The sequence below is a fragment of the Lactuca sativa genome, chromosome 6 (assembly GCF_002870075.4).
Source record: "Lactuca sativa cultivar Salinas chromosome 6, Lsat_Salinas_v11, whole genome shotgun sequence".
NCBI lineage: Eukaryota > Viridiplantae > Streptophyta > Magnoliopsida > Asterales > Asteraceae > Lactuca > Lactuca sativa.
In genome coordinates this window covers 8,213,344-8,357,522 of record NC_056628.2, presented here as the reverse complement: position 1 = coordinate 8,357,522, position 144,179 = coordinate 8,213,344, and the positions used below count along the sequence as shown (strand labels likewise).

General features: G+C 38.2%; 1 protein-coding gene across 1 annotated transcript; it reads left to right on the top strand.

Moving 5' to 3' along the window:
* The first annotated feature begins 49,145 nt into the window (after positions 1–49,145).
* Positions 49,146–53,377, top strand: LOC111921862 (homeobox protein BEL1 homolog). Its single transcript, XM_023917435.3, has 4 exons — positions 49,146–50,613; positions 51,012–51,394; positions 52,158–52,218; positions 52,482–53,377. The coding sequence occupies exons 1-4, from the start codon at positions 49,759–49,761 to the stop codon at positions 53,106–53,108; spliced, it is 1,926 nt and encodes a 641-aa protein (XP_023773203.1). The 5' UTR covers positions 49,146–49,758; the 3' UTR covers positions 53,109–53,377.
* The last annotated feature ends 90,802 nt before the right edge of the window (positions 53,378–144,179 follow it).

The window sequence follows — 144,179 nt, the reverse complement described above, 5'->3', positions numbered from 1 at the left end:
TGTGGCGGAGATCACCGCCAAGTTCAGGGAGAGGGCACTGTTGGTGCCCCAGTATGCGGGCGATGAGGACATGAAGAGGACCCGCTATCATGACATGCTCCGGGCTGATATCCGAGAGCATGTTAGTTATTCAGCTTGCCCCACCTTGGACTCCATGATTGCCAGGGCGAGGGAGAGGGAGATAGATTTGGAGCATATCCGGAAACGGAAGTCAGAGGAGGGACAGACAGGAGGGGCTTCGGGGAAGAAGCCCAAGGGATCAGATGGTAGGCCGAAAGGCCAGTCAGGACCGAGCCGCTGCAGGAAATGCGGCAGGCCGCACGAGGGGGCGTGCAGGATGGGATCATCAGGCTGCTACAAGTGCGGTAAGTCTAGGCACTATAGCAGGGATTGCACTGCTCCGGCAGCAGTTATTCAGACATCTGAGTTGCTGTGTTTCCACTGCAACCAGAGGGGCCACAAGAAGGCCAATTGCCCCCAGTTGACAGTTTCAGCGCCAGTGAAGGCGCTAGCTCTAGCGACCCTGCGGATCACGGATGACCGGCAGAGGCTCCAGTGGTTAGGAGTCGGGCATTTTAGCTGACTACTGAGGAGGCACGCGCCGCACCCGATGTGGTGACGGGTATGATTCTTTCCCTCTATTTTATTTTTATGATGCTATATTATTGATATGTGCTCTGTGTATATGTATGCTTTAGGATCGTTCCATGTGAACGGCATCCCAGTTCAGGTGTTGTTCGACTCGGGTGCATCTCGATCATTTGTTTCCCTTGCACTTAGCAAGAAGTTTCCTGAGTCTTCGGGCGAGTTAGATTGCCCTTTAGAGGTAGAAATTGCTGATGATCGATCGGTGCGAGCATCGATGGTGTTTCGGGATTGCATGTTGCGTTTTTTTGAGGAGCGCTACTTGGTAGACTTGGTTCCCATTCCGTTGCGAGGGAACAAGGTGATTATAGACATGGATTGGTTGAGCCCTAATGGGGCGGTGATAGATTGCGCACAACAGCTAGTGCGAGTCAGGACCCCAGGTGGGGGAGAGTTAGTGATTCATGGCGAGAGGCCACATTGCGGACCCACTGTATGTTCAGCAGCGAGGGCTAGGCGCTATCTTCAGTAGGGATGCGCAGGATATGTCGCATATGTGATGGATACCTGAGAGGCGGGTAAGGCGACGGTGAGCGAGGTTCCGGTGGTTTGAGATTTCGCAGATGTTTTCCCAGAGGAGCTTCCTGGGATACCTCCGGAGCGACAGGTGGAGTTCAGGATTGACCTCGTTCCTGGTGCGGCTCCGATAGCCAAGGCACCGTATCGGTTGGCTCCTACTGAGATGCAGGAGTTGTCTACACAGCTGCAGGAGCTGTTAGACAAAGGATTCATTCGACCGAGCAGTTCACCCTGGGGAGCCCCGATTCTGTTCGTGAAAAAGAAGGATGGGTCACATCGGATGTGTATAGATTACCGGGAGCTGAACAAGGTAACGGTGAAGAACTGTTACCCACTCCCGAGGATTGATGATCACTTTGACCAGCTTCAGGGAGCATCTTGGTTCTCCAAGATTGATTTACGTTCGAGTTATCATCAGATGAGGGCCAGGGAGGAGGATACACAGAAGGCCGCGTTTCGGACGCGCTATGGCCATTATGAGTTCGTGGTGATGCCGTTTGGGCTCACTAATGCTCCTGCCGCGTTCATGGACCTCATGAACCGCGTATGCAGACCGATGCTGGATCGGTCTGTGATAGTCTTTATTGATGACATCTTGGTTTATTCCAAGATGCAGGAGGAGCATGAGGGGCATCTGAGAGAGGTATTGGAAACCCTGAGGAGGGAGAGCTTGTATGCGAAGTTCTCCAAGTGTGAGTTTTGGTTGCGCAAGGTGCAATTTCTCGGACACCTTGTCATCCAGAACGGGATTCTGGTTGATCCGGCCAAGGTCGAGGCCGTGATGAGGTGGGAGGTACCGAAGTCTCCATCTGAGATTCGGAGTTTCCTAGGATTGGCAGGCTATTATCGGAGATTCATTCAGGACTTCTTCAAGATAGCCGTACCCCTGACGCGACTGACGAAGAAAGCCGTAGTCTTTCGGTGGGGACCCGAGCAGCAGGCTGCGTTTGAGCCGCTGAGACGAAGATTGTGCGAGGCGCCAATCTTAGCCCTGCCAGAGGGCGTAGAGGATTTTGTGGTGTACTGTGACGCGTCCATTTCAGGGTTGGGTGCGGTACTGATGCAGAGGGGGCATGTCATTGCCTACGCTTCGAGGCAGCTCAAGCCTCACGAGGCGAACTACCCGACGCACGATTTGGAGTTGGGGGCAGTGGTTTTTGCCCTCAATATTTGGCGACATTACCTCTACGGGGTTCGATGTACCATCTACACGGACCACAAGAGTTAGAGGTACCTCATGGATCAGCCGAATTTGAACATGAGGCAGCGTCGGTGGTTGGACGTGGTGAAGGATTATGATTGCGAGATCCTTTACCACCCGGGGAAGGCCAAAGTGGTGGCCAATGCGCTTAGCCGCAAAGCGACGCCGATCAGGGATATTTGCATGAGGATGACCGTAGTGACTCCCCTGTTGGAGCAGATTCGGGAGGCTCAACAGGAGGCTATCAAGGAGGAACATCGGAAGAGCGAGCGTGTGGTGGGTCAGGTTTCCTCTTTTGATTATGATAGCCGAGGACTATTGACACTACACCGTAAGGTGTGGGTGCCGTATCACGGAGGCGTGCGCTAGATCTTGATGGAGGAGGCGCACAAGTCCCGATTCTCTATTCATCCCGGGGCGATGAAGATGTATAGGGATCTTCGTCTAGATTATTGGTGGCCCTGCATGAAGCGGGGTGTGGCATGGTACGTTGAGCGGTGCTTGACCTGCAGGAAGGTCAAGGCCGAACATCAGAGACCGCATGGCAAGATGCAGCCGTTGGACATACCGTTGTGGAAATGGGAAGATATCACGATGGATTTTATCACGAAGCTTCCCAGGACCGCGTGTCGAGTGGATTCGATTTGGGTCATCGTGGATCGGTTGACTAAGAGTGCTCACTTTATCCCGATTCAGGAGAGCATATCGGCCGAGAAATTGGCCGACATCTATATCAGGGAGATCGTGGCGCGGTACGGGGTGCCAGTATCGGTTATCTCGGACAGGGATGTGCGTTTTACTTCCAGGTTTTGGAAGAGATTTCATGACGAGTTGGGCACTCATTTGCATTTTAGCACCGCCTTTCACCCGCAGACGGACGGTCAGAGCGAGCGGACCATCCATACTTTGGAAGATATGTTGCGGGCATGCGTGTTAGATTTCGGTGGTAGATGGGATATCTATCTTCCCTTGGCTGAGTTCTCATACAACAACAACTAACACGCGAGTATTGACCGTTCCCTATTTGAGATGCTGTACGGTCGGAAGTGCAGGACCCCGATATGCTGGGGTGAAGTTGGCTAGAGGGTCATGGGGAGCACCGAGGTGGTGCTCAAGACGACCGAGAGGATCCAATAGGTTCGGAGCAGGCTTCAGACTGCTCAGAGTCGACATAAAAGTTATGCCGACAAGCGTCGATCCGACTTGGAGTTCTGAGTCGGGGATATGGTTTTCCTGAAGGTGTCGCCTTGGAAGGGCGTCATTCGATTCAGGAAGCGGGGCAAGTTGGGACCGAGATTCATCGGACCGTTCAGGGTTGTAGCCTGGGTGGGCAAGGTGGCGTATAGGCTGGATCTGCCAGTCGAGCTCAGCCAGATCCACAACACTTTCCTTGTTTCTCAGTTGCGGAAGTGCCTGGTGGACGATTCAGCAGTAGTGCCGTTAGTGGATATATAGGTTGATGACAGCCTGAATTACATTGAGCGCCCAGTCACAGTCCTCGACAGGAAGTCGAAGGATTTGAGGAACAAGAGGGTGGAGCTAGTGAAGGTGCAATGGCAACACCGCAAGGGTTCAGAATGGACTTGGGAGCCGGTGGAAGAAATGATGGAGCATTACCCCGAGCAGCAGCAGCAGCAGTAGACAGTCAGTTCCCGATCAGATCAGCAGCTACTTTGAGGTGAGTTACCTTCCAGTAGCGGTGGGTCTACGGCCACAATGCCGGCCCACCAGTAGGAGTCGTATGTGTTGGATTAGGTGTCTAATCCCATAACTATAATTGGTATGTACTTGAATTGATAGCAACACAGTCCTTTTGGGTAGCCCTCAAACCTAGCAACCAGACAAGGAAATTATGAAATGAGAGATATTAATTTATTATAAGATTAATAAATTAATATAAATGAATTTATTAATATGTTAAAAGATTAATATATTAATAAGAAATCATTTTGTTTAATTAATTGTTAGCCAGAAATTAATTAGAATTAATTTTGGGGTTAAAAGAATTGACTATAAGGTGCATGGACTAGTTTGCAATTATCTAATAGTTGAGTGGAAGGCTCTAGAACCCCCTTGGATAAGGGTGGACGAAATCTTTAGGGGAAACCCTAATAATTTCGTCCATAGGGGCTTGGATAAGGCCCTTGGGTTTGCTTAGGCCCTAAGCAAAGGATAACTAGGGTTTCCCTTAAACCCTATATCCCTCAGCTATATAAGGAGCCTCCTGGTTCATGTTTTTGTCACTCTTTTCTTTTGAAGAAACCCTAAGGGCCGAAATTTTGCATACTCCCTCTCCCCTCTCTCCTCTACTTTCCTTCTTGCTAGTTTGGGTGTGATTCCATTAGAGGCATTACACTTGTGGTGCTAAGCTTCCAAGAAGATCAAGATCAAGATCAAGGGAATTATCAATTGTTTACTATAACAATTGAAAGGTATGTAATTACTAAACCCTAGTTTGTAAATTTCGATTATAGCCTCTCTCCTCTAGGGTTCTTGTTTTGCAATTCAAAGTTGTATGTTCAATAGATAAAACATAGATCCAAAGTAGGTTGCATGTGAACTTAGGAATTGTTTTCTAGTTTATTTGTTTTACCTAAAACCCATCAGTATGTTAGATGATTGTCTTTGTGATGTCATCTAGGTTTACTACTACCTGATATGTTATATGCTAGCATGACATGTTTATGTGATAGATGTAGAGATCGGTTGTTAAGACCGAAGGGTAGTACAGACACCCCAGAAATGTCTGACAGTATGTGATGATATGTTTGCATGCTGGCTTGTTATGTTATATGCGATAGAGGTAGGAGGGGACTAGTCCCCGAGGATTGGTTGTAAGGACCGACGGGTAGTCAGCACCCCAGAATAGCTTGAAACGGGTAGTCAGCACCCCAGAATGGCTTGACACGGGTAAGACGGCACCCCAGAACGGCCGCACGGGTAGTCGGCACCCCAGAATGGCCGTACCGGGTAGTCAGGCACCCCAGAATAGCCTGGCAGTATGTATGTTATGTGGTACGATGGGGGAAATCACTAAGCTTTGTGCTTATGTTTTTCAGTTGTTGTTTCAGGTACCTCTTTAGCCAAGGGGAAGGAGCAGGCGCGGTAGCGGCTCATCACACACACTTCTTGATTCCGCATTTATGAGTTTACCCTGGGATTGATACTCTGATATTTTGGTTGTTTAACTGTTATAGATTTCAAATTCGGTTTTCGATGTGAAATGGTTTAATTAAGCAATGTTTTAATTATTAATGTTTTCTAAAGTAATGTTTTAAAAACAAAATTTTTGGACATGAAAATTGGGTCGTTACACCAAGATTCAAAGTTTCTTTGTCTGGCTGGTTATTATCGTAGATTCTCCAAGATCATTGTTCCATTGACCATACTGACCAAAAGTCGGTGACATTTCGTTGGGGGCCTGAGCAGTAAGCAACTTTTGGGACTCTTAGACAACGGTTGTGTGAGGCTTCGATTCTGACCCTGCCTGAGGGTGTTGATGACTTCGTGGTTTATTGTGATGCTTCGATCTCCGGTCTGGGGGCAGTATTAATGCAGCGGGGTCGTGTGATTTCTTACACTTCGATGCAGCTGAAGCTTCATCCGGAGAATTATCCTATACATGATTTGGAGCTGGGGGTTGTGGTTTTCGCCCTCAAGATTTGGCGGCATTACCTCTGTGGGGTTCGTTGTACTATTTACATGGATGACAAAAGCTTGAGGTATCTGATAGATCAGCCGAATTTGAACATGAGGCGGCGTCAATGGTTGGATGTGGTGAAGAATTATGATTGTGAGATCCTTTGTCACACAGGGAAGGCCAATTTGGTGGCTGATGCTCTCAGCCACAAGGTAGTTGCGGCTCTGATCAGGGATATATGTTTAAGGATGACCGTGATTACTCCATTTTTGGAGCGGATCCGTGAGGCTTAGGTAGTGGCAATGAAGGAAGAGCATCGGATCGAAGAGTGAGCACATTGTGGGTCAGGTGACTTCCTTTGATTATGATAGCCGCAAATTTTTGACTCTGCATCGGCGGGTTTTGGTGCCGTATTGGGGCATTGTATGCCAGATTCTGATGGAGGAGGCCCACAAGTCAAGGTTCTCCATTCATCCCGGGGCGACGAAGATGCATAAGGATCTTCGTCCTAATTATTGGTGGCCCTGCATGAAGCGGGATGTGCATGGTATGTCGAGCGGTGCCTGACTTGTAGGAAAGTCAAGGCCAATCATCAGCGACATCACGACGAGATGTAGCCGTTGGAGATTCCTGTATGGAAATGGGAGGACATCACCATGGATTTTATCACGAAGCTTCCCAGGACTGCGCATAGAGTGGATTTGATTTGGGTCATCATGGATCGATTGACCAAGTGCACCCCTTTCATTCCGATTCAAGAGAGTATTTGTGTAGAGAATTTGGCCGAGATTTATATTAGGGAGGTGGTGGCACTTCATGGGGTGCTGGTATCGGTGGTTTCAGAAAGGGATGTTCGCTTTACTTCCAGGTTTTAGAAGCGGTTTCATGATGAGTTGGGCACTCCTCTCCATTTCAGTAGAACATTTCATCCGCATATCGATGGTCAAAGCGAGCGGACTATTCAAAATCTTGAGGATATGCTGCGCTCATGTGTGTTGGATTTTGGTGGGAATTGGGATACGTAACTTCCGTTAGTGGAATTTTCATATAACAACAGTTTTCATGCTAGCATTGATTGAAGTCCTTTTGAGATACTCTACGGGAGGAAATGTAGGACCCCGATTTGTTGGGGCGAGGTCGGTCAGCGAGTCTTGGGAGTACTGAGGTGGTACTCATGACCACTGAGCTGATTTAGTAGGTTAAGAGCAGGCTCCAGACAACTCAGAGTCGGTAGAAGAGTTATGCTGACAGGAGCGGGTCGTAATTGGAGTTTCGGGTAGGAGACATGGTTCTTCTGAAGGTGTCACCTTGGAAAGGTGTCATCTGATTCAGGAAGCGGGGAAAGCTGGGCCCCAGGAATATTGATCCCTTCAGGGTCATGACTCGGGTGGGCTGAGTTGCGTATCATATAGATATTCTAGCCAACCTCAATCAAATTCATAGCACGTTTCATGTCTCTCAGTTGCGGAAGTGTTTGGTTGATGATTCCACAATTGTACCATTGGAGGATATTCAGGTGGATGACCGTCTGAATTATACTGAGAGACCAATGGCAATTTTGGATCGAAAGATGACGACCTTGAGGAACAAGGTTGTAGAGCTGGTGAAGGCGCAATGGCTGCACCGCAAGGGTTAGAGTGGACTTAGGAGCCCGGGGATGAGATGAGAGAGCATTATCCAGAGTTTTTCGAGGCGGTGTACTTCGAGGACGAAGTATGATTCAATTGGGGGAGAATTTTAACACTTGAATCTTGGTAAGTTTCTCTTTTTCCCCTTCATTATTTGATTTTTCCTATTTAGTCCTTAAGTTGTACGCGAGGCGTACCAAAAGGTACGCTTAGCATACTCATGCGAAGGTTTGATCGTGGATCTGGAGGTGTACACTGGGCGTACGTAAGGACTTTTGAAAACCCCAATTTTCGGGGTTGGCCACTATATAATCATCCTTATGGACATGAAACCCTCATTTATTTAGCCTCATTGTCCTCTTAGCCCTATACTCGAAGCCCTAACTCCATAGTTGAGTGTTCTTGAGCTTAGAAGGTCTTTTGGGTGCATTTTTGGTGTTTTGAAAGAAGGAGATCATCTTGAAGATTCATTGGAAGAGTGGGAGCTTGTGGATCCGGGTTATCATCATCTTTTGGCACTCATTTATGGTATAAAGCTTTGAACTTGTTGTGTTATATCATAGATCTCCTTTGTTTGAGTTTTGGACCCTTTTTGGTCCCATAGATGAGATTTTGTGGATTATTATCATTTCTGAAGCTTAGAGTTGCCACTCTTGGTGTTCTTTTGGTCTTAGAGTCATAAAGTTGTCATCTTTGAAGCTTAGAACCATCCATGCATGAGTTATGTGTAACGAACCAAAAATCAAGGGTGAAAATTTCATATTTAATTTAGCTAAAACATTGATACCATTTATTTCAAACATTTCAAATCATCGTTAAGTAAATCATTTATCAGAGTTCATCCCAAAATCATTCATTGCAGAAATCATAGGTTTGTGCACTACGATCAATCCGAGCTCTTCTTTTCCAAATCGATGATACCGGAAACCAAAACTATAAACCGTAAGCACAAAGCTTAGTGAGTCCCCCAGAGCATACCCCACACACAATCCACATAACACATATCACATTAGCTATACAAGCTATCTCTACCACATATCGCATATCATAGTAGCTATACAAGCTATCTCTACCACATATCGCATATCATATTAGCTATACATACTATATCTACCACATATCATTAGCTATAAAAGCTATCTCTACCACATAACATTAGCTATAAAAGCTATCTCTACCACATATCCCTACCTAAGGACACCATGGGCTCCCCTACATGGTCTTACACCTAAGTGCCATGGGCTCCCCCCATGGTCTTTCCTTGCCGGACAGCCATGGGCTCCCCCACATGGTCTTACATCCAAGTGTCATGGGCTCCCCCATGGTCTTTCATGCAAATATCACATAATCACTAGCATACAACTTAGCATAAAGCTAACTATCATACCACATATCTCTACAACAGCTAATGTACCACATATCATAAAATAGGCTAACCTTGGTGCCTTAGACCCATTGGTATGGTGAGAAGACTCACCTGACACTATTGAAACCCTGCTGATGCTCTTTTGGCTGCTACCTGGCAACTCCCCGAACTGCTACTCCTTCGGCTCCCTGAGCTATTAGTACCAAAATGAAACTTAGTCCCAAAATGTCCTTAAAAGTCAAACTATGTCAACATTGGACAAAATCAAAGTCAATGGTCAAAGTCAACGCTCCGAGTTGAATCAACTCGCCGAGATGCGACATCGAGTCGTCGAGTTCTAAAACTCAGATCCCTGAATTCACGATCCAATTCGTTGAGTCAACCCCTGAGTTGCCGAGTTCCCTGACTACTCATGGTCGCGACTTATCACATCAACTCGTCGAGTCATTCCTCAGACTTGTCGAGTTCTTCCATAACAGAAAGCAGAACCACTCACTTCGACTTGTCGAATTCCTCCCTGGACTCTCCGAGTTCCTCCGTTTGTTTGGGCTATCTTAATGGATTAAGTCCCTACACTTCAGATCTAAGTCCTAAACTTTGTCTACATGCTGGAAATGACCTCTTAAGGGTAAAGTTTCCAACTTTACCAATTACTAGTCCTTCTTAATGGGTTTAGCTCAAACCCTAGCTCCTTAAGACATAAGTCTTTGTCGCAAACCTCATATTACTTCAAACCAAAGCATGAAAATCGAGATCCAGATCTTAGACATCATATGAGCACATAAAGTCTCAGGCTTTCCTTCCATATATGTCCTTTTGGGCTTATGAAGGCCAAACTAACACCTTAGAGCTTGTATGGGGAATTCAATGGCATACAGTTTGCACCTTTATGCCTTAACACTCCTCAATGATTCCAGATCTGAATAGATCCTTGCCCGGGGCATCCATAACCCAAGAATCAAGTTCCGTGGACCAAACACCCTATAAAGTGACAAAGAAGAGATCTATCAAGCTATTAAGTAAGGTTGAGACTTGCTTACCAGAAAATGTAGAGAATGAGAAGTTATTTCTGGATCTACAAGCCTTTTCTTGAATCCCCCAAGATTATCCTTATTCTTCAAGCTTCAAAGCACTCAAGAACACTAAAAAATGGCTCATTAAAGCATTAGGGTTCGAGATCTAGGGTTTGGACAGTGGGGGGCTGAGAATGGGGCTGAAAGGTGGAGAATATGATGGTTAAATATGAGACACAAACCCGGATTTAGGGTTTCTCAACCCTTAACCAACTCGTTGAGTAGGTCTTTCTGACTCGTCGAGTAGGTCCTTCCTACCCGCGTCCTGATCTTGCTTCTACTCGTCGACTCACCCCCCTTGGAATCGGCGAGTAGAACTTCTTTACTTGGGGTTTTCCTCCTTTAATTAGCCTTCTAGATTTCGGGTGTTACATTATGACCATTATTATGAAAGTAGAATGTTATAAATTGAAGTTGGGATGTTTTGGGGCATGTAAAGTCACCAAGTCAGTGACTTTATGGTCGTAGATACTCTTTGGGATTCAGATCTGTGTTTTGGACCGTTAACCTTAAGCATTAAGAGCTTAATAGAAGAAATGGCTTAATGACGGAGTACGTTGGGCGTACAATGCAATACGCACAACGTATAAGCCATGCAGCGAGTACGCCCCACTTACTCAGTCAGTTTGAGCTTCACACCTTTTGGGCATCGGTTGGGTGACTCCTTTAGACCTTGTTGCTTTGGGCCTTTTGGGTTAAGGAAAATTTAGTGGGCTTTAGGGTAAGGCCCATATGGGGGTTAGGCCCAATTTCGAAAATCAGGCCATAAGTGGGCCTTTGTGGATCAATTGGTTTTGGGCCTTTTTGGTTTATGGATTTGGGCTTAAGTTTTCATCAAAGCTAGGCCAGGGGTAGAATGGTCATTTTACCCCAATTATGGATTATTGGCTATAGATTAGAACCTAAGTGTTAATTGGGTTTTATTTTGTACTGATAGCTCGGGGAGTCGTTAGGGCAGCAACTAGGGATTTCTTTCAATGAGCTTCAGCATTCGAGGTGAGTTTCCTCACTGGGTTTAGCAGGTCTAAGGCACCAATCCCGACCCTTATTGATTATGCTAGGATGCTAGGAGTCTACATGGCCCTTGCATGTGTTATGTGCCGTTATGTATACCGAGCGGCGCTTGATGCCAGACGAGGCCTGAGAACTGGAACATATGCTAGTGTTTATGATTATTATATGTGTTAGCATGATTATGTTATATAGATTTTATGTGTATAGCGGGTTAGGCCCAGTGAAAGGCGAGACTTGAGAATAACATATTTGTAAATCGAGCGGGGCTCGATGCCGGGCGGGGCCTGATGTCGGGCAGAGGCCTAGTATGTAATTTATTACATGGTATGGGTTAGATTGGGTAACTCACTAATCTTTGTGCTTACGGTTTTCAGTTTATGTTTCTGGTACTTCTAGTGGCAAGGGGAAGAGCTCGGGGTGAATGCATTAGACACACTACATGGATTCCGCACTTGATATTTCACTTTTATTTTATGTTATTTGATATGGATAATGATTGGAATACTATTTTACTTAAATTAAAAATGAAAATTTTGGATCATGTTTTTGGGATGTTACATCACCAAAAAAAAAAACTCGGAATATAAGCTACCTTTTTGCTTGCCAAACATAACAATTCAAAAAAAAAAAATCGGAATATAAGCTAGCTTTGGCTCCAAACACAACCGTAGGAGATACTCATGGTGGGTGGTATCCATCCCTCCAAGTCTCAACCCACTAAATCCATTCAATTCGGTTTTTTAAAAGCAACAAAAATTCAATATAACCAAAGCTAGCAAAAATAAAAAAAATACAAAATTAAGGAAGGATTATACTAATCATCGAAGCAGTCCACGTAATCATAGACTTAGAATTGTGAAAGCAAAACCACCTAAAAGAATTTTCAACAATACTATCAAAAATGAATTGCTTCTTATACTTAATAAAATGAAATAAAACTACATTTCTATATGTCCAAATAACCCAAATCACCGTCTAACACACTGAATATAGAGCCAATAATTTTTTGCCAAAGTCCTCCACCCAATTGAGACCGAGAACCACCCAAAAAACCACTATCCTAACCATACAAGAACTTTATAAGCTAAACCCATAATGAATCACCTTCATGAGCAAATCTCCACCTTTATTTGTAGACTAAGGCCAGATTAAAAGCATTCAAGCTCCCAGTGAATATGCCGTTGCTCATCATCCATAGCCCAAAAAAAACATGCTCTACATGCCTCAAAAAACTTACAAATAATAACATGGAGTCTAAAAAGAGAAAAGTAGTAAATACCTAAACCCCCCAAAAAAATTTAGTAAGAGTCAACCTGCCACCAACGATGTTGTGATATGGTAGAGATGGTTTGATTAAGGCTGCAGATGGGCCCCATGCAGGTTCCGCCGCCTGATATCACAATTCAAAAATAGAAAGATGATCGTTAGTCGATGTCCAGGAGGAATTCCCGGGATGAAGCTCTGACGATCAAGTTAGAATGTTATCTGAGAGAAGTAAGGGTCAATCACAAGAAAAGAGTTGGAGAAGGAACCTTTTATACCTGTTCGAGAGGTGTGTTCCCCACAACTGATTCTGTTGAACATTTGATAGCTTCATTTTATTACTTAATTTCCTTGTTTAGTTTAGTTCATTCCATCTCATTTTAGTTAATCTTCATACATATTTTCTCTTTTTGTTATTTTTCTCCTTTATTAGATGCTTTCTAGTCTTTTGAGGTTAATTGCAGCATTTACCGAAGACTATTTAACTTGGAGGTATGGAAGGAGTGTAGGACCTTTGGAAGATTGTGGTTTGCTTGTGGACTTAAAGTGATGTGATTGGGCTTGTTGTCAACAAGATCGAGGAAGCAATGAGCCATCTTGGGAGAGTTTAGAAGACACAATTGGGCTATCAAGAATCTTTGCATGTGGGTTGGACCAAGAAATAAAGGAGCAAACTAGAAGGCTAATCAAATGGGCCAAATGACCCACTTAGTAGAATTCACGTGGCCGCGTGTGCTCCAGAACTTTTCTGCGTGTCCTACAAATGGTCCACATGTACTCTCCAACCGTCTGCATGCAGCATGCAGTGAAGAAACCGGGTTTTGTGCTTTTGCCTCTATTTTGGGATGGTTGGTGGTTCACGTTTGGGGGAACTTTAGATCTTATTTTTTTTCACTTTTCTCTAGAGTTTGGAGCTTGAAGAACACCAAGAACATTATGAAGAACATCATCTTTTCACTCTTAAATCTTGCTACATGTTTGGTACAATCTATTTTTATTTTAGTTTCTTGAGTTTAGCCATGCTAGGGTAAACTTCTATTGGTTGACTTGATTGTAATTTCTTGAATGATTTGGTTATTTTGAAGAACTCCATGAACTTGTGTTGAATATCTATGATTATATTTTCTATGAAAACTTCCTTCATGTTTATATATCTCTAGTCATGAATATTGATATGTGAATGTTATTTTTGTTGGTTAAATTCTTGGCTAAGTAATGGGTCTTCAATTTAACAAGCAACAATTACTTTAAATATTTGTTTTTATTTCATTTAGACTTAGAAAATATTTTCTCCATAGTGGTAATGAAAGCAATAGATTACTCTTTGGATTTGGTGACTCTTAAAACCTAATGCTAATTGATTTTCACAAAATTTTATGCTTCATTAGTTTTGTGACTTTGATTTTGGAAATGTGTTATGAGCTTCTCTAGTCATTTTAATACAAAAGAAGAGTTGAGGCAAGTTATGCTTATAAATTGCTATAGCCAAGTTAGATTATAAACACAAGTATTACACCTTGGTATTCTCATGATTATTTAACCAAATGTTCAAGTAATGAAAGTCCAAAGTCAACCATCTTTCTCTTATTGATTTTACATCAAACTTTGCCTTTGTTGAATTGTGTTCTTAAATATTAATGTAATTCTAGTTTCCTTTTAAACATCTCAAAAGATCATAATCCCCCAATTTTATTTTATTTTACTTTTACAAGTACTTGAACAAGTGATTTACATAGAGATTTAAATTGAACCAATCTCTGTGGATACGACCGTTTTGCCATTATACACTATTTTAGTGTGTAATATTTAGGGTATTAATTTTGTTGGCCTCGACAACCACCAACATTCCCTCATGAGAAGCGACGTGGCGGACCCATATTGGAGGATCCTCCGTCACGTCTTTTGCCTCATCCCCCATTGGCTAGAGGAGAATCTTTTGATATTATGATGATTGTGGCTATCGTCAGATGGGCAAGTGGGACACTTTGATTGGTCCCACGTGTGTCAGGGTGTTATTCCTTATAAAAAGAGGTTAAGGCACGGTTATGCACCTTAACCGTCATGCTAGTGTTCTTTGCGTTGGCGAAGGCCCGACCTTGGCCTCGGTCTAAATATAACCGGGCTCCTTTTTTGATGTTATCCCTGAGGGATACGTTAACAAGTCCCTTAGGCTTGTAGGTGTATGCGTCGGCTTGGTAACGTCGCCGTTCGAGCCTATATATCAACACATGTATGTTTGGGATTGTTTCTTGTATTTGATAGGCTTTAGACAGCGCCGTCAATGTGTGTCAGATCCATCGAGAGATGGTTCGTGACGCTAGTTTTTCTTTTAAAATTCCTGCTTTTCCCAAGACTTTTCATCCTCACATCCCTATTTTGCCTTCGTTGTATCAATCCGGGCATTCTGTGGATTTTTCTTTTCGATCGCTCATCTTTTTCGACAATGGACCGTCATGGTAGAGTCCTTACTGTAGAGGAGTTTCCACTTCTGCAAGATCGTTTCGGCTTCTTACCAGAACATGGTGTGATGATTCCAACAAATGGGTTATCGATCTATGATTGTCTTCAAGAGAAGGTGGGAGTTCCAATCCCTTTATTCGAAGCGGAGTTGCGCCTGCCGACATCTGATTTTTTCGACATGATTATGGATCACTATGGATTTTCCCTTGACGAGTTGACCCTGAGCGCTGTTAATAAGATCGTAGGTTTTGAAATGATTTTTCGATCTTTGGGTTGTATACCTACTTTTTGGGTTTTTAGTTACTTTTTCTGTTCAACTACGAATTCCGGCGTCTGCACTCTAGGAAAGAGGCAAGGCATTCATCAGTTGATCTCTGAACAAGATGCTCCAAAGAAATATTGGCAGAGACAATGGCTCCGGGTTAACCGAAACCTTGTGGGACATGGGTTTCGCAAAACACGAGACTTTCCTGACTGTCTTCCCAAACTGTTTGGGAGTAACCTAACTCTTGGAAAATGACTAGGAAACATTATTGTCATTGAGGAAAACTAGGAATATTCCATTCTTGCCGTGGCCGGTATGAGTGCCGCCTGGAGAGCTCACAGGAAGATGGCGTAGTTGTACGTCGTGAGATACGGTATTCAATCATCTCCTTCTCTCTCCCTCTTTTTCTATAAAGAAAAGATAGTAGGGGCAGGGTATCTTATACTTGACGTTTATTTGCACAGGTGCTGAGGCTGAGATTTCTTTGGAGATGGACTTGCGCAGTCACTATCAGGGTAGGCTTTATCACCGGGAGATTGATCTTGTAGAGGTTCTTCCCCCTCCTGTGTCTGAAAGACATATGCAAGAGTTCACTAGATTGCTCTTAATAGAAGGAAGAAATATTGGTTCTAGTAGGCCTGCTTCGCCTTCCCAACTGGCGGATGGGGTTGTTTCTCCAGTTTGTTTGCTGGTTCTGGCTTCTTCCACCTTGCCTGTAGGGGTATGTGTAGAAAAAGGTATTGCTTTTATTCGGAAAAGATGTAGTTTACATGTGGTTCCATCGTTGGTCGAGGAGACTGAATCTGATGATGTGGGCCTCCATCCTCATAAGGTGCATAAGACTGTGACCATGACCAAGCTACTTGGTGGTATCAGAAATGTACTTGGTGATAGGTTTTCTGTGCCTGGGTAGAAGGAGAGGGTGGTGCTGTATAGTTCCTCAATGACACCACCTTTACTATTGACTGCTTCACTGACAGTAGATCCTGTTTTTGACTTTGCGTGTGGGGGTGGACAGGGTTCACCTAGAGGTTCTTTCTAGCCAGAGAAGCCTTCCTTAGTTGACGAAATGGGGACTTCGTCTCACTCCTTGTCTTTAGAGGCCTATGTTTTGGGCTAGGCAATTACTAGGGATTCTTTACTGTCGAAAGACATCACAACCCAGGAGTGGAGCAACTATGCTCACCCCCAGCTACAATGAATTTTCTTGCGGGCCAATCGAATGTTCATATGGTCGCTGACCCTTCTTATGCCGCGGCCCAGGCTTCTGCCGTCATGGTTGCTGCCGCCGACCGGGTTGGCCCTGCCGACATGAATGAAACGCAATTAAAAACTTTGCAAGGGACCGTGGCAAGCATTAGGGAGGAACTCTAGGATTCAGACGCAGAGCGCCAAGTACTTTCTGAGCAGAGTTGCATTGTAGCATGCGAGAAAGCTACTTTGGAAGATTAAGTGGCCACTTTGGAGGTTCAAACAGAGCGACTCGAAAGCCAAGTGAGTTCTCTTACTCAGGAAAAAGGTGTGCTAGCGAGTGAGTTGGCTAGGTGCCAGCGTAAACTGGCTCGTGCCCGTGGCAGTTTGCAATGGATGCTGGAGAAGGGAGTGGCTCGCGTAATTGATGAAGTTATCAAAGGCGCAAAGTTTGCCAACGGAATTCAGGGTGTTCATAGGGAGTGTAAACCCCTTGGGTTTGAGAAGGGGAAACAACTAGGTGGTTGTTCCACCATTTTTGGTGAATCCGAAGCCCCGGATCCTGTACGTGTCATGAGGAGGGCTGAAGAGGTGGATATTGCTCTTACGTCTCTTGCTAAGATGAATTTTATGGGCCTCTTCCGTCTGGGGGAGCTGGATTATGATAGCTTCCGCTAGTTTTGTCATAGGCCGGGTCCAGGAAGCTCTTCCTCGGAATTCAAGGACTAATTTCTTTTTGTCCCTCTTGTTAATTCTGTCATGTATTTACATCCCCATGTACTATATATGTAGGGAAAGATACTGGTTGTTAATAGCCATGAACTGTATATTTTGTTTTGTATTTGGCATGGAATTGTTCTCTTCCTTCTCTTTCTTGTATGTATATATATCTTGAATCGACGTGTGGTATCTTTAGGCTAAGGTTATTCGATGTTTATACTGTGATTCTTTTCCGCACAATCCCTTGTTCTAGGGCTCGCATTAATCGGTTAATATGTGCTTCAGACATCGTATAACCACTACTTTTGACTCATATTGCACTGATTTGTATGTTGTAATCAGGCTTTTTTTATGTCAAGTCAAGATGTATTGGTTAATTTTCTTGACTATATTTGAAGGTCTAGCTGCCTGTATACTGGCCGAGATCATCACCTTAAGACCTATTATTGTTCTATTATCAGGGGAAAGGTTATGAATCTTTTAGAACCCCTTTTACTATGCCATTAGTTGGGATTTATATATTCTTAGCTCTGAGATGTTATTGGCACGTTGTAGGTAAACATTATGACTCTTTTAAGACCTACGGTTGCATCCTTGCATAGATTTTGCTCACGTAGTGTAGGTGGTCAGCCATTGTTGCTACTTGGAAAATATGCACAACCTCTTTACTTTGCGTTTTTGCAATTTGTTAAACAGAATTCTGGAAAGCTCTTTCGAAATGCAAATTTTATTAACTCTTAAAAAAGACAAAAGAAGTAAAACATAAAACAATAGACTCTGAATGTCTAATTATCAGGGCGCATGCCTAGTTTCTGCGTTAGCACCTGGAGTATGGTTTTCCTGTGTGGAGTTCAACTATACTCCTTTTTCTCGGCCTATGCGTTATTTTCATTAAGTGTTCTGCTATAAATACCTCATCGCGGCTATGCACTTTTTCCTCATTTGTTGCCAATGCTTCTTGACAAGTTGGGGTTTCCTCTTGTTCCTACCATTGTGTCCCAGCGCGAGAGGGAAAAATTTCGTCTTTCTTGTTCTGGAGGCGCTTGCACCTTCCCTTCTTCTTGTCTCAACGCGTGCAGAGACCGTGGGAAGTGATGGGTTTTGGCTATAAGAACATCCTATGTGCTCATACAAACACTAATGCTTGGATCTAGGTTTCTCTATTGTACATGCAATTCATCCTTAACTTTCAGAAATAGCTTAACTTTCAGAAAAACAATACTTATTGAATTTCTTAAGTTCATGTTTCTAATACTTAATGCTTTGATAATCCTTTATCTAAGCTTATACACCTTTCCTTTAGATAGCTCATATGTGTGTCTAAACAATTTAGACTAATTTCCAAATCTCATAATTCGAATCATGGAAAGGGATACCGTAACCATAATCGAATTTGAGAATACAATTTTCACAATCACTATCTTCTTAAAATCTTCCTTAGTGAAAGCATTTCCTCACAGTCATTTTCATGAAGGAGGGAATCTTATGACACTTAGATTTTAATGGTGTATGTGTTCCTATCCATGTGAATTTGTTAAAACCAAAGTTTACGACAAATTCAAACTCATATGGACCGAACTTTCTTAATCTTGATTTCTTGCCTTATGGTAACACAGCTGCCCACCATGTCTTCCAAGTAGTTAAGCAACTCACCCTTTCCTACCAATGTACTTTCAATTGATCAAGGTCCTTGCCTTTTATGCATTCAAATGAGAACTCATAGGGCTCACGTGCATAATTAACTCAATTGGAACGGCACAGAAACAAGGTAATGTCAACACGATAGGTTGTAAACTTCTACTCATGTGCTAGTGATGATCGATAAGGTATATTCTTGATTTTTTCTTGTAACCTTTCAGGACCATTAAGACTCCCACTGACTCCTTGACATATAAGATTCTTTTTGTCAATAAACATTTCTTGACAAACAAATATTCAAGAGTTAGTGTAGCCTTTATCAAGACAAAACATTTCATAAAATTGGTCCTAGTTGGTCTTTGTCTTATCCAAGACATCACAACTTTCCAATTTCAAATGTGTGAGAATAGGAAAGCCTTTTCCAAACTCTACATTTGATGAATGTTACAAACCTTCCTAAGACTTGTCACTTAATGTCACAATCTTAATTCTAAGACTTGTTTTGGAATGATGTATGATTGACTTCTTGATTTAACCATTTCTTCAATTCTTGATTCCTCTTCTTATACATACACTTGTACTAAGATTTATTTAGAGGATCAATTGAGATATGGTTCTTAATCATTAAGTCATATCATAAAGCATAAAAGGTACTCTCCCTTCTTCTTAGAATAGAGAAACTTTTATCTTTCTGCCTACTTGATTCTTCTTATTCGTTCTGCTATTGATTTAAACCTTTTTCAATCAATTCAGAATTACACTTAATCTTATAAGCATAATCATATTTACTAATCCTTTAGTAAATCATGACGAATATCTTTGTTACCCTTGTGGTGGACTTGATCAACACACAACTTTTGTGTACTCGATCTAATAGTCTTTCACTTGACACTTTGTCAACGAATTAGTCTAATTTCCATATATGAAATTTCTCATTCATCGTGCAACCAAGTTTCTGTCCAATTGAAACTTGGGCGATGAGAAACTCTCCCTATTTGGTAAATTCTTGACATTTCCACTATTAACATAATTAAGAATCTTATCCATTCGTTGTAGAAATATGCAAACATCAATTTTTCATAACGATTTCATTGCAAGGAAATAAATAAATAAATAAATAAGTCATATCAAAAATTTATTTTATTCATAAAAGCAGCGGAAAACATTTGTCCTTACAATGCAAAATCAACTGAAAACTATGTAGTCATAAGGAAAAATTTCTAACAACTCTATCATAACTTTCTAAGCTCAAAATCTAATCTTCAAATCCATGCGATCGAGATCCATTTCTTCGTGATTAGACTCATCTTGCTTTTCCATCAAGCTTCCTCTATTTTCACTGATCCTGCAAAACATTCAAATGCAATCTTATCACATCATGTATTAAGAATCAACGAATAGGAACTTAATGGAGTTAGATATTGGATTTTACCTGAAGCACAACCATACTCTTTGACTCTCCCATCTTCTGGACTCTTCAGGCTCTTAGGGAAGACTTGTATCCAACGCCCTTTCTCTTGGCAGCAAACGCAGGTCGATTCTCCTAGAACGTCCTCGGAAGCATGGTTGGTTGACTTTCCCAACAAATATGCTCCATTGCTTTGCCAAATCATTTTTGATTCAACAGCAATGAGCATGTAAGTTAGGTCAATGAGGTTTGCGTCAGGATCCATCATATAATACTTTCTTTTGAACTCATTATATGATTCAGGGAGTGACTGTAGAACCCAACCTATAGCCAACTCATCAGGGAATGACGCACCCAATATAATCAACCTATCGATGTGTGATTTCATTCCTAGAACGTGGGCACACACGGGTTTACCATCTTCATGTTTCATTTCCATTAGGGCTTTAGTGACATTGAACCTTTCAATTCTTCGATCTTGTGGGTTAGGGAGAATAATTGGAGGAGGAGCAGGAAGTGAAGCATGATTTCGTGTTCCTCGATCGAATCGTGGAATATCATCTTCATGTGGAATTCTTGTTCCACGGGATTTAGGAAGACCATAGTTGTCGAACTTTGACGTCTACAAAACGGGAGAAAAATAAATTCAAGTTAGTTGATTGATTGAGTCCTTAATAAATCACCCAAATGAGATATTAAGGCTAGGACCCAACACAATACGCTACAACCTAGAAAAGGGATGACGTAATCTAGTTGCAGAATATTTGAAGGTAAGTGAATGACGATTCACTAATTTCCACCATGAAAAACGAAAAAGAGATTTAAGTTTTAAATCTATGAAAACTCCTAGATCCTATGAGATTCATTGAATATTTCAACGGCATGTTTAAATCTTGATATGCCCCTCTAGTTTGTGACTGGGATGCCGAGGATCACAAAGCGGATGTGAATAACCATGCAAACTTACATGGTGCCCCCACATGTTACAGTCACCTATTCGATGTGCCGGTAAACCACACACGCTCCATCGAACTATGACAAACATTGAGTCACCCTTTGCTACCTTTGCTTAGAACCATTTAGTGTTCCGGTTAACCACACACGCTCCACTAACGTCTTCGCAAGGGCACAAAGTGTAATTTCATGGAATTGCATCAATTCACTTTTGCCTAAGTAACTAAGATTGGGAATTTGTAAAACATTTAGTTACTTTTATACTTCCTTATACTTATAATGGAAGGTTTCTGTCCTATCCTACCTGTTCGGCTAACGACCCTCCACTAGTCAAGAGTGCGGTGGGTAAGAGTGGATACCCATTCAATCGTCATTTTATAGGCAATTTTCTTAAACACCCCTTATAGACCAGCTTCGTGAATGAGGCCTACTAACGGTAAGACTGACTTTTACTCATACATATATATATATATATATATATATATATATATATATATATATATATATATATATATATATATATATATAATGTTAGACTTTTAATGTTATATATAGTATATGGTGTATTTTACACTCTTAAAATACTAGGTTGTCTAATTTAATAATTATACTTTTAATTCAATTAAATTGTAAACCAAAACTTTTATGGATTTATTAAACCTCTTTTAATTATACACCTTAATTAATTAATAAAACCATAAGGGTGTTATTTGAACTTTTCAAAAACAATACTAGGGTTTTAGATTTGAACATTCCTAAATTAAACTTTTTAATCAACTTTTAAATTCCAAAACTTGAGGGAAAGTTTTGAAACATTTCAAAACATTATGGTTCAGAATTTAAATATACATCAAAATTAAACTTTTAATCAAAATTTAAATTCCAAAACTTGAGGGCAAGTTTTGAAACCTTTTCAAAACATTAGGGTTTCAACTATTTAAATTTCAAAACAAAACTTTTAAGTTTAAATTTAAACTATAAAACCTAAAGGGGGAAAATTGAAACTTTTCATACAAGATAATTCAAATCTAAATTACAAATAATCAAATTTTATCTAATAAAACAAAAGATTATCTAAATTTTGACAATTATCTTCTATTTAGGTAAGGATAATCACCAAATATTGATAAAATTCGGATTTTATAACAAAAACATGTTTATGGTAATTATCCAAACCCAAAACAGGAAGAAAATCACGAAAATTAGCTGTCAGACGTTTCGACTCGTTGAGTCTGGACTTGGACTCGTCGAGTACACCTGACTCGGCGAGTGCACCAAGTGACTTGGCGAGTCAAACACTCAGAACCCAAAATTTTCGATTTTCAATGCTGATTTCGATCAAATATGCATCAATACAATAGAAACCAATCAAGGCTCTGATACCAATGATGAGTTTTGGCTATAAGAACATCCTATATGCTCATACAAACCCTAATGCTTGGATCTAGGTTTCTCTATTGTACATGCAATTCATTCAAGACTATAAACCCTAGATCTAGCATATGATAATCAATATAACATATAAATTAGGGTTTAGATCATACCTTGATTGTTATATAGCAATAACAATCTCAAATCCTCCTTGTATTGACTTTAGAAAGCTTAGAGTCACAAATGTCACTCCTCTAATGGTTCACAAACACCTAGAGCAAGAGGATGAAGAGGAGAAGAGAAGGAGGCTGCCCAAAACGTGTGGAAACCCTAGAAGAAGTCTTATCTACGTTTTTGGGCATAAGGGTTCTTTAAATAGTGAGGCTATTAGGGTTATCTAACAAGGAAACCCTAATTTGGATGCTTAAGCCTAAGCAACCCATGGGGTCCCTCCTTAAAGGCCTTTGGACAATTTCTAATGGGTTTCCCCATAGAATTTGTCCACCCCCTTTAATATGGAGTCCATTAGCTCAATATTCAACTATCACACAATTGACAGTTCTAGTCCCTTAAGTTTAATTAATGTCTTTTAGTCATAAACTTAATTCTTATCAATTCTTGACTAATATTAATTAAACAATATGATTTCTCCTTTAATATATTATTCCCATAATATATTAATAAATCATATTTAATCCTTTCTCTCCATAATTCATCCTATCAAATTGCTTTGGTGAAGGCAACCCAAAAGGACCATGCACCATCGGGTCAAGTACATACCAAAATGGTTATGGACTTAGACACTAATCCAACAGGAAGTGCCTCCCCCTGGCTGGGAGAGGGTACCACCCATGCTTTTCTATGCGCTTGTCGACCTTGCGTGTCATACTATCACTTGGGGTGCTGTCTAGTTCATCTGAGGCCCTAGTTCATTCTCTTCTATAGGAAGGCTTTCTTGTTAAATTGAGTGGCACTCTGCCTCTAATTTTGTTGTGCCAGGCGCTTATCTCTTTCATTCCATAAGATTTTGGTTCACGTTACACATCGACCAAGATATGCTTTGAGTCCCTAATCACTCTCTGGTTGGGCATGGTTCGACCGTTGATTGCGGGCCAGGCTGGTACCCTTGCTCATGGGTAGGCGCTTCTTTGCTTCTCGATTTTTGCTCCATGCTTTGGCTGAGCCATCCTCAGGTCAGCGCTTGTTTCTTTCTGTGGGGGGGGGGTGTGGTGATCCGACTGAACACATCTCTTTTTCTTTTCCTGGGCTCGTGGACCAGCGCTTGTGCTGTCGCAGACCTCCACCTTCTGACTTTATTTTGTCTGCCAATAGAACATGGCTTAGAAGCATCTGTTACATTCTTCGAATCTGGCATCCTCCCACTGGATACATGCTTCATCATTCCCTCCTCGCTCATATGAACAAATATTTTGTGGCATAAAGTGGACATTTGAACTCCTTCAATAGTGCTTGCTTCCTCTTTAGAAACCTCCACCATATATAGTGTACCATGTTTCTGACCCTTACCAATGATCAAGTTTCCCTTATTTAATTTCCAATTGTGATCACCAAATGTAACATGATGACCTTCATTATCAAGTTGTCCAACTGATATCAACATCCTCTTTAGATCTGGAAAGAACTTGACATTCTTCAAAGTCCAATCCGTACCCATAATTGTCTTGAGAACCACATCTCCGACACCCATGATATCTAGACACTTGTTATCTTCCAGCCTGATCTTCCCTTTATAATGTCTGAAGTTCTGCATCACATCTTTGGAATGACTAGCGTGAATTGACGCACCAGAATCCAAGACCCAAGATTCTATTGAATTTTCAATTGAGCAAATGAGTGTGTCACCTTCAAATTTTTTGTCATATTCATCTTCTTTTTGCCTTTATCTTCCATGAGCATTGGGCAATGACTTTTTACATGACCACTCTCTTTGCAGTTCCAATATATTATGTCCCTCCTATTGCTTTATCCACTTCTCCTTCTCGACTTCGATCTTCCAATACCCCCACATCCTCTGTTGGACCTCCTTCCTCTATCTTCAGTATTTAGAAGACTAGTGGAAGCTTCTCCAACACCCCGTCTGCGTGCATCCTTACCAAGGATTAAATCATGAATGCCTTCGAATGTCAGCTTAGCACCCCCAACTGAACTGCTAATTATTGTCATTGTACCAGACCAACTATCAGGCAAAGATGATAATATTAGAAATGCCATGACTTCATCTTCAAAATTAATATCAACCGAAATCAGCCTTGATATTGAATTGAATTCATTAACATGATCAGTCACTAAGCCGCCATCCTTCATCTTTAGATTTACCAATTGTCGAATAAAGTGAACCTTGTTCGCTACTGAAGGTTTTTCATACATGTTAAATAGTTCCTTGATAAACTCATGAGTTGCCTTCACATTGTCAATGTTGTATGCTACATTCTTTGACTATGATAATCTCATGACACCAAGTGCCTTGCAATCTAACAATTCCCTATGCTCATGCTTCATTTCTTCTGGTTTACTTTGGGACAATGGTTCATGTAAGTTTTTCTGGTAGAGGTAGTCTTCGATTTCCATTTTCGAGAAAGTGAAATCGTGCACATTGAATTTTTCGATCTTAACTCTCCCATATTCAACCATAACTCTGATACCAGTTTGTTGGGTGACAACAAAACAAGTTAAGCAGTTTAGAAAGAAAACACAATGTTTAACGTGGTTCAGTCAAGGTGACCTACATCCATGGGCGAACGATATATATATATATATATATATATATATATATATATATATATATATATATATATATCTATATATATATATATATATATATATATATATATATAGAGAGAGAGAGAGAGAGGATTTTATCAGCTTCCAAGAATAAATACAATCACACACAATGGTTACACCTTACTTGCGCTCTCAAAACAAGAGAATCTCTCTTGCTTACTAACTGGTCCAAAGGAGTGATCTTAACGTCACAATGATTACTCACTTGAAATTTCTACACCCACAAAATGATGGAGATATGAGTCTATTTATACTTGAGAGATCATACCTAAAAGCCTAATAGGCCAAGCCCATTGGCCCATAGGCCCATGAATGGTAACAACCAATCATATCCTACCATGCATCATATTCAGGAACATTCTTTCATGTCATACAACCTATGAGCATCAACAACACACATGATGGAGCACCTTGTGCTGTAGTGGAGCATCACAATGTACAAGTGGCGCATCATGAACACTAAGGGCCAAACATCCATCATAGTGGAACAACATGGTGTAATCCTTCAACAATACCAACTTTTGAGAAACCTTGAATGATCTGGAGCATCATAGAGGACTTAATAGCATACTTGGCTCAGTAAGGATACCATAACTCATTAAGGAACAAAAAAACCCATCCTGCACCATGATGGCGCAACATGTGCAATGATGGCACAACATGCTTCAAGTGTGGCGCAAGAACTTCTAGGTTGGAGCAACATCACCACTTTGGTGCAACAAGAACCTACTTGGAGCAACAATATATTGATGGCGAAATAGGAAACTGTAACGCCCGTAGATTAGGGCTAGTCAATTTAAAGACGATAAGCGTCAAAATGAGTTTCTGATAGAAGATTATTTAGAATGAATAATCTTAACTAGGTTATAGTATATGTTACAAGGATTCCGTACATATAAAGAACGCCAAAATCTGAGTTATAACGAAGAAGTTATGAATTTATAACGAAATTTTCTGTCCCGACCTCCTAAAAATAATTAATAAAAATAAAAGTAAAAATCAACCGACGGAGTCTAAATGAAAGTTGTAGAGCGTAGTCTCACCTTCGCGTGGATATAAAGAACGTCGAAAACGGAGTTCGTATGAAGGAGATATGAATTTTTGAAGTTTAATAAATATTTAATATTTATTTTTAATTAACATACGATATTATCCGAAGGAAGATCAGTCGGTCCATCCGAAGTACGCACCGCGTACTGCTGTACGCCCCGCGTACAGCGTAGGGCACTCGAGTTCTACGGAGTCGAGAGTCGTATGCAATGACGTATGAGGGCCGATGACGTAAGCGCTGACGACCTCCGAAGAGTACGCCCCGCGTACCCCGAAGTTACGCCCCGCGTACGTGCGAGGGTCAGCAACTATAAAAGGGGATGCGAGGCCAGCTTCTTTTCTTTTACAAATCCTTCATCTTCTCTCATCTTTTGCCTCGATTTGCGTGCCGTTTGCACCCCGAAGCCCCGGTAATATTCCCGAGCCCCAAAGCGAGATCCGAAGCCCCGAGAATCCCGAAGAGCGTTATTCCCGAGCCGAAGCCCTGCCCGCGAGGAGCCCGGTTTTGTGAAGATCTTCCAGATCTGCGGAGAGGCGCTACATCTGCAAGCCGTAGTGCTGTCGGATCATCTTCTGAGCAAGTGAGTGTATAGTCACTTTCATCTTACACATAAATATGAAGTATTTTATAAAATACGTGTTATGTGTATACATATATATATTGTTGTTTATATGCGTGAGTGCATAGCACTTTCTTCTAATACATAAATATAAAGTATTAGCTATGAAATACGTGCTAGGTGTTATATATCTATTTGATATGGATTTGGAATTGATGTTTTTATACGGCTGTTAAATGATTCAAATTGTGTTTGTATTTGTATCTACAAAAATGTTGGGTAGAACATGGGTAGATGGAATAGTTGGCGACGATGCGACTTTGTGCCTATTTGATAAACTTTGGTGACGATGTGCCTATTGTGTAAGTCCTGGTGACTATGAGACGTAGTGCCAATTGTATGAACCCAGGTGACTATGAGACGTAGTGCCTATTGTGTAAGTCCTGGTGACTATGAGACGTAGTGCCTATTGTGTAAGTCCTGGTGACTATGAGACGTAGTGCCAATTGTATGAACCCAGGTGACTATGAGACGTAGTGCCTATTGTGTAAGCCCTGGTGACTATGAGACGTAGTGCCAATTGTACGAACCCTGGTGACTATGCGACGTAGTACCTATTGTATGAACCGTGGTAGCAAATGGACTGTGAGCCAGTTCCTCAGGTAAACCCTTAGGAATGAATAAAGGAAGTATAACCGATTCTTAGGGTAAAACCTTAAAGAAGATAATGGGGATGGGTATTTGGGTCAATTGTTGGTAATTGAATATAATAAATGTATTATTGTGGGTTGAAAACCCTATATGCTCACCAGGCTCCCAAGCCTGACCCACTCAGTTTTCTTTGTATCACAGGTATCAATACGAAGACATAATTCACTGAGAGAATAAAGGAGATGTAAATCATTAGTGTAAATGAATGTAAGTTCTGTTTATTCTTATGTTCCTGTATTGACGATGACATCCCAAACGTTTTAAAATGAATAAAATACGTTTCATCGAGAATGTTTTAATAACGTATTTATCATGTTTTTCTGGGGACAAATTCCGCGACACTTTTATTAAAGAAGTACTCTGATTTTTATAAAGCATAAACAAATCGGTCTTTTCTGGCCGTGATTTTGGGGATGTCACAGTTGGTATCAGAGCATTAGTTTAAGCGAACTAGGAAATTGTAGGAAATTTCTAGACTTAAACTTAGAATGCTAAGTAATGATTGTGAGGAGTGTGTCTAAAATATGTTAGGTAGTACACCTAAATAGACACAAGCACTAGTTTATTTTAGGAATGATGCCTAAAAATGCTTTTATGTGCTAAATGTTTTGGTGCTATTATTTGTTCGGATCTAGGGTCTGTTACCGACCGGATCTGGAGACCTTATGTGTTTAGGATTCTAAGTGAATGTATACGATATTAGAACTAGCATGTAACCGTTGGGAGTAATAAGGTGAAATTATTCGGTGTGTAGATCAAAAATGGCGAGAACAAGAAGCGGAGTTGGAAATGCTGATGAAAATAGGAATCAACCGCCTGTAATTCAACAAGTACCTGTCATAGCTGATGCACCTGAGCCGATAACAATGGCTGGTGTACAAATGATGATCCAAATGATGTTGGATCGTCAGATGGAAGAAACAAGACGCCTGCTTAGGCAGAATCGTAAAGAACCGTCAATTCAAGCAGAAGAGCCCGAGGAGAATGGAGGGCAGTCTGAAGGAGAAAACTTTAGTGGGATCATTGGTCAAGTCGAACAACCAGTGGTTAGACGCAATAACCAGTATGGAGGAAATGATGGTTGTGGGTGCAAGTATAAGGATTTCATGGCATCCAAACCACCATGCCTATCCGGAAGCCCGACGCCGGTGCAAGTTATGGACTGGGTCTCAGAAATGGAGACTATGTTTGAAAGTTGCGAATGCAGCAACAGGCAGAAGACCGCTCTTGCAATTCCTCTATTAAAATCTGGAGTACTGAGCTGGTGGAAGTTACTAGCCGGTGCGATGCCCAAGGGGGAAGCTAGCAAGATGTCTTGGGAGGAGTTCGTGGTACAATTGAAAGTGCAATACTGCTCTGAGCAGGATCTCCTGGAAATCAACAATGAGTTCCAGAATCTGAAGAAAGGAAAAATGAGCATCACGGAATACGCCACAAGCTTTACGGAAAAGATGAAGCTTATTCCATACCTAGTTCCAACTGAACTTTCCAAGGTCAACAAGTTTGCCAATGGATTACCAGCGGACTTTGGTCCGATAGTCAAGCAAGCAACCACTTTGAAAGCCGCCATCTGGGCAGCCAAAAATGTTGAAACCCAAATAAAAGAAAAGGGTCTGGAGAGAGCTGAAGTTGGAGAGAAAAGGAAACATGAAGGATCTTCAATAATCAACAAAGAAACCAAATTCTCGAAATTTGGAGGAAGAGATGAAGCTAAGTGGTGCGAGAAGTGTAAAAAGAAACACTTCGGGAAGTGTAGCGAGGATATGACTTGCTACAAATGTGGGAAGACGGGGCATTACGCCAACAAGTGTGCATCCAACAAAAGGGTGTGCTACGGATGTAACGAGGAAGGGCATATTTCTAGAGACTGCCCAAAGAAAAACGCACCACCACAGCCAAAGGCATTCCACATGGTCCTCGACGAAGCGAATCAAGAATGAGGAATTTATATCCAAGGATCAACGTATGATATAGCCAGTTAAAGGCATAGTATAGGGTGAACTTGAGCTTTTGTGTAATCATTTCAAGTTATATTGTAAACCCTGGTTTTGGTATTTATGTGATATTTATGGTTTTAGTACCTGATGTGTTAAACGATTGCGTGATTTTTTTTTTGTATAGTGACTTGGTTCGACTGAGAGACAATACTTGGGACGAGTATGAGTAGGTGTGAAAGGTAGTAGATGCATATACTACCGGAAGCACAGGACTCGCACTTGGATCAGGGAAAGTCACAAGGTTACCAAGAAGCTAGTGATTGATTCCACTTTATTCTGGTATGTCATTACCATTGTTTCGGTAATGACTAGTAAGATGGTTCTTGTTCCGACCCTAGTGGTCATATTTAAATTTGAGTTCGACTACGAGGAGTATGTTACGTGGTCTAGAGGACCAAGTTAGATGCAACATCTGACTTAAGTCAGAAGGTTGAAGTTAATGCGATGGATAGTGTCGCTCTCGTTGTTAAAAGAAGTTTGCAGGTAGAAATGCTACATGCTGAAATGTGATTATATCACATTAGAATATGAAGGAAGGTATATTCTATTAATGAAATATAACTTTATTAAAGACCGAGTCTAAGCGTTGCATCGTGCGATGAGAGGTCAGTAGAGCATGACCCAATTGTTTGTTACAACAGATAAATGAAAGTATTTGTCCTGAGAAGAAGAAGGAGTCCACAATAAAGGACTTATTTGGTAACTTGAAGGTTACGATTGAAAGTACAACATAGTACGATAAGCAGAGACTAGATTGGGCATCTTCTGCGGTCAAGAAAGCCATAGAGTTAAATACTCTTTCGAGGAAACATAGAAGTTACGGTGATTACCAAGGATGAAGAATTAACGTGTGGAATCATTATGCAAGCCCTATTTCTTTGATGATTCCGGGACGTAATCATCCTAAGGGGGAGATAATTGTAACGCCCGTAGATTAGGGCTAGTCAATTTAAAGACGATAAGCGTCAAAATGAGTTTCTGATAGAAGATTATTTAGAATGAATAATCTTAACTAGGTTATAGTATATGTTACAAGGATTCCGTACATATAAAGAACGCCAAAATCTGAGTTATAACGAAGAAGTTATGAATTTATAACGAAATTTTCTGTCCCGACCTCCTAAAAATAATTAATAAAAATAAAAGTAAAAATCAACCGACGGAGTCTAAATGAAAGTTGTAGAGCGTAGTCTCACCTTCGCGTGGATATAAAGAACGTCGAAAACGGAGTTCGTATGAAGGAGATATGAATTTTTGAAGTTTAATAAATATTTAATATTTATTTTTAATTAACATACGATATTATCCGAAGGAAGATCAGTCGGTCCATCCGAAGTACGCACCGCGTACTGCTGTACGCCCCGCGTACAGCGTAGGGCACTCGAGTTCTACGGAGTCGAGAGTCGTATGCAATGACGTATGAGGGCCGATGACGTAAGCGCTGACGACCTCCGAAGAGTACGCCCCGCGTACCCCGAAGTTACGCCCCGCGTACGTGCGAGGGTCAGCAACTATAAAAGGGGATGCGAGGCCAGCTTCTTTTCTTTTACAAATCCTTCATCTTCTCTCATCTTTTGCCTCGATTTGCGTGCCGTTTGCACCCCGAAGCCCCGGTAATATTCCCGAGCCCCAAAGCGAGATCCGAAGCCCCGAGAATCCCGAAGAGCGTTATTCCCGAGCCGAAGCCCTGCCCGCGAGGAGCCCGGTTTTGTGAAGATCTTCCAGATCTGCGGAGAGGCGCTACATCTGCAAGCCGTAGTGCTGTCGGATCATCTTCTGAGCAAGTGAGTGTATAGTCACTTTCATCTTACACATAAATATGAAGTATTTTATAAAATACGTGTTATGTGTATACATATATATATATATTGTTGTTTATATGCGTGAGTGCATAGCACTTTCTTCTAATACATAAATATAAAGTATTAGCTATGAAATACGTGCTAGGTGTTATATATCTATTTGATATGGATTTGGAATTGATGTTTTTATACGGCTGTTAAATGATTCAAATTGTGTTTGTATTTGTATCTACAAAAATGTTGGGTAGAACATGGGTAGATGGAATAGTTGGCGACGATGCGACTTTGTGCCTATTTGATAAACTTTGGTGACGATGTGCCTATTGTGTAAGTCCTGGTGACTATGAGACGTAGTGCCAATTGTATGAACCCAGGTGACTATGAGACGTAGTGCCTATTGTGTAAGTCCTGGTGACTATGAGACGTAGTGCCTATTGTGTAAGTCCTGGTGACTATGAGACGTAGTGCCAATTGTATGAACCCAGGTGACTATGAGACGTAGTGCCTATTGTGTAAGCCCTGGTGACTATGAGACGTAGTGCCAATTGTACGAACCCTGGTGACTATGCGACGTAGTACCTATTGTATGAACCGTGGTAGCAAATGGACTGTGAGCCAGTTCCTCAGGTAAACCCTTAGGAATGAATAAAGGAAGTATAACCGATTCTTAGGGTAAAACCTTAAAGAAGATAATGGGGATGGGTATTTGGGTCAATTGTTGGTAATTGAATATAATAAATGTATTATTGTGGGTTGAAAACCCTATATGCTCACCAGGCTCCCAAGCCTGACCCACTCAGTTTTCTTTGTATCACAGGTATCAATACGAAGACATAATTCACTGAGAGAATAAAGGAGATGTAAATCATTAGTGTAAATGAATGTAAGTTCTGTTTATGCTTATGTTCCTGTATTGACGATGACATCCCAAACGTTTTAAAATGAATAAAATACGTTTCATCGAGAATGTTTTAATAACGTATTTATCATGTTTTTCTGGGGACAAATTCCGCGACACTTTTATTAAAGAAGTACTCTGATTTTTATAAAGCATAAACAAATCGGTCTTTTCTGGCCGTGATTTTGGGGATGTCACAGAAACCCCATGACACAAGAGAGATACCTTATGGCGCAAGAGGGAGCAGGATGGCACAAGAAGGAATGCTTATGGCGCAACAACATCCTTCATGGCCCATCCCTTTATCAGATGGCACAACAAGGTCCCCTTGTTGCTCCATATCAATCTCAAGCGCTCCAAACCTTTTCCAGGTGCCCTAAACCCCATTGTATATGATCTGTTCATTTGGCACTTGATCCGTTCCTTTGTCAGATGATCAATTCCATTATCAGATGATCCATTCATTTGTCACATGCTCCATGAACCACAAGTGCTCCATTGAGTTCTAAGTGCTCCAAATGAACTCAAAATGCTCGATTTAAGTGCTCCACTTGATTCTAAGTACTCCATGTTGGACAAGACTTCATACCTCAATACTTATCATTATTCAAAAAAACATTGCATATGTTATTACTTTGTATGAATATATATATATATATATATATATATATATATATATATATATATATATATATATATATATATATTCTTTAGTGAATATGCGTTGTTAATTGATATTAGTTAGAATATTATATATTCTAACTACATATTAACTTGAAATATATATATATATATATATATATATATATATATATATATATATATATATATATATATATATATATATATATATATATATATATATATATATATATATTCTTTAGTGAATATGCGTTGTTAATTGATATTAGTTAGAATATTATATATTCTAACTACATATTAACTCGAAATTTAAGAATTTAGTGATTTTAAAATTTTGAAATTTAAAAATCAAAAATTTTGAACTTAAAAAATTTAAGAATCCTAGAATTTTCTTTTATTTCAATGATTATCTCAAATTACAACTATCATTTTACTCCTACATGTTTATTAATCTAAATTTTAATAATATTTATTATTAATTACCAAAACTAACTTGATTAATGAAAACGACTGGCTCAGAATAGTTCACATTGTCTTCACTTTAACTAGTATCTTCAAAAGAACCACAAACACATACACATACACACACACACACTCTCCCTCTCTCTCTCTCTCGCTCTCTCTCTCTCTCTCTCTTGCTCTCTCTATCTCTTTGTATATATATATATATATATATATATATATATATATATATATATATATATATATATATATATATATATATACACACACACACACACACAAGGTTCTAAATAACGTAAGGCGTAACTTGACGGCAATGTCAAGTCTCAAGTTTTTACGAGTCCAGACGAGCCATGTCATTTGTAAGACGTGACTTAAGGCAGCAATCTTTTATATAACTGATAATTTTATATGTATTTTCAACTATTATTCATTTTTATATACATATATGACTTAAGGCGGCAATTTGTCAAAGCTTGACATCAAGTACACACATTGGAGCCATGACATGTCATAACGAGCTTTTTAAAACCTTTTATATATATATATATATATATATATATATATATATATATATATATATATATATATATATATATATATATATGCTATATTTGTAGTTGACAATTTTTAGGTTTATGCTTATTATCTGTGGTTGAACTTGTAAAATATAATTCATTGTTTCTTTTATTATATTTATTATTATTATTTCTCTTAGCATTTTGGTTTGGGAAGAGATACCTAGAGATTTTTTTTTTTTTTTTTTTTTTTTTGTGAATTTATCTTATTTTATTTTGATAATTTGCCTTTTTACTAACTGAAAAACTGTCACTAAACTAAGAAGATATTCGTAACATCTCAAAAATACCCTCAAAAATTTCATTTTTAAATGATCAAATTCATACAACAATTTGTTCTAAAACGAATCAGAGTAAAATATATCTTTTAATCATTAGAATAAAATAATAACTTTCAATGCGGAAAAAGCCATCAGGAGATGTTGTATATTCAAGTCGGGCCCTTCCTGTTGGAAGTGGAAGTATCTAAATATGTTAATCCACAAAACCGTACGCATAAAGCTTAATAAGTTCCCCAAAATACCACTCAACATACGTGTTGTGCCCAAGCCTCATATTGGGCCGCGCCCCTCATATATTCGGGCCCAACCCAACTTACTTACGGGCCCCACCCAACATACAAACGGGCCTAAACCAACATACAAACGGGCCCAACCTAGCACACCAATGCAAGAGTTACATAGACAACTAACATCATACGCGGTATAGTGAGAATGCTCACATTGCCAACGTAATCAACAGCTAACAGATCTCACAGCCAACGCACGTGGTGCTATATACCTCATAATAAGTCACACAGGATAAACCCTTACTTTAACTTAAAAGTTAACCTATGCCAAAAGTCAACGATCAAAGTCAAAGTCAATAGTCAACATTACTAAAAATAGATTCTCACATCGTGACCAGACCATGGTCACGTCATGGCCAATAAGCTCATCCCCTATCTAAAACTCTAGATTCGAACAACTCAACCGCGATCGAAACTATCGTCATGTTGTGATGACCATGCCCTCATATATTGACAGAGCCAATCCAAAACAATTGAGGAATATCTCATTGTCACGTCGTGACTGCCTTATGGTCATGTCATGTCTACAACAAAATGGGACAACTTAATGCGTTCAACCCTAATCCTTTAAGCCATCCATTCCAACCACTACAAGAAAAACATGATTTTGCTAGGGAATGTCGCTATGGAACATATTTTCGTTGTTAATCTGCAATGAATTATGCTATGGAATGTTGTTCCACAGCAATGTTGCTACCACATCGTCTACGGATTTTATTTCTGGTAGCGAGAATAGGACTTGCAAGGGAAAATGCTACCGACTGCATATCCATTGGTATTATGCTATCGATAGTTCTATGGAACAAAAATTCGTAGCAATTTTCCAACGACATTTGTTACGAAATCACTTTCCGTTGTACTGCTGCTATGGAATTCATTATCGTGGTTACTATGCAACAGAGTTTGTGACGGAAACCAATTCCATAGTTGAATTGCTATGGAAGTACTATTCGTAGGTATTTTCTAGGGAATCCTGCTATGGAATATGATTTCGTTTGCTTGTTTTGCTATGGAACAAAACGCGTAGCTAATTTGTGATGACATTTGTTGGGATGGTGTATGCTTAATTAATCTTCTTATACTATGGATGAATTATTATTATTATGATCAATGGAATTTGTAAGATATGGTTTGAATGAAGTGTTTTTGAAGTGGTAATATGTGTCATAAACTAATGGCTAAAAAATGTAAAAATGAATTATAAAGTTGATATTGCTGGCAAGCGGACTCAAACTTAAGCTTATGCTAGAAAAGGGCACGGTTAAGCCAGTTGTGCTAATCAAGTTATGTATAGTTTGTTGAAAACATAGCATATAATGAAAACTTAACAATGAATTCATTACAAACTTATTTTTAATTACATTAACCGGACATGTTATAGTATATAATCTATGTAGATAATTTTCCTTAATAACAAATTCATTACAAACTTATTTTTAATTACATTAACTATACTTCATCACAAAACTAACATGGGTTTTACGTATACTTCATCCTACTCAAGCAACATAGCAAGCAAAAATGACTATAATGCCCTTTTAATAGAATGGTGTAAACACAAAACCAAAATAAAATTATAATAGTACTATACAACTTCATATACAATACAATAAGAACACTAATATTCAATGTCCAATATATTATCAACCATTAATATTTTTAAGAAATATACAAAACCTACCGTACTCTACATACCAACGACAAACCGTGCAATATCTTTGTCGATCTCCATCCTCTTTATGGCCTACTGCAAATGCACCTTTAACATAATGACATAGGTCTTCACATTGGAATGTGATGTTATTCGTTGTAAGTCTATGGACAACATCAAAAACTCGCAACAACTCTTTGGCACTATCAACAACACCCGTGTACTCCCCATCATCCGAAACTGCCCAGCCAAAATAGGCATCAAGTAATTGTAAGCCTACACATTAAAATATCCATCAATTAATCCAATATATCCTTTTTCAACACAACAGTAAATAATATACAACACAACACAACTAAATATTAACCCCAAACTACAAACATGCCTTAATTAACTATATACATAATTTAAGTTACATATATACCATATATACATACCTTCATCACACTGATGAGACTCTCTTGAAATGTAGATCATTCCAAGCAAATAAATTGCCTGAAGATGATCTTCATTTGCTGCTTGTCTCAACAAAGACAACCCTAAATCAAAATTGCCATAATAAAAGCACTCATCCTGTTGACAAAATAACAATATCAATATATAACATTAATAACACAAAACATTAATAAATGGTATAAATTACATATAATTAATGTAAAGACACATACAATTCCTTGTCTGAACAAGGCTTCAATATTATTATGCAATGCACATGTGCGTATAAATGAATCATCATTCTGATTTTTGGGACCCATATCATGTCAATGCATGCTGTGTTAAACACTTGAGGATCACCCCCCGCTTCATACATCTTTTTTGAACTTAAAAAATTTAAATACACAATAAATAAAAAATAAACAAAGTTGTATTTCATCAAATATACATTCATTAGTTGATGTTTATTGAGAATTACCAAAGTCTTGCAGAGACGATGTCTTTCGTAGATTCTGACCCTAATACTACAAATATCCGACTCAAAATCTCTAATGGGAGATCATCTAACGAACGTCGACTTCTAGTATTCGACATTCTACTTACCAAATAGACATCGGAGTAGTTGATTTCAATTCCTTTTTAAAAAATAAGCGTAACTATGAAAAACAATGTAACAAGGTATGGAAAAAAAAACTTACTTTATGATGATCTGGTCACGAGGAGTACAGGAGTGTCTATTATCGGAAAAATTCAATTTTATGAACGATTACCCTTCGACGATTTGGGGGTTTTAGTGTTTGTATTGAGATTTATCGTCCAGAAAAGCTGAGACGTTCTGAATGGTTGAAGAACTAATAATGCCGGTGTGACGTTAGACGTATGATGTCGCCTTAATGCTTTAGAGTGCAAAAAGACCAAAGTGCCCTTGAAATCATTCCAAATATGTTAATTCTAAGGATATTTGTGTCATAACACGTTACTCAAATATTATAACCTTTTATAGGTAACAGTGGAATTTTGATTGTTGAAATGAAATGGTAATTTTGATTGTTGAAATGGAAAAGACAAAAATAACATATATATCATAATCTATAATGTAATACATTAGTGTGTGTGTGAGTGTGTATATATATATATATATATATATATATATATATATATATATATATATATATATATATATATATATATATATATATATAAAAGCACAAAAGAGTTAGCAATAGGAACTTTTTGGGAATTAAGATTTTTGCCACATATTTTTTGGTAACTTTGACACTTTTGGCCCTTGGAAACAATACTTTTATATTTTGGTAAAAAAACACAAAAAAACTTCAGATTTTTGCCACAATTTTTTAGCCACTTTGACAATTTTAGTCCTTATTGTAAAAAATTATACATTTGGCCCAATATACACGAAAAACATTTAGGTTTTTTCCACAATTCTTTAGCCACTTTGATACTCTTGGGCTTTACAGTCAATAGTTTTACATTTCGACATAAAAAACACAAACAAAAACATCATTGGGCGAAGCCAGGGCTTTCTTCCTAGTTTACATTTATGTATTGATATTAAACCAAATTACAAATTAACTTCATCTGGAAAAAAAATATTACACCCAAAACTTCTAGTCATTATATTCTTCCTCCTCTTCTTATTTATCATCATCTTCTTCATTTCTCGATGTACCATACTCATAACTACCCTCGCTGTCAGGAATAGCATCATCGTCTTCCTCATGAATTTCACCTTCTTCATCAATATTATTTTCATTATCTGAACCGTTTCTTGACATTTTGTGATCATCAGAGTTGTCTGTATCGGCTGCACTTGGTATAATGATTTCATTTGATTCAACTTCATATTCTTAGAAAGCAACGTCTTTCTGAGGATGATTTTCATTGGTCCAACCACGAGGTTTAACTTTAAATATAGCCCACCAGTCCGAGTTGTTTGTTTTCGAACTTGGGTAAGGAATGTAACACACTTGAGTGGCTTGCATGGCTAAAAAAAATGGATCAAACTTGTTATATTTTCTTTTGACGTTTATCTCGACCAATTTATATTGTTTGTGAACCTTAACTCCTATGTTAGGTGTTGGATCGTACCAATGACATTTCAATAAAACCATGGTTTTAATTAGGTAACCAGGGTACCTGACTTCTAAAATTTCCTCTACCTTACAATAATAATCACCTCCTTAGCTACTAACACACAATCCACTATTGGTTGTTGATTTGTTCAGACTATGAGCTTTTGTGTGAAAATTGTAACCATCGACAAATTATACTATATAATTTTACTTTTTTGAATGGCATTTTGGAAAGGTCAGATATATACTTGTTGTTTATCGGGATCTTACGTGCCTATATGAAAAATGGTAAAACACTTAATTAAAGTTAATTATAACCATAAAAAAAATACAAAAATAACACCCACATAGTTTTGAAACCATACTGCAAAGTTCTTCTCAACTTCAGCTGTAAGGACCTGTTCATCCATATCCCCCATAAGTTCATTCAAATTTTCTTCAAATATTATGTATCACCAGTTGAATAACATTTTGACGTTACTATGAATGTAATAATTAAAATCATGCATGTTAATGTTATTAATTCATTTCAATTACACAACAAGTCATTATTATAATTAAAAGTGATGCATACGTTACGTACCTGATGTAATGCTTGATCTTATCTTCGTTAAGGAGTATGTAAGTTTGGGCAACATGCACATCCTCATCAGACATCATTCTATTCGTTAATCTTCTTTAATGACACCCAAGATATGAAAATATATCTAACATGTCGTTGTTAGCATCCGCTTGCTCATCTCCCCTTCCATCATCCTTTCTAGGCAACTTTTTGTTATGTGTGGGGACATTAGTCTAGAAATAATGAGAGCAAAATATAGATGCTTCACGTAGCAAGTACGCGTTAACAACAGACCCTTCCAATCGAGCTTTATTTTTCACATCTTTTTTCAACTGATTTAGATACCTATAGTGGAGATTATTTAAATCGGATTACAAAAATAGCAACATACATTATGATGTACCATACAAACCTTTCAAATGGATACATCCATCGATATTGGACAGGACCGACTATCTTCACTTCATATGGAAAATGTACTGGTAAATGTTCCATGGAATTAAACATACCAGGGACAAATATGGTCTCTAGTTTACATAGTATTATTGGGATCTCGGTGTCAATCCTTTCCATGTCTTTTGTTGTGATTGATGTTGTTGTTAATGTTTTGAAGAAAATACTCAACTCTGTTAATGCTTCCCACACTTGTTTTGGTAACATCTCACAAAATGCAATTGACATCAGTCTTTGCATAAAAACATAACAATCGTGGCTTTTCATTCCGAACACTCTACACCCTGTTAAATCAACACACCTCCCCAAATTAGAAACATAACCGTCGGGGAAACACAAGTTCTCCACCTATTGGCATATGACTTTCTTTTGATTCTTGTCCAGAGTGTAGTATGCTCTTTCATTATCTTCGAATCCTTTTCTCTTCCTATAATAGAGCTTCAGATCTCTTCTGGCTGCTACATTGTCCTTCGTCTTCCCTTTGACATCCATTACAGTGTATAAAAAGTGTTCAAATACATTTTTCACAATATGCATAACATCAAAATTATGTCTAATTAGGTTTGCTTTCCAATATGGTAAATCCCAAAATATGCTTTTCTTTTTCCAACCATGATCGCCACATCTTTTGTTTACATCATCAACATTTAGTTCAGTCACTTTTACCAAACCTAATTGTTCAATCTCCCTTAAAGTTTGTTCACCATTCTTACTTGGAGGAGGACCTTCTATTACTTCACGATTCTTCTTGAACTTATTTTTATCCTTTCTATATGGGTGATTTACCTGTAGAAATATTCTATGGCAGTCAAACCATGACATCTTATTACCATCTTTAGTCTGAAAGCATGTGTATGTTTCCCACAATGAGGACATGCTAGCTTACCTGCTGTAGACCATCCGAACAACATTGTGTATGCTGGAAAATCGGGAAAATCGCTTATTGTCCACATCAAAGCTGCTATTAGATGGAAATTTTGTTTTAAAGATATATCATATGCTACTACACCTTCTTCCCATAATTGCTCCAACTCTGCAACAACTGGTTGCAAAAATACATCTATTTTATGCTTAGGGTTTGACGGTCCTAGCACAAGTGCGGTCAAACACATGTAAGGCTCTTTCAAGCATATAGAAGTTGGCAAGTTATAAGGTGTTATAATAATAGGCCAAGATGAATATTGTTTTCTAAATGCTCCATGTGGTGCAAACCCATCTGTATTTAGGCCTAATCTTACATTACGTACTTCTGCTGCAAATGAAGGATGACTTTTGTCAAAGTGCTTCCAAGCTTCTTAATCGGATGGATGACACATTACTCCATCATCATGTCCATGATTCTCGGAGTACCATCGCATGGAAGTCGTTATGGCTTGTGAAGCATATAGTCTCTTCAACCTTGGAGTCAAAGGAAAGTAATGCATTTTCTTGAATGATACGCAAGAACATCTGGCCAAATGACCGTTTGTACCTATCTGCATTACATAATTTGCACCGATAATGATCTTTATCTTGCCTCCAATATATCATACATCCAGACCTGCAGTAGTCAATCATCTCCATAGGCAAACCTAGTGCTTGTATAAACTTTTTGCTCTCGTATAAACTACCTACCATATTATTCTCCTCCGGTAACACATCATTTATCAACTGGCAGATAGCGTCATAACTTTGTTCAGGTATGCGATACTCTAATTTTATTTTCAATGGTCTAGCTACAACAGACACTTGTGTCACTTTTTTACATCCAGGCCACAATTCTTTATCGGCTGCATCTAGCATATCAAAGAATTTTTTATCTAGTGCATTTGGATCCTCTTCAGGATCACTATTATTTAAATTAGGAGCCATTGCATCTATGACCATTTTTTATAAGAACATGCACATTCACTAAAATTTGTGTCTGAATCATCCACCCATAAAAATGTATTGTCATCATCAATTGATGTTTTTCCATGTTTATCCCAACACCAATATTCCTTAACAAAACCAAACTTGTACAAATGATGCTTAACAGTATCAACTTCTGTATATGGTATGTTACAAAATTTTATGCATGGGCATTTGATTATATCTTCGTCCATGAACCTATGTTGACTGGTAGCAAAATCTATAAATTTTTTCACTCCTTGTACGAAAACAACCGATATACAACTACTACTATCTTTTCATTCATACATCCATTTTCTACATGGATTGTTCATTGTCTTAAATCTGTAAAGTATAAATTTAAATAACACAATATTAATTGTATGTTCATTAATGTTGATTTGAATTCATATATGACATTTGAAGTGAATATATAGTTATCATACAAACATCGCAAAGGTACCTTAAGAACGAGTCGTTCCACAAAGCTAATGACCGAATGCTGAACAAATCTTCAAAGTTTTCTAATTTAAATGGTTGAATAACTTTTATTATTGGATAAAGGAATAGAATATTAGTAGAATGCTTTAATTGAGATCGACACTTGTAGAAAACATATTCAAACAAAGTGTATATCGATTAGGGTACCTTCGACAACCCTTGATTTCAATGTGTTGGATGGATACTAGGTCGTATTATTGGGTCAATATTATTCAATACCAGGTTAAAACCCATGTAGTATACGAGTAATTATAAATTTAAATAACATTCATAATAAATATAGATATAGATCTACTTAAAATATAAAATCTATATATAAATTTTTTTCCTTAATAACGACTTGATTAAACACTTTTTTTTTTATTTTCATAGCAAAAATGGGCCTTCACTTTAGAGATTGCAAATAGACCAAAGGGCCCTTAAAATCTATCCAACTAGGTCACAATAAAATTTTGGTTAGTAAAATGAAAAAGAAAAAAATAACATACATATCAAAAGTAACATATATATATATATATATATATATATATATATATATATATATATATATATATATATATATATATATATGAAGTTATAAATATATATTCCCATTACACCAAAATATACATACAATATGCATCACTAATTGTGTGAATCAAACAACAATCATATATATATATATATATATATATATATATATATATATATATATATATATATACACACACACACACACACACACACACTCCAAACTAATGTCAAACATCATAGCAAACTTAACAAAACATGCATCCCACAAACATATTTCACAATTCAACAACCAACTGTACTGACACATAAAAGTTGTTTCATAACTGCTCATAGAAGTATGCTTTGCACAACTTCTATGTAAGCCATGGAGTTATATCTGCTTTGATCTCCTTACTAAGTGATTTTGAACCTTGTTACAGGTACGCCAACTTCTTCTAGTATTAACGTAGGCATTATTTAACATGACTCAGAGCTTCTTGCTTCCTTTCAATGCCTTCGGCCATCAACATCATTCCCAGAACGAAGATTGCATCCAACTGCCCCCGATCGGCTGCATCTTGAAGCAATTGTTTCCCTGCTATTTCTTCCCCTATCATAAAATACTTTGCCTGACATACAATAAGTAATCATACAGTTTTAAAAAATACAAATATAGAAAACTAATTGAATTAGCAATTATCCGATTGCTTAAATAAAGAGTATAATTCCATCGTTGAAGAGTATGTGTGGGTTATTCAACTTTCTGCATTTGCTTATGACTTCATATTGTCGAATACTTAATGGACGAAACCTTAATCGATTTGTATCTATGATTTTATATATTGCGTCTGATGTTACAGAATCCGTAAATAGTTTGAAACTCTAATTCACAAATCAACAAAAGTATCTATTAAACACTAAATTAAATATGTATATAAGTATAATACGAGTAATGCACATCATACGTACACTAACTGGCACATAAAAGCATCGATTGGTGAAGTTCCTCCAACCGTAGTTACTATTTTTTTGATAAGTGTGACAACCCATATGTCATCCATGGACACCATAAGCCATTACCTTGTTGAGCAATGGCCCGTATGTCATCCATGGACACCGTAAGCCACTACCATGTTGACCAATGGCCTATATGTCATCCATGGACAGCATAACCATTACCATGTTGACCAATGACCCATATGTCATCCGTGGACACCATAAGCCGCTGCTATGTTGACCAATGGCCCATATGTCATCCATGTACACCATAAGCCATTACCATGTTGACCAATGGCCCATATGTCATCCATGGACACCATAAGCCATTACCATGTTGACCAATGGCCCATATGTCATCCATATACACCATAAGCCACTACCATGTTTACCAATGACCTATATGTCATCCATGGACACCATAAGCCATTACCATGCTGACCAATGGCCTATATGTCATCCATGGACACCGTAAGCCATTACCATGTTGACCAATGGCCCATATGTCATCCATATACACCATAAGCCACTACCATGTTGACCAATGACCTATATGTCAACCATGACCACCATAAGCCACTACCATGTTAACCAATCATCCATATGTCATCCATGGATACCATAAGCCACTACCATGTTGACCAATGACCCATATTTCATCCATAAGCACCATAAGCCATTACCATGTTGACCAATGACCTATATGTCATCCATGGGTATACCATGGACACCATAAGCCACTACCATATATATTGACATGACCCATATGTCTTTTGTATATAAATTTTGGTTTAAACATAAAAGCATAAAGATGTATAGTTTATTAATGTTTAGTCCTCGTATATAATTTTAAATTAAAATTATACTCTAAACACATCGTTAGTCTATGTTCTTTTCTTGACGTTATTTATATGTATATACCTTATCTATCAATCTGTAACTACTTTAATAAATTTGAATTACTAAATATTTAGCGGTAATTAGCACAGTTCGAATTTTTTATTAGCCGATGTTCAAAATATTTCACAATTCCTTTCCCTCAAACCTACACACATTTATGTTGCATATTAGGGTAAGTTTACAGATTAGAAATAGGGTTTACATTTTTTGTGATCATCATCTCCGGCGGCTAATTGATCGAAATCTTTGTTCATTATACGTTTGTGCACTGAATTTGGCGATATAGTTTGTCACTCATCTAAAATTTATTTTTATTTAGTTTACTGTTATCGTGATGATCGATCGTTTTTTGTTCTCTGATCATCTTCATGTATATTATCATCTTAAATTACAAGTAAATTGGTTTTGATTGTATTCAATAGTTTGAATGCAAAATCATGCCTTCATATATAATTTATTTTTATTGTTTGTGTCTCTCTTGTCATCAGTAGTTTATCATATTTAATACATTGGTATTGACTATAGTTTTTTGTTAATTTTTAAGCCAGAAAGATGTCGACCTCGAAAGCAAAAGGAGCATCCGGTGTGAAGCCAACTAAATTCATTGCATCACAAGTTATGAAACGCAACAGGATTTCAGCTGCAAAATTCGTAATTAAACAGACAGTTACAAGATGAAGAAATCGACTTCCCAATACCAACAACCACATCCAAAGCACCTATAACATCTACCAACAAAACCCTTAAACCTATATCATTAACATCACCCATGACTACCACTTCTTCGGCATCACTTATAACATCCAAACCCTCCTTAGAAAAAAACATCTTAAACTTCAGAAACTGGAACAATACAATCCTCAACACTTACATCAATAACCAAAACTTCATCACCTACATCATCTAAACCATCATCAACACCAACACCCACTACCACATCATCAACACCTATATCTACTACCATAATCTCAAAAGCTGCATCTACACTACCATCCTCCACAACTACAGTAACTACCACACCCTCCTTAAGTAAAGGAACTACCACATCCTCAACATATACATCTATCCCAACAGCTACCCCATAATATACCCCATCAACAACACCTATCCCAGAATCTACCCCATCACCAACATAACCAACCATGAATGGATCTGTAGTGTAACGTGTAGAAGGTGAAAACAATTCCTCTAAAGATTGTGGACCAGATGGACGTTTAACTGTTCATGTTTGAAAAAAAACGTGAGTTACCACTCAAATCTTAATTACAAATTTTTCTATGTATAAACTTTTGGTTTACACGTACATATCAATTCATAACATAACACATCAGATGATTACTTGCAGGCTAATGCCACCAGGCCTTTGTGCACACTTTATTAGTCAGTCCTTTAAACAAAGAGTAGATCTAGAAGAGTATGCTTGGGCAAAAGTAAGTAAAGAAATGCACGAATTATATTGGGAGGAGTTTCAGGTAATTAACTATATGTGATAAATTGTTGTTTGGTAAACATTTACACTTAAACTTATATTTATATTGTTAATGTGTAGAAAATTTTTTGTTGGGATGAAACAATAGACTCGGTGGTGAGGCAAGCTTAGGCAAGGAAAGCAGCAGAAAGTTATGGTCAATATCTCTTCAACATGAGGAACCCAAAAGAAACAAACATGGCTTTAAACCAGCTCATATTCTATAGGAAGTATGGAACTCCTGGCAATTAAAATGGAGAATAGAAGAATACAAGCTAAAATTTGAGCAGAACAAGAAAAACAGCTGTAACGGTGTGGCTAATGGAGTAGCAGAACCTACACATAATGTTGGACCCGCAAGTCATTTGAAGATAGCTTCTGATTTGGTAATTTTTTAAATGGTACATTGTATCAATGTTTGTATATGTTTATTTGTATATTTGACATTTTATATGGTATTTATGCAGAAGAGGAAATTAGGACATGAGCCACCCCATAGTGAATTGTTCGTGTATGCACATACAAAGAATCACGATGGAGTCACTTTCACAAATGAAAAAGATAGAGAAATACATGTAATATTCATTTCAGTTTAAACTTTTATATTGTAGCTACTCCATAATATCATTCCTAAATTTGATATCTTTTAACTTATAATATTTTTCTTTTGTAGGCGGCCTATACAGAAAAACGGGAAGAGTTGGAAACTGAAGGTGTTGAATTTGAGGAGGACAAACTATTTTATGCTTTTGTTGGTGGTCATGATAAAAAAGGAAGACTTTATAGATTAGACTCTTTTGCAAAGGCAGTTCCCAATAAGAATGGTAAAACGGATGTATCTTACATTTCGGAAAAAAAAAATGATGAAATAGAAGAAATGAGGGAGCTTGTTGCTAAACAAAAACAGCAAAACGAAGAGCTTAAAGAAATGATGAACACCCAACAAGAGGAAAACAAAGCAAGGGTCGGGCATCTTGAAAAACAACTTCAAATGACAGTGAATCTTATTAATGATTTTACAAAACAACAAGAGTAGTAGGTTAATATATGTTTATTGTAGTTTATGTATTTTAGAGTAGCAACTTTCTTTTTTCCATGTAATAAATAATTATTTGATTATTTTACGATATGATGGTTATGATTTTTTTGTTTTTTTTTTTTTTTTTTGTTTTTCATATATTACTTCAAAATTATTTGGATATAATTTATAAATCAATTATCCATCAGTCCATATGGAATTTGATATATAATATACAACACTAAAATTGCTAGGGATTCATAACCACAAAATTTGCTAGGAAGTAATCAAATGGAATTTGCTAAAGATTCATGACCACGAAATTTGCTAGGAAATCATCAAACAGAATTTGCTAGGGATTCAGCATGACGAAATTTGCTATAGAATCAACAACACGAAATTTACTAGGGAATGACCATCATGGAATTTACTAGGGAATGACCACCTCGGAATTTACTAGGTTATCACCACCACAAAATTTGCTATGGATTCATCACCATGGAATTTGCTAGGGAATGACCACCATGGAATTCGCTAGGGAATCACCCACACATAATTTGCTAGGGAATCACCACCACATAATTTATTAGGGAATCACCACAACAGAATTTTCTAGGGAATTACCACCACATAATTTGTGATGGAATAACTACCACAGATTGTGCGATGGAATCCTACTACGGAATACACGACGGAATACCACCTACCACGAATTTCATTCCGTTGTCACATTTGTGATGAAATTATCTTTTCCGTTGCAAACCCTCGCTACGACGTTTTTAGGGATGGAAATAGGTCGTTGCAAATTCCGTCGCTATTCATCTTTTGCAATAGAAATTCAGCTTTTCGCAACGGATTCCTTCTGTAGCAAAAACGCGTTTTTCTTGTAGTGAACTCTCTAAAGGACATTCTTACTCCATAAACATTCTAAAATCGATGATTTTTAGACATGCATGTCCAATGCTTGTCTTGATCTGATATTATGTCAAAATGATGAAGACATGGAATCACAATAATATGAATGTCTTCAAAACTTAGCCAAACTCCGGATCCAACAAACACAACCCTCAAGGGACCTCAAGGAACCATAAATTTGCCAACTTTATGGAATCCTTCCATCTAAACTTCCACAACATGAAAAAAGGGGGGCGTAGCCTACATCTAAAAGCTAACAAAATAAAGATTTGATCTTGAACACTTACAATGGTCAAGAAATGGCTCCAATACAAACTCCAAGCTTGCCAAGAGATTCTTTAAACCACAAGGCCTTCTTTTTTCTTCCAAGAGCACCAAAACACCAAGAATAAGCTCACACATGAAGAGGAGGATATTAAGGTTTACTTCAAGCTTCTAAAGGTGATGAAGGGTGGAAATGGAACCCTAAATCCGAGATTAAATGATTAAATACAGAGGAAACCCTAAAAAGATCATGGTCTTGGGCTTCAGACCTTGTCATGTCATGACCATACTCATGTCACGTCGTGACATGCTTCCGAATATGCGTTCTTATCTTTGACACGTTACGTCATGACCTCCCTATGGTCACATCGTGACACATGATTTTTCTCAAAATCCATGTATTTGATTTCTTTATGCCTACACTAATCCAATCTAAAAAGCGGGTGTTACAAGATTCCCTTGGTAAAATTAGTGGTTCGTAAAATTTTGGAAAGTTTTAAAAATGAGTTATGTCGGTATTTGCATAAACAACTATGTCGGAAATATGCCTTTGTTGACTGACAGAAAAATAAGTTGGCAAAGTCTCATAAACCTCGTTATATAATTTTACCCACTGTTTTTCTAGGAGGATGAGGAATATGGGTAGGTTGGTGGCTTGGGCCATTTCTTATGTCAGTAACAATTGAAAAATTAAATATCATTTTTTTTTATTTATCCTCCTACTCATATAAGATTATGATATGCAAATATAATTAATTCTATTTTTTTAATTTCTTCTTTTGAATTTGAAATATGTATTAATCTAATGAATAGGTAGATAAATATGAATAAAATATAAGAAGATATGTTATTTCTCATAATAAAATTAAAGAATGATATAAAACCATAATAATCGTTTTATTTTGGACAGAGGCTACAAATATAATAAACTTTTGCTAGAAGGATGTTTTTAACAAAAGAAATGAAATTAATCCATAAAAACCAATATGGTGTAAGCTTAAGGACTATTTTTACAAATTTCTCTAAATTGTATGGTATCGTTAGAAAAACCCTACAAGAAAGCATAGCTACTTTTGATACGATAAAAATGTTGGGTGTTCTTTCTTTAATCATTTTCTTACTAGGGGTTATAATGAATAAATAGGATGAAGACTTGATTTTCTAGAAGTCTATTTTGGATGTATTTATATCGGTGTGCATTGACCCCCAGGCCGTTGTAGAAAGGGAGAACATATATGCATATTTGTAAAATGATGAACAAGAACAAACCATGAAAGTCGTCATCATCATCATCATCAATAGAGCTAAAGGGTTATCTCATCACATATATATACCCAAGCTTCCCCTTTCCTAGGGCTGGTTTTATGGCACCGCCTTTCTGACAGTTGCTGTTCTGTTTTCTCGACCATCGCCACTGCCCATCGCCAAAACCACCATTTTTAATCAAGCTTTCTCTCTCTAGAACTTTTTTTTCCGTACTTTTGCTTGGCATAAAAGTGAAGCTTATAAATTTGCTTTTTGTTCTTGTTCAATTCGCACATGTTTTTCATCAGAAAGATAAGTTCTTTTTAGATCTCGATGAGTTATTTTGTGGTTGCAAAAGGAAGAACTTCATAAAGATCGAGACAAGATAGACTTTTTAATACTCTTTTTTTTTTTTTTTTTAAGTTTCACCATAATCATCACATCTTCATCATTATCACGTATGAACTGAAATGGCTGAAGAAGAGAAGATCATCAGAGTGAGTAATACTATGGTCGACGACTCTACAGATAATTACAATTGTTACTCTGATGATGATGATCATCATCATGTGAATTCATGTAGTAACCGTAATGCTACAACTACCTTTGAAACAAGCCCTTTAGAGATCTTCAACTACGAGTCACACAACTCGGTGAGTCACAACTCACCGATGTTCTGGAAAGACCCTTCTTCTCCTCCTTCTTCCAAACCGATCACTGATTCAGATTTCTATCATTTTGATGAGTCGTCTCTGCAAAGATGTGTGTTTCCTTGTGCACCGAATGAAAGGCCAAGTCAAGGTCTCTCTCTTTCTCTCTCTTCAGCTAACCCTCCCACCATAGGAATACAACCATTTGAGCTTGTAAGACCACAGGAACATCATTATGAACATCATCACCACCAGGGGTATTTTGGAAAATCCATGAGTATGGATCATGACCAACATCATCAAGACATGATGACTCAAGATGGGTTTTTGGGAAGACCTGGAAACATGATTAACAGTAGTGGCGGCGATGGTGATATTGATGGTGGTGGTGGCGGCGGTTCTCACTATAACCACTATCAAAGTGCACAGTACAACTTAAGAGCTTCGAGATACTTGGTTGCAGCACAAGAGCTTCTCAACGAGTTCTGTAATCTTGGATCAAAGCAAAGCGATCATTCACCAAAAGCGAAGGGTGTAGACACAACATCAAATCAGTGGCAAGATACACATGATAACTTGAATAATGCTAGTTCTTCAAAAACCAAATCTTTATCTTCTATTGAACTTATGGAATTGCAAAAAAGAAAAACGAAGCTTCTCCAAATGCTAGAAGAGGTATAATTTCTTCCGATTTTTATTTTTTTCAAATTTACTGTTACATATTTAGATTATAAATTTCATGCTTTAAATATACTTCGAAATTGTTTCGATTATATTGTTGTAAAGTATCTTTCTTTCTTATTTTCTTTTCTTTTTCAAAAATTAAAGATTCCCTTTTTTAGTTGAAGAATTTGATGTCTTTTAATAAAAGAAATTGATCTTGAACCATTTAAGTGACTGAGAACCTTCCCACAAATGTTCATATGATGACAAGTTGGATGCTTCATTTAATTCAAGAAACCTCCATTCTTGTTCACTGATTTTATATATTAATTATTCCTCACCTTGTTTATTTTTAATATTAATTAATGAAAAATATCTGATCTTTATTTTGTTTTTATTCATTAAATTAGGTTGATAGAAGATACAAGCATTACTGTGATCAAATGAAAGCCGTTGTATCATCATTTGAAGCAGTGGCTGGTAATGGTGCTGCAAAGGTTTACTCATCCTTGGCTTCAAAGGCAATGTCAAGGCATTTTAGGTGTTTGAGAGATGGGATTGTGAGTCAGATCAAGACGATGAAGATGGCAATGGGAGAAAAAGACGTTTCTGCCCCTGGGTCGAGTAGAGGTGAGACTCCAAGACTTAGGGTTCTTGATCAAACCCTAAGGCAACAAAGAGCTTTTCAACAAATGACCATGATGGATAGCCATCCGTGGAGGCCTCAACGAGGATTGCCTGAGCGATCTGTTTCTGTTCTTCGTGCGTGGCTATTTGAGCATTTTCTTCATCCGTAAGCAATTACTATAAATTAATCCTTCAAAATACCTATTTTCATGTAGCACAATTCGTTTATTATTATTATTATTTTTTTTTTTTTATAGAAATCGTACGAAAGTGCTAAAGAAATATGATTTTGCCCTCAATCATAAGTTTTGGAAAGACAATTTGGTATTTTTGTTGTTTTCATCTACCTCATTTTGATTCCAATATTTATTTTGTCATATATATTATCTCTCCCCACCATAAATTATTTAATTTTATCTTTTCTTTTGGGACCTTCCTATTATATTTTTTTGTGGATTTGATTCCTATTACAACTTTCGTATAGGTCCCATGAATTCATGTACTCATATGCATCTTCATCAACCCTCATGATCCACACAATCTTTTTATGTTATTTTTCGAGTATTCCGGTGAAAAATAAAACAATATATAGTAATTAAGGGTATTTATATTAAATTAAACTCTATAAATTTGAATATATTATCATATACGTATTATATTTTTTATACAAAACTTTTATTTAATTTTTACAGTATGTTCGAGCTCTAAAAAATTCAAAAAGTTAAACTAAAAAAAATAGTTTTTTTGAACTTTCATTCCACTGAATGTCAACAAATGTCAACTTCGTAGCTCTTATGGTTTTGTTTAGCATTCGGAATTCCACATAGTTCCATCTCATTCAACCATGCATCGGGGATGCTTTCGCTTCAATATGTTAAATTTCTTGCAATACCTTTCTATATAATTCTAATTTCATGTAAACATTTCAGGTATCCTAATGATGTAGATAAACACATTCTTGCACGACAAACCGGTCTCTCTAGAAGTCAGGTATGTCCACATATATATCGATTTCTTATTATTATATATACAACTATAATTGACAATAATTAATGTTATATATGTTAAACTTTTCATTGGATAGAACCTGTAGTTTAAATGATAATCATTGATGGCAATACTACACTAATAAGTGTAATATTATTTAATTATATATCAAACATAAAGCGTAATGCATGCATATATGGTAGCACCACAAACTAGCTAGAACCAGCTAAAGCCTTTGCTCATAACTTTTAATTTTTCATGTGTAGGTATCAAATTGGTTTATTAATGCACGAGTGAGGCTGTGGAAGCCCATGGTAGAGGAGATGTACATGGAAGAAACAAGAACAAATCAAGAAACCATTGAAGGAACCTCAGATGGGTTTAATCAAAACCCACAAACGGACCAAAAACCGACTGCTGATGAGCTTGTTAGAATAGATTCCGAGTGTCTTTCTTCCATCATCAACCACCCTGAAAAGATGGATCACCAGCGACCAAAAACCATAGATCATGAGTTTCACCACTCTTTTCCTAGGGTGACAAATTCATTTGGTGCGGTGGAGCTTGACTTTTCGTCCTACAACAGTCATCAGAACATTGGTGGAGGTGGTGGTGGCAGTGGTGGAGGGGTTTCTTTGACTTTAGGGTTGCAACAACATGATGGTACTGATGCCGGAGGTGATGGTGATCGTGGTGGTGGTGGTGGTGGTGGTGCTGGAGTGAGTTTAGCTTTCTCACCTACTTCTCAAGGTTCTCTATTTTACCATCGTGATCATATTGAAGATTGTCAAACAGAAGTTCAGTATTCTTCTCTTTTGGAAGGTGATCAAGGACAGCATTTGCCTTACAGGAATTTGATGGGAGCACAACTTCTTCATGATTTGGCTGGTTAAGATTTGAGAACATTATTTATTAAAATAGTTCTAGTCATATATAAATATTTAAATTGAAAAGAAAATACGGGGTTTATAATTTTCAATTCTAGGCTCCTTCTAGCTTTATTATAAGGATATACTTCAATTAGCTTTAGATTTACAGTCAAATTTAGAATTCTTCAATGGCTAGTATCGCTTCTGAAGCTTTTCATCTTGGTTCAATATCATGGGCATTTTAGTCATTTTACTTTAGTATATGTTAGAATGGAAAACTCATTCATGGGAAATCTTCCGTTGATTTATTGCATGAGTATTAACTTCCTTCTTCTCTGGGCATCATGATATTCTTTTTTATGACACACCTACCTTTTTTATTTAATAAATTTTGAGCAACATTTGTTTCAATTTCACAAGGAATGACATGAATTAATAGAATGAGAAATTAAATATCATATATATTTTTCCAACATATTAATAAATAGAATCAGATATTTTTTTCTTTTTGCTTTCCTTTTTTCTTGTTTTGTTCGCAAGACTTAAACACGGGTCAAATCATATGAAAGCACAAGCTAACTGATCAAGGCTTTTATGGTTGTAGTTTACATCAAAGGAGTTCCAATTTCTTAGGTGCATATGTGTACAATTAATATAAAACAAAATTCGATTTTTTGGATTTATTTAGTTTATTAAATTGAGCAAGAAAAATCTGTTAGGGATTCAATTTTCAAACCTTAGGACTGGACATTTTGTATTGCATTTCATATTACATTGTCGTCATTAGTTTACCATCGTGGTCCCTATTAGTGATCGTTTTTTCCATATAAAAGACAACCGATATTTTTCTCATTTAATGTGTTTTCTTGTTCGCTTTTCATTCATCAAATGAAGGAAAACGTGCATTTATTAATCGTTTTTTTAGATATAAAATTTAAAGCAAGCGTGCATGGAAATATTATAGACAAATTCCTAGCTAGATATGACATTCCTATATCTCGTCTTTTCAAGTAAATACGTGAACACGACCCATAAACAGAAATGGGGACGGACAATACGTCATCGATTGGAAAGCAGAGTGTTTTCGATCTCCAATAAACGTAACAAGAACACCCCAGTTCTCATATGATATAATACGCATATACCATTTTGGTAGACATATATTTGCATGATAACGAACTTAAAACTTTTTACCATAAAACAATAACAATATCCAATTTATATATATATATATATATATATATATATATATATATATATATATATATATATATATATATATATATATATATATATATATATATATATATATATATATATATATATATATATAGCAAGGATCATTTGAGAACTCATAGTTTCCCGAGAATTCGAGAGCTAAATGTTGAACGTCAGATCAAAAAAACAAATGACCAAGATCATTTATGACATTTTTGTAAATAAATAGAAACTTAATGGGGCGGGGGTATCTTAACTTAAAAGGGAAATGGTATTATAGGAAACAAAAAAATAATTTAATATTATCCAAATCACAGATCTGGAGAAAAATACCTCATTCTCTCTCCCACTCCCTCACACACACACACACACACACACACACACACTCTCTCTCTCTCTCTCTCTCTCTCTCTCTCTCTCATGGTTTAGCCTCCAACCACCAATGTATCTCTGTCGATGATCGCCGCCTACAGCGTCCTTCGAGACCGTGATTCATGACCACCGCTTACAATGGCCGTCGAGATCGTGATTCATGAAATATCAGCCACCATTCCTTCCTTCCTCCCGTCATCGCCTCGTCTACTGATTGTGTCGAATCATCACTCAGACTCTTCATTGACATCTATGGATCCACAATCGATCCAACTTTTATCTTTGATAATCATCATTTGACATGAAATCTGAAATCCTCCAACGATCAAAGCTTCTATATCACAAACCCTCCAACATGTTTTGACAATGACCATGGACGCAACAACGACTTCTCATGCTCTGCTAAGCATGAAACTCTCAGGGTTGAAAACCTCCAAATTCAACCACAATTCTTCAGTGTAAGTTTATATATGAATATCCTTATGTACAAACATGGATGCCATTTAATTGTGTGTATGATGTGCAGTTTATGTTATTAGTTTCGCCTGATCAATTATGAAATGTTGTACTTCCTTTGAATCCCGATCGGTGTAAGGAAATTGAATCCTAAGTCTATTGGAGATCCATGCGTTTGAAGCTATATTATAATCTGGTTCTGTAAAATTTGTCGAATCCATAGCGTTTGATTCTCATATAACTTGTATATGCTTCATATCTTACAATTTTAGGTTGTTAGTATTGCAATTATTCTGAAATTTAGTCATGCCTTTGTTAATTATTGAAGTTGTAGACTCATTAATGACTGTAAAGCACCATGAAACCGCATTGAAGTACTTCCTGATGTTAGAAGGGAATGATGGTGTCAATAAAGTAAGTAAATAACCTCGATTTTGTTGTTTGTGCAAACGTATTTTTTAGGGTTTCATTATAAGTGATAGATGTTATTTATAAAAGTATAATTTAGCTTTTATGAAACTGTTATATTATATGCAGATACTATAAAGATCCATCAGGCACATTTTGGCAATGTAATGGGAAAGCTATTGGGTCAGGGTCTGAAGGAGTTGATAGTTCTCTTCAGGAGCAATATAGCAAGGTTTTATATAGTTTTCATTTTATTTTAATATATCCAATTCCATATATTCACCCAAATGTTGGATTTGTTAATTTCGATATTTACAGGATTTGACACTAAAAGAAGCTGAGACTATTGCTCTTTCCACATTAGAGCAAGTCATGGAAGAAAAGGCCAGTATTAAATATGTGGGCTACAAGTATGTTGTTGTTTATGATTATAGTTGTTTGTTGTAGGCTGCTGCTCTAAATTCAGAACTTGAAGCTAAGAAATTACCTGCTAATGTCTACATTGCAATGCGTTACTGGCATCCTTTCACAAGGGAAACTGCCCAACAGGTAGTTAACTTATTATCATTTAATCATCTTTTTTCATTGTAATTACTCATTTGAAGACACATTTTGGAGAATAAGTGGTTTACCATCAACTGGGCATTTGAATTCCAACACAAAACAATAATAATAATAATAATAATAATAATAATAATAATAATAATAATAATAATAAATTAAAGATTACCATAAAGTGGTCATCAATTGAGATTGTTAATAATGATGTTTCTTTTTTTTATCCATCACAGATTAAGAGGCATGGGATTACGAGGCTTGTGGTGTTGCCTCTTTATCCTCAGTTTTCTATTTCAACAACTGGGTCAAGTATATGTGCACTTCAAAACATCTTTAGGTAAATCAGAAATGTTTGATTTTATTTTCTGTCAGATTCTTGATTTTGAAACTCATTAATTTGAGTAACATCACAATCACATGTAGGGAAGATAAAGTTCTGTCTAAGCTTCATGTTACTATTATCCAGTCTTGGTATCAACGATATGGTTATATAAAGTCGATGGATGACTTTTATTGAATAAGAGTTGCAAAGTTTTATAAACCTCAAGTGGTAAGCTTCTTTGTTGATTGCTTTTAAATATTAAATAACATGAAATCTAAAAGTAGAAGTATAATAAAAAAAGATGAACCAAGAAATAACAACCAATAGATGAAATTTCTCTGAATGAAGAGAAAAGTGAAGAACCAAGTCGATATGCTATGCTAGAAGACGGTGAAGAGTTGAAACTAAAAGAACTACAAGCAAAATCAAATCCATTGATATGTTATGCTCATTGTGCAACCAATAGGTTACATGGTTGCTCCCTTTGCAAAGGACATGTTCATTTAATTGATGCTCATTTCATTTCTTATTCTTCATTCACAAGTAAATCACATATGATTCACAAGTAAATCACATGTGATTCACAAGTAAATCATATGCGATTCACATATAAATCATATGCGATACACATATAAATCACATGTGATTCACATGTGAATCGCACACGAATCATATTTGATTCACATGTAAATCACATGCAATTCACATACGATTCACATGTAATTCACAAATGAATCACATGTAATTCACAAGTAAATCACATATGAATTGCATGTGATTCACATCTAATTCACATATGAATTTCATGTGATTCACATGTAATTCACATATGAATTGTATGTGATTCACATGTAAATCAAATGTAATTCACATATGAATTACATGTGATTCACATGTAAATCACATATGTATTTTTGTGAGTGTTTTGCATCAATCAATTTCTTTTTAATTTTCTTGTAGATTTGGAAAAAATTATGGTGAATAATAAAGAGTTGAAAAATGATAAATTGAAGAAAATATGAAAATATTGACACGAAGACATGAAAACCCTTTGAAATTTTTAGCATTTTTTTGTTTTTATATTTTTTTTATATCGAATAAAATATTTATTGTATTGTGTTTTATAGATTAGTAAATAAAATTAGTCTTCTTATGATTTCTTTACAAATATTCTAGTATAAGAAATGTGCATATATGCATTTGAAAAAATATGCATACATGTACCTAAAATGTTGATTTTTTTTTTGTTAGAAAAGTTAGAGTTTTTTTTAAACTATAGTAGTTTTTTTTATTTACTGAATTTTAAATATTTACTTTATAAAAAAATGCAGTTTTTTTATGAAAAAAGTTGCAGTTTTTTTCTTTTTTAATGTGCAGTTTTTTGAAAAAATTCCAGTTTTTTTGGAAAAAAAGAAACAGTTTTTTTTTAGAAAAAAATTGCAGTTCTTTTGGAAAAAAAATGTAGTTTTAAATTAAACATTAAATAAGATCGGTAAGATGATGATAATGCCCTTAATGAGTTAATTTTGATCTAACGCTCCACCTTTAGTTCTCGGAAAACTATGAGTTGTCAACCGATCTCACCCCTATATATATATATATATATATATATATATATATATATATATATATATATATATATATATATATATATATATATATATATATATATATATATATATATATATATAGACACACACAGTGAGGTTCAATAGAAAAGTATTTTTAAACATGAAACCATGGAACTAATTTTTGTTTAACTTTTAGAGCTAATTTTTAATAAATAAAAAAAGAAACTAAAAATATAAAAATTCATAACTTTTTATCTTTTTTCTAATGATATTAAATTTGATAAAAAAAAATTGTTTTTTTATCAGAATCACAGTGTAAATCTGTGTAGATTCACACTGTGAATCTAACTCACGCGGTGATTCCAAAAAATATATATTATTTATAGCATTCACAATATATTCCTTCATCCTCATGATATATGTATGAATTCAAGACATGGATAATAGTCAATGTCAATTCGAGATTATGTTTCCTGATAAAGACCTTTAGTGACTGCATTTGATTACTAAATTAAACACATTAATTTCATTCAAGACCCGGCCAGGTATTTATGATGTCAACACCAAATCATTGAGGGGCATATAGATATCGCTTCTCCTGTTAAGGCAGAAGGGACGAATAAACTTTAACTCCAATGTTTTGTCTATTTCGTAATGTCACACATGGATATATCCGTTATAACTACCAGTTACGGATATCGTTGGAGTACACCAATACATAACAGATTCGTAGAGCAAAACCCCATATGTATCTTGGTTTGACGAACAAAAGGTATTATCATCTTAGAATTACTCGTGACCATATCCATGAAGTAATCTCTAAGTGTGGTTGATTGCACTACTTAAACATCCATTAAGTACTCATAAATGTTGGTGCAATCACTATGCCCAATCAGTATGGTCAATCTACCAATACTCATGACAGTCTTGAATCACTACTTACTTCGAAGAGTATGATCGACTGTGGAGGTTTGAGTAAATTAATACTCAGGAAGCAGGTTCCAAACATGCAAAAGTGAAACATAGTAACATATTAATAGAAATTATAGTTTTACTAGCACTTTATTAAGTCTCCACAAAATAAAGAATAATTCAGTTACAAATCTATACTACCAAATGTTTCGAAGGCTATCAAACTAAAAAACAAACAACTACACCATATCATCAGCAAATCTAATGCCTATAGATCTAGTATGACTATCATGCTTCATCCTTGAAAATGGCTTTGTGAATGAATCGGATGGATTCTCATATGACGATACTCTATTCACGATAATGTCTCCATCCCCAATTTAATGTCTTACATAGTGGAATTTCCTTAGTATACGCCTTAAGTTACCATGGTCCTTGGGTTTTATAGTCAATGCGACTGCACCCTCGTTGTCACAGAAGATTTCCAAAGGATCCCTGATGCTCGGAACAAGACCAAGATCATCAATGAAATTCTTCAAACATGTATCTTTTGCAGCTTCACTAGCCTTTATATACTTTTACTCACACGTAGAGTCTACCACTATCAACTGCTTGGAAATCTTCCAAGTGACCGCTCCTCCGTTAAGAAAGGATACCCATCCTGACTGCGATCATGATTTGTCCCTATCAGTTTGGAAACTTGCATTTTTATAACCTGTAACTCTCAACTCATCTATGCCCCCATATACCAAGAACATGTCCTTTGTTCTTCTTAGGTATTTTAAAAATGTTCTTTACTGTTGTTCAATGATTGTTTCCTAGGTTGTCCTGAAAATGAATCACCATGCTCAGAGCAATTGAGACGTCGGGTCGAGTACATGTCATGGCTTACATGATCGATCCTATAGCAGAAGCATATACGACTCGACTCATTCTTTCCTGTTCATCATTAGAATTAGGACATTTAGTTTTACTCAATTTGATGCCATGTGGCATAGATAGAAAACCTTTATTGGAATCTTGCATCTTGAAACCTCTTCAAGACCTTACTGATGGGTTTTGGTCATAAGACATCCTATGTGCTCATACAAACCCTAATGCTTGGATCTAGGTTTCTCTATTGTACATGCTTTGAATCCAAGACTATAAACCCTAATTCTAGCATATGGAAATCAATATTAACATATAATTAGGTTTAAGATAGTACCTTCATTGTTATGTAGCAATAACAATCCCAATTCCTCCTTGAATTGACTTTGGAATGCTTAGAGTCACAAGTGTCACTCCTCTAATGGCTTACAAACACCAAGAGCAAATGGAGAAGGTATAAAGAGAGAGGAGAGAGGTAGGAATTCGTCCTTAGGACTTCTTGGGAAGGCTTAGACGAATTCATGAGCCTTAGGGGGTTTATATAGGTGTAAAGATTAGGGTTTAGTCCTTATCCTTATCTAGTTGCTTTCCCACCAAGCAACCATAAGATAAGTCTTAGAAACCCTTATCCTAGTCGAATTCTAAGGCATTATCTCCTTAAATTCGTTCACCCTATATTTAAGATAATCCTTACCTTATTTTGTAACTATCACATAATTACAATTCAGCCCCTCTAGTTTAATTAGTTACACTTGATCACAAAATTAATTCTTAATTGATTATTGACCAATATTAATTAAACAAATATGATTTCTCCTTTAATATATTATTCTTATAACATATTAATAAATCATAATAACCTCTCTCTCTCTATTTATTTCTCCAATCAAGTTGTTTTGGTGAAGGCAACCCAAAAGGACCATGCACCATCGGGTCAAGTACATACCAAAATAGTTATGGAATTAGACACTAATCCAATAGTCTCCCACTTGGATAAGTCTAACAACTATTATGCGTATGACTTCGGATCCCGATCTGCAATCGTAGCTTTCCAAAGCCGCTGTCAACTCTGATCTTATCAGATACGCGTGTCCTTAGATAAGGGATCATATATTCCACCATTCTAGATATCATATGAGACATGATTTCAAATCATTCTCTTTGTACTATATCTCGATTCCCGATTTATGACGACTGACTAATTGAACAAATCAAATTAGCCCTAGCCCGGCCGAGCATTTACGTTTGTCATCACTAAACCATCGAGGGGCCCAAAGATATCTCTTTTATCCTACCTTGGATAAAAGGAACGGATAAACTTTGATATAATGCTTGCTTGCACTCACGCACCGAATCACACACAACAATATGTTTTATAACACCAAGTTACTAGTGCGTTTACATATTATCAATGTGCAACCGATTCGCAAGATACAACTCACACATCTCAGTTTCAAGAATATAAGATGTTATCGTCTCACCAATCACTCGTAATACAATTCATGGAGTGATCCAAGTGAGCGTGGGTTTGATCCAATGCTCAAATTCGTATTTATAAGCACTCATGAACGTTACAGCAGACATTTGCTTATGTCTAATGCTCTTTAGACAATCCACACACCAATTCATGACAGTCTTCATTCATACCTACTTCCAACATATGAACGACTGTGGCCCGTTCGAATAATTCGATTATTCTTAATAAACTCAATTATTCTGGAAGTCAAAACATGCAAAGTGAAACACAAGAATAATACTAATCCCATATGGCCTCAAACCTTTGAGCATAAATAAAACTCCTTTTATTTATCACCATCTCGATTACTCATTATTTGTCGTTTCGGGTAATCAACTTCTTATTTGAATTACAACACTTGTCCCATGCTCCTAGCATGCACACAATGTTTACCTATGGTTCTTACTTTGTGAAATAGATCACATTGAACACATTTCCAATCATTCTCATTTCACAACTCCAAATCCATTTTTCATAAGTGTAAGAATATCAAATTCTTACTACTTATAGAATATATTAGCTTCTAACATTTTATGCAATGATCCTTTCGTAATGTCACTGCACCAAAGTCACAAAGACTATTGCCAATGATATTACAAAGTCCTCTATCGGAGATTGTTACAAGACAATTCCTTAGATATGATGTCTCTCACTCAAAGTACATTCCTTTGAACATCCTTTCGCATAAAAGTTTCCAATCTAGACATAGATTTTCAATATTCAATTCCCTAATATGGACACGCTTCCATATTTTCCATATGACAACTCATTCTTAATAGAATCTTATCTATTCGTAATGATGTCAATATGGTCCATCCGATATTGAAACATTTCCATAATTTCCATATGACAACTCATCCTTAATAGAATCTTTTCTATTCATAATAAAGTCGATATGGTCCATCCAATACCATGCTTCCAACTACTCACAAGCGACCAATCCTCGTCGAACTTTGGATTTTCCTTTGATAGTTGTTTAATTATTTTAGCCAAAACCAATTCTTGTCCTTTTTCCTTCAAAATGCGCTAGACATTTGGAAAATTTTAGAATGGTCAAACATTAAAGCATTTGCAATCGATCCTATACCCGAAGCGTATGGGACACGACGCATAATGTTTTATTTGTTATGTTCTCAAAATTCGAATTGTGAAGAGGAATGTCGTAATCATAATCGAAATTTTAAGAACACACTATGTACCTTTGACTAAATTTATTAACATTTCTCAACCTAAACCTTTAGATTTGAAATGAAGCATAATATTCTCTCCCTTAATTATAGCAAAACAACTTTATAACCCTTACTACTTTGCAAGGTATAACTCTTGTTTTCTATAATTAATATTTCCATCTTGCAATACGTGCCTTAATAATCAAACAATCATAACATTTATGCTCCCACTATCATGATGATTATTATAAAACATAACATTTATGCTCCCACTAGCTTCGACATGTATTCATAAACATCTTATCTTTCAGAAAAACAATGCTTATTGAATTTACTAAGTTCATGTTTCTAATACTTAGTGCTTTGATAATCTTTTATCAAGGTTTCTCGAACTTATACACCTTTGCCTTCGATAGTTCATATGTGTGTCTAAACAATTAAGACTAATTGCCAAACCTCACAATTCAAATTATGGAAAGGGATACCGTAACCATAATCGAATTCGAGAATGCAATTTTACAATTACTATCTTCTTAAAATCTTTCTTAGTGAAAGCATTTCCTCACAATCATTTTCATGAAGGAGGAAATCTTATGACACTTAGATTTAAACGGTGTATGTGTTCCTATCCATGTGAATTTGTTAAAACCAAAGTTTACGACAAATTCAAACTCATATGGACTGAACTTTCTTGATCTCGATTTCTTGCCTTTATGGTAGCACAGCTGCCCACCATGTCTTCCAAGTAGTTAAGCAGCTCACCTTTTCTTATCAATGTACTTTCCATTGATCAAGGTCCTTGCCTTTTATGCATTCAAATGAGAACTCATAGGACTCACATGCATAATTAACTTGATTGGATTGGCACAGAAACAAAATAATGTCTTCACGATAGGTTGTAAACCTCAACTCGTGTGCTAGTGATGATCGATAAGGTCTATTTGATTTGTTCTTGAAGCCTTTCAAGACCAATAAGACTCCCACTGACTCCTTGACATATAAGATTCTTTTGTCAATAATCATTTCTTGACAAACAAATATTCAAGAGTTAGTGTAGCTTTTATCAAAACACTTCATAAATTGGTCCTAGTCGGTCTTTGTCTTATTCAAGACATCACAACTTTCCACATTTGATGAGTGTTATAAACCTTTAATACTTTTCACTCATTGTCACAATCTTAACTTTAAGACTTGTTATTGGAACGAAGTATGATTGACTTTTTGATTTAACCATTTCTTCAATCCTTGATTCCTGTTCTTAAACATACAATTGTACTAAGACTCACTTAGAGGATCAATTGAGATATGGTTCTTAATCATTAAGACCTATCATAAAACATAAAAGGTACTCTCCCTTCTTCTTAGAATGGAGAAACTTTTATCTTTCTGCCTACTTGATTCTTCTTATTCGTTCTGCTATTGATCTAAACCCTTTAATCAATTCAGAATTACACTTAATCTTGTAAGTATAATCATATCTACTAAGCCTTTAGTAAACCATGACGAATATCTTTGTTACTCTTATGGTGGACTTGATCAATACGCAACTTTGTGTACTCGATCTCCTAGTCCTTCACTTGACTCTTTGTCAACGAATTAGTCTAATTTCCAAATATGAAATTTCTCATTCATCGTGCAACCAAGTTGCGTGATTCCAAATTTCTGTCCAATTGAAACTTTGGGCGATGAGAAACTCTCCCTATTTGGTAAATTCTCGACTTTCCATAAATAACATAATAAGAACCAAATCCATTATTGTTAATAATAGAAACATTTTAACATCAATTTTTCATACACGCCATTGCAAGGATAAATAAAATTTAAAATCAAAATTTATTTTATTGCGGAAAATTTTTTCCTTACAATGCAATTCATTGAAAAACTTATGCTAATACATCTTTCTTAGCAGTCTAACTCTAACTCTAAGTAGTAGCTTAAGAATCTAATCTTCGAGAAATGCGATCGAAATCCATTCCTTCATGGTTAGATTCTGCTCACTTCTTCCTTTAAGATTCCTTTCTTTTCTTCGATCCTACAAAACATCAATTGTAATCTTATCACATTATGTTTTAAGAATCTAGAATAGAAACTTAAAAGAGTTAGTCAATGGATATTACCTAAAGCAGAGCCATAAGTTTTGACTCTCCCATCTCTTAGATCTCTTAGGTAAATAGGGCAGTTTCGTCTCCAATGCCCCCTCTCTTGGCAATAAAAGCAAATTGACTCTTTTGGAACAGCACATGGAACTACTTCAGACATCGCCTTTCTCTTATGATCAAACTTTTCGATCATAGCATGTCTTTCATTGCCATTTTCTATATCCATAGAGGTCTTGAAGGCAGATTCACCAATCAACTTTGCTTTTTCATTGCGACAAACCATTGCTGATTCAGCAGCAATAAGCATATAGGTGAGATCTATAAGGGTCACGTCGCGGTTCATCATATAGTACTCTCTTACGAACTCACTATATGAGTTAGGAAGTGACTGAAGAACCCAATCAACAACCATTTCCTTACAGACAACGGATCCCAACATTCTTAACCTATCAATGTGTGATTTTATCCCTAGGATGTGTGCACACACCGACTTTCCTTCTTTATGTTTACTTGCCAAAAGGGCTTGAGTGATCTTGAACTTTTCAAGCCTTTGAGCTTGTGGGTTAGGGAGAATAATTTGAGGAGGAGGAGGAAGTGAAGCATGATCTCTTGTTCCTCGATCGAATCGTGGAGTATCATCTTTAAGTGGAATGCTTGTTCCACGGGATTTGAGAAGACCATATTTGTCAAACTTTGACATCTACAAAACGGGAGAAAACGAATTCAAGTTAGTTGATTAATTGAGTCCTTAGTAAATCACCCAAATGAGATACTAAGGCTAGGACCCAACACAATATTCTACAACTTGGGAGAGGGATGCCGTAACCCTAATTGCAGAATATTTGAAGGTAAGTGAATGACGATTCACTAATTTCCACCACGAAAAACGAAAAAGAAATTTAAGTTTTAAGTATATGAAAACTCCTAGATCCTTTGAGATTCATTGAACTTTCAATGGCATGTTTAAATCTCGATATGCCCCTCTTGTTTGTGACTGGGATGCCGAGGATCACTAAGAGGGTGTGAATAACCATGCAAACTACATGTTGCCCCCATATGTTACAGTCACCTATTCGATGTGCCGGTAAACCACACACGCTCCACCGAACTATGACAAACATTGAGTCACCCTTTGCTACCTTTGCTTATAACCATTTAGTGTGCCGGTAAACCACACATGCTCCACTAACGTCTTCGCAAGGGCACAAAGTGCAATTTCATGGAATTGCATCAATTCACTTTTGCCTAAGTAACTAAGATAGGGAATTTTATGAAAACATTAGTTACTTTAATAATTCATTATACTTATAATGGAAGGTTTCGTCCTATCCTACCCGTTCGGCTAACGAACCTCCACTAGTCAAGAGTGCGGTGGGTAAGAGTGGATACCCATTCAATCGCCATTTTATAGGCAATTTCTTTAAACACCCCTTATAGACCAGCTTCGTGAATGAGGCCTACTAACGGTAAGATTGACTTTTACTCATACATATATATAATGTTAGAATTTTAATGTTATATATAGTATAGGGTGTATTTTACACTTTTTAAAATACTAGGTGGTCTAATTTAACAATTATACTTTTAATTCAATTAAATTGTAAACCTAAACTTTTATGGATTTATTAAACCTCTTTTAATTATACACCTTAATTAATTAATAAAACCATAAGGGTGTGATTTGAACTTTTTCAAAACTATACTAGTGTTTTAGAATTTAACATTCCTAATTAAACTTTTAATCAACTTTTAAATTCTAAAACTTGAGGGCAAGTTTTGAAACATTTCAACACATTAGGGTTTAGAATTTAAATATACATCAAAATTAAACCATTTAATCAAAATTTAAATTCCAAAACTTGAGGGAAAGTTTTGAAACCTTTTTCAAAACATTAGGGTTTTAACTATTTAAATTTCAAAACAACAAAACTATTGGGTTCAAATTTAAACTATAAAACCTAAAGGGGAAAATATGAAACATTCCATAGCAACAGGGATCAAATAACAAATAATTTAAATTAACATTTAATCACATAATTATCCATATTTGATTTGTTTAATGATTTCTTGCAAAACAATTTATCAATTTAGTCAAAATAATTAATCAATTATCTTATAAGGAAACAATTATCTTATTAATTGATAAATATCTTCAATTAGATCAAAATTATAGTCAAATATATCATATAATCGGATTAATATTGATCTAACATGATAAGGTAACCATCCATAATAAAAAACAGCAAGAAATCCCGAATATACCTCTGTCTGACGCACCGACTCGCCGAGTCACCCTCTGGAACTCGCCGAGTCACCCTCTGGAACTCGCCGAGTAAGGGCAACTCGCCGAGTCCACAGTGGGACTCGCCGAGTCCATCAAGCAGAACACCAAAAATCGAATTTTTTTCAAACATCTCAAGCATCAATACAATAGAAACCAATCAAGGCTCTGATACCACTGATGGGTTTTGGTCATAAGACATCCTATGTGCTCATACAAACCCTAATGCTTGGATCTAGGTTTCTCTATTGTACATGCTTTGAATCCAAGACTATAAACCCTAATTCTAGCATATGGAAATCAATATTAACATATAATTAGGTTTAAGATAGTACCTTGATTGTTATGTAGCAATAACAATCCTAATTCCTCCTTGAATTGACTTTGGAATGCTTAGAGTCACAAGTGTCACTCCTCTAATGGCTTACAAACACCAAGAGCAAATGGAGAAGGTATAAAGAGAGAGGAGAGAGGTAGGAATTCGTCCTTAGGACTTCTTGGGAAGGCTTAGACGAATTCATGAGCCTTAGGGGGTTTATATAGGTGTAAAAGATTAGGGTTTTAGTCCTTATCCTTATCTAGTTGCTTGCCCACCAAGCAACCATAAGATAAGTCTTAGAAACCCTTATCATAGTCGAATTCTAAGGCATTATCTCCTTAAATTCGTTCACCCTATATTTAAGATAATCCTTACCTTATTTTGTAACTATCACATAATTACAATTCAGCCCCTCTAGTTTAATTAATTACACTTGATCACAAAATTAATTCTTAATTAATTATTGACCAATATTAATTAAACAAATATGATTTCTCCTTTAATATATTATTCTTATAACATATTAATAAATCATAATAACCTCTCTCTCTCTCTCTCTGTTTATTTCTCCAATCAAGTTGCTTTGGTGAAGGCAACCCAAAAGGACCATGCACCATCGGGTCAAGTACATACCAAAATAGTTATGGACTTAGACACTAATCCAACACTTACCCAAGTATGTACTCTGGCTCAATCCTATTAGACATTTTGATCTATCTCTATAGATCCTTATACCAAGTATGTATGCAGCCTCTCATAGATTCTTCATAGTGAAACAACTCCCAAGCCACGTCTTACCACCTTGCAACATCGAGATATCATTTCCTATAAGGAGTATGTCATCCACATACAACACTATGAAGACTACAATACTCCCACTAGCTTTGATATATATGCAGGACTCAGCTTCACTTCTTGAAATTCTAAACTCCTTGACCTTTTCATGAAAGTAATGGTTCCAGCTGCGAGACTCTTTTTTTAGTCCATATATGGACCTTTTAAGCTTACACACTATATTTGGATATTTTGGTTCTATGAAACCCTCAGGTTTTGCCATATACACTTCCTCTGCAAGTTTTCTGTTAAGGAAAGCAAATTTCACATCTGTTTGCCATACTTTATAATCATGAAAGGCTGCTATGGCAATCAATATCCTAATAGACTTTATCTTGGCTACTGTTGAAAAAGTTCCCTCATAATCAAACCCTTGAGTTTGAGTATAACCCTTTACAACCAACCTAGCCTTGAACATATGCACATTCCCATCCATGTTGGTCTTCTTCTTGAAGATCCATTTGCACCCAAAAATTTTGGTGCCAGGTGTGGGATCAACCAAATTCCAAACTTGGTTATCGTACATGGGCTGAATCTCACTCTCCATGCTTTCCTTCCACTTGGTAGCCTTAGGGCCTACCATCGCTTCCTTATAGTTGGATGGCTTATCCATATCAACCAGCATACGATCACTGATCAATATGTCTCCTTTTGTACTCACATGGAAACAATAGAACTAGGAGGAAGACAAACTCTATTGGATCTGTGAAGGGGAGGTGGAGATATATCATTTTGTTCAATAGGATGCTCTGCATCAGGTTGAGGTGCCTCAACAGGTTGTTGCAGCTCAGGTTGAGTGCTAGTGTCCACTAAAGGTTCTTCTTTACTTGACTCTTGAAGCTCTTCTAAGTCAATATGGCTCCCACTGTCCTCTTTGCAAATGAAATCCATCTCGAGGAAGAATCCCTTTCGAGCAACAAACACCTTGTTCTAAGAAGGCTTGTACAAAAAGTAACCAAAGGACTTTTATGGATAACTAATGAAGTAACCCTTCTTTGATTTGGGCTTGAGCTTATCATTCACCTCGCGACGAACAAAAGGCTCGCAACCCCAAACTTTTATATATGCTAGAGAAGGACAGGTCCCACTCCACATCTCAGAGGGTGTTTTAGCAACCTTCTTAGTGGGTACGAGTTTTAAGGTGTGGGCGGATGTCTCTAAGGCATACCCCCAAAAAGATATTGGAAGTGTAGTTCGACTCCTCATAGATCGACCACATTTAATAGTCTTCGATTTCTTCTCTCATCCACGCCATTCAACTATGGTGTTCTGGGAGGAGACAACTGTGAAACTATTAAATTCCTAAGATGATCATAGAATTCAAGACTTAAATATTCTCCACCTCTATCGGATTAGAGCATCTTGATATTTATGCCCAATTGGTTCTCTACTTCGTTTTGAAACTCTCTAAACAACTCAAAGGTTTCTGACTTATGCTTGATTAGATAGATATATCCATATCTGCTAAAATCGTAAGTAAAAGTCACGAAGTATCTTTCTCCATGTCTTGTGGCGGATTTGAATGGTCCACAAACATTTGTGTAGATGAGATCCAACAAATCCTCGCCTTTTAAATAGTGAACTATGAATGGCTCCTTTGTCATATTGCCAAGTAAGCAAGATTCTCATACATCATCTAATTTGAGGTCAAATGATTCCAATATCACATCCGATTGGAGCTTGGCAATGCGCTTCTTGTTTATATGGCCAAGTCGACAATGCCACAAACAAGATTTATCTAAATCACTATTAGACGAACCAACATTCAAAATAGGTTATCAATTTCACCAACGCAAACGGCACTTTCATGTACACCTTTACAAGGACTAGCTTTGAAAATAAAACAACCATTCTTATAAACGAAAATTTCACCATTATTATTATCAAATGAAAATCGACAACCATCCTTATAAAGTTCATGAAAAGAAATATTGTTTCATGCCATATAAGTCGAAAATCAAAAATTTAATAAACTAAGATAAACACCACCACCAAACATGAGCTCATAGTTCCCAATCCTTGTAACAACTAACTTGTGCCTGTTTCCCATGATTAGGTTGGGCTTACCATGCCTCAACTTCCTACCTTGTCTTAGACCCTACATATCATAGAAAACGTGAGTACCACATCTTGTATCAAGAATCTAAGAGTTAGAAGTATATGATTTATGGAGTTATATCATAAACATACCTGAGGTGCCAATCACCTTGACTTTTCCCTTCTTAAGGTCCTCGAGGTATTTATGACAACTACGCTTCCAGTGTCCCTTTAACTGGAAATAAAAACAAATGGTCTCACTTGGATCAGCAGAAGGAGCTATCTCGGCTTGGACTTTTCTCTTAGGGCCTTTGTCAGACTGTCCAACCTTACCCTTTCCCTTACCTTTGTGATGAGAAACCCTTTTCCTTTTAGCAGAACCACAATCAATGACCAATATGGGGTCGACGAGATGAGCAGTCTCTTGTATGCTAGCTTTAGCTACTATTAACAAGTAGTGAAGCTCCATAAGGGTCATGTTGGGATCATCCACTTTGTCCATAAGGACCTTAATAACTGGAGGGGGGATGAGAGCACAAGATCCAATCCATGGTCTGCTCCTTTGTAACCCCAACACCCAAATCAGTCAGTCTATCAAAGTATGTTTTGATATTATGAAAATGCACATTTATAGATTCCCCAAATTTGTATTTGCAGTCCAAAAGAGATTTGGTTGTCTCAAACTTTTCAATTCTCACATTGAGAGGATTGGAGGAAATTATAGAGTTTTGAGTTGGAGGAGGAGGAGGAAGAGGAGGATTGTTGTTGTTGTTGTTGAATGGGTTCGACATTTACAAAAGATAAGATTCCAATTAGTTTGATATATAAAATTCCTGAATAAATAATCACCCTAAATTAAATTATTAAATTAAGGCTAGGATCCATATTTGGCTTCATGATGTGTAAAGGGATGTCGTAAACACACCACAAAGTTATTTAGGTAGACAAGACTCTTTGTCAATTTTGATCACCACGAAATTCCCAAATCATTAAGATTCATTGACTATCAATGGTGTGTTAATATCGGATTATGTTCATCTCATATTTAATGACGGGGATGTTGCGGATCATTGAACAGATGGTGAATCACCCATATAGAGTTGTGTGGTCCCTGCATCAAGTACGCTTGGGATTCATGAGTCTCACATCATTCTCTACCTATATTCTCAAACTGACGTGACGGTTAACCACACAAGCTCTATCAACAAGTTATAAAGAGAATGTACAATTTTTGTGGACAACATAAGATTCACATTTAATTAATAAAACAAGATTTTGTTTTATACTTAGTATTTAGAATACTTATAGACTGGCCCTTATCGCTATCAAACCCTTTCAGTAACTTCATTCTCAAAATACAATAGGGCGGTGAGGGAGGTAAGCACGAAGCATATAAAAACCCGACCTCATTAGAAATCATAGAGACCTCCTAAAACTCTTACATCTGAATAGGTGAACCTATTCATGGTAAGACTGACAATGTCAATATTTAAAATATGCGAGGACACATATTGTAATTCTCTTATACATACAATAGATATGGATCTTACATATATATAGGGGTAATTTAAAACTCTTTAGTTATAGGAGTAAATTACATGAATGGTCCCTATGGTTTAGGGTAATTCGTGCGTTTAGTCCCTAACTTATTTTTTTAACTCGAAAGGTCCCTAATGTTTGTTTTTGTTACGCGCTTGGTCCCTATCTTACCTAAAAAAACTATTTTGCCCTTGATTTTTTAATTTATTTAAATAAATAAACCCCCAAGGCCACCCCCTTCGCCTTACCTTAGCTACCCCATCATTTTTTCCTATTTAAACAATAGTCTTTTTAGGTAAGATAGGGACCAAACGTGTAACAAAAACAAATAGTAGGGACCAAACGCGTAACAAAAACAAACACTATGGACTTTTCGAGTTAAAAAAATAAGTTAGGGACCAAAAAGGCAAATTTAGATCTTCATTCTTCCATTCAATTTCGAACAAGTATTTTAAGAAAACATGGATCTATTGTGAATGTAATCATGAACCAATGGCTCTGATACCACTGTTACGTTTTCTAAGCATCAAATACACTCTAAACTAGGTAGCGGAAAAATCGAAACAACGACGATATACCTAAGTGTACATGCAACCTATGGATCTATGGTTTCATACTATTACATCCACCCTAAGAAAACCGAAAACACAAAAGAAGAATCACATACCCCTTTAGCAGCCAAAGATCTTCGCGCTTGTGTAACATCCCAAAATTCAAGACTAATTTTTTTTCATTTTAATTAAGTTATTATATAAAACCAACAGTATAAAAAACATTCATAATAATATCTCATGTCAAAACCAAGGTGTCAATAATCAAACATAGTCTTGCCATTATGCCATGGGCGCCTATCTCATAATAATATCTCATGTCATCTCATGTCAAAACCAAGGTGTCAATAATCAAACCATAAGGTGGTGCCTAGCGTGTTTGGTTGTTGGCCTATCCATTTGGTCTCTTTCAACCGAATACTATCTAACATACAAGCACATACCCGCACACTGTCATTCATAACCATGAGCCATACATATATCATAATCAGTAAAGATGCTATGTACCAAACATAGTCTTTCCATTATGCCATGGGTCGCCATGTGGTCTTTCTTGCCAAGCCGGGGGCCACCCCCTCGGTCTCACAGACAAGTGCCAAGAGCCACCTTGTGGTCTTCCATGCAAGTATCACAAAGACAATTAACAAACATACTACTCTACTTAGCTAATCAACATATAATGTGCTACGAGCCACCTCCTGGTCTTTCAAACATAATAGCATAGAGTGTGCTAGGAGCCACCTTCTGGTCTTTCATACATATTGCCTAGGGCTAACCCCCGGGTCCTCCTATCATACATAATAACATACTGTGTGCCAGGAGACGCCTCCTTTTCTTTCATGCATAATGGGCTAACCCCTAGGTCTTCCTATCAAACATAAACTAAATGGGCCGACATTGGTGCCTTAGACCCATATAAACAGTGAGGAGACTCACCTCGCACTGCTGAAGTCCTGCGAATAAATCCTTGGCTGCTAGCTGACAGATCCCCAAACTGTCAATCATCAAAGCAACACCCAGTTAATAATTGGGTTCCAATACATATCCATAAGTCCATGCTTAGGGAAAAAGGATACTTTACCCCCAACTTAGCTTAACTCAAGCCCAAGGCCTAATCCAAGGCCCAAAAGTCAACTATGAGTCAAAGCCTAACATATGGCCTAATTTTCCAAATTGGGCCTAAACCTTTACATGGTCTTATTCTGAGGCCTAACCATTTAGTCCAGTCCAAACATTCGATATTCTAATGGCCCAATATTATATAATCATTAAGGCCCAAACTATGGCCCAATTTTCCAAATTGGGCCCAAACCCTTTACATGGGCCTTACCCTAAAGCCCATTAAATTATTCTAGTCCGTATGCTTGATTTTGGATGGCCCATTAAAAGACCAATCACCAAAGCCCAATAGAAAGGCCGAACATAAAGCCCAAGTGAAATTACGGTTTCACATGAAATGACAATTAAGGTTAAGTGTTTCTCACTTAACCTATTAAGGACTTAATCCATTAAGTCAATCACTCTACTAGATAAATGATATGGTGTAGTTGGGCTTAATACATAATCCAATCCAAATGGCCCAAAACATGGGTCCCGATAAGTCCAAGCCCATAATTCCATAATTAGGTTTTTCTAAACCCTAATTAGGGTTTCCAACCCATTCATAGCCCAATAGGCCTAAAACTAAATCTTTAAGCCCATTAGGGTTTCGCTAGTTACGCACTACCCACCACTACCTCGGGTAGTGGTGGTCAATCGTGGCTCACGGCGGCGGCCACTACCTCACGGTGGTGGTTTGGTTCTTTTTCATTATTCTTTTTGCTAATTACAACTACAATGCTTTAATCTAAAACTAAACACACACACTAACTAACATAAACAAACACACACACACACAACCACTCTAGTGGTGGCCAACGGTGGTATATGGCGGCAGCCACCTCCTCGCGGTGGTGGTGGTGGTTATGATCTTGGGCCAACTCAACACCAAAAGCACTCCAAACATCAATCTAAAAGCAACTGAAAGCCGATAGCCACTAGAGATGGTGGCTAATAGTGGCGGGATGGCGACAGAAGGTGGCAGAATGGTAGCAACAGGCGCCTGCACACACACTAAATCACGCACACAACCACCCTCCCATGGTGGTGGTGGTTGCTTTCCGTCTAAAATATTGATCATCCAACCCCAAGCATACATTAACCAACATAAATACTTAAGTATGCAAATGTCTGGCCACTTTCTAAGTGGTTGATCTTGCCGGAGAAGTGAAAACAGCGGCCTAGAAAGAACCATCTTTGGTAGCAAGGACTTATCCGACGTTAAACCCTTAGGAAAGGATCGAGAGTGTGAGGTGCGACTGACATTACCGAGAGTCTCCCGCTCGCACACGGCCCACGCGACACCTTTCACGGCTTCACCCATCGGTCTTCAGTGACTCCAAGGCTGCACGCATCGTCGCCGGAAGCAGGGATGTTAGGGTGGTGTTCCACTGGCGAGATAGCCACATGGCGGCCTCATCTGATCGGAAAAACTAACGAGAAGGAGGTGGCGGCTGTGAGGCTCACATAAGGATGGCGGCTGCTGAAACGTGCCCTTAGGGTTAGGGTTACTCGGCTTCTCTTCATGAAGCGGGAATGAATAAGCACCGGGTCTTAACCTGTGTCCCATCCAAAGATTGACCATTATGCCAATACTAGTCCCTCCTCCCATAATCTTTTTCAAATTAACTCCGGAATTTACCCTTTTAGCCTCAGACTCCAAAAGTCCTTTCATAATAAGTCCTGAAATTACGAATCAGCCCCCAAGCCTTCAAATCTTTTCAATTTAAGTCCATTAATTATCAAACATACCCTGACTTCTGAAATCCTTTTCAAATTAAATCCAGAACATACACTTTTAACCCCCAACTTCTAAAATTATAATAATTAACCCTCGAGACCAACACCTTGCTATAATATTATGGATTTTAGGGCTTCTATCTGTTTATTTATTTAATAAATGGGGTGTTACAACTTGACTCCTCGTGCGTGCCACCTTGTTTGGATGATAAGGACCCAAACTAGAATCCCTCTCTTGGTTCACACCCAATGAATTCAAAAGAGTAGAATAAAAATAACTAGGAGGGGATAAAATATAATGAGATTTCTTCCACTAGGAGGGAGAAAGAAGTGGCAAAAAAAATTCAAGACAAGAATAAGCAAGGAGGAATAAATCCCTAAATCCCTATTTATAGCCTTGGATACCACCTAGGGTTTTATCCTTAAGCCCATATGGTATGGGATAGACCTAGAATGAAATTCTCCTTGTCCAAAGGGCATTTTTGTAACACCGTAAATTTCCAAAACAATTTTTCGCCTTTTATAAAAACATAATTCATTCATTATTCATAAAAACATCATTGTTTGAAAACTCAATTCATAACATATATCAATCCCAAGATCTCATAACATAAAAATCTCGTGTGTGTACTGATCAAGCCGGCGCCTTTCCGTGATCCTCACTAGTACCTGAAACACATAACATAAAACACTGTAAGCACAAAGCTTAGTGAGTTCCCCAAAATACCACATATAACACATATTAGCCACTCAAGGCTATAACTCTGTGGGTCCGTGCACCCAAACTCTGTGAACCCTCAGGTTCTAACTCTGTAAACATGCACAGCATAAATCACATAGAATAATGCAGTGCAACATATAAAACATATATAGCATACAAACACTGTATCACATAACTCTAGTTACCTACTCAAGGTAAAGTATAGTAAGAAGACTCACCTCGGATATCATAGTAAATCTCTAACTCGGTAAACTCTGGTCTAGCCCCTGCCTAATCACATGAAATAAATACTCTAATTAATACAACCCTTAGGGCTAGACTAATCTCTTCCTCTCAATACATCCTCTAGGAAGGGTAAAAGACTATCCTACCCTTCCGATGACTCTAAGGTTGAAACATTGACTAACCCTAAAAGGCAACGAAGTCAACGGTCAACCTTGACCAAACTCGCCGAGTGCACAGCTGTGACTCGGCGAGTCCACACGTGTTCTTCACTCTCCCAGTCCTTATTCGACTCACTGAGTCAACCTCAACTCTGCAAATCATCACAGATCACAATCTGTGAAATGTCCCGACCCAACTCGTCGAGTCCGGCTCCTGACTCGGCGAGTACCATCGTCCACTCTATCCTCTAGATTCCCTCTGACTCACCGAGTCGTTTCCCCAACTTAGTGAGTCACCAACTATGTGATTATCGGGAAAAACCTCGTCCTACTCGCCGAGTCGGCTATTGGACTCGGCGAGTTCATGCCATGCTCAAGCTGAATTGACCTCTTGAGGTCAGATCCGCTTCACTAAACCATAGATCCAGCTTCCCAAAGCATTATAATCACGTAAAGCTAACATCTTGGTCCACATGCAAAGGCTCAAAGGCCTTATATGAAGATATGGCCTCTAAAATGACATCCTAAGTTCATAACCTCCATTAATACCCTTAAAGCTCAAGGGAAAAGGGTCTCTGGACCTCTTTGGGTCCAGATCTACAGCACCAACACGATAAGGGACCAATTACTCCATATAACCATCCTCTAATGGGGCTAAAAAGCCCTAACTCTAAGAATTACACCATAAACTGAAGAAGGGTCGAATGAATACCTCAAAATGAAGTCTCTGAGCCCTGGAATCACTGGATTAGCACCCTCTTCATCCTCCTCTTGTCTTGGTCCTCTTCTATTTGCAAAAACACTAACAAAGATGAAGAAATGACTCCTTTCCTCTCACAAACGCTCTAGCTCACTTAGGGTTTCTCTCTGGGGTCTGGTAGCCACAAATGACCGCCATAAGGCCCTTTAAATAAGGCCCTAAACCCGAGGAATTAGGGTTTCGTTAAACAGCGTGGACTCGCCGAGTCCTTGGGGTGACTCGCCGAGTCCAGCCGTCCACCCGGATAATGATTCGCGTCTCTACTCGGCGAGTCTACGCATCAACTCGTCGAGTTCTCCCACAAAACTTGAAATTCAATCGAATAAATATAATACCTGAAATTCCGGATGTTACAATTCTCCGCCACTTGAATCAGACTTCGCCCTCGAAGTCTCATCCTTGAAATAGCTCCGGATGCTGCTTACGCATCTCCCGCTCTGGCTCCCAAGTCAACTCGGATCCTCTCCGATGTTGCCACCGAACCTGCACCAGAGGCACCTCCTTGTTCCTCAGAACCTTGATCTTCCGATCTACAATCGCAATTGGCCTCTCCACATAGTTCAGGCTCGCATCCACCTGAATGTCCTTTAACGGTACTACCACCGACTCGTCGGCTATACACTTCCTCAGCTGAGACACGTGGAATGTATTATGAATCCGCTCCAACTCCGCAGGTAGCTCCAAGCGATATGCTACTTTGCCCACCCTCACGATCACTCTGAACGGCCCAATATACCGGGGTCCTAGCTTGCCCCAATTCCTGAATCGAATCACTCCTTTCCAAGGAGATATTTTCAGGATAATATAATCACTGACCTGGAACTCAAGCTCGGATCGCCGCCTATCCGCATAACTCTTCTGGCGACTCTGAGCGGTCAACAATTTCTTCCTGGCCTGCTGAATCTGCTCTATAGTCTGAAGCACAATCTCCGTGCTACCCATCACTCATTGCCCTACCTCTCCCCAAAAAATGGGAGTCCGACACCTCCTCCCATACAACAGTTCAAAGGGTGGCATACCAATGCTCGAATGATGGCTGTTGATGTAGGAGAACTCTGCTAAGGACAAATACGTGTCCCAACCTCCACCAAAATCCAACACACATGCTCGGAGCATGTCCTCGAGCATGTGAATTGTCCGCTCGCTTCAACCGTCGGTCTGTGGGTGGTATGCGGTACTAAAATGCAGTCTCATACCCACTCCTCATGGAATTTCTTGCAAAATCTGGAAGTGAAAAGCACATCTCGATCTGACACAATCGAGATCGGCACCCCATGCCGCGATACCACCTCTCTCACATATATCTCTGCTAACTTCTCCGCAGAAGAACTCTCACTAGCGAGAAAGTGAGCACTCTTTGTCAAGTGGTCTACTATCACCCAAATTGCATCGACACCCCTCGCCGTTCTCGGCAATTTGGTGATAAAATCCATGGATATCTGCTCCCATTTCCACTCTGGGACTTCCAATGGCTACAACTTACCATGCGGTCTCTGATGCTCGGCCTTAACCCTACGACAGGTTAGGCACCTCTCAACAAACCACGCTATATCTCTCTTCATACAAAGCCACCAATACTCCCTTTTTAGATCCAGAAACATCTTAGTGGCCCCGGGATGGATCGAGAACCTCGATCTATGCGCCTCCTCCATCAAGATGGTACGCGTTCCTCTAACGAACGGTACCCAAATCCGACCTTGGAAGGTTATAAGTCCTCTGCTATCGGTCACGAACTCCGACACCTATCCGATAACTCGCTCTCTCTTACGGTTCTCCGGTCTCACTGCCTCAGCCTGAGCCCCTCTAATGGTGTCCAACACCGGAGTCATTACCATCAATCTCATACAAATATCCCGAATCAGAGCACTCTCTGCCCTACGACTATGGGCGTCGGCTACCACATTAGCCTTGCCCGGGTGGTACAGGATCTCACAATCATAATCCTTTACCACATCCAACCATATCCTCTGACGCATGTTCAGGTTTGGCTGATCCATCAAATACTTCAAACTCTTGTGGTCCGTGTATATCGTACACTAAACCCCATACAGATAATGGTGCCAAATCTTGAGGGCGAACACCACAGCCCCCAACTCGAGATCGTGGGTGGGATACCTTGCCTCATGGGGCTTCAGCTGCCTCGATGCGTACGCGATCACATGCCCCCTCTACATCAACACTGCGCCCAACCCATATATCGATGCGTCACAATACACCATGAAGTCCTCCATCCCCTCTGGAAGAGTCAACACCGGGGCTTCGCAGAATCTCTGGCGAAGAGTCTCAAATGAGGCCTGCTGCTCTGGGCCCCAGATGAACACCACACCCTTCCGGGTCAACCTGGTGAGAGGAACAGCAATCTTGGAGAAATCCTTGATGAACCTCCGATAATAGCCGGCCAACCCTAGAAAAATCCTGATCTCAGAAGGAGATTTCGGCACCTCCTGTAACGCCTGTGTTTCTGTGCTTGCCATTTTTAGCAATGTAATAGTCTAGGTTAACCTTTGTAACCCCTATTTGAAATAATAAAAGTGTATTATTTGAGTATTATGTGTTTTGTGCTTAATTGCTTAATTATGTGGTTTGATTAATTAAGAATAAAAGAAGCGTCAAAATTAAAGTATTAGATATGCCCAATATCTTTGCATAAAGTTGTAGTGGTTGAAACAAGGATTCCGTAGATATAAGAAATGCCAAAATCCGAGTTATAACGAAGAAGTTATGACCTGTCGAAGTTTCGCGACAGAACCGGCACGACGCCGACTGACGTAAAATATGAATTTAAGATAGAGCGATATTTAGCCTTAGCGATCTAAACGAAAGTCGTAGATTTTGTTAAACCGAGAGCGTGCACAAAAGGAACGCCCAAATCTGACTTCGTATGAGGAAGTTATGATTTTCTGAAGTTTCGACGTGGCAGTATGCAGCCCGAATACTCGATTTGAGATCGAGCGGTTTTTAGCCGAAACAATCTAAATGAGAATCAAAGATCTCGTTGTTAGTAGCGAAATGATGAAAAGATAGGCGAGAACGGACGTTGGACGAAGAAGTTATGATTTTATAACGAAGTTTTCCTGTCCGAGCCTCCTAAAAATAATTAATAAAAATAAAAGTCAAAATGAGTCGGCGGAGTCTAAAGGAAAGTTGTAGAGCGTAGTCTCACCTTCGCGTGGATATAAAGAACGTCGAAAACGGAGTTCGTATGAAGGAGATATGAATTTTTGAAGTTTAATAAATATTTAATATTTATTTTTATTTATCCTCCGATATTATCCGAAGAAGGGTTAGGCGGTCTATCCGAAGTACGCGCCGCGTACTGCTGTACACCCCGCGTACAGCGAAGGGCACTCGAGTATTCCGAAGTCGTATGCAATGACGTATGAGGGCCGATGACGTAAGCGCTGACGACCCCCGAGGCGTACGCCCCGCGTAGCCTCGTACGCCCCGCGTACGTGCGAGGGTCCAGCACTATAAAAGGGGATCCGAAGGCAGCTCATTTCTCATTCAAAATTTCTTCCTTCTCTCTAGTCCTTTGCCTCGTTTTGCGTGCCGATTGTACCCCGAAGCCCCGGTATTATTCCCGAGCCCCGAAGCGAGATCCGAAGCCCCGAGAATCCCGAAGAGCGTTATTCCCGAGCCGAAGCCCTGCCCGCGAGGAGCCCGGTTTTTGTGAAGATCTTCCAGATCTACGGAGAGACGCTGTTTCTATAAGCCGTAGTGCTGTCGGATCTTCTTCTGATCAAGTGAGTGTGTAGTTACCTTCTTCCAACACATTATTATAAAGTATTTTATATAAAATACGTGCTATGTGTATATATTTTGTTCTTATATGTGTGAATGTATATTCACTCTCTTCTATCTCATAGATCTAAGTTATTCTCTATGAAATATGTGTTATGTGTGTGTGCCTCATCTGTTATGTGAAATATGTGTTGATCAAAGCATGTTATGCAGGTTTTTAAACTATGTATAAAAATGTATATTTTTATCTACTAATATGTTGGGTAGAACATGGGTAGATAGTTGGTGTGTAATAAACAGATGAGAGGCCTCGTTGTTGTTTAATTTAGTCATCTAGCGGAGTTTAGATGACGACCACTGGCTATTCTAGACAGTCTTGTGGAAACATTAGCAGGTTCACCACCTGTAGGTGTTAATGAACTCGGGTGTTCATTTGTTGTACTCCATCCCCCTCATGGTTGCCTTATTTGACTTATATTGCTAAGGTACCCCCAAAGCATGTGTTGTCGCCCCGATGAAATATTCTTAGACTAGGTCCCTTGTGTTAGTTGTTTTAGGGACATAAAGTGAGAATAACGGGAATGGGTAATTGGGTTATTGTTGGTTGGTGAAAATTAAATATGATTATTTATTGTGGGTTGAAAACCCTATATGCTCACCAGGCTCCCAAGCCTGACCCACTCAGTTTTATTTGTATTACAGGAAGTGGCGCGAGGGCATGAGATGGATGAACCATCAGTTGTTTTGTTTACAAGTCTGTATATGTATATATTTTTTGAATGACTTGTAATGTTATCGTTTATGCTTATTGGTCTGTATCAGAACATGACACCCCGAGTTTTGATTATATAATGAAAAATACATTTCTTTTACAAAATGCTTTGGTAAACATTGTTTTATCATGTTTTGTTTTTGGGAACAAATTCCGCAACTCTTTCAAATCAAAAGGATTTACTCTGAAAATATTTTTAAAGCATAAATAAAAATCGGTCTTTTCTGGCCGAGATTTTGGGGATGTCACACCTCCCAACTCATCACTGCCTCGATCTTGGCCGGATCGACCAAAATCCCCTTTTGGTTAATGAGGTGACCAAGAAACTGCGCCTCTCGTATCCAAAAATCGCACTTGGAGAATTTGGCATAAAGCCTCTCCGATCTCAGCATGCTGAGGATCTCTCGCAAATGCTCCTCATGCTGTTCCCTGGACTTCGAATACACCAAATGTCGTCAATGAACACAATCACTGATCGATCCAGCATCGGTCTGCATACCCTGTTCATGAGATCCATGAACGCTGCAGGCGCATTGGTGAGCCCGAATGGCATCACCACGAGCTTGTAATGCCCATAACGAGTCCTGAATGCGGTCTTCTGGATATCCTCCTTGCGCACCCTCATCTGATGATATCCATATCTCAGATCAATTTTGGAAAACCAAGATGCTCCCTGCAGCTGATCGAACAAATCATCGATCTTTGGCAAAGGATAACGGTTCTTGACCGTTAACTTATTCAGCTCTCGATAATCTATCCACATTCTATGCGAACCATCCTTTTTCTTCACAAAAAGGATCGGTGCTCCCCACGGCGAGCTGCTCGGCCGTATAAACCCCTTCCCCAGCAGCTCTTGAATCTACGAGGATAACTCCTGCATCTCTGGAGGTGCAAGGCGATAGGGCACCTTGGCAATAGGTGCTGCCCCTGGAATCAAATCAATGCGAAACTCAACCTGCCTCTCGGGAGGCACACCCGGTAACTCCTCGGGAAAAACATCCGGGAATTCACGCACTATCGGGACCTCCTCAACCGTACTCGGTCTCTCTGCACCAACTCTCGTATCCATCACATACGCTACAAAACCACTGTAGCCCTGTTGTAGACTCTGCCTCGCTCTAGCAGCCGAACAAAACGCTGAATCGGGATAGGTACCCTCGCCGTACACCGTAAGAACTCCCCCACTTGGATCTCGTATAGTCACCAGCTGCCGCTCGCAGTCGATAACTGCTCCAAATCTGCTCAACCAATCCATGCCTACGATGACACAGACGTCCCCCATTGCAATCGGGACCAAATCAATAGGAAACTCTACACCGAAAATCTCGAGTACACATCCTCGAATCACCTCCGTGGCATACACTACTCTCTCATCGGCGATGGAGACTCTCAGAGGTCGACTCAACGCCTCTCGACTAATACTGATGTGCTAACTAAAAGCCAATGATATAAAAGATCGACTTGCACCCGAGTCAAATAACACTAAAGCAGGTACAGAACTCACAAGAAAAGTACCTACGCATAACATAATATAAGCACAAAATCTCAAACATGAAAATAAATACATGAAAGAATACATACCAGCCACGACATCGGGCGCTGCATGGACCTCTTCCGCAGTCAACTGGAAGGCTCTCCCCCGAGCCTTCGGCGTCTCGGTCTTCATCGGCCGACTATCAGAAGCTCTAACAGCAGCAGGGGCAGACCCCTGAGAAGCTCCCTGTGCTGTCCCACGCAGCAGTGAACACTCGGCCTTCCGATGTCCGGTCTGATTGCAGTAGAAACACACTGCAAACCCCTTGGGGCAGTCCTTGGTCATATGCCCCTCCTTGCCACACTTGTAGCAAGATCCAGCTCTACAAACTCCATCATGACCCTTGCCGCACTTTCCACAAGTGCGGCCCTTCTGGCTCCCTGCTCTGGGATCAGCGGGCTTGACCCGCTTGGCTGCCGGCTGGGACTGTGCCGGTCGCCGATCCCTCCCCTGAGACTCCGCCTCCTCCCTAGCCTGAGTCTCTAGCTCGATCTCCCTCTTCCGGGCATTTTCCTGAAGCTCGGCAAATGTCCGGTACGAGGAGTTCGCCACGAACTCTCGAATATCTCTCCTCAAAATACTCAAATAACGGCTCATACGTGCCTGCTCAGTAGACACGTGCTCAGGGCAGAACATCGCCCTCTCATGAAACATCCTGGTAATAACCGTCACAGACTCCGTACCCTGCTTGAGGGTCAAAAACTCTTGTGCCAATCGATCCTGTTCCACCGAGGGAACGTACTCATCCCGAAACATAGTGGTGAACCTCTCCTAGGTCACTGCAGCAAGCTCTGCTGGAGAATAGTGTGCTGTTGCGAACTTCCACCAGTCCTTCGCCCCCAGGCGAAGCTGGTTCTGTGCAAACCGAACCCTCAAGTGCTCCGGGCACGAGCATGTATAGAAACACCCCTCAATGTCAGATACCCATCTCATCGTTGCAATCGGATCATGCGTCCCATCAAACTCTGGTGACTTCGTGTTGCTGAACTCCCTGAACAACAACGAGTCACCCCCCTGCAGCCTAGCAGCAGCGACGGCTGCGGTGGCCGCTGCAACATGTGACATCCCCAAAATCTCGACCAGAAAAGACCGATTTTCATTTATGCTTTTAAAATATTTTCAGAGTAAATCCTTTTGATTTGAAAGAGTTGCGGAATTTGTTCCCAAAAACAAAACGTGATAAAATAATATTTACCAAAGCATTTCATAAAGAAATGTATTTTCATTATATAATCAAAACTCGGGATGTCATGTTCCGATATAGACCATAAAGCATAACCGATAACATTACAAGTCATTCAACAAATATATACATATACAGACTTGTAAACAAAACAACTTGATGATTAATCCATCTGATCATGCCCTTGCGCCACTACCTGTAATACAAATAAACTGAGTGGGTCAGGCTTAAGAGCCTGGTGAGCATATAGGGTTTTCAACCCACAATAAATAATTATATTTAATTTCCACCAACCAACAATAACCCAATTACCCATTCCCATTATTCTCACTTTACGTCCCTAAGACAACTAACATAAGGGACCTAGTCTAAGAATATTTCATCGGGGCGACAACACATGCTTCGGTGGTTCCACAACAATATAAGTCAAATAAGGCAACCATGAGGGGGATGAAATACAGCGAATGAACACCCGAGTTCATTAACACCTACAGGTTATGAGCCTGCTAGCGTTCCACTGGACTATCTAGAAAAGTTCGTGGTCGTCATCTAAATTCCGCTAGATGACTGGATCAAAACAACATCGAGGCCTCTCATCTGTTTATTACACACCAACTATCTACCCATGTTCTACCCAACATATTAGTAGATAAAATATACATTTTTATACATAGTTTCAAAACCTGTATAGCATGCTCAATCAATACATTTACCACATAACAGATGAGGCACACACACATAACACGTATTTCATAGAGAAATAATCAAATCTATAAGATAGAAGAAAGTGAATATACATTCACACACATAACAACAAAATATATACACATAGCACGTATTTTGTATAAAATACTTCATAATAATGTGTTGGAATGAAATTGACTACACACTCACTTGATCAGAAGATGATCGGACAACACTACGACTTATGGAAGTACTATTCTTCGGCAGATCTCCACAAAAATCGAACTCCTCGCGGGCAGAGCTTCGGCTCGAGGATCGCACTTCTCGGGATCTCGGGAGCGTAAAACTTCCTTCTTAATTTGGATATGAGATCCGGGGTGTCGGGATGGCTTCGGGGGTTTACACGCAGAGCTTCGACACGAAAAAGAGAAGAATTGAGCAAATATGCCCGGAACCCTTGCATCCTATTTATAGGAGGCTGAGGCCTCACAGTACGCTGGGCGTAAGCCGCCGAAATCGTCACTGCATGCGTCATCCGAAGAACTCGAGTTCGAGGCGTGTCATGCTTCGCTGTACGCTGGGCGTACTTCGGATGAGTCCGGTGACTCCTCTTCGGATAATATCGGACATAATAATTAAATTTAAATATTAATTATTTAATAAACTTTGAAAATTCATATCTTCGTCATATGAACTCCGTTTTCGACGTTCTTTATATCCACGCGTAGGTGAGACTACGCTCTGCAACTTTCGTTTAGACTTCGTCGGCTAATCTTGACTTTATTTTTATTATTTATTTTTAGTAGGCCCGGACAGGAAAACTTCATTATAAATTCATAACTTCTTCGTCCGACGTCCGTTCTCGCCTAACTTTTCATCGTTTCACTACTAACAACGAGATCTTCGATTCTCGTTTAGATTGTTTCGGCTAAAACCCGCTCGATCTCAAATCGAGTATTTCGGGCTGCATACCGCTAAATCGAAACTTCAGAAAATCATAACTTCCTCATACGAAGTCAGATTTGGGCGTTCTATATATATTCGGAAACCTCGTTTCGGCCATTACAACTTGATGTAAAGATATTGAGTTTATTTTACACTTAAATTTTGACGCTTATTTTATTCTTAATTAATCAAATCACATAATTAAGCAATTAAGCACGAAACACATAATACACAAATAATACGCTCTTATTATTTCAAAACGGGTTACAAAGATGAACCTAGACTATTACATCAACGAAAATGCCTAGCCTGGAAACGCGGGCGTTACACAACAGCAGCCTCAGAAAGAGCGGCATAACGCTCGTCAAAAGTCTCAATCAAACATGGTCTTAATAGACCCGAACATCTCTGGTATCTCTGCCCTGATGGCCGCAGCCACTTCCTCATGGATGATCCGGCGGATCTCCTCATCACTAGTCCCGCTGCTCTCTGGTGTATGACATGTCCTCACCATGATCTACCTCTGAAATACAACATACGATACATTAGAAACTCACTCGAGCATACTCGCACTCAATAACTCATCCCTCCTTGATCCCTGGCATCCCGAAGATTCTTACTTGAACTGTACACCGCCCCGGTGTTTTCAGTAGTACAGGCCCAATACTATTGTCCGCACCGTATCAGTATACACCCCAAGTCCTCCTCCTAGGATCCCAAGTCCCAAGTACTCTATTATGCATAATCCACTCTCTAACAGATCTCTCATAAGCTCCTCACTGCTACCTACTCACTCTCAAGCATCTCATAGCAGCTTACCTCCCCTTAGGCTAAGGCATCACAAATAAGGCCACTCTAGTCCTAATAGGAATACCTAGCCCACTCTAGTACGAGAATACATCATATCAATCTCATAAACATATAACATAAGGGTATTTTGGGAAATCACCGTTCGGGCGCTGACTGATCGTACACACAACTCTGCTCTGCGTTTTCTATAAATCTTTTACTCTTTTTAGAAAACTTGGTTCTCTTTTGAAAATATTTTTCAAATCCTTAGTTTGAGTTCAAATACGCCCGAAGGTGTACTCAAATCCCTCAAACCAAGGCTCTGATACCAACTTGTAACACCGTAAATTTCCAAAACAATTTTTCGCATTTTATAAAAACATAATTCATTCATTATTCATAAAAACATCATTGTTTGAAAACTCAAATCATAACATATATCAATCCCAAGATCTCATAACATAAAAATCCCGTGTGTGTACTGATCAAGCCGGCGCCTTTCCGCGATCCTCACTAGTACCTGAAACACATAACATAAAACACTATAAGCACAAAGCTTAGTGAGTTCCCCAAAATACCACATATAACACATATTAGCCACTCAAGGCTATAACTCTGTGGGTCCGTGCACCCAAACTCTGCGAACCCTCAAGTTCTAACTCTGTAAACATGCACAACATAAATCACATAGAATAATGCAGTGCAACATATAACACATATATAGCATACAAACATTGTATCACATAACTCTAGTTACCTACTCAAGGTAAAGTATAGTGAGAAGACTCACCTCGGATATCACAGTAAATCTCTGACTTGGTAAACTCTGGTCTAGGGTCGAATGAATACCTCAAAATGAAGTCTCTAAGCCCTGGAATCACTGGATTAGCACCCTCTTCATCCTACTCTTGTCTTGGTCCTCTTCTATTTGCAAAAACACTAACAAAGATCAAGAAATGACTCCTTTCCACTCATAAACACTCTAGCTCACTTAGGGTTTCTTTTTGGGGTCTGGTAGCCGAAAATGACGGCCATAAGGCCCTTTAAATAAGGCCCCAAACCCGAGGAATTAGGGTTTCGTTAAACAGTGTGGACTCGCCGAGTCCTTGGGGTGACTCGCCGAGTCCAGCCGTCCACCCGGATAATGATTCGCGTCTCTACTCAGCGAGTCTACGCATCAACTCGTCGAGTTCTCCCACAAAACTTGAAATTCAATCGAATAAATATAATACCTGAAATTCCGGATGTTACAATTTTCCGCCACTTGAATCAGACTTCGCCCTCGAAGTCTCATCCCTGAAATAGCTTCGGATGCTGCTTACGCATCTCCCGCTCTGGCTCCCAAGTCAACTCAGATTCTCTCCGATGTTGCCACCGAACCTGCACCAGAGGCACCTCCTTGTTCCTCAGAACCTTGATCTTCCGATCCACAATCGCAACTGGCCTCTCCACATAGTTCAGGCTCGCATCCACCTGAATGTCCTTTAACGGTACTACCGCCGACTCGTCGGCTATACACTTCCTCAGCTGAGACACATGGAATGTATTATGAATCCGCTCCAACTCCACAGGTAGCTCCAAGCGATACACTACTTTGCCCACCCTCACGATCACTCTGAACGGCCCAATATACCGGGGTCCTAGATTGCCCCTCTTCCTGAATCGAATCACTCCTTTCCAAGGAGATATTTTCAGGAGAATATAATCACCGACCTGGAACTCAAGCTCGGATCGTCGCCTATCCGCATAACTCTTCTGGCGACTTTGAGCGGTCAACAATCTCTTCCTGACCTGTTGAATCTGCTCTGTCTTCTGAAGCACAATCTCCATGCTACCCATCACTCGTTGCCCTACCTCTCCCCGAAAAATGGGAGTCCGACACCTCCTCCCATACAACAGCTCAAAGGGTGGCATACCAATGCTCGAATGATGGCTGTTGTTGTAGGAGAACTCTGCTAAGGAGAAATACGTGTCCCAACCTCCGCCAAAATCCAACACACATGCTCGGAGCATGTCCTTGAGCGTCTGAATCATCTGCTCGCTCTGGCCGTCTGTCTGTGGGTGGTATGCGGTACTAAAATGCAGTCTCGTACCCAACTCCTCATGGAATTTCTTCCAAAATCTGGAAGTGATAAGGAATCCTTGGGGCGACTCGCTGAGTCCAGCCGTCCACCCATCACTCGCTGAGTCCAACCGTCCACCCACGACTTAAACAGCATGGACTCGCCGAGTCCTTGGGGCGACTCGCTGAGTCCAGCCGTCCACCCGGATAATGATTCGCGTCTCTACTCGGCGAGTCTACGCATCAACTCGCCGAGTTCTCCCACAAAACTTGAAATTCAATCGAATAAATATAATACCTGAAATTTCGGATATTACAATTTTCGTCCACCACCCTTTTTTCTAGGGTTCTAGAACATTCATGGTTAACCAACTATTGATTAATTGATATTCAACCTTTCTATTAATTAAACTGTTAATTAATTCCCAAATTGTTTTCCAATTAGTTTCTAATTAATTATTAAAACCATAATAATTAATAAACCAATTCATCCTTTATTTATTCTACTTAATTTGAGTCTTAAGGGCAACCCAAGATGACCCTGCTATTATTAGAAATACTGCTAATAGTTATGACCGTGGACACACTTTACAATAGGTATATCACACCTTTCAGGGTGTTGGCCTAGGTGGGCCGGGTAGCATATTGTTTGGATCTTCCGAAGGAACTTAGTCATATTCACAGTACTTTTCACGTTTCTTAGCTGTGGAGGTGTTCGGTTGACGATTCCACAGTGGTCCCATTGGATGATATTCAGGTGGATGATCTCTTGGACTATATCAAGAGACTGATGGGTATTTTGGATAGGAAAACGGAAACCTTGAGGAACAAGGTTTTTGAGTTGGTGGCAGTTCAGTGGCAGCACCACAATGGTTAAGAATGGACGTGGGAGCCGGATAATGAGATAAGGGAGCACTACCCAGAGTTGTTTGCAGCAGCGAACTTCAAGGACGAATTCTGATTCAAGCGGGGGAGAATTTCCATATTCGATCTATAGTGGCATGTTCATTTTAACCCTTATCAAGAATTCTTTTCATTTTAGTCTATAGACAAATACGTCGGGAGTACTGTATGAGTACGGTGAGCGTACTGGCTCGAGTGTGGAATGTGGAAGCATCCATGAACATTAGGCGTACGCTATACGGAGGCAAACCCTAATATTTAGCGCCTATGCCCTATTTAAATAACTTATGACATGATTAGAGCTCTTTATGACCAGCCTCCGCCTCTTTATACCCTAAGATCAAATCCCTAAATTCCATTTGTGAGTGAGTTTCGGTGGTGTTTTTGGTGAATTGAAGGAAGAAGAACACTTGGAGGTTGCTTTGGAGCGGCTTGAGCTTGTAGATTCAGAATCATCATCACCTTTGCAAGCTATTTGAGGTATAAAGCTCTCAACTTGATGGTTCCATGTGCTAGATCCAAGTTAGGTCTTCATTTGTACGTTTTTAGGTCCTTTAAGCAACATTTTTTAGTATGGTCTACTCCAAAAGCCACGTATGTTAGATCTTAGCACCTTTAAGGTCCCTTATCCATAAAAATACAATTATTATGAGTTATATTGGCCCATGCATGTGTTAGGATCCTTATTATGGTTCTCTTTGAGTTTTGGGTTCCATTAAGTCATACATGGGATTAAACTTGGCAACTTTATGTTTTAAGACATTATTATGTTTTCTGATATCTGATATATATACCGCCCAATGCCAGGCGATCCTGACGAGTATAGTATAGGTTATTTACCTTTGTGATTATCACATGTAGTTATGTGTTTACATGTATATCGGGTGGGGCCTGATGCCAGGAGGGGTAGCTGACTATCTTGTATGATATTTATCTTTGTGTTGCTTACACATGTTTATGTGTTTGTATGTCTACCGGGCATGTCCTAATGCCAGGCAAGGCCTGATGAATATGATGTGGTGGGGCCCATCTCATATTAGTGATAGATCTGTTCCGAGCGAGGCTCGATGTCGGGCGGGGCCCATTATATGTTTTATATGTATGGTATGTGGTGTTTTGTGTAACTCACTAAGCATCGTGCTTACGGTTTTCAATTCATGTTTCAGGTACTTCCGGATCCAAGGGGAAGAGCTCGGGGTGATCGCATCGCACACACCATATTCTTCCACATTTTATTTGACTCTGATGTATCTGGATGTTTTGATTACACTTTGATTATGCCAAGGTTTTTATAAATTATGTTTGGATTGATGGTTTTGTTAAAAATAAAATGAAATTTTTGGTCGTAATTTTTGGGACGTTATAGTGACCTTTAAGAGCATAGTGTTTACACTGTAGTCCTTTCCCCTAGATATGTTTTGATTTTGATTTTTACCTCTTCTGAAATCATTAACCCTACTATCAAACACATAAACATAAGTTTAGAGGTTCTTCCAGAAGTCAAAGATCCATCCTTTTGATGAGATTCTTCTCAATAAATTAATTTTGGTAAAGGTTTCATTAAAAGAATATGAGTCTTAACTTGACTATAAGCATCATCAAGACCACTAAGAAATTGTATTAACTTCATCAATTTAGAATGATCACTAAACTTGGTTGTAGCTTCACAAACACACTAAGTTAAACTAGTAAGACCATCAAATTCTTTCCAAAGAGAATCAAGTTTATTAAAGTAATCTGAAAGCGATGAACCATTTTGATTTAAAGAATTTAATTGTTAGTGAATATTGAAAATGATTGAACCATCTGCTTTATTATATGTTTCATACAATTCATTCCAAATGACCTCATCCTTTTCAGAAAAAAGCATGTCCAACATATATAGACTTAGATATAGATCCTAGAATCCAAGAACAAACAACTGCATTCGCACGTTCCTATTTAGTGACTTTAGAACTATCAACACTATATTGTTTAAGAGAATTTAAGGACACTTAGAATCTTATAATGCAAACCCTCACACTGACTATGATCAGCTTCAGTATGTCTCTCTAGTGTGAGCGAGAAGCTCATTCTACTTAGTCGTATCAACATATCATTTGTTGTTGTAAACTTTTGTATATATAGATAGATACTTAACCGGTTAACATATCTGATATCTTAGAGATATCTCATATATTCTATTATTTACATAGATTAGGTGCTATTCTTGAAATATAGGGATCCACACGTCTTTACTTTTCTATATGTACTAAGGTTCTCATCATTAGTTGATTATCGAACCCTTGAAAGCTTTATGCTTGTTCTCTTAGAGAGAACTTTTGTTAGTGAAAAATCTTTGTGATATATCAGATTGGGTTGATTTTTGCGATTAACAATGTATTCTTCCTCCTCTTCAAATCCCTCTAAAACCTCATCAGGAAATAAAATCCCTCCATTTGATGAAAAGACTTTCCCTATGTCAAAATCAAAAGCTATGATGGTTCTTGACACCATGGATTATTCTTTGTTGAGCATTATTAATGATGTCATCATGTTCTGTGACATCCCCAAAATCTCGGCCAGAAAAGACCGATTTCATTTATGCTTTCTAAACATTTTCAGAGTAAATCCTTTTAATTTTAAAAGAGATGCGGAATTTGTTCCCAAAAACAAAACATGATAAAATAGATATTTATCAAAACATTTCATATAGAAATATGATTTCATTTCATAATCAAAAGTCGGGATGTCATGTTCCGATATAGATCATAAAGCATAAACGATAACATTACAAGTCGTTCAACAAATATATACATATACAGACTTGTAAACAAAACAACTCGATGATTCGCCCATCTTAAGCTCTTGCGCCACTTCTTGTAATACAAATCAACTGAGTGGGTCAGGCTTGGGAGCCTGGTGAGCATATAGGGTTTTCAAACCCACAATAATTATATTTAATTTCATCAATCAACAAAAAACCCGATTACCCATTCCCGTTATCCTCACCTTACGTTCCTAAAAATAACGTCTATTATAAGGAACTTATTTCAGGATTTTCATCGGGACGGACATTACTGCAGAGGGGCTTCCTCAACAATAAGTGTCCTAAAGGCAACCATGTGGGGGATAGAGTACACCGGTGAACACGTCGTTCACAACACCTACAGGTAATGAGCCTGCTAGTGTTCCACAGGACAGTCTAGAATAGTCTGTGGTCGTCATCCATACTCTGCTGAATGACTAGAATAACACCAATAACACCGAGGCCTCTCATCTGTTTATTACACACCAATTATCTACCCATGTTCTACCCAACATATTAGTAGATAAAAATATACATTTTTATACACTGTTTAAAAAAAACTGTATAGCATGCTTTAATCAATACATATTCCACATAACAGATGAAGCATACACACATAACACGTATTTCATAGAGAATATATCAGATCTATGAGATAAAAGAGAGTGAATATACATTCACACATATAACCACAAAATATTTACACGTAGCATGTATTTTATATTAAATACTTCATAATATTGCGTTGGAAAGAAAATAACTACACACTCACATCCTGTATTCTTAAATATGTTTAACGATTACTTGTATAATATCGCGTATTGAAAAGGGACTATACACTCACTTGATCAGAAGATGATCCGACAGCACTACGGCTTATAGAAGTAGCGTCTCTCCGTAGATCTGGAAGATCTTCACAAAAACCGGCTCCTCGCGGGCAGGGCTTCGGCTCGGGAATAACGCTCTTCGGGATTCTCGGGGCTTCGGATCTCGTTTCGGGGCTCAGGAATAATACCGGGGCTTCGGGGTATAATCGGCACGCAAAACGAGGCAAAGGGCTAGAGAGAATGAGGGAATTTGCAAAAGAAAAGAAGCTGCTTCGGACCTCCTTTTATAGCCTGATCCTCGGGGTTACGCGGGGCGTAACTTCGGGAGTACGCGGGGCGTAGTGCTTCGCAGATCGTCAGCGCTTACGTCATCGGTCCCCTTACGTCACTGCATACGACTCACTACTCCGTAGAACTCGAGTGCGCTACGCTGTACGCGGGGCGTACAGCAGTACGCGCTGCGTACTTCGGATAGACCGCCTCGCTTCTCTTCGGATAATATCGGAGTTTAAATTAAAATAAATATTAAATATTTATTAAAACTTCAAAAATTCATATCTCCTTCATACAAACTCCGTTTTCGACGTTCTTTATATCCACGCGAAGGTGAGACTACGCTCTATAACTTTTGTTTAGACTCCGTCGGCTAATTTTGACTTTTATTTTTAGTAATTATTTTTAGAAGGCTCGGACAGGAAACTTCGTTATAAAATCATAACTTCTTCGTCCGACGTCCGTTCTCGCCTATCTTTTCATCGTTTCGCTACTAACAACGAGATCTTCGATTCTCATTTAGATTTGTTTCGGCTAGAAATCGCTCGATCTCAAATCGAGTATTCGGGCTGCATACTGCCACGTCGAAACTTTAGAAAAATCATAACTTCCTCATACGAAGTCAGATTTGGGCGTTCCTTTTATGCACGCTCTCGGTTTAACGAAATCTACGACTTTCGTTTAGATCGCTAAGGCTAAATATCGCTCTATCTTAAATTCATATTTTTACGTCACTCGATGTCGTGCCGGTTCTGTCGCGAAACTTCGACAGGTCATAACTTCTTAGTTATAACTCGGATTTTGGCATTCCTTATATCTCCGGAATCCTTGTTTCAACCACTACAACTTTATGCAAAGATATCGGGCTTATCTCACACTTTAATTTTGACGCTTATTTTATTCTTAATTCATTAAATTATAATAATTAAGAAAATAAACACATAAATCACATAATTCACATAATTCACAAATAATACATTTTTATTATTTCAAATTGGGGTTACAAAGGTTAACCTAGACTATTACATTGCTAAAAATGGCAAGCCTAGAAACACGGGCGTTACAATTATCTCCACCTTAGAATGATTCCGTCCCCGGAATCACACACCAGCAAACAAATGCGGATAGCGACTCATCATGTCACTCTCCGTCTCCCAGGTGAGATTCGGCCCATTCGTGTGTTTCCATCGGACAAGCACTAACTCAACCATCTTACGTCGCAATTTCTTAGTCTTGCGGTCAACGATTGCCTCCGGTTCCTCAATCAACCTTTTGTTCTCATCGATCCTCAACTCCGAAAGTGGAATTATGTCGGGAACTTCTCCCGTGAACTTCCTCAAGTAACACACATGAAAAGTGTTATGAATTCCATTCAGTTCTTCTGGTAGTTCGAGCTTGTAAGCTTGGTTCCCAATCCTCTGAAGAACTTTAAACGGTCCAATAAACCTTGGACTTAACTTTCCCATTTTACCAAATCTTATAAGTCCCTTCCACGGCGAGACTTTAAGCAAAACTGAATCTCCAACTTCAAAAGTCATCGATCTTCGCTTTTTGTCAGCATAGCTCTTTTGACGGTCCTGAGCTGCTAACATTCTTTCCCTAATTATCCTCAACTTTTTAGCCGTTTGATGGACTATCTCCGGTCCCATAAACTGTTTTTCCCCAGCCTCAAGCCAACAAGACGGCGTACGACACTTCTGTCCATACAATGCTTGATAAGGTGCCATCTTTATGCTCGAGTGAAAACTATTATTATAGGAAAATTCTACCAAAGGTAAATGTTCATCCCAATTACCTAGGAATTCCAAGGTACACGCTCTCAGCATATCTTCAAGTGTTTGTATCGTTCTTTCACTCTGACCATCAGTCTGCGGATGGTAAGCTGTACTTAAACACAACTTGGTACCCAATTCCTCTTGTAGACTTTTCCAAAATCGTGAGGTGAAACGACTATCACGATCCGACACAATTGTTAACGGAACACCGTGAAGCCTCACAATTTCCTTCACGTAAGAATTCGCAAGCTTTTCCATAGTCCATTTCTCCTTTGCTGCTATCAAATGCGCACTCTTAGTGAATCGATCGACGACCACCCAAATCATGTCGTGACCACTTTTTGTTCTGGGCAGTTTAGTGAAAAAATCCATAGCAATGTCTTCCCACTTACCCATAGGCACAGGTAATGGTTCTAAACTCCCGTATGGTTTCTGATGTTGTGCCTTGAGTCTTGCACAAGTCACACACTCGGCCACATACTTCGCGATGTCGAGCTTCATCGTCGGCCACCAATAATAGGGTTTCAGGTCCTTATACATTTTTGTGCTACCGGGATGAATCGAGTACATGGTTTTGTGAGCTTCTTCCATCAGAAGATCTCTGACTCCTCCTGTCTTAGGTATCCAAATCCGATCTTGGAACACCTTCAGTCCGTGACTGTTTACACCGAACACCAACGTTTTGCCCAAACGTTCCTCCTTTCGGTCATTTTTCTCAGAAGCTTCGCTTTGAGCTTTCTTTATACTTTCCAAAATAGTCGAGAAAACTTCAATTCTCAACGCTCTTGGCCTTTTCTTTTCAAGATTGACCTTCCGACTGAGAGCATCAGCAACAATATTGGCCTTACCGGGGTGGTAAAGTATCTCACAGTCGTAGTCCTTAAGTAATTCCAGTCAGCGTCGTTGCCTCATATTCAATTCTTTCTGACTAAAGAGATATTGGAGACTCTTATGATCAGTGAAAAGTTTGCACTTCGTGCCATAGAGGTAATGCCTCCATATTTTCAGTGCGAAAACTACCGCTGCCAACTCCAAATCATGAGTCGGGTAGTTCTTTTCGTGCTCTTTTAGCTGTCGAGACGCATATGCGATCACCTTATCTCTTTGGGTCAAAACGCAACCTAATCCAACCCCAGACGCATCGCTATAAACAGCGAAGTCTTCAACTCCATCGGGTAGAGAAAGTATTGGTGCCTCGCATAGTTTCTTCTTTAGCTTCTCGAATGCTTCTTTATGCTTATCACTCCAAGCATAAGTAGCTCCTTTGTGGGTCAAAGCTGTTAATGGACTAGCGATCGAAGAAAAGCCTTGGATGAACCTTCGATAATATCCGGCTAATCCTAAAAAGCTTCAGATCTCCGTGGGACTTTTCGGTTGTTCCCACTTCATTACAGCTTCGATCTTCGCTGGATCAACCATTATCCCTTCTTGGTTGACCACGTGACCCAAGAATTGGACTTCACGAATCCAAAAATCACATTTGGAGAACTTTGCATACAGCTTCTCCTTCTTCAAAACTTCCAACACTTCTCGCAAGTGTCTGCCATGCTCCTCCTGGCTTTTCGAATAAATCAGAATGTCATCTATGAATACTATCACAGATTTATCAAGGAACGGATTACAAACTCTGTTCGTTAAATCCATGAATGTTGCTGGAGCATTGGTTAGTCCAAACGACATAACCAAAAACTCATAGTGTCCATATCGCGTTCTGAATGCAGTCTTCTCTATATCCTGCTCTCTTACTTTTAGCTGATGATATCCTGACCTCAAGTCGATCTTTGAGAAATAACTTGAACCTTGTAGTTGATCGAATAGGTCATCAATCCTCGGCAACGGATATCGATTCTTTATTGTTGCCTTATTCAGCTCTCGGTAATCAATGCACATCCTCATGCTTCCATCTTTCTTCTTTACGAATAACACCGGAGCTCCCCAGGGTGATGAACTATGTCTAATGAAACCTTTGTCCAATAACTCCTGAAGTTGCATCATTAGCTCCTTCATCTCCGTCGGTGCTAATCGATAAGGTGCTTTTGCAATTGGCGTTGTTCCGGGCAACAAGTCGATACGAAATTCTACTTGTCGATCGGGCGGTAATCCAGGAAGATCTTCGGCAAATACTTCCGGATAATCACACACAACAGGAATATTTTGCATCACCTTCTTTTCCTTCTTAGCGTCGATCACGAATGCTAAGTGTGATGTACACCCCTTGGTCAAACATTTTCTGGCTTTCATTAGAGAAATGATTCCAGAGTTTACTCTGCGTTTATCTCCGTACACCATAAACGATTCCTTCCCAGGTGGATTCACTTTCATTATTTTCTTCTTGCATAAAATTTCAGCATCATTGGCGCTAAGCCAATCCATTCCCAAAACGATGTCGAAACCGTTAAGTTCGATAGGCAATAATTCCTCATGGAAGTTATTCCCATTCAAGTCAATTAAGATGTTTTTCATACGATAGCTAACAGGTACAAACTTTCCACTAGCAACTGCGACTAATAAAGCATTATCTAGTCTATCAACAGGCAAAGCTAGTTTTCTACCAAATTTATGCGATATAAAGGAGTAGTTGGCTCCAGAATCAAATAAAATTTGGGCAGGCAATTTGTTAACGAGAAAGGTACCTGAAGCGACATCAGCTTCATCTTTAGCAGCTTCCAGTGTCATCTGGAATGCTCTCGCCTTTGGCTTTGGCGGAATGTTGGGTCTTGCTACTTCCTTCTTTTTCGGACAATCCCTTGAGATGTGCCCCTCTTCACCACAACCATAACAAACATTCTTGGTGAAGGTGCAGTCATTGGCATAATGCCCTAGCTTTCCACATTTGAAGCATGTGGTTTCCCCGCCACACTTCCCATGATGCTTCTTCTTGCACTTGTCGCACCATTTCGCCTCTACCTTTCCTCCACTTCCTCTCGAACTAGACTTCGAGAATTTACTTTTCTTGTTGGACCCTGAAAATCCATCGATTTTCCTTTTCTCGCCAACCTCTGACCTTTCCAGACCTTTTTCCCTGATCTGGGTCTCAACATTTCTAGCAGCTCAGATGGCGGCTTTCAATGTGGTTGCTTGCTTAACCATTGGACCATAGTCCGCTGGTAGTCCAAGGGCAAACTTGTTGACCTTAGAGAGTTCTGTAGGAACCAAATATGGGATAAACTTCATCTTTTCCGTGAAACTTGTAGCGTATTCAGTAACGCTCAATTTCCCTTTCTTCAAATTCTGAAACTCATTACTGATTTCCAGAAGGTCCTGCTCGGAGCAGTATTGCAGTTTTAGTTGTTCCACAAAGTCTTCCCAAGACATTTTGCTTGCTTCTCCCTTGGGCATAGAGTCAGCTAACAGCTTCCACCAACTCAACACGCCAGATTTTAGCAGAGGGATCGCAAGAGCGGTCTTCTGCCTGTTGCTGCATTCGCAACTTTCAAACATAGTCTCTATTTCGGAGACCCGGTCCATAACTTGCACCGGCGTCGGGCTTCCGGATAGACATGGTGGTTTGGATGCCATGAAATCCTTATACTTGCACCCACGACCATCATTTCCTCCATACTGGTTATTGTGTCTAACCACTGGTTGTTCGTCTTGACCAATGATTCCACTAAAGTTTTCTCCTTCAGACTGCCCTCCATTCTCCTCGGGCTCTTCCGCTTGAATTGACGGTTCTTCACGATTCTGCCTAAGCAAGCGCCTTCTTTCTTCCATCTGATGATCCAACATCATTTGAATCATCATTTGTACACCAGCCATTGTTATCGGCTCAGGTGCATCAGCTACAACAGGTACTTGTTGAATTACAGGCGGTTGATTCCTGTTTTCATCAGCATTTCCAACTCCGCTTCTTGTTCTCACCATTTTTGATCTACACACCGAATAATTTCACCTTATTACTCCAAACGATTACATGCTTAATATCGTATACATACGCTTAGAATCCTAAACACATAAACCTTCAGATCCGGTTGGCAACAAACCGTAGATCCGAACAAACAATATCATATATGGCAACATATAACATTTAGCACATAAAAGCATTTTAGGCAACCTTCCTAAAATAAACTAGTGCTCGTGTCTAAAATTTATCAGACACACACCTTAAAATCTCCACTTAGCATACTAAGTTTAAGTCTAGAAATCCTACAAATTCCTAGTTCGCTTAAACTAATGCTCTGATACCAACTGTGACATCCCCAAAATCTCGGCCAGAAAAGACCGATTTCATTTATGCTTTCTAAACATTTTCAGAGTAAATCCTTTTAATTTTAAAAGAGATGCGGAATTTGTTCCCAAAAACAAAACATGATAAAATAGATATTTATCAAAACATTTCATATAGAAATATGATTTCATTTCATAATCAAAAGTCGGGATGTCATGTTCCGATATAGATCATAAAGCATAAACGATAACATTACAAGTCGTTCAACAAATATATACATATACAGACTTGTAAACAAAACAACTCGATGATTCGCCCATCTTAAGCTCTTGCGCCACTTCCTGTAATACAAATCAACTGAGTGGGTCAGGCTTGGGAGCCTGGTGAGCATATAGGGTTTTCAAACCCACAATAATTATATTTAATTTCATCAATCAACAATAAACCCGATTACCCATTCCCGTTATCCTCACCTTACGTTCCTAAAAATAATGTCTATTATAAGGAACTTATTTCAGGATTTTCATCGGGACGGACATTACTGTAGAGGGGCTTCCTCAACAATAAGTGTCCTAAAGGCAACCATGTGGGGGATAGAGTACACCGGTGAACACGTCGTTCACAACACCTACAGTTAATGAGCCTGCTAGTGTTCCACAGGACAGTCTAGAATAGTCTGTGGTCGTCATCCATACTCTGCTGAATGACTAGAATAACACCAATAACACCGAGGCCTCTCATCTGTTTATTACACACCAATTATCTACCCATGTTCTACCCAACATATTAGTAGATAAAAATATACATTTTTATACACTGTTTAAAAAAAACTGTATAGCATGCTTTAATCAATACATATTCCACATAACAGATGAAGCATACACACATAACACGTATTTCATAGAGAATATATCAGATCTATGAGATAAAAGAGAGTGAATATACATTCACACATATAACCACAAAATATTTACACGTAGCATGTATTTTATATTAAATACTTCATAATATTGCGTTGGAAAGAAAATAACTACACACTCACATCCTGTATTCTTAAATATGTTTAACGATTACTTGTATAATATCGCGTATTGAAAAGGGACTATACACTCACTTGATCAGAAGATGATCCGACAACACTACGGCTTATAGAAGTAGCGTCTCTCCGTAGATCTGGAAGATCTTCACAAAAATCGGCTCCTCGCGGGCAGGGCTTCGGCTCGGGAATAACGCTCTTCGGGATTCTCGGGGCTTCGGATCTCGTTTCGGGGCTCGGGATAATACCGGGGCTTCGGGGTATAATCGGCACGCAAAACGAGGCAAAGGGCTAGAGAGAATGAGGGAATTTGCAAAAGAAAAGAAGCTGCTTCGGACCTCCTTTTATAGCCTGATCCTCGGGGTTACGCGGGGCGTAACTTCGGGAGTACGCGGGGCGTAGTGCTTCGCAGATCGTCAGCGCTTACGTCATCGGTCCCCTTACGTCACTACGTACGACTCACTACTCCGTAGAACTCGAGTGCCCTACGCTGTACGCGGGGCGTACAGCAGTACGCGCTGCGTACTTCGGATAGACCGCCTCGCTTCTCTTCGGATAATATCGGAGTTTAAATTAAAATAAATATTAAATATTTATTAAAACTTCAAAAATTCATATCTCCTTCATACGAACTCCGTTTTCGACGTTCTTTATATCCACGCGAAGGTGAGACTACGCTCTACAACTTTCGTTTAGACTCCGTCGGCTAATTTTGACTTTTATTTTTATTAATTATTTTTAGAAGGCTCGGACAGGAAAACTTCGTTATAAAATCATAACTTCTTCGTCCGACGTCCATTCTCGCCTATCTTTTCATCGTTTCGCTACTAACAACGAGATCTTCGATTTTCATTTAGATTGTTTCGGCTAGAAATCGCTCGATCTCAAATCGAGTATTCGGGCTGCATACTGCCACGTCGAAACTTCAGAAAAATCATAACTTCCTCATACGAAGTCAGATTTGGGCGTTCCTTTTATGCACGCTCTCGGTTTAACGAAATCTACGACTTTCGTTTAGATCGCTAAGGCTAAATATCGCTCTATCTTAAATTCATATTTTTACGTCACTCGACGTCGTGCTGGTTCTGTCGCGAAACTTCGACAGGTCATAACTTCTTAGTTATAACTCGGATTTTGGCATTCCTTATATCTCCGGAATCCTTGTTTCAACCACTACAACTTTATGCAAAGATATCGGGCTTATCTCACACTTTAATTTTGACGCTTATTTTATTCTTAATTCATTAAATTATAATAATTAAGAAAATAAACACATAAATCACATAATTCGCATAATTCACAAATAATACATTTTTATTATTTCAAATTGGGGTTACAAAGGTTAACCTAGACTATTACATTGCTAAAAATGGCAAGCCTAGAAACACGGGCGTTACATGTTCCTATGTATCAACCAATGTAGGACAATGTTGAATATAGTGACAATATCAAAAAACTTTTTCACGAGTTCAATGACGATGATAAGCATCTTGTTGCCCATTATGTAAGGGCTCGTGTTGCCATTGGAAACTCTCTACCATATGACATCTATCACCTTGTTCAAAACTGTCTATTAGCCAAGGAGATAATGCAGATACTGACTGTCGCTTACAAAGGAACTGACAGAGTCTAGGTTGTTAACAAGAACAGTCTAAACAGATGATATGAGCACTTTATTCAGCAAAAGAATGAAACACTTACTCATGTCTTTAACAGATTTAACTGTCTGGTGAATGACATGCATCATCTAAGTGTGAACATGACCATAAACTCTTTGCCTCTTAAGTTTCTTGATTCACTAAATGATAGTTATGAACATCATGTTGATGTTTTAAAGAAAAATGAACAAATTGCAACCATGGATTTAGCTTCTCTTTTTGGTAATCTTCGAAACCATGAAGAAACAAAAATCTTGCAGAAGGGGATCATGTTCGATACCCACGGGGACACATTTTTTGCTTTATATTCCAAGAAGTCTCAAGAAAGCGACAGTGACTTCTCTGAAGAATCTTAAAGCGAAGCCTTGATTGTTAAACGCTACATTAGCAAGAATGACAACAAGCCATCTGGACTTAAAAGGTGTCAAGCTAAGACCGACTCATCCTCGTCTAAAGGTTTTGACGATGAAAAGAAAACTAATGCTGAGAAGATAAGTTTCAAGTGGTTCAACTATACAGGACTTGATCACTTTGCAAGAGATTGCAAATCAAAGAAGGTTGACACTAATGAAGACTATGAAGTAAAGTACAAGAAGTTGTTGGCATCTTTAAAATGCAAAACATTGACGTCAAAGTTTTAGTTGCTAAAATTGAAAAATGGGTGTCTGAAGAAGAATCATCTGATGAAGATAAAGGTAAGGATAAGTGTCTAATGACTTACAATGAAGATTTGATCACTAACAAAGAAAGTGGTTGTAGCTCCTTTAAAGATGATCCGGCTAAAGTTGCAAAGGATGCAAATCATTTAGATTGGGATTCTTCGTCTCTGTATCAGGTAAACAAGTTCATTACCTATCCTGACAATGAAAAATGCATGATGTTTAGTTACTTGTGTCATCATCTCTCCAAGGTTAATGAAAAAAACAGTCTTAGGGTTGAAATTGACACTCTTGTGAACGACTTGACATACATTAAAATGACTCTTCCCTTAGCCAAAACTAAGGTCACTCACTTATCATTCACTAAAATTGATCTTCCTTAAAAAAAAGATCGAGTTGAAGCACACTCTAATAAAATTCAATACATAATGAATAATTGGGTTCATTCTTATCTAAAGTTAAATAAAATAATAGACGCTTGGATTCCTTATCAATGTGAGAAAATTCTTGGTGGAGACATCGATGAAGCTTGTAACATTTTTAAACATATCGAAACTGAATCAGACTTCCTCTCTCTCAATGATCTCAAGGAAAATTTCAGAGCATGTTCTTACTCATTTTTTTTATACATCAATCTCTTAGTGATAAGCACTTCACAACTAACACTAATGGTATTACTGTATGTACTTCTTGTCTAACTATTTTGGACCTCACCATAAAAAATCGTGCCTTTGATATACCTACTCCAACCATTGAAATGTATCTTAAATTTCCCATATCCAATGGAAAGGTTCACTCCACACATGAGATTCTCAGTGAGTCACCAGGATGCAATGTTAGTAGCTATCACACCGAGTCCTCCATTTCTCATGACACAGATAAATCTTTGTGTACATCAGCGTCACAAGTCTCCTCCTTGCCTATCTCTATTACAAGTCCCTTATCTCAAAAACTTGCTCTAAAATTCATGATTTTCACAAAAAAGATCTTAACTCATTGGAAACCAAATTGCCTAAAAATAGAAATAAAAAACATGAGATTAGGATATGTTATTGTTGCGAATACATGTCTCATAAGATCAGTGAATGCACTTTTGATGAAAATTCTAAGAGAATTGACAATATTCACGTAAGAAATGAGAAACATATTAAAAAGGATAATTCTTTAAACTTTCTTCCTTATTTACATTATAACATCTTTAATAAACCCTCTGAAAAATGGGTCAATATGTCCTAATTTGCTTCTTAGCTTTACAAGGTCAAGAGCATGCTTGGTATCTAGACACTAGGTGCTTAAGGCACATGACAGGATGCAAATATCTCCTAAATGATTTTGTCAAAAAGGATGGTTCTTTTGTGAAGTTTGGAGATAATCACAAGGAAAGGATTATGGGATTTGGATCGATTTAGTACGAATCAGTGAATTTCAATGATGTTCTTATGTCTCGGGTCTGAGATATAACATCATTTCTATGAGTCAACTTTGTGATACTGGTTATAAGGTTGTCTTCAGCAAAGAAGTGGGAAATATCACGGACTCAAGGAATTCTGTCTTGCTCACTACAATCAGAAAAGAATTATGTCTTCCCGTGCTTTTGATTTATATTTGATATGTATTTTTTGTGTTTTTCTCTCTCTTTATAGAAAAATGTTGAGTGGTAGATATCTTGGAAGAAAGAAATTCATTGATAACCATTCAATTCAAAGGATTCTCCAGATCCAGTCTATATGACTTCTGAAAAAGCTGCATGTTTCTCTCTTCGAAAATTTCCTTGTTTGACTAATTCTTTTTATTTCCTTTTTATCTTTTTGTCCTATACCACTTTTAAGAAATTGATGGTGAATTTTTGATTCTATCCTGAAACTTAACTTTATGATATTGGAAGATAAACCACTTCATGTTGATGAGCTAGACAGTGTTTGTGATTCACACTGACTTCACCTCAGTGTGATTGAGGCATTCCTTCTCTCATTTCCATGTCTTCTAATATAAAGGTTTGCTGAGTTACTACGAAATACCACACACTAATGAAAATTCAAAAGTATGTGCCAATGGTTAGACTATGTACCATAGTCTATCACACACACCAATACATTCTTGCCCATTTAATTCTTCTTAAAAGCTTTATGATTCAATATCAAATACCAGACACTGATGAAAGATTGAAAAATATGTATCGATGGATATATCATGGACCATGGTATACACCAATATCACTACCATTATTCTGCTTCATGTCATACACTGATGCTACTGATACTATTGGTTTTCCAGATATGATATTCTCACACTGAATGTCTCTCATCAGTTTGCTTATAGTTATCTTAAACGGTAACTTCTCTTGTCGTTGGGTTGAACAGTAACTTTTTAAATTTGGGGATTTGCATCATACCTAGATTACTACGAGATTTGGGCAGAATTTTTATCTATCTCATGATTGTTTCACAACGGTTTTCTATGAGGTATAAAAGGGTTTTATGTCATTATCGACACCTTACGTTTCCGAACAATCATCAAAATTAAGCTCTCAACTTTCAAGAACTCAAATTACGATCTACATGGCTCCTCACTCCGTTCTTTACACATATGTTCCAACTCTAAACGCCATTAAAGCGGATGGAACTCCTAATGTTCATGTTATCATCATGTCTAACAACGTTTCCTTCTCTTCTGAAATCCCTAAAAAAATATGAGAATGTGGGATTTGATGACTTTGTAGCTTATCTTACTAGTTGTCCACTTCGTTACGCTATTGCTAATATCATTGATTCGTTTATTCCTCACCATGTCTGTGAGTTTAACTACACTGCTACTTACCGCAATGATAGTGTAATTATTAGGACAACAAGAGATGGTCAGCACACTCTCTCAATATATGTGAACGATGTCAGGAGAGTGTTACGTCTTCTAGTTAAAGATGAAAACTTGCCTACTCCTTTCTCTGAAGAATTTCATATCATACTACAAAAATAAATTACAACATCAAGAAGCAAAAGAACTACAACGTTCTTCTTCTGCACCTTCCCACCACCTGGAAATTTCTCACTGGTGGTCTTGGCAAATGCCTCACTTCAAATCAGGAGTCTTGATAAGATAAACACATTTGATCAGTGCATCTTGTTCTCTATTATAAGGAATAAGCAGTTCGATTTTTCCTAATTAATTTTTAACCAAATGGCCGAAATTAATGGAGGAACTAAAAGATCCACTCATGTCCCATACCCTAAATCGTTTGCGCTGATTCTTCAAAACATTATTATCAGTTACATTGACGATCTAGATACAGATTGAGATCATTACTTAACCTACTCAAAGTTGTTCAATCAGATTCTTGAAGATGAACGGAACATTACAAAAGGAATGAAGAAATAGATTGACACTCCTTATGGGTGGGATAAGCTGCCCTATTTTCGTCCTTCAATACCCTATGAGGAAGATAACATTGCAATGATGACGTTGACACTGCAAATGAGAATCTACACGTTGGTAGCATCTCTGAGTATAACAATGAAGATACTGAGATGGATCCTGTCTTTTAGGGTAACGACATTCAGGAAAATTTTCAATCTTATGAAGAGGATGAATCGAGTTGACCCAACAAGAATATTTATTTTTAATCTTCTCATTTTCTTGATGAAGATGTTATTGTTCCTGAAACACCTCCAGCTTAATTGTTTGACCAACAAGGTGATGGTGGTCATACCGACTACATCTCAGAGACTCCTCCTCACGACCAAGGTTTTCTATTTCTTGCTTGTCCTCAGACTTCATTTTTTTGTACTCCTAAGAGACCTCAATCTCAACATGTCTCTAGTTCCCTTGTTTAGTCTGAATAACATCCTATGATTTAAAAAATTCCTCCTACTTTCAGGAGGAGCCAATGCCAATGACTCAGTTCCTTGTTGACTTCTGAGCTTTTCAAGAGAAGACTATCTACATTAGAGTCACTTGTTTACCTCACTTCAAATATGAATCATCGGCTATTCTCACTTGAGTATAATGTTACTAAGATCAAGTGTATTGTCACAGGTACTCCAGGAAATGACCATCAACCTCCTTCACCTACAGGTCCTACTCCAACTGTTAAGAATAAATCCAAGATGAAGAATGTGAGATATCAAGAACAATCAAGAATCAATCACCATCACATGCAAGTAATATGATAAAGGTTTTGTGTATATTGATTATGATATGAAAGTACAAAGAAAACCCTAATCAGGAAAAAGTTTACATCAAAAGCTAACCTAATGATTATTTATAGGGAACATAAAATATTTACCCAAAATATAAAACCAATGCCTTAGAAGAGCTCGAGAAAGAACTTCTATTATAAAGGCACAGTAGGGAATCACAAAACGATTAACCCTAAAAAGGCTTTCGTAAATAAACAAACATGTCAAATCAGTTTCAATATCTCAAATACTCAACAATCTCCCCCTAGATGATGAAATTGATGAAGATCACGATTTTCGATCTTCTTGGCATTTCTCCCCCTAAATTGTGAGACTCATCAGCACATGGGGTCTTCAAAGCGAGAGAAACAAATATTATCTTCCAAATACAAACTCCCCTTTGAATAATCATCACTCCCCTTGAATATTCAACAAATACCATGGAGAGAATCTTGAAAGTTAAGAAGAATCACCAACAATCTTCACCATCTCATAGAGTAAGTCGTATAACCTGCTCTGTCATAAGGAGCGATTTTACCAAAATAGATCTTCAAAACCCGTCAGATTTGATGAAATAAATCCTTGTAGAAAAATTCACAATTCTCGAAAATCAAAACCGGAAAAATAACAAATTAATTTTGTATTTTTTGATTTTTAAATATTGGACAAAAAGAATTGAGTAAAAAACAATTATTTAGAAGGGTTTGAAAAGAATAAGACCAAAGAAAGGGATAAGAAATGAAAATAATTTGGAAAGAAAGGGTAAAAAAAAATGATAAAACCCACAAATTGTAAAGGAATTAGGAATCTTGGGTAGAAAATGTTATGATCTGAAAGACTAGGTGTTGATTTTAACAAAAATAATGCATCTTCATGTAAATGGAACGGAGAATGCATGATCTTTGACTCCAAAAGTCAAAATCCAGTTTAACAAGCATAATTAAGTCGCAGTACGTCCCGACGAACAACGATCCAAAGAAATTTCGATTGAGATATATTCCCAGTCATGATTCCGAGACCATATCCAACTCCGATCAACAAATAAATTTTGAATGCTTAAATTCTGAACTCGATTTTGAGGCTTTGAAAGTCCGATTGCAAGTTTCAACAAATCTGAATCACGATGGACTCCAATTCCGATTCTGAATGATGAGTCCGATTGGTGCTGATTAATAACTTTATTCACTTGCGAGTTCGATTTTGAGAATGATTTGGACGAGAGCAGTTTCGGATGTCAAATATTGGTTCCAAAACCCGATTCCAAAACGCCGATCCCAGAGAATGATTTCTGAGTTCGTGACATTCAATGCTAATTCCGAACGTATACAGATGAAATTCGATTTCTGATTTCGTATATGAACACATCTTTAGAGCTCCGAACGATTGCAACCTCCGAGCCTAGAACACCGAACGCACAAGTCCGAACTCAGAACTCCGAACGACTCCGAGCGTTCGGAAATGAACAGTGAACTTTGAGTTCTTATGCGAGCCCGATTATGAATTGTTCCGAATGCTCGGAGTTTGAAACAATTTCCGATGGCCAATGGATGTTCCGATTCCTAATGTCGACGTTCAGTAACGAGTCCACTCAAACGACTTATGATAAAATACGAAATTAACCCTTAATGTTTTAATGAGTTTTTAGTTCTTACCCAAATTCCGAAAACAACCTCTTTTTGTTAACAACTCCGAATCTAACCCCTATTTTTCCATAATTCCGAATCTGACCCCCTGTTACAGTTCAACTGACAGCTTGCACCCCTTTTGCTGAAATATGTCAGATGGCAGCCATCTTTTTGCAGAAAAATGTATTTTTTTTCACCCACTTTTTCAACTTTCCACCTTTTTGTCATCACCAACCATTAAAAATCTATAAAAATTGATTTGTTCAACACACCTTAATATTTTTGACTGAATTTTCACCGGATTTCACTATATTTTGTTCCCTTTATTTAAGAGAACTTTTATGAGACCTTTGGTACCCATTTAAGATTCAAGATTGAGGTTAGTTTCTTGCACACCCATTTATTTGACGAAAATTGATCATCTTCAGAAAATAATACTTGTTTTTAATTGGAAAACAAAAATTTACATAAATTTCATTAAACCAACCAAATACTCTTTTCTCTTTTCTCCAACTGCTAACATATTTATCTAAAGAAAAAAATAAATTTTCTTTGAACATTCTTGACTTCAGCGTTCTGAACCTTTTCACATGCATTAGGTACTTGTACCTTAGGCATCCAAACCTTCTTCATTTTACTCTTGTTCTTCTTCTTCTCTTTCTTCTTCTTCTTCTTCTTCTTCTTTCTTTTCTGATTTCTACGCTTCAGAAACGAATTTCAGATCTGAACAATCTCTTCACCATTCTGAATCTGAACATTTGAAGTCTTTTGAACACAATCCTTAGGAGTTTGGTAAATCTGAACATCTTGAACTATTGGCTTTCTGTAAGGAACCAATCCTTCAAAAACATCATCAGAACTAGAAAAATCATCTGTTTGAGTTCCAATAGAACAAAATATCTTTACTTTAATTATTTCTAAAGATTTGCTTTGAAATTCATCTTCAGAACAACTAGGTGCAGATGGTGATACTTCTGGTAAAATTGAAACTTTAGACTCCCCCTCAACATGAAGATCTGGAGTCACTTTTTCTTCTAAAACATGAAGAACATTATGAACTTCACCAAGAACACCAAGAACATCTTCCTTTTTCTTTTCGGTTCTTTTCATCTCCAAAATCCGTTGTTTTTTTCTGATCTAAATGTTTATGGATAATACGAAATTGTTCTACTATTTTCTCATCCTTTTGTAACTCACCCATATCAACACATGAGTATTCAGATATTTTCCGATCAACAAAAAGATTATATAACTCAGTAACATCCCTCAACATATATTCACCAAGAATATGAAACATAGTCACATTGTTGACACCATAGATTGGTTTAGTAACCTTTAATCCAAGTTCTAAATGGAGTAAAAAATAAACGATCCATTAGATCTTCAACAAGAAACTGAATTTGAAGAGAGAGAAAGTGGATCTGATAAGATTTCTAGAGAAAGAAAACAAATCTGACATGATTTTGAGAAAGATAAAGTAGATCTGAACATAAATATGAAAATAAACATGGAATTCTTCTTCAATTTCTCTTCCAAAACACGATTCACGAACAAATCAGGTGAAATAATGAGTAGAAGATAACAAATCTTAGATGGGATTCGCAATAAAACATGATATTCCACTTTTTCTTTTCAGAAGCTTACAAAACTGGAAGAACAAGATGAGATTCATGATAGAATATCGCCATAAACAAGATCGATTCTTGCAATATTCGTTGAGATCCACAAGAACCAGCTCTGATACCACTTGTTAAGAATAAATCCGAGATGACGAATGCGGAATATCAAGAACAATAAAGAATCAATCACCATCACATGCAAGTAATTTGATAAAGGTTTTGTGTATATGGACAATGATATGAACGTACAAAGAAAACCCTAATCAGAAAAAAGGTTACATCAAAATCTAATCTAATGATTATTTATAGGGAAGATAAAATATTTACAAAAAATATAAAACCAATGCCTTAGAAGAGCTCGATGAAGAGCTTCTATTGTAAAGGCACCGTAGGGAATCACAAAACGATTGACCCTAAAATGGCTTCCTCAAATAACCAAACATGTCAAATCTATTTCAATATCTCAAATACTCAACACCAACAACTCATTCTCCTCTTAAAATTCCTCTAACTATTTCTTCTCGTAAATAGTGAATAGCACTTGACCTTGTGTTTCACCACTAGCTTGATAATGTCAAAAAAGTGAATATGTTTACTTAATTGATTGTTGATTGTGTGTCTACTGAGGAGAACGACTCACTACAATGAAGTTTATTTGTGTTAACCATTTCAGGGGAGAAAAGCTGTCAAGTTATAGATTTTGGTTGATTAATGAATGTTTGTGTAAGGGGGAGATAAAACATGGGTTTCATGATTCTCTAATTTTCAAATTATTCTTTAGTATCAAGAAGTGTCTAATTTTTCAAAAGTTAGCTTCAGTATGACTCTCGAGTGTCGGTGAGAAGTTCACTCTACTTAGTCGTATCAGTGTATAATCTATTAGTGTAAGATGTTGTATATATAGATAGATACTTAGTCGGTTATCAGATATGATATCTTAGAGATATCATATATATGTATTCTATTATATACGTAGATTAGGTGATATCCATAAAATGTAGGATTCACACTATTTACTTTTTTATATGTACTAGGGTTCACATCATTAATTGATTATTGAACCCTATAAAACTTTGAGCTTGTTCTCTTAGTAAGAATTGTTCTTAGTGAACAACCTTTGTGATATCTCTTTCTGTTCTTTCAATATTCTTTTTGTGAATTGTTATAAGATCAAGGGAACCTACAGAGAACTATCTACAAACCCTAGTTTATTATCAATTTTAAGCCCTCTCATCATAGCACTCCGCCACAAACAAAAATTATCATTACCAGTTAACTTTATTATAATAATAGAAGTTATGTTGTTATCAAACGGATGAACATACAAAGGATCATCAAAATCCACAGAACTATCCTTACCACTACTACCAAGAATATCACCGATGCCAGTCATACTTATTTAACAGCCAATAGCATGCAAGAACTGTCAAGGAAAAAAAGTAATACAAACAAAAGCAGTTAAGAAGAAATATAAAAAAAACATAGACAATTGTGTTGTTTAAATGTGCAGATGGTCACCACAATATGTCGGGCCCCAAGACCACCAACACAGGGTCGAAAAACTACATAAAAGGTACAAAAAAAATAACGGTTATACTCCAGGCACCATGACCTTCCACAATTATCCTAAGAGAATAGGAGAAAGGAACAAGAACCGTCTCACAAAGGTCCTTATAGGCACTTTTAGAGAGATAGTTTTCTCTCAGTTCCATTCTATCTTGAGTTAAGTGATCAAATCTGTTCTCAAGAGAGTTAATCAGAACCTTTTAGAGAGATTGACCGATCGAAATTCTCACTCACAACAGAGCCTCCCAGGAGTAGAAGCAAACCCAACCAGTCAGCTCGATCCTGAAACACAAACAACAATCTTAAAGTAACACGAACTAGACAAGATTTAGGAAAAAATGAAACCCTAAATCTAATGCATAACACATAGATCTACAAGGAGACAATAGAAACCCTAAATCTAATCAAATAGGTCAAGATCTAAAGGGAAAAACAACATGAAAAACAGATGCGGAAAGAAGAAGATTAGATAGACTAACCTTGATGTCAAAAAACAACCGATGATTGCAGAACAACCAGAAACACCATATCAATTGACCATGGCTCTGATACCACGTTAAAAGACAATGAAGGAATGAGCACACAATTTCAAAACTTCCAATAGTGTCGTTTTTAATGAAAAACCAGTTGGTTATACATGACTCATACAACTCGATCCGCACTACAAGATCCTATACCTACTCCTAAGTTACAATCACTCAAATATGCAATACATAATATAAACAACAACGAATAACGAAATTCTCGAACAAAACCCTAATTTATATGAGATGGGGGAGCTAGAGAGAAGAGTCTAAGAGCGGGTGTATGTGTGAGTGTTTCTGCGACAATGAACAAAATCAGTTGCAATCCTCATTATATATCTACGTATCCATACAAGCTCTGCGAGCAAATCCTACATAAGTATAAGAAAAACGAAGCGCACCCCAATAGAATAATAGAATAACACAAACAACCCCTCAAATAAATATTACTTCATATTAAGTATAACGAAGATATCAGATGTTTTCACAAAATATCGTGCATATAAAAATATTAACGCCAAAAATCCAATAAATAATTAATAAGATTGAATATTGAAAATATTGCTATTTTCAACATAAACCCTAACAAATATTTGATTTCACTCTGCTTGATTGTATTATGTTTTGCTAGTGTCTAGATTGTTTCAATTTCTTTTAATATATGGTTGTCATTCGGAAAAAAAATGATAAGTAACCATGTAAGATGAACAAGACAAGAATGAAATTAGTCAAACTCAATGTCTTACACTCCTAGTCATGATCAATTGGCTGCCGGTTCACTCAAAATAAAAATAAAAATATATATATATAGAATTTTGATCCTTAGTTTCACTTTATGTCGGTTGCTAACCGGTGTAGGAGATGAAGCCAAGTCATTTCCCTTCAAGGATCAAACTGCCACTCTTTCTCGTTTCTTTTAACTGCCACTCACTCATATGCTTAAAACATTTAATTGGAGGTAGGATAGAGATGAAGCCAACTCATTTCCCTTGAAGGATCAAACTGCCATTCTTTCTTGTTTCATTCAACTGCCACTAACCCATATCCTTAAACACATTTAATGGGAGGTGGGATAGAGCTAATTTGGGGATGGAATATCTCTCATTGCGGTCTTGATTTTAAGCTGGTACAATCAAGGATTGACCTCGTCTCGATTTTCTGATCACATTTGACCTTTCGGTATTCCAGTTGGCGTGATTCAAATTAGCGTAGAAAGAAAATAAATTTTCTACAACTATAATGTTTTGGATTTTTATCAATTATTTCGTTATCATGTGTGAATCATCCTGGAAGATGAAGTTTATATGCTGGCCGGAAATCAACCTCATTCATGCCATCTCGAAATCCCATACACCCAAAACCATCCCACCTCATATCCCGATTTCCCATGCAACACTTCTAACCATCCTATACACCAACAACCACATCGATTCCCATCAAAAACCCACATGCAAGACCTTATTTTTGTTTGTGAAGTTAAACTCTCCACGTAATCAACGAATTAAGTAATTAACCATCACATGCACGTGTAATTCATAACATGTGGGATGAAATGATAACTCAAGTAAAAAAAATACCATACAATTTAAGAAAACTTACCACTGCCATATGTCGAATTCCTTGCATTCACAGAAACCTTGCACCCTACGGCAACTCATTCATATCCTTAACCCATGCAACCTCATGTCTTTTACTTGATCCCTACACTACAGAATTCTTACGCCACTATTTGCAATCTGTTTATAGAAATCACAACTATCTCATCCCACATTGTGGTAAAACAAAACTCAAAACCCTTTTGACTAATCTATAAATACTCATTAATCCATTACAACTATCTCATCCCATGTTATGGTAAAACAAAACTGAAAGCCCTTTTGACCAATCTTTAAATACTTATTGTTGGAACAAAACTACACAGTAGGGTTACATCTTTCTAAACTCTTGCATCTTCTCATTCAATATAATAGCATACAATATATACAGACGAATCAAAACACGTCTACCTAGTCAAAAGCAACAAAATAAGGAACTAACTAACTAACCCTATCTAAACTATTCTAAGAGATCTGCTAAACAAACGGGCCTACATGGCCTTTACTTATTCAAACTCTTCAAGGACTAAAATACCCTTAAAGATAATCACTTGAGTTTGACTAAGTTTGGATTAACACCAACATTCCCCCTTAATCCAAACTATTCTTGCCAAACTTCTTTCTTTCTATCGGTCTCTCTTTCTCAGGCAAACCACCGATCTGGTTTACCTGCGGTCTTCTCTTGATTGCTGTCAGCGATCCCGGTCTTCTGCTGCTATCTTCTTCTGCTTTTTCCCATGCTTGCTTGGGTGTTGTTTTTGTTTTTTTTCCTCGATCACTTTGATAGCTCCTGTTGCATGCTTCTTCTTTCTTTCTTGCTAACATACAACTACCTTCTACTCTTGCTACTTTCTTCTGATCAACAGGAGTAATCAACGACAACCAGCTACTTGCTTAGTTGCTTTCATTCTTTCTTTTGATCACACTTTCTTCTTGCTTTCTTTCTTGTCTGCCACTTGAACTAGTGTTACCAAAGTCACTATGATGTTCAGAATTGGATCTTCCAAGCCCAAATCTTGCACCATTTACTTGCATTCTGCCACCACCAATATCATTCCGAATTTGAATCCAGGATGAAGAACACCATAGCTCATACTTCGAGTTCCAAAAGAAACAACTCGTTTCTTGATCTTGCTCTTGCCTCTTTGGATCTTCTTGCTTCTTGCTACCTTCTTTCTTGCTATCTAGTTCTTGCTTCTTGCATTAAGAACACACAGTTCTTCTATCTTGCTCAGACTTCTTGCTTTTCATGCTATAATCTTGCTCCTTCTTGCTTTCTCATGCCTTTTGTTTCTTGTTTGCTACTTGCTACAAACCCGAAACTCTCTTCTTGCTATGATTGTCTTGCCTGCTACTTGCTACAGACTATGTGACAACCCTTCTTGCTTGTTACACTTGCAATTGTTCTTACAGAACTGCTGCTTCTTTCTTCTGATCACCAAACTTGATCAAACTTGATGCTTATCTTTCATTCTTGCTTTCTTGCTTGCTTTCTTTTTGTTCTCTCGGTCTTCTCTTGCTGAGAACCCTTCTTGCTTTCTTGTCTGCTACTTGCTACAGACTTGTTTTTCTTGCTTCTTTCTTCTTTCTTCTTTCTGTCTTTATTTCTTTCTTCAGATTAAGATCAATCGGCCATCACATCATCAAACTTCTTGCTTTCATCCTCTCTTTCTTGCTTGAATCAGGTGTGAACGTGGGTGCTCTGATACCAATTGTTGGAACAAAACTACACAGTAGGGTTACATCTTTCTAAACTCTTGCATCTTCTCATTCAATATAATAGCATACAATATATACAGACGAATCAAAACACGTCTACCTAGTCAAAAGCAACAAAATAAGGAACTAACTAACTAACCCTATCTAAACTATTCTAAGAGATCTGCTAAACAAACGTGGCCTACATGGCCTTTACTTATTCAAACTCTACAAGGACTAAAATACCCTTAAAGATAATCACTTGAGTTTGACTAAGTTTGGATTAACACCAACACTTATCAATTCATCATGCAAAGTTGATGTGATGTCGGGAGGTACAATATGAAGGAAATCTATGATGACAAATGGTGGAGTAGGAAGAGAAACTAATTTTAGTGCTCATAATATATAAAAATCAAAGAAGCAAAGTTTAAGAACTTTCACATATATCAAATTGGTAAGTGCATCGGTTGATACAAACCAAGAAGTGCAATCCCTACCTTCAAATGAATCCATTTACAAAGTTTGCGTGGATGAAAGGATATATGTGTCAACACAATGTAGTGTTCGTTTGGCAATGTATTTTAGAAAGAAGCATCATCCAAGGAACTTTTAACTTATTGTAACCTCAACTAGAATAATTTAATCATTGAAAATCTTAGCATATTGCTAGTATGAGGAGGAATGATTTTGTGTTTATGATTTCATCATTGACACATGTTTAAACAAATATGTTTACGAAGGTAAGAACACCTTCTAGCAGGAATGCTCTAGAACCTTTAAGTCATCCATCCCAAAAACTGGACACATATTGATGAACCGAGAATTGAACGACACGTGTGAAACCATGCTTTTGATTTGTTCGGTATACACCGGCTTCCTAAAACTTCACTTTCTTTTGTTGTATGATGGAAATAGGAGTAGGAGAAGTGAACGCATGTGTTTCTTACATTGGAGAACCATCCAACACATAGGCATTTATGAGTAATTTTATAATAGGCCACATGGTAATTACATTAGAGTGCTTATCACTTGTTTGCATTTTGCATATAAGCAATTTAGTGTCTTTTTTGGATTTTAATATATATATATATATATATATATATATATATATATATATATATATATATATATATATATATATATATATAACAGTAAATACAATATATTTCTAAACTACTCTTAAATTCACCTAAAATCTATTTATGTTTCAGACGAGACTTAAACCCTCATCGTCAAGAATGGAGAATAGCACCTGATACCGATGGGCTAGAGGCTTCCAAAATTTAAAAATGAACAATTCATTTATGGCTTCTAGTTCTTACTTGATATATATATATATATATATATATATATATATATATATATATATATATATATATATATATATATATATATATATATATATATATATATATATATATATATATATATATATTCTAACTAATTATTTTGTGGATGTAGGAATCATTGTGGACCAATCATATTGGTTATTTTAGAAAAGACATTTATCCTTATTATTAAATTTAAAAAAATTGAATAATATCAGTTAATTAAAAGAATGGTAAAAATGTACTTTTTCATTACTTTCAAATTACGAAACACAAATTTAAAAAGGAAATTTTCGGATTTTAAAGGATTTTTTATTTTCTTAATTTTGAATTCTAATTTTTTTTAATTAATTCAATTATATTATGTCCGAATATTATTCCGTCGGAATGAATGTTCTACGATATTGTTTTGCTAGACTATTTTTCTATTAGAATATTAATAAATAATAATAATATTTTTGAACCTAAAGTTGAATAATAACAACATTCTAATATATTTATATACATCCGAACTTAAATACAAATTCATAAATATTCTTACATACCGATACATTTTAATATAATTGTACACATTCTAATAGAACATCATCAAAATAAATAAAATTCTTAAGAATAGCATTCTCAAATATACAATTATTGAAAAAATACACTTAATCTTCTTCAATGGTCTAAATAATCACACTTAATCTTCTTCAATGTAACTTTTTATTGAACACAGTCCCAAATCTTTCAATTGTATGGTCAATCATTGATTTATTTTTCAAGTCATTTTGAAAGAATAGTTCATTACGAAATGAAAAAGAAAAAACTAAAGTCCTTTGTACAAATCTGTATACTTGTGAATTGCAACAAAACTCATAACTAAGAATTGTAGAAAATGCACAAATCACAAGGGAAATATCAAGATTCAATTCTGATAGAATCAAAATTCGAGATTCTATTCCAACATAATTGAAATTCAAGATTCAATTATGACATAATTACCCTTGTCATTGTTACATATGAATGCAAAATGGAAATTTAGAACACCATTTGAATAAAAAAAAAAAATCAAATATACGTTCATGATTTCTCTTTGAGAAGTTTGGATAAATCTCCAAGTCACCTTCTCCCACAAAATTCTTACCTTCTGTATCCAATTTTGATGAACTGAAAATATAAAAAAAAAAAAAATTTCCATAATTTGCATACAATACAAATTTAATGAGTAAGAATGCTTCTAAAATTAACATAAAAAAATATAATTAAAGCCTGAAAATCAAATTTCATTATGTGAATGCTTTATGAAGTGTGAGGGCAAATCGGTCTTTTTACACCAAATTCATCTTCAACGATCTTTTTCTGACATTGTGGCATCTATTAAAGTCTGATCAGTCAAATACCCAAATTAGAAACCCATAAGCCATTCAGTCCAGATTTATAAAAAAAAGAAACGGTCCTAAGTCTTGCCTTCAAAGAATAGAAATAAATACAAAGATTATTAAACCTTCCATAGAATATAATCCTTCACTGCACCAGTAACTATACTTGGTTGAGTGTCACGTGCTTGCAACTCAAAATCACAAATCTCATTTTGTTTACACCCTGACTTATCTGCAAGAATCTACCAAAAGGAAAACAAACAATTAATACATAGATCTTTGATAAAATTAAAATAAATAAATACCTACAAATGAAGAGAGTGATGCTTCTAGATAGTAGAACTGTTTGGACTTTCATTAGGCATCCCATCAAGTCAATTTTCAGCAACTGGTTTATTAAGCTCAACCAATTGAATTCAACAACACCGATCCATCACACCCTTCAAAATTCAAGTTTTTGTTATTAACTAGTTGTGAGACCCATGTATTACATGGGTTAATTAAAAAAAGTTAAATATAAATGTCAAAATATTTAAGAACTTTGACTTTATAAGAAAATAAGAAAAATAATGAATTATGATAATTAAAATGTTTTTTATCTTGTAAATTTAAACGAATAATCTAAATAAATAAATAAAAGAAACCAATGAGCTTTAATTTGGGAATTATAAAATTAAAATATAAGTTCATTAATGAAATTGATAGTCATTTATTACTATATTTATTGCAATTATTATATTAAAATATTATGTTGAATTTAATAAAATAGAAAAACTAATAAAATGAAATATGGAAAAATAATTAATTCAAAATAACCACAAAATGACATTTGGCAAATTGAATGAGAGTGTGACATGTGGAAAAAAAACATTCATTTATTAGAGTAGATAAGCAAAATGAATTGAGTAATAATGCTTGTGATTTGTGACACTATTGATTATAAGATTCCTTGATATTGAGTTTCTCTCGGGAATTTCATCGAGCACCTTATGTGTACAACTTATATTCTTCCCCTACTAGCCCATTTAAATGAGTAAACGCCATTTAAACAGTGGAGAGGGAGAAAATCGATTTCATCCAAAATTTATGAGAACAAAGAAATCGATTTCAGAGATGGTGAAAATCAATTTCTGAAAAAAAAAAAATCAATGTTAGCATCGTTTACATGAATCACATGGTTGACGGATCCTCCTACTAGAATTTCTTCAACTCCTGGTCGGAAGTTTTCAGATCAAAAGAATATAAAAATGGTGATTTAGTTCCCATCATTTTACGTCCTCTTGTTATGCATGGATGGATCCCGGAAGGATCCGACCCGATTCTTACCCTCCCTTTTACCCATGAAGAAGAATTCATCGATAGACCCAATCGTCCATTATTAAGATAGAGAATCTTCCATTTTTCGCCGCCTTCTCTCTCTACGCTAAAAGTGAAAGCTAACTCATCAGAGTGCAACACAACCAAGATTTCATCTTTACAAGCCCTCTTAGCCATTGTCTGGAGGTGTGTGCAACACAACCAAGATTTCATCTTTACAATCCATTGTCTGGAGGTGCATAACGCGTGCACGACGATTATAGGCTGACCAGGAAACGGTTGCAGTTTGGCCTTCAACAACAGACACTGGTTATCTCCTCCTTTACCTGAAACTTACTTTGGTAATTCGATTTATGTAGTTAGAGGAGTAGCGACGGCAAGGGAACAATGGTATGCAGAGTAATGGAAGACGGTAGTTGAGGAGGAATATAGATGCACAGTGCAGAGCGCCAATTGTAAAGGAGGAAGAAGAAGTTGGGTAGAGGTTGACGTTTGTGATGGGTAGGGTTTTAAATTAATTTTCCTAAATTAAAGGAACTAATAACTTAATTATTTAATTACCAAAATTAATTAATAGATAAGATTATAATTTTACCCCTATCTAGGTTTTTGAAATGATTGGCCCACAATCATTCCTACATCTACACAATACTTAGTTAGAATACTTCCTAGCACTAACTAACTAACTAACTATATATATATATATATAAATATATATATATATATATATATATATATATATATATATATGTTCAAATGTTTCTCACATCTATTATGTGCTAGAATGCACCAATAGAAATTTAGTATTAATTATATGTATATTAAATGCTATCCATACTCATATCTCATTTTTATGTAAACCAATTAAATTCGTCATTAATGTTAACAATAATATTCTTTCAGAATGAATTCATATCTAGAATAATAAGAATGTATTCCAGCAGAATTAGAGTGTATTCTAGTAGAATACGCTCTCGTTCTTCATATTCCATGCAACTTTATTGAATTTTAAGTGAGTGAGTCCTGAAACAAAATATGAACTCATATATAAAAACCTAGATGCGAATTCATTCTGAAAGATTGTTATTGCTGACATTAATGACGGATTTAATTAGTTTCCATAAAAAGAGAATTATAACTATTGATATCATTTAATTTACATATAATTATGGAAATCATTTAATATCTATATTTATTTAATTAAATAATTATTTAATTTACTAAATTTCTATTGGTGCATTCTAGCACACAATAAATATAAGAAACAAAATAACCTAGCCTTATATATATATATATATATATATATATATATATATATATATATATATATATATATATATATATATATATATATATATATATATATATAACGACGTGAAAGTTTAAAACAAATTTTTCATTTTTAAAATGCATACTTTTCATTACACTTGTAAAAGAATCTAATTTTCAATTTTCAAAACATAACTCCATATTTGAATAAATAATAATCCAGGATCCTCAAAACATAACTCTTCCTCTGGTGTGAACAATCAAGTCGGTGTCATCCCGCTAACCTAAAAACCTGAAACACATAACACATAACACTGTAAGCACGAAGCTTAGTAAGTTCCCCAAAATACCACATATAACACATATTAGCCACTCGAGGCTATAACTCTGTGGACCCTCCGGTCCTAACTCTGTGGACCCTCTGGTCCTAACTCTGTGAACCTTCCGGTTCCAACTCTATGAACCTTCCGGTTCTAACTCTGTAAACTCTGGAATATACACGGCATGAATCACATAGAAATAATGTAGTGTATCACAATCACATAAATAGCATACAAGATACTCTGTCATATAACTCTAATTACCACTCTAGGTTAAGTATAGTGAGAAGACTCACCTCGGATGAAGAACAGCTCCTATAAACACTGCTGCTACGCACTGGCCTCTAACTCTGTGCCAAACCCACAATAATCTCAATTAGGAGCTAAGTCTAACCTTTGACTTATTGGGTCTAAAGATAGACCACCTACCAGCCCATTAATGCCCTAAGCCCATTGGGCCCACCAAGGCCCAATAATAAATGGGCCCTCACACGGCCCAATTCCCAAACAAAAAGGCAAGCCCAAACCAAGGGCCCAAAGAACATACATACACTTCTCTAGTCCAAGACTCTATTACATGAAGTCCAAACTCCCGACCCAACACAATGCTTAGCCCAAAAACCCCCAGAAGGAGTTACGCGGGGCGTACCCCCTGGTATGCTCAGCGTACCCAAACACTCAAGAAACTGATCGGGGACCTCAACTCAATACGAGGGGCGTACTGGAATTACGCGGCGCGTACCTTCAGTCTTGCTTAATCCATTTTTTGGGTCTTAACCCGTTAAGACCTTAACTCAACTCTTATATCTGGACTTCCTAACATCTCTAACTCCATAAATTTAACAACTTTAAGCCTTTGCATGGATGATAAGGTCACAACACATAAAAACTCTTACTTTCTTAACCCAAAATGCTCATAACTCATGCATGGGAAGATTCACACGATCAAGGCCTTATTTTTGTGGTTCATCACCACTAGAAACACTTAAAAGGACAGGCTATTATGCTCTGGAGTGCATCAAATCATAAAGCCTCAAACTTGGGACCAAAAACCCTAAAATGGACCTAAATATGCACAAAACAAAAAGAGTGGGAAAGCTTGGAACTTTATACCTTCAAATGGTGCTCTAGCCCCAAGAAAGCTCATATCCACAGCTTGTTCTTCAACTTCACTCCCTTCCATGCTCCCTCTTAACTCCCAAAAGCCCGCAAGAACACAAACAAGCTCATCATGGCCACATACAAGCTCAAGAACGGATATTAGGGTTTGAGAGGGTTTATTAACTGAGGAAGGTGGCCAGAAATGAGACCATCTCTTTCCTTATATAGGGACACTTAACTTAATTAAGGTTTCCTTTTGTGCCTAGTACGCCCAGCATACTAGGTGGCTCTTGCTTAAGGAACACGCGCATCTGTACGCTAAGCGTACGCATACGTACGCCCAGTGTACTTCGCTGCCAAAATTCTCAACTTTAGGGACTTATCTTGCCAACTCTCCAAACTTCCATAACATCTTCAAAATGACTCGAATTCCAAAAATCCTCATACCTACGGAAAGGAAATGATATGCCCTACGTTTCTAGCAACTCGCCTCAACCCGAGACCTCCTAGCCCCCGACTCGTGGCCCATGAACCCTAATCATGGATAATCCAAAACCGGATGTTACAATTCTCCCCCACTTGAATTAGATTTCGCCCTTGAAATCACTCTATAATCACACATAGATCAAACCCTAATAGCCGAGAAGAAACACCGAAGGTCCTCAAACCAAACGACAATCACTTCCAAAGATACTCGATCCCACCAAGAACTCCTGACCCGAAAGGGGCAGACCCAACTGCCGCTACGATACTCAATCTGAATCTTTAGAACTTGAAAACTCTTGCGGTCTGCCTCTTACCAGACCACACTCGAAAAATCACCCTGTTAATCGCCCACCGACTAACAGACTCTAAGAACACTCAGACAACCCTAATTCCCTGATCAATCCCGATCACAACCTCAAAAGGAATCGAAAGGTCATAATCTCTTCCTTTCTCCAGGGCTTACTGCAAGAACGATCACCAGGATTCATCAGAGAGAATGAACCCCAGACTCTAATCTCGGACACCAGAAAATGATCATGCTTGCCTGAAAATATTCTCTGACCTCTGTCAGCCTAATAGACGAACCTCAAGTTCACCCATTCCCTAACCAGAAGGTCTTACCGCTTTCCCATCTTATAACAACTGTCTCCACTCTTAGTAACATACAAGTCACGTCGTCCGCTTTCCTTCAAGCAAACACTACAACTCTACTGAAGATCGAATCACCCCTGAACTCTATTGATTACTGCCCAATAGTCCCGTGCATCCCGTTGCACCTCCCGAACCAAGGCCCTGACCTACTCAAGTCTATGACATCAGATGACGAACAATACCCCTCACATGGAACCCACCTCCGATCCCAGAATCTCATCTCGTCTATCCAACTCACCACCAGGACTCAACTCAACTCTAGAGTTTGGTCTGACCCGTAGTTGGAACCACTCGTCCCAATGACCCATTCAACTCATGACTTGTGACCCGCAACCCATGCGTACTTCACTTATCCAATTCCTTCGGATTGCGTTGTCCACACTTTACTCAGAATATAATGATTCACAATCATTGAGGAGACCCCAGTCTCACCCCTGGTCTGACCACCAGGCTCTCAAAAACTCATGAGTTAGGGCTATTCAAGCCTAAAACCCTTCTGTGTCATGCTTTGATCAAGAGTGCTTCATCATAACAACCTCTCACTAACTAGCGTGTACTACAGCTCCCCATAGCATCACAACAACCTCTTACTGACTAGTGAGTGCTACGGCTCCCCGTAGCATCACAACACCCTCCTTCTGACTAGTGAGTACTACGGCTCCGCGTAGCATCACAACACCCTTTCTCTGACTAGTGAGTACTACGGCTCCCCGTAGCATCACAACACACTCTCTCTCTCTCTCTGACTAGTGAGTACTACGGCTCCCTGTAGCATCACTACACCTCTTTCTCACGACAACACCACATTACATCCACTAACTCGTGCTCCACGGACTAACATAGATAGGTACATACACATTTGTCCCTATTTATGCATCACATACTTTGACAGCAACCGTCATGACAACACATCCTGCCCTGCTGGAATCCACATTCCTAGGAATCCCTCTAGATGACAATACTCGAGGGGCCTCCACTGGAACCGCATGTACTTACTACTCCATTTGTCGTCTCAACTCAAGACCCAAATAATTCTGAATTCAGGGCATTATACTCGGATACCTCTGAACACCATCACAGAACATCACGATGTCCTACCTCAACCACTGATCTCCTACTTATGGCATCATACACAGATACCTCAAAGCACTCCCTCATAATCTCATAAGAAGGATGTCGTTTCGCTAAGGTCACTTCTTCTTGCTCCAAGATACTCCCTCTTGCACCATGGGGTACTCATGTCACGTCATGGATTATGTTGTTGCACCAAGCATGGCCTTGTTGCGCCATGCATGTTATTGTTGCACCAAGATGGTGATGTTTCTCCAACGTAGATGCTCTTATGCCACACTTTATCCCTCTTTCGCAATCCATATTCCTGTTGCGCCAAGATGGCACAAGAAGTACCATCTAGGACCTTAATGAGACAAGTATGCTATGAAGTCCTCTATGATGCTCAATATGGAAGAATGTTCCAGAAGATATCGCATGGCGGAATATGATTGGTTGTCACCATTCATGGGACAATGGGCTTAGCCCATTAAGGTTTTAGGTTTGATCCCTTAAGTATAATGTAACACTTGGTTCTTATTGCTTTTCAATCTAGACCCTTAGGGGTGGAAGATTTGGTGGATTTGCTCCTTAGGGGGAAAAAGTGTTAGTTTTAGGATAGATGGAGTACGTTGGGCATACTCCTTGTATGCTAGGTGTACTCATGGAGAAGGATCGTGAAGTTCATCTACGTACACTAGGCGTACGTGGAGTACGCTTAGCGTATGTGACCTGAATAGAAACCCTATTTAAGGGGTTGTACCCTATATAAGCCTTATGTTAGCCTCTTTTGATCATTTCATAGTCAGCGTCCACATCTTAAAAACGCTAATTCATTCCTTGGCTATTGGGTGGTTCTTTGAGTTCTTGTGAGGATTTTGTGGGGGATTTTGGTACATCTAGAGGGGGAAGAAGAAGCTTGAAGACTCATTCATTGGAAGGAATCTTGGAGATCCAGAGTTAGCTCCACCTTTTGGTGACTTTTAAGGTATAAAGTGCCAACCTTGATCCTTGTTTGATTAGATCTCTTCATGTCTTGGTTTTTATTCTTTTGGTCCCTTTTTGGGTTAGTTTGATAACTTAAGTCGTTTGTGGGGTTTATCCTTTTAGATCAGGGTGTATTATGAGTTTCTTTAGCTTAAAGTTCAAACTTTATGGTGTTTATGGTCTCACGCATGCATTAAGTCATCTATTAAGTCCTTTCGAGCTTAAGAGCTTCATTAAGCCATGCATGTACATAAAGTTGGCAACTTTATGTGATTAACCACCTTAAGGAAGTCAAATATGAGCTTGGGTCATGGTCATAATCGATTAAGAGCTAAAATTGGAAATATGGCCAAGTTGGTGAGTATGTGATGCGTACAAGCATGTACGTTGTGCCTATAACCCCTTTAACAAGTACGCCCCACGTACTCAGCAGGATGGGTTTCTTTTGTATGGGCTTTGGTTTTGGGCTAGGGTGGGCTTGGTTGTCTTAGGCCATGTTGGACCATTAGAATTCTTTGGTTGGGCTGTTGTGGTTTTTTTTACTCTCTTGGGAGAAGGCCCATGAAAGGGATTAGGCTCAATTTGGAAAATTGGGCCATATTTTGGGCTTTGGATGATTATTTTGGATTATAGGATTTTTGGACATTTGTATTGGGCCTTTACCTCTGGTCAAGTTAGAGGAAGGGTAAATATGTCTTTTACCCTAATCTAGACTCTTAGGGTGAGTCGGGATCCAGTTATTAATTTGATGTTATTTATGATTGATAGTGCAGGGATTTTAGCGGATCTAATGTCAGAGTTTATCCATGGTTTCAACTATCTGAGGTAAGTCTCCTCACTGTACCATGGGTTGATGGCACCAATGTCGGCCTATTGGCTTATGTTATTGAAAGACTAGCGGGTGGCCCTTGGAATTTATATGAAAGTCCCAGAGGTGGCTCCTTGCAAATCCGAATGCAAGACCAAGGTTTGGACCCTGGAAGTTAAGTAGATAGTTAGTTGTAGATTGTATGCTAGTTGTCTTTATGATGCTTGCATGGAAGACCAGGAGGTGGCTCTTGGCACTTGTCTGTGAGACCCAGGGTGTTTGGCCCCAGCATGATAGGGAAAGACCATGGTACGACTCATGGCATAATGGCAAGACTATGGTTGGCCCATAGCACCTTCTATTGCATGTATGATGTGTATGATATGTATGATATGTATGATATGTATGGTATGTGTTATTTTGGGGAACTCATTTAGCTTTGTGCATACAGTTGTTTATGGTTTCAGGTACTTCCGGTTCAAAAGGGAAGGGTCCGACTTGATCGCATCGCATACACCCATGTTTTCCGCAACTTAGTAATTTTGGGATTGTACTCTGATAACTATTATGTTATGTTATACTTTTAAATGTTTGCATAAAAGATAATTAATGTTTTGATTATATTAAAAATGAAATTTTCACTCTACTATTTTCAGGACGTTACAAGTTGGTGTCAGAGCCTTGGTTTGAGGGATTCGGGCATACTCTCGGGTGTGTCTGAACTCAAACTGAAGGTTTGGTAAAATTTTCATAAAATAAATGTTTCATTAAGGGGGGTTGTAATAAAAGAAAGGGGGTGATGCGTGCAATCGGCCGAGCTCAAGTAAGCGGTTCCTAGAATACCCATACATGTTTATTATGTGATATGATTATGAGAATTGCATGCTAGATTCGGGCCAAGCGTCTGCTCAAGATTTTATGCTGGGAGAGATGCCTCTAAATGCCTGATTTTATGAGCTTTTAGAATTACATGCTAGTATGTTTTTCAGATAAGTGGATAGAATGGCTTGATTAGTGATATGCTTGTTAGATTTTCCGTTACCCAAATGTTGCTTGCTTTGTGCTTTGTGGGAATCTTAGTGATGTGGACTAGCTACTAAGAGAATATGTTAAGTCACATCTCGTTTGAGTCCAACCATTCTAGGGATGAGTCTTTTACTCGAAGGATTATTTGATCTCTGTTGCATGTGACTATATTTATGGGGTAGTTGGTTGACATTGGTGGGAACCTTTCAGCAGTTGATGGCAGGGTGGGGTCAGGAACCTAGGGGATCCTAGGGAGTGATTTTAGTGGGTTGGTTGCATTGTGTAGCGAGTATTTGGAGTATCAGTTTGAGAAGGTGACTTAGAGGATTTGGGATGATTCTTGAGGAAAGGATGGATAGGTATGGAAGGTAGTATTGGGACCATACTACTGAAAGAACACATTCCATACTCGAATCGGGGAGAGTCTTGGAGAATCTAGGAAGCCTGTCGGATGAGGATTATCGGGTATGTTCTGATTGTTTTCATATTGTTTTTTAGTGTGGTGATGAGCACTTAGGAAGGAGGTTCAAGTTCTGGTTCCATCTCAGGTGCAGGTACTGAGCCAATTAGCAAGTAGATGCAGGAGTTCATCTCTTTAGAGATTACTCGCGGTTTTGTGGACCAGACTCCTGTAATCTTTGGTACAGTCAAGGAGAGGATCTTGGAGATTTTGGATGAGCGTTTTGGCGCGTTCCATGTTGAGGTTTTGGCGATTGTTAGAGCTCGCACTCTTTCCTTCAGTGATTTTTGTGCTTGTGGAGCTCCCGGCTTCTTTGGGGAGAAGGGCCCCATTGCCAGTAGGAGATGGTTAGCAGGTATGGCTAACGCGTTCAAGATGAGTTTCTACCTCGAAGGGTCAAAGGTCATATTTGCTTCCTCTCTTATGAAAGACAGAGCTCGAGATTGGTGGGAGGAGGTAGGCATAGCCTTAGGAGGTGAGGCCCTAGAGATGATGACGTGGGATGAGTTTGTGACCCGGTTTAGGGCTTAGTTAGCGTCAACTATTAAGGTACAACAGTTGGGGAGGGAGTTTCAGGACCTTCTTTAGACTACAGAGACTGTGGCAAAGATCACTGCCAAGTTCAGAGAGAGGGATTTATTAGTTCCACAATATGCAGCAGATGAGGAGATGAAGAAGGTAAGGTATCATGATATGCTGACGGATGATATCAAGGAGTTTGTGAGTATATCGGGTGGAAGACCCTCAATGATATGATTTCTAGAGCCCGAGAGCAGGAGATTAATTTGGAGCACATGGGGAATAGGATTCCAGATCAGGTGCATGTAGTGGAGGGTCCCGTGAAGAGACCCAATACTTCAGATGAACGATTAAGGGGCCAACAAGTTCGGGGTAAGTGTAGCACGTGCGGGAAATTATACGATGGGGTTTGTCATTCTAGGGGTATAGGTTGCTACAAGTGTGGCAGGGTTGGTCACGTCAGCAGGGATTGTCCTTAAGGGGTAATCCCGTTATGTTTTCACTACAACCAAGTGGGCCATAAGAAGGCTGACTGTCCGATGTTGAGGGGAGGGGCAGTGAGTGCACCTACTCCAGTTACTTTGAGGATCACTGATAGTAGTGAGGGTAAGGCATGAGCCCTAACAGAGAGGAGCCGAGCATTGCAGTGTCAGACAGGGGAGACCAGGGTTCCATCAGGTGCTATTGTAGGTATGTTATCTTTTACTTTCTCCTTGGCCGTTATTAGCATTTATATTGCTTGAGAATTTTGTATCGGTTTGGGTAAGCGTTATCTTTGGTATAATTCTATGTAATTGTCTGTGTTATATCATCAAGATTTGTTATATGCCATTTTTTCATACCATGAATCATTAGTGGGTCGTATCTTGCTGAGCAAGTTTCAATGTGTTCGGTTGTTGTTCCAGTTCTTTAATTGGATCAATTCAGGGGTACTGTTTGGAAGGTCTATGGTCAGGATCAGCAAATTAGTTCTCCGTTCAATTCAAAGTATTGTTTTAGAATTTTATCTGGTGGGATCGTCGGTCGTCTATGGAAGAACTTTTGGGTTCAATCACTACCGTTGCTAGGGAAGGAACGGTAGCAAGGAGATGATGGTGTCAGTCGCATGGGTTTGGTTGGTCACTGGAGGTGCGAAGGGGATTTATTCATCACGAGGGTTATGGTCATTGTCACCAGCTTAAATGACCTAAGGATTTGGGTGTTGTATCATGGGAAACGATTAGGGTTGTCGGATTCATTGAGGTTTCGGGGTATGTCCATCCCAGTTTCAAGAGTTGTGCGACCATTAGGTTTGTCTAGTGAAGGAACACTAGTATTGCTAAGCACAGGTTGTCATCAGTTCAATCGTAAGGAAGTAAGATAGGTTGGGAATCCACCAAATTTCGTAGGATGGGAGTGCTTCGACAAATCCAAGTAGGGGAGGATCATTCAGATTTCTGGAAGTTGAATCAGGCATGAAATAGGATGAGTTCACATCCCCTTTGGGAGGGAAGACAACTCAAGTAGTTTTCTGGATTGAGGATTGTGTAAGTTGGGAGTTTAGGAAACCTCCAACAGCTGGTTGACATCTTCCTGGTGATGGATAGCAGGCATATAGATGGAACTATGTTGAGGGTTTTGATAGAACCTCTCTGCCTGTTCTTGTATGATTAAGTTTTGGGGTTCGAAGCATGACTAGAACACCTGATTGGGAGTGTATTCTGGTGCGTGATCGACTCAGGATGAGTATGGATGGATTGGTATGTGACATCTTAGAATTTAGGGCATAGACTACGAACAACTAAACTACGGTAAATTTGTTTGTAATTTAACTCGTTCAGTTTTAGTTCATCTAATGTAATCTAAATGAGTTCAATTCAATTATTATATGATGTCGGATGATACCTTACTTCCAAATGTATAAACTATCAACCGAATCAAACCGCTCAAACTACAACGCTGATTAATGCGTCTGAAAAAATGAAATTTTGCATTAAGCAGTTTTAAGCAAAAAAAACATTAAAATATTATATTATATGTTCCCCTATTTCCGAAAATATAAAGAACGTCCAAAACAGAGTTCGTATGCAAAAGATACGACAATTTTAAGAAAATAGAGAGTAAAACAGTTTTTTTTTAATCGCGTAAAACCGAATCGATTCGTTAAGGTACTTACACTTTATCGATGGGATTTATGAGAACGTTTTTGGAATCAAACAATAGTCTATTATTTAATTTCATTTTATTTGTGATCCATGAACTTAGTCGCACAACCCGACATGTTCTGCCGCCTCGATCGGGGGTGTGACAGATTCGTATCAGAGCTAGGGCACAAATCGATGTGTTCGATGGGGACGTCAAAACCTATAATAGGGGGTGAAGGAGGGAAGGTTAGTTGCACCTGATCCCACATCGGATGGGAAGGAGAACTAGGCATTCCTTGAAAGGGTGTGGATACCTTCTTTGTCACAATGTGTTTTAAAGTCGCAAGGGCAGCAGATACCATAAGAACTATGCAGTTAAGCGTGACCAGACGAGAAAAATCCAGGAATGGGTGACCTCCTAGGAAGTTCTCGTGTTGGGAGCCCAAAGCAGACAATATTGTGATACATGCTGGAGGGGGATGTTACAAATGGTATCAGAGCTAAATTGGCTATAAGGAACTCGTATCCTCAAAAGAGAAATACAACTATATCAACTAGCTTCTAATAAAAGTATTATTAATAATAACACTACTTCTTGGATGCATAGGGCTTCTGGATTTCTAAACAGCTTAATTGCCAAAATGATCATGCCTTCCGGTGCTTCATGTTTGGCCCTCGTCTGTACATATTAGTATTGGAGTACAAAAAAAATTAATAATACTACAAGCTCCACCAACCATAATATATAAAAGTTTATACATACTCTAATCCACGATGAGAACACTTAATAAAAATTCCTAACATCCCTTCAACTAAAACTACCAACTCAACCCTTTAGGTCAAACGCCTCAATTAAATTGTAATACCATACATAAGTCATACCACATATAAACCTGGAACGCACGCCTATGTTATTTATGGTCGGGTCGATGCACAACTAACCTTGAGCAAGGAGTTTAACAGACTACAACAGTTGAAAGTTTTAGAGATTGAAAAATGTTCTCAAGATTCGATGCAGATACCTAGTACCCTAGAACCTATTCTATCAACCTTAACACATTTTATACATTTAAAAATTTACTAACATACTTGAAAACCCATTATGTAGATGGCAGATTTACCAGATGAGTGGCCCGCTTGGATGCAGATCGCAGACCCTGATAATCTGCAGGAGAACCCATTACACCTAGTTGGGGATCTATACTTTCCCAGGACGCTTCGGCTGATCATGTTGAGGAGGATGATACCGAAGAGGATCCCGAGGAGGATGATTTTAATGATACAGAGGAGGACGAAGATTCTGACGATGACGGCATATTTCAGGATGCCAAAGAGATCATCGACAACGGTCCTATTGAGGACGAGGATGATCATGATGAGGAGGAACCTGCCCCTCCTACTCCACTAGTCTCTTCACCCCGACCGCATTATCAGCCATATCTCCTTCGTGGCAAGGGCCCTTGGGTGATGAGGACCCCAGGGACTAGTACATCTCCCATATACCACTTGGACCCAGTTGTACCCGTTTCCCGACCCACTTGTCATCAATTGGAGAAACAGAAGTTGCCTAGTGAGTCGTATTGGTTCCTAGACCTCTTCTACGGGAAGAGGGTTGCTAATCTACTTCCACAATTTAAGGTTAGTGAGTCTTCACAGACACTACTCAGGGATGACCCTGAGAATGATCTGATACTACATCTGATGTCTCAGGATGATCATACTGGGGATAGGGTCGGATCTCTGGATATTTTCGTGAGAGATTCAGGTTCTACTTACCTTGGGCATCGAGTTGAGATACTCAAAGAAGGGAAGAAAGAGGATTCCGATGCTATCCAAAATTTGTATCATCGCTCTAGTGCTGATTGTACCAAAGTAATGCCCTGAGTGCTCAGGTTAAAGCACATGATTACAAGATTCATATTTTGGAGAGCGAGGTTGTTGTCGCCTGACACCAGGCGGTTTTCGCCGCTCAGGAGCGACGATACATCTTAGACCAGTTTGAGGAGTTCGTCATCTACGTGATGACATGCTTTGGGAGGTAGATGTTGTATCTAGGGCGGCTTGTGCCCTAGGATAGGGTTAGAACTATTGAGCAATAACTTTTATTTTGCAAGTGTTTATTACTTCCTGGTTTGTAATAGATCTTTTGTAAAAAATTTCCATTTCTAACCTTACATGGTTAATACTTTTGTAACCAAACAAGCAATTCTAATGAAAATATCTCAGTATTTTGTTAAATGTTTGCAATTATTGTGTATTCCTTTGCAAACTCTATATCAGGTAAAACTTCCATCTTATGACTTGAAAATCTCTATGATTTTGGGGAAAAACATATTTAAAGAATACGCAATATACGCATGCCTACTATAACTGCATGGTTTAAAACAACCTAACTTACTTGTCTAACATATTAGGAAAATCCCTCAACGAAGGGAGCCACGATTTCGTCCACCACCAACTCCCCGAGGCAACCAAAGGAAAGCCCCACTAGTAACTCAAACATCAGTGGAAACTCCAAACCATGGAGGAGAACCGGAAGTAACAAATATAAACCAAACTTTCCAAATGGACCTCACCATGATGCAAAACATGCTTGTATAAGGAATTGCTACAGCCTTGGAAGCATACGAGGCAGCCCCAAAAAGTCCACTCTTTTAGAATTGAGATACACACTTCTTGTTTATGTGCCCAAGGCGATAATGTCGTAGATATGTTTGGTTCAAATCTTGTTTGAGCCTTTTGGTGCTAACATGATAAAGGGACTTATTGTTTGAGGTGTCATATAGGTTAAATTCATAAATTCCATTTATTGGTCTAGCCTCAAAATAGAATATTCCATCCAAAAAGGAATGAATATTGTCATCAACAAATTGAAAATTAAAACCAGATTTTCTAAAACAGGAAACTGATACAATATTTATAGTAATAGAGGCAATCAAACACACATTGTTTAATGTTAAGTATAGACCAGATGGTAATTGTAAATCAAAATGTCCTATTGCTTGGACTGCAACCCGTGCTTTATTTCCCACATGCAACACCATCTCATCTGTGTTCAGTTCCCTACTCTTTCTGAACCCTTGCAACGAATTACAAATATGAGTTCCACAACCAGTATCAAATATGTGACATCCCCATTTTCACGGCCAGAAAAGACCGATTTGTTTATGCTTTATTTTATAAATCAGAGTGATCGTTTAAAGAAAACGGTTGCGGAATTTGTTCCCAAAATAAAATATGATAACCATTTATCAAAACGTTTCTCAAAGAGAATGTATTTTCATTAAATAATAAAACCTCGGGATGTCATGTTCCGATACAGACCAAAAGCATAAACAATAATAAATAGACCTTACAACAGTTATTCATAACTACTGGCCTATAATCCAAAATCTCTCGTCAAGTCCACCAACTTATACTCTTGTGCCATTACCTGTAATGCAAAGAAAACTGAGTGGGTCAGGCTTGGGAGCCTGGTGAGCATATAGGGTTTTCAACCCACAATAATACAATTATTATATTCAACCATCAAACAATCGACTCAATTATTCATCCCTATTATGTTTCTTAGGATTTTACCCTAGGAATTCAACTACTCGTCATTCCTTCATTCCTAAGGATTGACCTAAGGGATTTACACAAACTTCTATTGCTACATAAGGCGCATCTGCCAACATTATCCTTTAAGCGCCTCTACCAGGATTACGTCATACACTATGAGGCGCGATTGCCAGGTTTATGACATTCTCTTTTAGGCGCATCCGCCGACATTATCTTATAAGCGCATCTGCCAAGATTACCCTATAAGTGCATCCGCTATTATTATGACAATCTTTATTTGGCGCATCTGCCAACAATATCCTATAAGCGCATCTGCTAGGATCACTCTATAAGCGCATCTGCTTTTATTATGACAATCTCTATTTGGCGCATCTGCCGACATTATCCTATAAGCGCATCTGCTAGGATTACGACATTCACTACTTGGTGCATCTACCGATATTATTCTACAGCACATCTGCTAGTCTTATGACATTCTTTAATTGGTGCATCTACCAATATCATTCTTAATCATCTTTCATACCTCATCATTTCATCACATACCAACTATCTCATCTACCCATGTTCTACCCAACATATTTGTAGATCTAGAATACACATACAGTTTATCTCATTTTAAAACTATATAAAACATTCATGCCATACTCATCTCAAATAAACAACAATATATAAACACATAGCACGTATTTTATACCAAATACTTCATATTTATGTGTTAGAAGAAAGTAACCATACACTCTGCCAAACGTACACTTAATACATTCAAACAATACTTGTATTATACCCGTGTTTATGAAAGGGACTATACATCCATCCATATAAACAACTTTATATTATCCACGTAGCACGTATTTCAACGAAAATACTTAATAATTATGCGTTAGAAGAAAAATAACTACACCCTCACACTTATAAACAACAATACTCTTAATACACTCAAACCAAACTCGTATTATTATTGTGTTTATGAAAGGTAGTATACACTCACTTGATCAGAAGATGATCGGACAGCACTACGACTTGCAGAAGTAGTAATCCTCAGCAGATCTGGAAGATCTCTTCAAAAATCGAACTTCTCGCGGGCAGAGCTTCGGCTCGGGAACCGCACTTCTCGGGATCTTCGGGATCTCGGGACTTGCTTCGGGGCTTGAGAACAATACCGGGGCTTCGGGGTATTTCTGGCACGCAAACCGATGCAAAATGGGAGAAAGAAGAGGAGAAATTGGCAAAACTATCGGCTGCCTTCGGATTCCTTTTATAGAGGCTGAGCCTCGCACGTACGCGGGGCGTACTGGTCCGAAAAACGTCACTGCGTTCGTCATCCGAAGCCACTTGCTGCGATGTCGACACTTTCGGAGTACGCGGGGCGTACTCGAGTACGCGGTGCGTACCTCGGATCAGACCGGTGACTCCTTCGGATAATGCTTCCGAATTAAAGATTAAAAATAAATACAAATTATTTAATAATCTTCGGAAATTCATATCTTCTTCATACGAACTCCGTTTTCGACGTTCTTTATATCCACGCGAAGGTGAGACCATGCTCTACGACTTTCGTTTAGACTCCGTCGGCTAATTTTGACTTTATTTTTATTAATTATTTTTAATAGGCCGCGACATAAACTTTCGTTATAAATTCATAACTTCTTCGTTTGACGTCCGTTCTCGCCTAACTTTTTATCGCTTCGATACCAACAATGAGATCTTCGATTCTCATTTAGATTGCTTCGGCTAAATACCGCTCTAACGTAAATTCACTTTTTACGTTGCATTGCGTCGTGCCGGTTCTGTCGCGAAACTTCGACGGGCCATAACTTCTTCGTTATAACTCGGATTTTGGCGTTCTTTATATGCACGGAAACCTTGTGACATATACTACAACTTGGTTAAGATTAATCCTTCTAGATAATCTTCCATCAAAAAGTCATTTTTTTGACGCTTATCGTTTCTAAATTGACTAGCCCTGATCTACAGGCGTTACAATTATCTCCCCCTTAGGATGATTACGTCCCGGAATCATCCACGAAATAGGATTCGCATACTGACTCCATAAGTTATCTTTCCATTCTAAGTAATAACCTTGATGCTCAATCCTGCATCTGCTCTTCGTACTATCTTGGACTTTCAATCATAACCTTCGAGTTACAAAATAAGTCCTTATTGCGAACTCTTTCTTCTTCTTAGGATAAATATATTCCTTTATCCAATGTAACAACCCGATGGGTCGTGCTCTATCTACCTCTCATCGCACGATGCGACGCTTAGACTCGGTCTTTAATAAAGTTAAATTCCAGAATGGAATATACCTTCCTTCATATTCTAATGCGATATAATCACATTTCAGCATGTAGCATTTCTGCCTACAAACTTCTTTTAACAACGAGAGCGACACTATCAATCGCATTAACTTCAACCTTCTGACTTAAGTCAGATGTTACATCTAACTCGGTCCTCTAGACCACGTACATACTCCTCGCCGTCGAACTCAAATTAAACATGACCACTAGGGTCGGAACAAGAACCATCTTACTAGTCATCACCGAAACAATGGTAATGACATACCAGAATAAAATGGAATCAATCACTAGTTTCTTGGTAACCTTGCGACTTTCCCTGATCCAAGTGCGAGTCCTGTGCTTCCGATAGTATATGCATCTACTACCTTTCACACCTACTCATACTCGTCCCAAGTATTGCCTCGTAGTCGACCAAGTCACCATGCAAGAAAATCAGACAATCATTCAACACATCAGTTAACAAAACTAGGGTTTATATTAATTCCTTGAAACGGTTACACAAAAGTTCAAGTTCACCCTATACTATGCCTCTAATAGGCTACACCACATGTTACTTTTCATAACGCTACTTTATAACTTGATCTTTAGATATAAGATCCTTATTCCTGATTCCTTGCATTGCCATCTGCTTCATCAAGGATCATTTGAAATGCTCTTGCCTTTAGCTTTGGCGGCGCCTCTAGCCTTGCTGTTTGATTTTTCCTTGGGCAGCCTTGCTTGAAGTGCCCCTCTTCGTTACATTCGTAACACACCTTTTTGTTGAAAATACATTCATCGGCGTAATGCCCATGCTTTCCACACTTGAAACATGTCACTTCCACGCCACATTTTCCTGAGTGCTTCTTCTTGCACTTATCGCACCACTGTGCCTCATCCCTTCCTCCTCCTCCAGACTTCGAGGATTTTCTTTTCTCATTAGAACCTGAAGTTCCTTCTAACTTTCTCTTCTCACCAACTTCAACCTTACTGTCAGTCCTCCCCTTGATCATATTCTCAACAGACTTGGCAGCCCAAATAGCTGCCTCTAGAGTAGGTGCCTGACGCACTGGCACCGCATACTCCCATGGAAGTCCCTTCGCATACCGGTCCACCTTTGTCAACTCGTCTGGGACGATACGCAAGGCAAACTCCATCTTATCGGTGAAGTTATTGGTGTATTCATCAACTGACATGCTACCTTTCGTCAATGTCAAAAACTTATTCTCCAACTCCAACAGATTTTGAGCCGAGCAGAACTTGCGCTTAAACTGCACCAAGAACTCTGCCCATGACAATTGCAGTGGCTCGCTAGGGCTTAAAGTCTTCCCTAGAGTGTTCCACCATCGAACAGCTCCACCTCGGAATTGACGCACGGCATAGATAGTTTGCAACTTACCTCTGCAGCCACACGTCATAAAGGCTAACTCCATTTCGGAGATCCAATCCATAACTCCGATCGGATCTTCCTTTCCAGTGAAGGTCGATGGTTTGCAAGTCAGAAAATCCTTATACTTGCATCCCATTCCATCGTTCCTTCCATTCTGGTTGTTTTGCCTAACTATCGGTGGGTTGGCTTGACCAACAGACCCACTGAAGTTTCCACCTTCCGAGTGCCCTTCATTTAATTCAGGCTCTTCCACTCGAATTGACAGTTCTTCACGATTCTGCTGAAGCAACCGTCTAGTTTCATCCATCTGACGATCCAACATCGTCTGAATCATCATTTGCACACCAGCCATGGTTATTGGCTCAGGTGCTGCTGCTACGACAGGTATTTGCTCAATCACTGGTGGTTGATTCCTGTTTTCATCAGCATTTCCAACTCCACTTCTTGTTCTCACCATTTTTGATCTACACACCAAATAAGGTGAAATTATATCCTCAATCACGATAGATATTCACATCGCCCTTATCACTCCGAAACGTTTACATGCTAGTTCTAATATCGTAGACGTACGCTTAGAATCCTAAACACATAAGGTTTCCAGATCCGGTCGGCAACAGACCATAGATCCGAACAAATAATAGCATCAATTTAGCTATCACACAAAACATTTAGCACATAAAAGCATTTTAGGCATCATTCCTAAAATGAACTAGTGCTTGTGTCAATTTAGGTGTACTACCTAACATATTTTAGACACCCTCCTCACAATCATTACTTAGCATTCTAAGTTTAAGTCTAGAAATTTCCTACAAATTCCTAGTTCGCTTAAACTAATGCTCTGATACCAACTGTGACATCCCCATTTTCACGGCCAGAAAAGACCGATTTGTTTATGCTTTGTTTTATAAATCAGAGTGATCGTTTAAAGAAAACGGTTGCGGAATTTGTTCCCAAAATAAAATATGATAACCATTTATCAAAACGTTTCTCAAAGAGAATGTATTTTCATTAAATAATAAAACCTCGGGATGTCATGTTCCGATACAGACCAAAAGCATAAACAATAATAAATAGACCTTACAACAGTTATTCATAACTACTGGCCTATAATCCAAAATCTCTCGTCAAGTCCACCAACTTATACTCTTGTGCCATTACCTGTAATGCAAAGAAAACTGAGTGGGTCAGGCTTGGGAGCCTGGTGAGCATATAGGGTTTTCAACCCACAATAATACAATTATTATATTCAACCATCAAACAATCGACTCAATTATTCATCCCTATTATGTTTCTTAGGATTTTACCCTAGGAATTCAACTACTCGTCATTCCTTCATTCCTAAGGATTGACCTAAGGGATTTACACAAACTTCTATTGCTACATAAGGCGCATCTGCCAACATTATCCTTTAAGCGCCTCTACCAGGATTACGTCATACACTATGAGGCGCGATTGCCAGGTTTATGACATTCTCTTTTAGGCGCATCCGCCGACATTATCTTATAAGCGCATCTGCCAAGATTACCCTATAAGTGCATCCGCTATTATTATGACAATCTTTATTTGGCGCATCTGCCAACAATATCCTATAAGCGCATCTGCTAGGATCACTCTATAAGCGCATCTGCTTTTATTATGACAATCTCTATTTGGCGCATCTGCCGACATTATCCTATAAGCGCATCTGCTAGGATTACGACATTCACTACTTGGTGCATCTACCGATATTATTCTACAGCACATCTGCTAGTCTTATGACATTCTTTAATTGGTGCATCTACCAATATCATTCTTAATCATCTTTCATACCTCATCATTTCATCACATACCAACTATCTCATCTACCCATGTTCTACCCAACATATTTGTAGATCTAGAATACACATACAGTTTATCTCATTTTAAAACTATATAAAACATTCATGCCATACTCATCTCAAATAAACAACAATATATAAACACATAGCACGTATTTTATACCAAATACTTCATATTTATGTGTTAGAAGAAAGTAACCATACACTCTGCCAAACGTACACTTAATACATTCAAACAATACTTGTATTATACCCGTGTTTATGAAAGGGACTATACATCCATCCATATAAACAACTTTATATTATCCACGTAGCACGTATTTCAACGAAAATACTTAATAATTATGCGTTAGAAGAAAAATAACTACACCCTCACACTTATAAACAACAATACTCTTAATACACTCAAACCAAACTCGTATTATTATTGTGTTTATGAAAGGTAGTATACACTCACTTGATCAGAAGATGATCGGACAGCACTACGACTTGCAGAAGTAGTAATCCTCAGCAGATCTGGAAGATCTCTTCAAAAATCGAACTTCTCGCGGGCAGAGCTTCGGCTCGGGAACCGCACTTCTCGGGATCTTCGGGATCTCGGGACTTGCTTCGGGGCTTGAGAACAATACCGGGGCTTCGGGGTATTTCTGGCACGCAAACCGATGCAAAATGGGAGAAAGAAGAGGAGAAATTGGCAAAACTATCGGCTGCCTTCGGATTCCTTTTATAGAGGCTGAGCCTCGCACGTACGCGGGGCGTACTGGTCCGAAAAACGTCACTGCGTTCGTCATCCGAAGCCACTTGCTGCGATGTCGACACTTTCGGAGTACGCGGGGCGTACTCGAGTACGCGGTGCGTACCTCGGATCAGACCGGTGACTCCTTCGGATAATGCTTCCGAATTAAAGATTAAAAATAAATACAAATTATTTAATAATCTTCGGAAATTCATATCTTCTTCATACGAACTCCGTTTTCGACGTTCTTTATATCCACGCGAAGGTGAGACCATGCTCTACGACTTTCGTTTAGACTCCGTCGGCTAATTTTGACTTTATTTTTATTAATTATTTTTAATAGGCCGCGACATAAACTTTCGTTATAAATTCATAACTTCTTCGTTTGACGTCCGTTCTCGCCTAACTTTTTATCGCTTTGATACCAACAATGAGATCTTCGATTCTCATTTAGATTGCTTCGGCTAAATACCGCTCTAACGTAAATTCACTTTTTACGTTGCATTGCGTCGTGCCGGTTCTGTCGCGAAACTTCGACGGGCCATAACTTCTTCGTTATAACTCGGATTTTGGCGTTCTTTATATGCACGGAAACCTTGTGACATATACTACAACTTGGTTAAGATTAATCCTTCTAGATAATCTTCCATCAAAAAGTCATTTTTTTGACGCTTATCGTTTCTAAATTGACTAGCCCTGATCTACAGGCGTTACAAAATACCTAAGTGTTAGATGAAAAAGTAAATAGTCTCATTTCAATCATGAAAAGGGATATACCATAAGGGCCTTCCCCGGCCTTCTTGTTCTTCAACTCAGCAAGGTACTTAGGACAATTCGTTTTCCAATGCCCCACGAAACCACTCTCAAAGCATGTGTCCTCTTTGGCATCCTTCTCCTTCTTCTTTGGTGCTAGGTTTTGGGGAGCTTTCTTTTAACACCCCGAGTTCAGGAGTGTAAGTTCAGGGTTCTTAGTGTAAATAAGAAAGGGTCGACTCGGCGAGTCGATGGATAGAATCGGCGAGTCGAGTCGCAGTTCTGGTCACGTGTTAAGTGACCAACTCGGCGAGTCAGCAGCTGGACTCGGCGAGTTGGTGCTGAAGGGAGAAAAACCCTAATCTAGGATTGTGCCCTATATAAAGCACATTATAACCCACCTTCAGCCTCTTTGCTACCCATTTGAGATCCAGAAACCCTCATCTCGTGTGTGTGACCCCATTTGAGATCCAAAAACCCTCTACTTCTGTTTGGGCACATTTCAAGGGTAAGGAACCTCCTCCTTAAGCTATTTCATTATTGATTCATGAATGGTGGTTGATTTGGGATTCATTAGCTTGTTTGGGAGCTATCTCAAGTTTGAGGCTTAGATCTGAAGTTGCTACTTTAGATCTAGACTTGTGATGGCCCAAAAGGTCATAAAGTTCTTGTCTAAGAGTCATTGGTGAAGCCCTTTGTCTTAAAACCTATCCCTAGAAGTGTTTTGGGCTTATATCTCCTTGCTTTCACGTAAAGTTTGCAACTTTATGTGAGGGTTAGGCTGTAGAAGAGTGGATCTATGGATTGGAGTCCCTGCATGGCTTGAAAAGCCTCTGTATGGAATGAGAACTGAAGAGACTCGGTGAGTCACATGGATGTGCTCGACGAGTTGTATGAATATGTGCATGGACTCGGCGAGTTGGAAGAACAACTCGGCGAGTCTGTTGAAGATTGCCTTAGACTCGACGAGTCTGTGCTTGGACTCGGCGAGTCTGGTCGTGGAATCCTAACCTTTTCTGGTTGAGCTGTGGATCGGTGAGTCGAGGGATGACTCGGTGAGTTGAGCAGGAAGGGACTCAGAGCTTGTTGGACTCGACGAGTCTTGGGGTGACTCGACGAGTTGAGTCGTGGCATGGGAGTTTCTGATCATAGGAACTCGACGAGTCAACGGCTTGAATCGGCGAGTAGGGTCAACCAGGAAGGTTGACTTTGACTTGGACCAAGGGTTGACTAGTTTGACTTCCAAGGGTATTTTAGTAATTATTGGTGTTTATTGGATTTGGTTAACTGGTAATGTTCAGTGGTGGAGTTCGTGTTGTGGTCGGAGCAGCGTGATCTTATTGATGGGTTTTGGTCATAAGACATTCTATGTGCTCATACAAACCCTAAAGCTTGGATCTAGGTTTCTCTATTGTACATGCTATGATTCCAAGACTATAAACCCTAATTCTAGCATATGGAAATCAGAATACACATGTAATTAGGTTTAAGAACATACCTTGATTGTTATATAGCAATAACAATCCAATTCCTCCTTGAATAGACCTTGGAAAGCTGAGAGTCACAAGTGTCACTCCTCTAATGGCTTACAAACACCATAAGCAAGTGGAGAAGGTATAAAGAGAGAGGAGGGAGGTTAGAATTCGTCCTTAGGACCTCTTGGGAAGGGATCCACGAATTCCTAAGCCCTAGGGGGTTTATATAGGTGTAAAGATTAGGGTTTTAGTCCTTATCCTTATCTAGTTGCTTGTCCACCAAGCAACCATAAGATAACTCTTAGAAACCCTTATCCTAGTCGAATTCTAAGGGATTTAAACCTCAAATTCGTTCACCATATATATAAGATAATCCTTACCTTATTTTGTAACTATCACATAATTACAATTCAGCCCCTCTAGTTTAATTAATTACACTTGATCACAAAATTAATTCTTAATTAATTATTGACCAATATTAATTAAACAAATATGATTTCTCCTTTAATATATTATTCTTATAACATATTAATAAATTATAATAACTTCTCTCTCTTTATTTATTTCTCCAATCAAGTTGCTTTGGTGAAGGCAACCCAAAAGGACCATGCACCATCGGGTCAAGTACATACCAAAATAGTTATGGACTTAGACACTAATCCAACAGTCTCCCACTTGGATAAGTCTAATAACTATTATGCGTATGACTTCGGATCCCGATCTGCAATCGTAGCTTTCCAAAGCCGCTGTCAACTCTGATCATATCAAATACGCGTGTCCTTAGATAAGGGATCATATATTCCTCCATTCTAGATATCATATGAGATATGATTTCTAATCATTCTCTTTGTACTACTTCTCGACTTCTGATTTATGACGACTGACTAATTGAACAAATCAAATTAGCCCTAGCCCGGCCGAGCATTTACGTTTGTCATCACTAAACCATCGAGGGGCCCAAAGATATCGCTTTTATCCTACTTTGAATAAAAGGAACGGATAAACTTTGATACAATGCTTGCTTGTACTCACGCACCGAATCACACACAACAATATGTTTTATAACACCAAGTTACTAGTGCGTTTACATATTATCAATGTGCAACCGATTCGCAAGATATAACTCACACATCTCGGTTTCAAGAATATAAGATGTTATCGTCTCACCAATCACTCGTGATACAATTCATGGAGTGATCCAAGTGAGCGTGGGTTTAATCCAATGCTTAAATCATATTCATAAGCACTCATGAACGTTGCAGCAAACATTTGCTTATGTCTAATACGTTTCTAGACATTCCACACACCAATTCACGACAGTCTTCATTCATATCTACTTCCAACATATGAACGACTGTGGCCCGTTCGAATAATTCGATTATTCTTAATAAACTCAATTATTCTGGAAGTCAAAACATGCAAATGTGAAACACAAGAATAATACTAATCCCATATGGCCTCAAACCTTTGAGTATAAATAAAACACCTTTTATTTATCACCATATTGATTACTCATTATTTGTCGTTTCGGGTAATCAACTTCTTACTTGAATTCCAACACTTGTCTCATGCTCCTAGCATGCACACAATGTTTACCTATGGTTCTTACTTTGTGAAATAGATCACATTAAACACATTTCCAATCCTTCTCATTTCACAACTCCAAATCCGTTTTTCATAAGTTAAAGAATATCAAATTCTTGCTACTTATAGAATATGCTAGATTCTAACATTCTATGCAACTATCCTTTCGTAATGTCACTGCACCAAAGTCACAAAGACTATTGCCAATGATATTACAAAGTCCTCTATCGGAGATTGTTACAAGACAATTCCATAGACGTGATGTCTCTCACTCAAAGTACATTCTTTGAACATCCTTTTGCATAGAAGTTTCTAATCTAATCATAGATTTCTCAATATTCAATTCCCAATATGGACACACTTCCAT

Bases quoted from the DNA above. Each gene is read 5' to 3' on its own strand.
- LOC111921862 (XM_023917435.3), top strand. From the start codon at position 49,759: ATGGCTGAAGAAGAGAAGATCATCAGAGTGAGTAATACTATGGTCGAC. The intron at 50,614-51,011 runs GTATAATTTCTT...TCATTAAATTAG, and splicing joins TTCTCCAAATGCTAGAAGAG to GTTGATAGAAGATACAAGCA. The intron at 52,219-52,481 runs GTATGTCCACAT...TTTCATGTGTAG, and splicing joins CCGGTCTCTCTAGAAGTCAG to GTATCAAATTGGTTTATTAA.